The following is a 126,149-nucleotide window of genomic DNA, read 5'->3' on the forward strand; positions in this document are numbered from 1 at the left end:
CATCTTATCTTTTAGGTAGTTTTAATGACACAAACACGGTAACATATACCTCATACATAGACGTACACATACAATTTAAAGTTTTATGGTCATCTTTAAAAGATAAAAAAGATAAGGGAAAATGTGTGAATTAATGACTACGCCATAATAAAAGCATATAACTAGGCTTTAAGTCCAAAGACCAGATTACTAATTGTGATTTCAGTCATTTGTACTTTCTAAGCCTTAGGGTATTTTTTTAAAAAAACTTCTAACATTTGAATAATACCTACCTCTCAGAATACAGTGTTTTATGAATTTTAAACATCTATAAAAATAGTATTCTTTATAAGTAAAAAAATCAAACTAAGCACATAGAATGCTCAGATTATCATAATATCTACTGTTTGTATGATTTCCTTGGGAAGATCAAATAAATTTAAAAGTAGTAAGTAAAACATTCAGCTTCAATAACAATAAGCAATTATAATATACGATAGAGGCCAGGTACAGTGGCTCACACCTGTAATCCCAGCACTTTGGGAGGCCGAGGTGGGCGGATCACCGGGGATTAGAAGTTCAAGACCAGCCTGGCCAATGTGGTGAAACCCTGTCTCTACTAAAAATACCAAAAATTAGCTGGGCGTAGTGGCAGGCGCCTGTAATCCCAGTTACTCAGGAGGTTGAGACAGGAGAATCATTTGAACCCACAAGGCGGAGGTTGCGGTGAGCTGAGATCGTGCCATTATACTCCAGCCTGGGCAACGAGAGCGAAATTTCATCACACACAAAAAAAGAAAAACATAGAAAAATTTAAATTTATATAGATGAATCTAGAGAAACAATGTTAGCTCTGAAGAAGTTTATGTCCCATCAATCCTTCTTTTCCATAACAGACTGTTTTTGCCAAATGTATACTTAAAAATCAAATGTTTTCTTCTAAGGACATAACGCTATACATTTTAAATCTTTAATTAGACCTCTGCACATTTAATCTAAGGCTATCAGTTTTAGATTAACATGACTTATTATGATTTTTTTAATACTCTGAGGTAAACTATTATCAATTTGTTCTTGGCTGTATCCTTAGTACCCAAAACAGTGCCTGTATATTTTAAATAATGTAAATGAAAATGGATGTTTGGGGTGGGGGGAGGAAAGGCCGGTATTGTTTTCAATAAAGCCCTAAATCACTCCAAAATTTAATGTAAATGAAATATGTATTTTCCCCCAAGCACTTACATACAAGGACCACTATGTATGTCATGCCAAATACGCAAAGCACCATAAAGTGTCGCAAGGTGGTTTAAAATTTTCAAGTATCTTAAAGAAAGAGTAGTCCAGCTATTTCATTTTTTATCTTGGAGAGATTTATGTTTAAGAATGTGAATTTTAAAATAGACACCACTTAGCTTAATTCTATCAGAAATATATTTTAAATCTTTAAAAGTCTGTTTCTTAACACTCATGTACTTTTATTTTATAATGCATGATTTTCTTTCATGTTGATTTCAACCTTAATTCCTAACAAAATAGAATTCAAAATTCACCAATGACTCTTATTATAGAAGACTGTGTATGTGTATATATATATCTCACATAGAGCTTTAATCAAAACTAGCTTTATAAATTCAGTATGTGCAAACACCCACCTAATATGATACTGTAAGAATGGTATGAAATTGTCTTATGTGCAAGGAAAAAAAATTTTCCAAAAACAATCAACTTCTTAAAGAGAAAAATGAAGGTAAAGAAATTAATATAAATAGTATTAATCAAAATTTTTATAGTTACAAATGGTGCCAAATTTAGCAGGATAAATTACTATTTTACTTCTAACAACAAATGTTTAAAGGAATGTACAAGTAATGCTTTTTAAATCACTTGGTCATATACTCTAACATTTTGCTTTTGTACAGTTTGTGCTTTTTACTTTTACATTTGTACCATCTTTCTGTTGAAAATTATTCCACTTATACAATGTACCCATTATTTAAAATGATTTTTTTTCAGATTTTCAAGATATTTTATAAGTTCAGTAGGCTGATGATTTTCCAAACCTATTAATTATATAATTTATTAATCTGATTGGACTTTTTACAGTAATTAAATTATAGATATAAGTACATAATTTTAATAACATTTAAAATGTAAGCCTCTTTTCATTTTACATTAGTCATAAAAGCATTTGAATCTTTGTAAATAATAGTAAATTATTAACAAATATTGAGAAACCAATTCAGCAATCTGTGTGAACACAAGAGGTTTTCCTTTTTCATTTAAAAAAAATGCCTACAATGAGATATCAAAATTAGGAAATGACATCTTCTTTTCAATAGACATGTAATTATTTTACACTATGTGTTGACTTCCCTAGATCACAACAGTTTAAAAGAGGGCTAAGCCCCAAAACACAAAACAACCAAAAGATTGTAATGCCCGTACCTAATACTTTCTAAACTGGCTTTGAAATAGTCATCACTTCATCACATTCCATTTTGCTTTATTGTCTTTTCATGAAAATAAAACTCTTCCCCTAACTGGTAACATCCACGTTATAAATATAACCTTCCTACTCCAGAGCTATAATTTCAGTTTTGACTGCCACTCCTGCTATTCAACTGTCATCTTCTTTATATGATGAAGAAGAGCATCTTTTTCCAAGTGAGCCTCTGCAAGAGCCATTTTAGCTTTAGCCAGTTCCTGTTTAAGAGATTCATTCTCTTCCATGAGCTGAAATGATAAATGGAGGGGAGGGGGGGAATAAGATAATTTACTCATTTCAGGAAATACAGACTATTTATATAGTATCCAAAGGCGTGACACTTGGGATGGTAAAAATGCCCAATGCTGGTAAGAGTGCACTTAAGCTGAAAATTGCTTTGAGACAATATTTGGAAATATACATCAAGCACTTAAAAAATGTTCCCATGTTTTGACCCAGCAATACAAAACACTAACTCCTAATTTCCAAGTCTAATAGTGACTTCGTTTCATATGAATTTTCCTGGACCTCACTATGGCTCTAGACATTCAGACATTTAGAACCCTACTTTCTCAGCCTCTCTCCTTTTTTGGCTTTTATGCCACAACTATTTCATATATCCCCTTCAACCTATGTATGCCCTTTTCATCTTTTCTTCTACCTTTTAAGAAGTCTTAAAATTTGACATTCTGTTAGTTCCATTACTCAGTCGTCTTCTCTTGTCCTGAGTCACTTTCTTGGATGATCTTATCTCTCATGGCTCCACCTATCATAAACAGACTCACCTAGCACAAACTTCTCTCCTGAGCTCCAGACTCAAATTCTGAATGTGTCATCAGACATTTTCTTTTTTTTTTTTTTTTGAGGTGGAGTTTCACTCTAGTTGCTCAGGCTGGAGTACAATGGCACAATCTCAGCTCACTGCAGCCTCTGCCTCCTGGGTTCAAGTGATTCTCCTGCCTCAGCTTCCTGAGTAGCTGGGATTACAGGCATGCGCCACCATGCCCGGCTAATATTCGTATTTTTAGTAGAGACAGAGTTTCTCCATGTTGGTCAAGCTGGTCTCGAACTCTCAACCTCAGGTGATCTGCCCGCCTTGGCCTCCCAAAGTACTAGAATTACAGGCGTGAGTAACCGCGCCTGGCCAGACATTTTCATCTAGATGGCCAATACGTTTCCCCCACCACCCTTTTAAGACTTAGTTCAAGTATTTTATCCTCTTAGAGCCATTCCCTCATAATTAGGAATGGCTATATTAGAGCAAATATATTGGAGCAAATATAGCCATTCCTAAGTATGGGGATATGATAAAACTAAGAACTTTCTGCATTACATAGATACATTAAAATATATGCAGTTAATTTCAAATAGTTCTCAAACTTCTTCTAGATCTAGCTTAAGAATTCTTGCCTTATAGACCAAGTGAGGTAGTTTCCTATACTTCTCTTCAACTGTAGTATAGCATCTGACACAGTATGTTGTGACTACCAACTGAACACTCTCGTCCCACTAGACTTTGAGTTCTTCAATAGTCAGGGATCATCCACTGCTCAATTCTATATCCCTAGCTCAGAGCTGGCATTGAATAAATCCTCACTGAACAGATGCATTAACTCATTCTATGGTTCCATCATACAGATTAAAACTCTGCTGAACATTTTGTTTCTTTATAATGGCAAAAAAAAAAAAAAAGAAAAATCAGAAGCAACTTGAATGTTAATAAATGTTTATAGGAAGTTTCAGAAATGATAGCACACCCAAAACCATATTACTCAGCCATTAAAAAAAATTAAGCAAATACAGCAATATGAAAAAATTTTGTTAAACAAGTAAAATTATATAGTATGTATACTTGAATATAATTTTTTTTCAAATAAAAAAGAATCTACAAGGAAAAATCACAAAAATACTGAGAGCACTGGAGGAAGGCAGAAGGTATTAATTTTTTCTTTATTTTGCCCAACACTCTAACCATAGCACCTAGCAAAGCACCTGGGCACAATAACAAGCACTCGGTACATTTTAATAAAATAAGTAAACAATGTTTTAACTATTAGTATCTTAATACTTAGTTATTTAATTGCTGAAGCTGAATCTGAATTAGGTTTCCCATTACCTGTTCCCTAGTGAAGTCAAAGGAGAACTCAGGAAAGTTAGCTGACTGAGAAGGCCAAGGAACCTCTGGGCTTGTCTGAGTGGCTTGAGTGACACTGCGTTGTTTCTTCAGATCATACTTTCCACTGGTCAGCAGCACTGAATCACTTTTGACATTTTCTTTCAAATCATTTCCAGTGTTAAGCATGTGAGAATCTGATCAAACAAATAACATGCTCAGATAACATTTCCAAATACTTGATAAATCTTTAAAAGTTCAATTGTGAAAATCTAATTTAAAGCTAAGTATCTATATATATTAGTATGAGGATAGCAGTATGAGATAGAACCACCAATAAAACCAAAAGCTTATTCTCTGAAAAGATCAACTAAATAAACATTTCTTCCTAAGAATTCTTCCTAAGAATTTGTCAACTTCAACTAAGTTAATTACATAATTATGTTTTTATACTAAAGGTTGATTTAATAGATTTAATTTAAAGGCTTATTATTAGATTAACTAATAAACTTTTAGTTAGATTGACCAAGGAAAAGAAATTACTAGAATCTGAAACAAAAGAAGTGACATTACTACCCACTTCACAGAAATAAAACACTATAAAGGAATACTATAAACAACAGTATGTCAATAATTAGATAACTTAGGGCAGGAACAGTGGCTCACACCTGTAATCCCAGCACTTTGGGAGGCCAAGATGGGTGGATCACCTTACGTCAGGAGTTCGAGACCAGCCTGGCCAACATGGTGAAACCCCGTCTCTACTAAAAATACAAAAATGAGCCGGGCATGGTGGTGCGCACCTGTAGTCCCAGCTACTCAGGAGGCTGAGGCAGAAGAATTGCTTGAACCCGGGAGGTAGAGGTTGCTGTGAGCTGAGATCATGCAGACTCCATCTCAAAAATAACAACAAAAACAACTATGTAACTTAGATGAAATAGACAAATTCTTAGAAAGACAGTAACTACCCAAATACTCAAGAAGACAATGTCAATAGACCTATAGCTGAGAGAGACAATCAGTAATCATAAAACTACCCAAAAAGAAAAGCCCAGGCCCAGGTGGCTTCACTGGAGAATTCTATCAAACATTTAAAGAATAATATCAAATCTTTAAAAACTCTTCCAAAAAACAGAGGGAGCATTCCCAAACTTTCTATGAAGGCAGTATTACCCTGATATCAAATCTAGACAAAAACAAACAAACAAACAAAAAACACACAAGAACACTAAGACCAATATGCTGATGAATATGGACATAATCATCAACAAAATGTTAGTAAACTGAACCCAGCAACATACAAACATAACTATAAAGCATGGTCAACTGGGATTTATCCCAGGAATGCAAATGTATCTATCATCCAAAAAGTAACTAATGTAATACATCAACAGAACAAAAGGCAAAAGCCACATGTTCATCTCAATAGATGCTGTAAAAGCATCTGACAAAATCCAATACCTTTTCATGATAAAAACACTCACCAAATTAGGAATAGAAGGGAACTTCCTCAATCTAATAAAAGGTCATCATGTATAAACATCCCACATCTAATATGATACTTAATGGTGAAAGACTAGACTCTTTTCCTGTTGGCCAAAATCAGAAACCAGACAAGGCTGTCTGCTATTGTTACTTTTTTCTTATATTCATGTTTTTTTGAGATGGAGTCTCACTCTGTTGCCAGACTGGAGCGGTGACACAATTGCCAGTGGCACAATCTCGGCTCACTGCAACCTCCATCTCCCAGGTTCAAGTGATTCTCCTGCCTCAGCCTCCCAAGTAGCTGGTGTATCCAGCTAATTTTTGTATTTTCAGCAGAGATGGGGTTTCACCATGTTGGCCAGGATGGTCTCAATTTCTTGATCTGGTGATCTGCCAGCCTCGGCTTCCCAAAGTGCTGGGATTACAGGTGTGAGCCACCGTGCCCGGCCTGCTATTGTCACTTCTATTCAACATTGTCTTAGAGGTTCTAACCAGGGCAACTGGGCAAGAAAAACAATAGAAGACACTCAGATTGGAAAGGAAGAAGTAAAATTATCTCTATTAGATATGATCTTGGGTATAGAAAAAAACTAAGGAAACAACTAAAAAACTACTGGAACTAATCAAGTTCAGTGAGGTTGCAGGATACAAAATCAATACACAAAAATAAACTACATTTCTATAATGTGTAATAAAGAATCCAAAGATGAAAGAAAACAATTCCATTTAAAATACTGTCAAAAAGAATACAAATAAACTTAACAAAAGAAGCAAAAAACTTACTATACTCTGAAAACTATAAAACATTGTTGAAATAAATAAATAGATCTAAATAGATGGAAAAAATCCCCATTCTTCATGGATTGGAAGATTTAATGGAAATACTCCCCAAATTTATCTACAGCTTTAACACAATCCCTATCAGAAGGTGAGCTGGCTTCTTTGTAGAAATTATCAAGCTGACTTTAAAATTCATATGGAATTGCAAGGGACCCAAAGAGTCAAAAAAAATCTTGAAAAGGTACAATAAAGTTGGACGACTCACATGTTCCAATTTTAAAACTTACTTTAAAGGAAGCTGGTAATCAAGACAGTGCGGTAGTCTCAAAGACAGACATACAGACAAGTGGAATAGAGAATCCAGAAACAAACCTATGTGTCTTTAATCCTTACCCATACTCAAATTGATACATTTGAGTTAAAGAGCTAAATTTAATGGATAATTCTATAAAATTCTTAAAAGAAAACATAAGAAAATCATAACGACCTCAGATTTGGCCATGGATTCTTATACAGGACATCCAAAGCACAGGCAACAAAAGAAAACAGAACAATTGAACACTGTTGTCTTGAGAAATTGCCACAGCTACCCCAACCTTCAGCAACCATGGCTGTCATCAGTCAGCAGCCATCAACTTTGAGGCACGAGCAAAAAGATTATGACTCACTGAAGGTTTAGATGATCATTAGCATTTTTTAGCAATCAAGTTTGTTTGTTTATTGAGATGGATTCTTGCTCTGTTGTCCAGGCTGGAGTGCAGTGGCATGATCTTGGCTTACTGTAACCTCCTCCTCCTCCTGGATTCAAGCGATTCTCCTGCCTCAGCCTCCTGAGTAGCTGGGACTACAGATGTGCGCCAACACACCCAGCTGATTTTTGTATTTTTAGCAGACAGGGGTTTCCCATGTTGGCCAGGCTGGTCTTGAACTCTCGACCTTAGGTGATCTATCTGCCTCAGGCTCCCAAAGTGCTGAGATTACAGGCATGAGCCACCGTGCCCAGATAGAAATCAAGTATTTTTAAATTAAGCTATGTACATTTTTTAGACATAATAGTGTAAACATGACTTTCATATGCACTGGTAAACCGAAAAATTTGTATGACTTGCTTTATTGTGATACTCACTTTATTGTGGCGGTCTGGAACCCAATCTGCAATATATTTAAAGTATGCCTGTATAAGGAAGAAGTTCAGCTTCCTTCATGTGGCTATCTAGTCATTCCATCACCACTTGTGAAAAGGCTGTTCTTTCCCTCATTGAATTGTTTTGCCAGACTTGCCAAAGATCAATTAATGTAAGAGTTTATCTCTGGACTCTCAATTCAATTCATTCCAATTATCTTTCACCAAGCTCCTTTTCTACTCAATCAGCTAGAGAGCATTTCTAGTTTATACTTATAAAAGCTGATTCGTACTGCTATTTTCAAATGTTTCAGAGATTACTGATTTCAAATGTTTCAGAATTGCTGAATATCCTGTATTTTCCTATTTTCTTGTTTATGTTTATCCCATTTTCTTGCCTATGAATGCTGTTTCTATTTACCATAGCCAACCTCTAGTGACTATGGGAAAGGAAAGGCTGCTCTACTGGGTGAGATACACCAAGTATGTTAACTGGATAGGGAATCATTCCCTTCCTGGGGGCTTAGCAGCTGCATAATCTACCCTCAATATTTTAGTCTATATGCAAACCCTACTGAGGCCTACTACTGGGCACGGGCACAGGAGAGGATTCCAAAAAGGAATGCCCATATTATTCATGCTATTGCCTCAGGGGCTCATTCTAACCTCAGTATCTTGTTGGGGAGATTCCTCCTATTTTTGAGGAGGAACTTCAGTCGTGTAGTCCTCTTGGATTCTTTTGGTCCTGTTTCTCACTGCTTCCCAGGGAAGAAGGTATGATTTATCTGATTGATGGTTTTTTTTGTTTTTGTTTTTTTTTTAAAGAACTATATATATGTAGTTCAGTCTCTTGCTCTGGTATATGCTGTACCTCCTGCCAAGAGGGTGCAATCTTTTCTTTTCTTTTTTTTTTCACAAGACAGACCTGAATTTTTGGGAGCTAAAAGATTTGGGAGAGAGTCAGGCAGAGTCTTCTCACAAACCTAAGCATAATAGAGCTACCATTTTGATCTTCGTTCCCTTTCTCCTATGTCTGTCTCCACTTGTTCCCAAACTACAGAGGACAGGACTCTTTAAGAGTCTCCCACAAACTGTTCCTACATCTGCAACTGTCCTCTCCTTTCTTCGGTAGCATTGTTAATAACTTTATTCTTTAGTTGACATGTTTTCTGTCATTTCATGAGGTTTTTGATAGGAGATGAAACAGATGTACTTGTCATTCTTTCAACTAGCTACTAAAATAGTGAAGCCCAGAACACATAGATCTACTGACTCATGCTCTTTCCACTACTCACTACCTTAAAAGACACAGACCTTATATTAGCGACCTTAAAAATTTTGTTAGAGTGGGGAAACTAACATTAAAGGTGAACTAAGTACATAGACAATATACCGCAAGTAACTAACGGTATAAAAACTGCCAAAAGAAGTGGAAGAACTCACATCAGATTATAAAGAAAGTGTCACTATACAAGGATGCCCTCTCTCATCACTCCTATTCAACACAGTATTGGAAGCTCTGGCCAGGGCAATCAGGCAAGAGAAAGAAATAAAGGGTATTCAAGTAGGAAAAGAGGAAGTCAAATTGTCTCTGTTTGCAGATGACATGACTGTATATTTAGAAAACCGCATCGTCTCAAACCAAAATTTCCTTAAGCTGATAAACAACTTCAGCACAGCCTCAGGATACAAAATGAATGTGCAAAAATCACAAGCATTTCTATACACCATTAACAGACAGAGAGCCAAATCATGAGTGAACTCCCACTCACAATTACTAAAAAGAGAATAAAATACCTAGAAATACAACTTAAAGGGATGTGAAGGACTTCTTCAAGGAGAACTAAAAACCACTGCTTAATGAAATAAAAGAGGACACATTCGGAGGCCGAGGAGGGCGGATCACGAGGTCGGGAGATCAAGACCTGGCTAACACGGTGAAACCCCATCTCTACTAAATATACAAAAAATTAGCCGGGTGAGGTGGGGGCGCCTGTAGTCCCAGCTAGAGTGAGACTCTGTCTCAAAAAAAAAAAAAAAAAAAAAAAAAAAGAGGACACAAACAAATGGAAGAATATTTCATGCTCATGGATAGTAAGAATCAATATCATAAAAATGGCGATACTGCCCAAGTTAATTTATAGATTCAATGCTATCCCCATCAAGCTACCACTGACTTTCTTCACAGAATTGGAAAAAACTACTTTAAATTTCATATGGAACCAAAAAAGAACCCACAGAGCCAAGACAATCCTAAGCCAAAAGAACAAAGCTGGAGGCATCATGCTACCTGACTTCAAACTATACTACAAGGCTACAGTAACCAAAACAGCATGCTACTGGTACCAAAACAGATACACAGATCAGTGGAACAGAACAGAGGCCTGAGAAATAACACCACACATCCACAACCATCTGATCTTTGACAAACCTGACAAAAACAAGAAATGGGGAAAGGATTCCCTATTTAATAAATGGTGCTGGGAAAACTGGCTAGCCATATGTAGAAAGCTGAAACTGGATACCCCTTACACAAAAATTAACTGAAGATGGATTAAAGACTTAAATGTAAGACCTAAAATCATAAAAACCCAATTAGAAAACCTAGGCAATAACATTCAGGACATAGGCATGGGCAAAGACTTCATGACTAAAACACCAAAAGCAATGGCAACAAAAGCCAAAATTGACAAATGGGATCTAATTAAACTGAAGAGCTTCTGCACAGCAAAAGAAACTACCATCAGAGTGAACAGGCAACCTACAGAATGGGAGATAATTTTTGCAATGTATCCATCTGACAAAGGGCTAATATTCAGAAACTACAAAGAACTTAAACAAATTTACAAGAAAAAACAAACACCACCATCAAAAAGTGGGCAAAGGATAGGAACAGACACTTCTCAAAAGAAGATGTTTATGCAGCCAACAGACATATAAAAAACTGTTCATCATCACTGGTCATCAGAGAAATGCAAATCAAAACCACAATGAGATACCATCATGCCAGTTAGAATGGCTATCACTAAAAAGTCAGGAAACAACATGCTGGAGAGGATGTGGAGAAATAGGAATGCTTTTACACTGTTTGTGGAAGTGTAAATTAGTTCAACCGTTGTGGAAGACAGTGTGGTGATTCCTCAAGGATCTAGAACTAGAATTACCATTTGACCCAGTGATCCCATTACTGGGTATATACCCAAAGGATTATAAATCATGCTACTATAAAGACACATGCACATGTATGCTTATTGCAGCACTATTCACAATAGCAAAGACTTGGAACCAACCCAAATGTCCATCAATGATAGACTGGATTAAGAAAATGTGGCACATATACACCACAGAATACTATGCAGCCGTAAAAAAGGATGAGTTCATGTCCTTTGCAGGGACATGGATGATGCTAGAAACCATCATTCTAAGCCAACTATCACAAGGACAGAAAACCAAATACTGCATGTTCTCACTTATAGGTGGGAACTGAACAATGAGATCACTTGGACACGAGGCGGGGAACATCACACACTGGGGCCTATTGGGGGGTGTGGGGTGGGGGCTGGGGAAGGGATAGCGTTAGGAGAAATACCTAATGTAAATGACGAGTTGATGGGTGCAGCAAACCAACATGGCACATGTATACCTATGTAACAAACCTGCACGCTGGGTACATGTACCCTAGAACTTAAAGTATAATAATAATATTAATAAAAAGAAAGTATCAGTATAAAGAAGAAAGTTGAGAGAACAATGGAAAGATGAATGAAATCCACGTAGTGATGAGCAATTCCAATGAGAAATAACAAGGCAAGTAAGAACGCAGAGATGTGCAAAGTGCAGAGAAGTGCAAGGTAAGTTCCATTATAAGAAGTATAAGTAGGAAATAAAGCTAAGAAAGAGATCAACTGAAAGACACGAGTAAGATCAAGATATATGTAAGACCCTGAAGGCCTCTCTCACTTTCTACAATATTCAAAACACATTTGTACAACAGGTACTAAACCAACTATATATGAAGTTTTTTCCAGGGTAGAGGCTGGGACATGTATAGATGATACTTTATTACGATGTACTGAAGGTGTCTGCCAATCTTCCACTACTATGTATGTATATATATAAAAGAAATATAAGTGAAAAGAAACAATCAGTATGTAAATAATTTAACTTCGAAATTTGAGTAGGTATTTATTTAAATGGGTTTTCATCGGCTGGGCACGGTGGCTGGCCTGTCATCCCAGAACTTTGGGAGGCTGAGGCAGGTGGATCACTTGAGGTCAGGAGTTTGAGACCAGCCTGGCCAACATGCAAAACTCCATCTCTACTAAAATTTTTTCTTATACTAAAAATATAAAAATTAGCTGGGCATGGTGACAGGCACCTGTAATCCCAGCTACTCGGGAGGCTTAGGCAGGAGAATCACTTGAACCAGGGAGGCAGAGGTTGCAGTAGGCCAAGATCCCGCCATTGCACTTCAGCCTGGGCGACAAGAGCGAAACTCCGTATCACAAATAAATAAACAGTTTTTCATATATACCTCTGATATGAAAAGAGCCATCGTCACTTCTCTCTACCACAAGATGATCAATATGTACAGTTACAGGAGCTGGTTCAAGGGATATTGTACTACTCCGGGGACTATCATCCTACAGGAAAGAAAAATAACATTGCCATGTTACTTCAGTCGGTCATATTTTTAATGAGTTAAAGATAACACATGTATCTTTATATGTTTCAGCTGATACAGTGAGAAAACTGCCTGTTACATTTTGACATTTCCTAATTTCCAAAACAGATCTCTACATCATTTACCAAAAAAGACAAAATCATTTTAATAAATGCTGATAGAACTTATATTATAGAAAAGGCACATTCTTAGACATGAATGAAAGTTCAGATAGGCAAAAGGAACATGAAAATATAAAATTATTTATTAACATACTTTTAAATTTATTTTTGTGTTAGAAACTTGTATCTTCATTGGCATTACTGTTGCAACAGTTTCATCTTCCAAAAAATGTTGAATATTCATAAGAGAAGATGTAAGAAACTCAGTGCTGAAGTTTTCTATGTGGCACTGCAGAAATCCATTTTTTTCTGCAAGTAAAGAGTGTATTACAGCACCAGGACCACTTTCAAACCTCAGAGAAATCTCAGGAGAGGATTTGGAATGAATTACAGCTTTCTGATCGGAACCTAAGGAAAATGAACATACAAAAATGTTTGTAGCATTATTCAATAATATTACAATTATGTGCCATGTGGTACATTAAAATAATACTAGTTTTACTATTCACCCCTAGTTTAAGTGATATTCTATAGTACATATACAATATACGTACACACACTAATTTCAATATTTTAAGGCAACTTTCTACTACAATAATGTTGATTTTTCTATATTTTCTGTTTTTTTGATAACAAGAAAAATATGTATGATAGAACTCAGGTGTGATACATGCCTCAGATACTTAGTGTGTGTTTGACTGTATACCTAAGTATACATTCAAATGTTGGCTGTGAACCAGAAATAAGTCAGACATTTAAAGTGACTCTTAAGCCATTTCTCAAGAAGTAACAAAGCCTGAGGTTTTGCACCTTCCTCATTAAATTGGGTCTTTAAATAACAGAAAAGTAAACAGAGAAGACCTCATTAAACTGTTTCTATTAGAAGGCAAACCAAAAACTGAAATTAAGGGAAGAGAGAGAGACAGTGTGTGTATGTGTGAGTGTGTGTGTGTAAAATTACATTTACTTATGCCTGGACCCTATTCCCCCACAAAAATTTATAGATTGCATAGACAGGTATAAACACATAGTTTAAAAACAAAGTTTAAAATTCGAATAATAAAATACCTAACTTAAAAAACGTAAGTTCCTAGTGAAACCACTGAAGTAAATTACTTGTAAACTCACACTCAGGGTAACTATTTTGCTTATTTATTTTATGTTACTTGGTTCCAAAATGAGTAAGAGGCAATATGCACATGGTATAATCTGATAAAAAATGAGGAGACAAGGAAAAAAGGAAGGATGGAAGGGAAAAGGGAAAGGTAGTTGTTAAGATTAATAACCTAAAATGCATTATTTAAATTCCTATACCAAAAGGTGGACCAAAAATGAGCTCCCTAGCAAAAAAGATAAAAATATGATAGTTTCACAACTCGTATAACCTTTAAGATAAAAACAAACTCGTTCTGGAAAGGCAAAGCTGTTTCAGTTTCTGAGGTATGAAAGTTATTTATCCCATGGGTCCTCATAAGAAGACTGCTATATCAATTCATGATGGATTTTCAAAAATTCATAATGAGAAGGTATTTTATTTTTCTTCAGCATGAGTGTGACTAGTCTTAAACAGGTCAAATGTATGCATATTTGTGAAAGGGGGAGATTTGCAAGAAATTAAAGATGTGTGTATTTATTTACACCAAGGATAGGTCTCCATTCACAATTCCAGGTAGAGAGTTGCTCTTGAAGCTTGTATTCCAGGTACAGAATTATACTTAATTAGTGTTATTACTACTTATTAACACTCCAGAAAATAATGCAAGAGTTCAAATGTAACTCCAAAGATTTAAATATTTCAAAATTCAAATATTTTTATTTTTTAAAATAGAAGGTAAGAAACAGCCATAAATTGGTAATGGTTAGTGTTCTTTCCCATAGCAAGAAAAACAAGAGTGAGCTTGCTGAACAAGAGAACTTGCCAACAAACAACTTGATTAATGTGATTTTATTTTGCCTTTTTATCTGTCTAGATCTACACACATACACATTCTCATTCCATGGAGTAAAGCCAGGAATAATTTCAAACAAAATGAGTTTTTTGGAGATGAAATAAAACAAAAATTTTCTTTGTCAAAGTCACTCCTCCCTGCTACCTTTTATGCCATGGAACTATTACACTATGTCTTCCTATTGAAGCTCCACACACTGTAGAAAAAACCACAAACTATAAATAATAATTATTATAATAAGTAAATGCAATTTTCCTTGAATTCAATTATAGCCAAGATAGGATTGCTGGTGAGACATATATAAAAGTTAAAACATATTAAACCATTGTATATGAAAAGTAATTAATAAAAAAAAAAAAAACCCTTACCAACTGGACGATTACAAAGGTAATGCCGAAGGCTGATATTGCCTAACTGGTCTGGTGTCACCTGGTTCACTTGAAGACAGATTTCTGTATCTTCCCCTCGGATGTCAATTTCCCCATTAACACCAGTAATTTTAAATACCACAACGGACATCTATTAATGATTGCATAAATAATATTAGTATGCCAAGCAGTTCAAAACAAAATTTAAGAAATAATACAGGAAACTACTGTTACCCTCTAAAAATACAATTATGACCTACCAGACCAAAAATATACTTGTTATCTACAGAAAACGGTTGTTACATTATAGTGAAAACCTTTCATTTATTATTAAATTAGGTCACAAGGATTGTAAAATGATTTTCATTAAAAGCTAGACAAAATATATTTTTCAAGTCTTTCACTACATCAGGAGGGCTTAAAAGAAACCATTAGCTTGGGCAACACAGTGAGACCCCATATCTACAAAAAAATTTAAAACAGCCAGGTGTGATGGTGTGCACCTGGTCCCAGCTACTAGGGAGGCTGGGGCAGGAAGATCACTTAAGCCCAGGAATTCAAGGCTGCAGTGGGCTATGGACACATCTCTGTACTCCAGCCTGGGCAACAGAGTGAGATCCTGTCTTTAAAAAAATTAAAATAAAAAACATAAAAGGCAAGACAGAAAAAAGAAAGAGCCTTCACTCCTCAATATGATAAAACAAATTTAGAAAAGTAAAATCAAAGGAAAAACAATTGATTGGGGGGAAGCATTTTCAAGAACAAAAGCTGCAAAATGAATTGCCCACCATCTAAGAATTCATGTTATATATGAGTGTCTCAAAATATATACATGTCAAATATGAAATAAAACTGGTGGCATTTATCTTCATAGAATCTCTCTGAAATTATCTGAAATATTTATTACCAGGTCATCATGATTTTCCTGAACACCCTCTGAATTTGTACTGATGGCATCTGGAGAAGTTTCACCATAATTTTGTAGGTTTGCACCAGTATTCACACTTTCTGCTGTGCCCCTGTAATTTGTAGTTGAGTTCTTTTTATTTCCTGAAATAATACAAAAGTAAATTAATAAATTAAAATCAGTTTTACACATCATCTAACACTGTATGTTTATTTAACAAAAAAGAACTATCCCTTCAACTGTTTCCTTTTTTTTTTTTTGAGATGTAGTCTGTCGCCCAGGCTAGAGTGCAGTGGCACCATCTCGGCTCACTGCAAGCTCCGCCTCCCGCGTTCACGCCATTCTCCTGCCTCAGCCTCCTGAGTAGCTGGGACTACAGGCGCCCGCCACCACCCCTGGCTAATTTTTTGTATTTTTAATAGAGACGGGGTTTCACCGTGTTTGCCAGGATGGTCTCGATCTCCTGACCTCGTGATCCACCCGCCTTGGCCTCCCAAAGTGCTGGGATTACAGGCATGAGCCACCACGCCCGGCCCCTTCAACTCTTTCTCAAGCATTGCCTCCTTTAAAAAATGGACCAAGAAAAATTAGATTGTAATTAGTTATCAAACAATGAATGTGCTATAATTCAATATTTCTCCAACTATCTGTGGTAAAAGACAATTTAAAAAAAAATTCAGTAGCCATTACAGATCAATACTTTTTAAAAATACCATAAAAATGAATTAAAAAATTAGGTAAGAAAACCTAAAGACATACAAAACATAAGTCTCAATTTATTATTATATTTACTACTCTGTAATCAGCTTCTAATGTAGTGCTTGGCAATGTGGTAGGTGCTCAACAAATTATTAAATAAATGGCCCAGGGAAGATACCTGTGAATACTCTTGTGGTATGAGGGGCTAATAAAGGCATTTCATAAGGGGTTCCTAACATCATCAGGGGTTAAGAGAACACCTGTGATAAAATAGTATTTCTGCTAAAGTGAACGAGCCTGGGTGCAGTGGCTGATGCCTGTAATCCCAGCACTTTGGTGAGAGGATCACTTGAGCCCAGGAGTTCAAGACCAGCCTGGGCAACACAGCAAAACCCCATCTCTACCAAAAATACAAAAAATTAGCCAGACGTAGCGGCACTTGCCTGTGGTCCCAGCTACTCAGGAGGCTAAGGCAGAGGACCACGTGAGCCCGGGAGGTAGAAATTGAGGTGAGCCAAGATCATACCACTGCACTGAACTCTAGCCTGGATGACAGAGGGAGACTCCATCTCAAAAAAAAAAAACAAAGATTCCCTTAAATTTTTTTTTTTTTTTGAGACAGTGTCTCACTCTATTGGCCAGACTGGAGTGTAGTGGCACGATCTCAGCTCACTGCAACCTCCACCTGCCTCAGCCTCCCAAGTATCTGGGATTACAGGAACGCGCCACCATGCCTAGCTAATTTTTGTATTTTTAGTAAAGATGGGGTTTCACTATGTTAGCCAGGGTGGCCTTGAACTCCTAACCTCAAGTGATCTGCCTGCCTTGGCCTCCCACAGTGCTGGGATTACAGGCGTGTGCCACTGTGCCTGGCCCCCTTTAAAAAAATTTTTTTAAAAATTTACATGGAAAAGAATAATTGCAAGGAGAGCAAAAAGACACTCCGAAAAACATTGAGTGGATAAAATAATGAGTGGGAAAAATGAAGCCAAGAGTTATCCTTAACAACTCTAATTAAAAGTAAAAATAATAAAATAAACAGAATAAAAAGAGCATTCCAGAAACAGCTACAACAGACTAAGATGGAAAAGTTTATCACAGTAAGGAAAGTGAGAGAAAGACTGAAATAAACTATGATCCATCTGAAGTATAACGAGCACATGGGAAAACATCAGAAAAGGTAAGCTGGGGCCACATCACACAGAGGATTGTCAGTAATGTTAAGGATTTTAACTTAATAGCCTTAAAGCAATTACAAGTTATCAGCAGTACAGTGGAAAATGACATGATCAAATCTGTGGGGTTTTTTTTCCCTCCTTTTTTTTTTTTTTTTTTTTAAAGACAGAGTCTTGCTCTGTCGCCTAGGCTGGAGTTCAGTGGTGCGATCTCAGCTCACTGCAGCCTCTGCCTCCAGGGTTCAAGCGATTCTCCTGCCTCAGCCTCCTAAGTAGCTGGGACTACAGGTATGTGCCACTTTGTCTGGCTAATTTTTTGTAGTTTTAGTAGACACCGGTTCTCACCATGTTAGCCAGGATGGTCTCCATCTCCTGACTTTGTGATCCGCCCACCTCGGCCTCCCAAAATGCTGGGATTATAGGTGTGAACCACCATGCTTGGCCAAATTTGTGTTTTTTAAAAGAGTATTTTGCCTGGCCAGGAACAGTGGCTCACGCCTGAAATCCCAGCACTTTGGGAGGCCGCAGCGGGTGGATCACCTGAGGTCAGGAGTTCGAGACCAGCCTGGCCAACATGGTAAAACCCAGTCTTGACTAAAAATACAAAAATTAGCTGGGTGTGGTCGCACACACCTGTAATCCCAGCTATTCGGGAGGCTGAGGAGGCAGAAGAATCACTTGAACCCACGAGGCAGAGGTTGCAGTGAGCCGAAATCACACCACCACACTCCAACCTGGGCGATAGAGACTTGGTATAAAAAAATACATATATATTTTGGCTATAGAATAACGTATGAACTGCAAATGGATAAGAAGAGATGTGGAAAGACTAGTTAGGGACCAGAGGTAGCTATGTTGTTTATGTGTTCATAAATATGTACATACATTCACAAATATGTATACATGCACGCATACACATACATATCTTTTTGTATACACATACCTTTGTATGTATCTGACACACCCACACACATATAAAAAAATACATAGATAAAGGCCTGGAAGCATATATACCAAAAGTTGATGGTAGTTACTTCTGCAATGGGGAATGATATCAAGGAGACCATATTATCTGGTTTAAGGAAATGCCTAGAGTAAAAATTGAAGTTATCACCTTAGTATCACCCTTATTCTCCTTTTAAAATGAGAAAATATTCATATATTTCTTGTAAAATTAAAACAAAATACCAAGAGTCTCCTTCCAATAAAAATTAATGACCCTGACATAAAAATAAGTCACTGTTCAAAAGAACCAGGAATGTATATCATTAAAATGTTATACACAAAGTCCACACTTTTTAAGATCCTAGTCTACTGTTGGAATCTATTCTAAGATAGTCATCAAAAATGCAGACAAAAATTTGTGAACAATATAATTATAGCACTTTTATAACTGATAAATTATAAACAATCTAAACATCCAACATCAGGGAAATCTTTAAAAGGCTATGGTACATTCTTATGATAATTTTATACAGGCTTAAAAATATTTTCAAAGGAGTTTACATATACAAATTCATAAAATAAATAACAGTTGATATATTGTGAATGTGAGAGAGACTTTTTGGTGATTTTACTCTCCAAATTATGGTTGTATTTTCCAAGTTTTCCACATTGAGTGGTAGTCACTTTTCCTTACTATTATTTATTAGAAATAATAAAACCACTGATGCTTTCAGATTAAGTAGGGTGATCTGCTACAAGAACATTGTTTTTGAAGTATATTTTGATCAAAGGACAAAAAAATCCTCTGATAAGGTAGGATTTTAAACAATAAAGGGGGCACAGGGGAACTACAGCTATCTGTGAATCTTGAATAGATTTTCATGACACATATCAGTACCTCTTCTACATTTAAGTGATATGCTGGAAAGAAGATTGCTATGAATTATCAGACTTAGACTGAGAATTTTTGTTTATGTATGGTACACATTCCCCAAGTCTGGGGAGCTAGAATAGCTTAATGATTGGTTAAAAACTTGGGCTCATCAGTCAGAATAGCTGACAAATCTGCCTCTTACTACTTGCTGGCTACAACTTTTGGACAAGATATCTTATTTCTTTAAGCTTTAGTTTCTAAATCTATAGAAAAGTGATCAATAATAATAACCACCTCATATGATGGTCTTAAGGATTAAATAATGTGTTTTACAGCACTTGGCAGTATGACTAGGGGTGGTTCAATAAATGTTTGCTATTGTTGTTATTAAATATCATCTATCATGTAAGGTAAACTGACTAGTGTCTCCCACCAAGATAAAGTAAACTGGAATCTAGTAGAGAGATTTTTCTCTGACTTGTGTAAAGGGTAAAATTTTTTAGGAAGACATGTTTGCGTCAGATAGAAGAGTTCAGACTTTGAAGTCTGACTAACTGGGTTCAAATGCTAAACTCTACCACTTACTAGTTGCATAACCTTGGGCAAGCTGCTTACCTCCCTAGGCTTTGTTTGCTTCACCTTTAAAATGAAGATAACAGTTCCTACCTCAATTTATTTGAAGATTAAATACATGTAAGATGCTTACGATAGTAACTGGTATAGTAAGTCCCTAGTAAATATTAGCTTAGAATAACAAACAAGAGGATGGGCATGGTAGCTCACACCTATAAACCCAGTACTTTGGGAGGCTGAGATGGCTGAGGCCAGGAATTCGAGACCTGCCTGGCCAGCATGGTGAAACCTTGTCTCCACTAAAAACACAAAAGTTAGCTAGGCGTGGTGGTGGATGCCTGTAGTCCCAGCTACTTGAGAGGCTGAGGCAGGAGAATCACTTGAACCCAGGAGGCAGAGGTTGCAGTGAGCCAGTATCGTTACATTGCACTCCAGCCTGGGCAACAAGAAAAAAACTACATCTCAAAAAAAAAAAAAAAAAAAAAAAGAATAGCAAGAATAACCAGAAAGACAATCCCAGCTCTGCGTACAATAATGTGACTATGGGAACACTACTTAAACTTCAGGAGCCTCAGTTTCCGTATCTGTAAAAGGATAAGAATAAGCACTTATACCTCATAGGGCTGAGGCAATTTGGTACATAGTAGACAATAGGCTCTAGAGCCAAAATACCTGAATTTAAACCACTAACTAGCTGTGTTACTTTGGATTCGTTATTTAACCTCTCTCTGAAGATAACAGTATACTATTGATAGAATTGTTGTGAGGTTTAAATTCATTAAAATATATACAAAGCATATAGAATGGTACCAACACAAAGTAAATGCTCAATAAATGTTAGCTTCTATTATTACAGAGTTGTAATTCAAATTAAAAGAAGTAAACTATTTAAGCACCTGCAACGGTATGAATGTGTCCCTTTGAAATTCATGTGTTGGCAAAGTGATAGTACTAAGAGGTAGGGCCTTTAACGGGTGATCAGCCCATGAGAGCTTGCCCCTACATGAATGGGATTAAGGCCCTTACAAAACAGCCTTCAGGTAGCTTCTCTTGACCTACAGAGGACTGCAAATTACAATCCTTACAATTTGATGAGGTTTGATCTTGGACTTCCCAATCTCCAGAACACGTGAGAAATAAATTTCTGTTCTTTATAAATTACCCAGTCTGTGGTATTCTGTGATAGCGGAACAAAACAGACATTGCTTGGCAACAAATGGTAGCTACTATTATGGCACATTAGTAATACATATTCTATTATTACTTATTACATACTTGTTATATTTATGTTACTAATTATCTAATCTAAGCTTTTCAACTAAATCAGTGGGCTTATTTCCTTTCAAACAGAAAGTAATTCAGGCCAGGCATGGCAGCTCATGCCTGTAATCCCAGTATTTTGGGACGCTGAGGTGCATGGATCATTCGAGGTCAGGAGTTTGAGACCAGCCTGGCCAACATGACGAAACCCCATCCCTAGAAAAAGTATAAAAATTAGCCGAGCATGGTGGTGCATGCCTGCAATCCCAACTACACAGGAGGCTGAGGCAGGAGAACTGCTTGAACCCGAAAGCAAAGAATGCAGTAAGCTGAGATCACAATACTGCACTCCAGCCTGGGCGACAGAGTGAAGCTCCATCTCAAAAAAAAAAAAAAAAAAAAAAGAAAAGAAAAAACATAGTAATTCATATTTGCCTCTGATCTCCTATGTTTTTGTGTCTGCAGCAACTACTTTCTGACTATGGCCCATACTTCTAATTCCTGTTTACAAACTCAATGCCTTAATGAAGGAGATGCAACAAACACCTTCTAATTCATTTCTAGCAGTCTTTACTAGGGCATTGGTTGTCTCTCAATAAAATGGGAAAATCACGTAGTTCCACTATATACTATCATATACGTGAAAGAATCCTAATTTTGTAAATCAGTAGAATTCACCATACAAATTAAGCCCATCTAATCAAATTTCCAAATATAGGAGTCTCTGTAATACAGGCTGGTAGCCTTGATATTGGCTGCTTTATGGTCTAAGTGACTGCATACATATAATTGCTGGATCTCAGCCATAGAGAGGCAGGAGTATCTGGTTAAAAGAAACAATGGAACAACCATTAGAGGAAAATTAGGTACTCTTGCATAGTCCATGTATGTATAAATAAGTCTTTTTTGGGGGGCTATAATGAACAATTAGAATATATCTAAAAATAACTAAGTATTATTAATAATTAACAATTACTGAATATAACTAAAAATATTCATTTGTTTTTAGTTATGCTCAACAACTTTAAAAAGCATGGGTACAGTTAACAATTATTGAATATAACTAAAAGCATCCCTTTTCTCCTAAGGTGTATGTATGTAATATGAATTCTTAAACCATATCATAACTTTACCTTTTTCCAAAAACATATGGCTGTCACTTCCATCACTTTCTAACAACTGTTCTTCCAATATCATGCTGTCAAGTGAAATGGTATCCAATGACATTTGTGAAGAGCTTCTTTTCATATTCTTATAAGAAACAGAGAGAGGAGCCAGGTTGGGTGGGCAACGTTCCTTAGGCTTTCCACTGTTAACAAAATAATTAGAAAGTTAGTAGATATAGAGAAAAGAATTCTATCTAAAAAATACGTCTAAGAAAATTAAAATACGTATATAGCATCCATAGCTGAAATTATACTTAAATATATAAGCTCAAAGTGTTTTCATATTTTGAAACACCTACTCTTTCACATGTTAACAATGCCTTATTTTGTCATGAGCTTTCCTGCCTCAAAACAAAATACACTCACAGGCACACACACTCCACAAAATAAATTAATTTTTAAAAAGGCCAATAAAATGTTGTTACCTTAAAGATGACTGTGATTTAAGTGTTCTAACTGTGGGGGTCTCTTCTTTACTGATATCCAGGTTTTCAGAGAGTGAAGCTGCTTCCGGAAGCAAATCTTCGGCTTTAAAGATGGACTCTATGGTTTCATTTCCTTTACTAGTTAAACTGCTTGAAAGTATGTTTTGATTACCATCACTATCAAATGATAGCATATTTGAATCTTCTCTGTAGTTTAAGATACTACTTGAATCTGTATAAAATGAATCCTTTTTGTCACTTGTTTCTGATCCAATTTCTCCTGAGCCACTTTTGTAAACAAGTCCACTACTTTCATCTTCACTTATTTTCCCTAAATGTTTATCTGATAAATAGTCCATAAAAGAAATGCCTTTTTGCAGATTTGTATCACTAGCTGATTTAAAAAGCAAAGGATCTTTTAAAGGGACATGGCTAAGGTCAACACTCATAGATCTATTGTCTGACATATGATTAACAGTTACACTTCTAATTCTATTTATATCCCTACTAATTTGTTTTCTTTTTGAAGACAAAAAATCCCCATTTTCTGTAGGCAAATAATCAGGTACCACTGGGCTCACACTTTCAGAAACAGGAGACTTAAGAGTATTTGCTTGATCCACTGGATGGAGCAAAAGAGCCAGTTCTGCACTTCTAAGTAAAATTCCAATACAAATGGATGTCTGACTAGCAGGACTGCCAGTTACAGCTTCTACATCTTTCCTTAAGTTCTCTGAAAGAAGAATAAGTGACTCATGCAGCAAAAGCAGGAGCAGATACTGGTAGTGATTAATCTGCATACTGACATGTTTATGAACATGAACTAGGACATGAATATCTGCTTCTGACGAGGAAGAGGAAAATCTAAAAAATGTATCTGATGAAGAAGGCTTCTGACCACCATTTGCCAAGGGCTCAGACTCTGTACTATAATACTCCTTCAACAGTTTCTTCCGCTTCAATCGGCCAGCCAGATCACTAGATTCACTTTGTGATGTGTTTAGAGATACTTGATTACAACTCTGCGGCTCTTTTTGTGACTCTGCATATCTTGTTGGTTGACAAATCCAAATGGAAAGAGGGAATGAGTCTACAAAACTTATTGGCCGTCCTTTTCCACTTTTCATCCCTTCATAATCTATCCAAAATTGAGAAAAGTACACAGCCCAAACATCCATGGCAGCAGAAGTTTTAAGAGTGTTTTTATTCAATTGGGGAGTAATATTTCCTTTATAAATTTCATGCATTTTCGTATCTTGTTCATGAGCATGCCTCTGGAAAATTGGATGTAGAAGATTAAAATTGTCGCAAGATTTGGGGAAGCTGGTATATGTTTTACTAAAAAAATCACAATCTTTAAAGTCTTGAAACAAAGCTTCTAGGTCAGAATGTCGACAGTTTGGACAGTGCCTTGTATTTGTGGCAATCATTTCAGAACTCTGAATAGAAATTGCATGTGGCTGATCTTGATGACATTCAGATTTCATTTCAGAAGGAATGACAAACTAGAAGAGAAGAAAAATTAATCTCATCCAACTGTCAAATCCACACATCTTAAAGATAAAAGAACATGACTTAGCTCAGAAATTCTTTTTCTTGACCTTTCCCCCAAAATACTACTTTCCTATTAAGACATAAAACACTAACTCTTCCCCTCAAATCTTATTAAATTGAGTAAAGGGGACTTACATGACCACTAAGAAGAGAATCTTTTAAAAAACAATAACATGAATTAATAATGAATGTAACATATATATATGCACAAAATAAATTGCAAAATAAAAAGAACAAAATTGAATTAAATCATTACTACTACTTGTTTGTACGATACCTTTAACATTAAGCCATCAACTCGAACATCAACATGCTCGTCAGATTTTGAGTTGTCATTCAACTTGTACACAGCCATGAACTGATTAAGACTCTGTTTTAAATCCAACAGAAATTGATTTAACCATAGAATGCTTCTTTCATCCACAGTAAACTGTAGTGCATTCAGCTGGCTATAGAGGTTGGGAGATGGAACTGTGGAGAAAAGATTTTTTTAAAAAAATTTTAATTGTATGTTTCTAAATCTTCCCTGAGAACAAAAAATACATGTTTAGTCAGTTTTATTCTTTCTTAAAACAAATTTGAGGTGTTATTTACAAAATCAAAGTGATACATGTGAATAACAAACACATTTAGATAGACAAAAAAAATTTCCCATGCCTAACTGAAAAAAAGTTTTAATATTTTAAAATATCTATAACATATAAATATACAAAACACATGAATATTTTGAATATATAAATTAATCTAAAACTAACTGCATAAAACAGGAAGCACTGTTTCAATTTCTTTCCTAAGGTTGTATTCACCAAGAACTTGTAAAAACATTACCTTCTTGATGAAGTATCACATCAAAGTGGTCCTCGATCATGTATTTCTGTAGACTTTACAACCTGAATCCTAATCTAAATCCTCTAAAATGAGAGAGCTAAGTCTAATGACCAATTTTTTATGCAAGTGCTATGCTAGCAGGTTCTCCTTGAAAGGAGGGACCACGCATAAATTTATTCCCCACTTTTAATCAAGGCCTGTAATAGTGCTTGGAGCAATGTGAAAACCAAGTATCTCCTCAACAATAAAATGAATTCACTCTTTTTCATAGCTCTCCCAAAATAAACTAATATTTACAATTAGAGGGTACATCGCTTCCTGAAATACACATATTTTTCTACCATACCAGTCATTTTGTTTTCAGAGCACCTTGATGAAGATCTTTTATTCTAAAAATTCAGACATATTTATTCCTACCAAAGCTAAAGTTATGCATATCTAGAGCATTTAGACTAAATTTAAGAAAAATAATCTAAGGTGTGAGACACCAGTGGAGAGGGAACACTGTAACAATGTCCTGAATATGGTTTACTTGCTTATGTTATTCACTTATTCATTCACTTTCCTTTAAGATCCACTAAATGTCAACTACATTGTCTGTCTTACCCTAAGCACAAAGAACACCAAAAGAAATAGGGCATGGTCCTTTTTCCTTAAAAGGTCATAGTTTATTACATGAGACAGATACAAACAGAGAAAAATTACAATTTAAGTCTATCAGAGACATGCAATTGTGAAGTGTAGGTGCTTGCCTTTGGGAATAGAAATAAATTGAGTGCTGCAGAGACTGCATCACACTCTGAAAGGAAAGGAAGGAGAGGGAATATCTCAACGTAGATTGATTGATGATGGCAGCCACAGAGTAGACTAGGGAGCAAATGCTGCCCAAGAGCTAGAGCACAGAAAGAAGCCTGAGAGCAGATGTGGGACTGAAAAACGAACCCAGGACACTAAGCACTAGAAAGATCTATATGCGGTTTCCAACAGAAGTCTACTTATAAAATAGATTACTATGTAGTTAATAATACTTAAAAGCAGCTTGTAGAAACATTGAATATTCTGATATCACTAAAGAAAAGAAGCAGGGTGCAAATTAAATATGTAAAAGAAATACATGCATTAAAAAACAAGACTAACAACGCTATATTTATTGCTATGGGTTGAACTGTGTCCCTCCAAAATGCATTTACTGAAGTTCTATCTCCCTGTAGCTCAGAATCTATTTGGAGCTAAAGCCTTTAAAGAGACAATTATGGTAAAATGAGTTCACTGGGTGGGCCCTAGTCCATTGTGACTCATATCCTTATAAAAGCAGAACAGGAGGGACAAACACACATACACAGAGGGAAGACCATGTGAAAACATAGGTGGAAGATGACCATCTATAAGGAGAGCAGTCTCAGAAGAAACAATCCTGCTGAAGTCTTCATCTTGGACCTCTAGCCTCAGAACTGTGAGACAATAAATTTCTGTTAAGTCACCTAGTCTGTGGTGTTTGTTATAGCAGCCCTAACAAATGAATATACTTACATTTGAGTAGATGTCTCCAAAACGCAAGCTTACAAGCATTGTTTTTTTGGCTTTTTCTTCTTTATTGTTAAAATATAATGCATATGTTACTTTCACAATGGTAAAAGGAAAGTTAAGAGATTATAAAAGTTGGAACATTTAGTACTGTTCAAAATAGAGATAATGAGGAATGAAAATTAACTCATCTATATAAGGGTTCAACATACTATATTCTCTACTTTTATTTTTGAAAATTTCTCTAAGAAAAAATTAAATTAAAAAATAGTTAAACATAATCTAGAAATTCCACTACCAGGTATCTACGGGGGTCAAGTTTAACACGCAAGGAAGGAATTTTGTTAATTTTTTTCAGAAAAAAAAAAGTACAGATTATAGAATGAAATTATAATTCCTTTGGTACCTGCTAACAAAACTTGTATAAACAAGCCTAGATGGATGGGAGTGTTGGCTCATGTCTGTAATCCCAGCGCTTTGGGAGGCCAAAGCGGGAGGATGGCTTGAGCCCACGAGTTTGAGACTAGCCCAGGCAACAGAGTGAGATCTTGTACCTATAAAAAATTTAAAATTAGCTGGACATGATGACTCATGCCTATAATCCTAGCTATTAGCGAGGCTAAGATGGGAAGATCACTGGAGTCCAGGAGTTTGAGGCAGCAGTGAACCATCATTGTGCCACAGTACTCCAGCCTAGGCACAGAGTGAGGCTGTCTCAAAAAAAAAGAAAAGAATATCTAAAAAAAAAAAAAAAAAAAACAGCTTAGAAGTCATAAATACTGGAAACTACTCTTAACTCTGAAGAAAAATTACTTGTTTAGGGACAAGGTGGCAGGCAGGAGGCAGGACTAGTTTGCAGCTCCAACTTGTACGGACATAGCAGTGTGTGGAGGCTCACATAGTGAAGTTTTGCTCCAGAACGACTACAGGAATAAATCAGGAAAATTGAGAGGACCCATACACCCTCTGAAGGACACAGATTGCTCCGCAGGACCCGAGAGACAACCCAAATATTGGACTGGTACTCATGGCTGAGCCACAGATGGTTCACATCACAGGACTCTGCAGACAACCCCCAGTACCAGCCCACAGCCTGGTAGACTTGCTGGGTGTCTAGATCTAGAAGAGAGATAACAATCACTATAGCTTGGCTCTCAGAATCCACACCCATAGGAAAAAAGGGAGAATACTGGCCAGGTGCAGTAGCTCACGCCTGTAATCCCAGCACTTTGGGAGGCCAAGGCGGGCAGATCACCTGAGGTCAGGAGTTCAAGACCAGCCTGATCAACATAGAGAAACCCCGTCTCTACTAAAAATACAAAATTAGCCGGGTGTGGTGACGCACGCCTGTGATCCCCGCTACTCGGGAGGCTAAGGCGGGAGAATCACTTGAGCCCAGGAGGCGAAGACTGCGGTAAGCCTAGGTCATGCCATTGCACCGCAGCCTGGGCAACAAGAGTGAAACTCTGTCTCAAAAAAAAAAAAAAAAAAGGGATAATGCCACTTCAAGGGAACATGTCATGGGACAAAAGAGTCTGAACAACAGCCTTCAGTCCCAGACACTACCTCTGAGAGAGCCTACCCAAATAAGAAAGAACCAGAAAAATAACTCTGTTAATATGATAACAGAAGGTTCTTTAACACCTCCAAAAAAATCACACTAGCTCACCAGCAATGGACCCAAACCAAGAAGAAATCCCTGATTTACCTGAGAAAGAATTCTAGGCTAATCAGGGAGGCACCAGAGAAAGGCGAAGCCCAGTGTAAGGAAATCCAAAAACTGATACAAGAAGTGAAAGAAATATTCAAGGAAATAGATAGCATAAATAAAAATCAATCAAAACTTCAGGAATAAACAGACACACTCATAGAAATGTAAAATGCTCTAGAAAGTCTCAGCAATAGAACTGAATAAGTAGAAGAAAGAAATTCAGAGCTCAAAGACAAGGTCTTTGAATTAACCCAGTCCAACAAAGACAAAGAAAAAAAGAATAAGAAAATATTAACAAAGTTTCCAAGATGTCTGGGATTATATTAAATGACCAAACCTAAGAATAATTGGTGTTCCTAAGTAGGAAGAGAAATCTAAAAGTTTGGAAAACATACTTGGGGGAATAATTGAGGAAAACTTCCCTGACCTTGCTACAGACTTAGACATCCAAATACAAGAAGCACAAAGAACACCTGGGAAATTCATCGCAAAAGATGATTGCCTAGGCTCACTGTCATCGGGTTATCTAAAGTTAAGACAAAGGAAAGAATCTTAAGAGCTGTGGGACAGAAGCACCAGGTAACCTATAAAGGAAAATCTATCAGATTAACAGCAGATTTCTCAGCAGAAAATCTAGAAGCTAGAAGGGATTCTGGCCCTATCTTCAGCTTCCTCAAACAAAACAATTATCAGTCAAGAATTTTATATCTAGTGAAACTAGGCTTCACATACGAAGTAAAAATACAGTGTTTTTCAGACAAACAAATGCTGAGAGAATTCGCCACTAGCAAGTCACCACTACCAGAACTAAGAACTGCTCAAAGGAGCTCCAAATCTTGAAACAAATCCTGGAAACACAACAGAATCTCTTTAAAGCATAAATCTCAGAGGATCTATAAAACAAAAATACAATTAAAAAAAAAAAGGCATACAGGCAACAAACAGCATGATGAATGGAATGGTACCTCATGTCTCAATACTAACACTAAATGTAAATGGCCTAAATGTTCCACTTAAAAGATACAGAACTGCAAAATAGATAAGAATTCACCTGTTGTGGGAAGTCAGGGACCCCGAACGGAGGTACCGGCTGGAGCCACAGCAGAGGAACATAAATTGTGAAGATTTCATGGACATTTATCACTTCCCTAATAACACTCTTATAACCTGTCTTACTTTAATCTCTTAATCCTGTTATCTTCATAGTAAGCTGAGGATATATGTCACCTCAGGTCCACTGTGATGAATGTATTAACTGTAAAAATTGATTGTAAAATGTGTGTTTGAACAATACGAAATCAGTGCACCTTGAAAAAAACCAGAATAACTGATTTTCAAGGAAAAAGGGAAGACAACCATAAGGTCTGACTGCCTGCAGGGTTGGGCAGAATACAGCTATATTTTTCTTCTTGCAGAGAGCCTATAAACAGACGTACAAGTAGGGAAGATATCACTAAATTCTTTTCCTAGCAAGGGATATTAATAATTAAGACCCTGGGAAAGGAATTGCATTCCTGGGGGAAGGTCTATAAACGGCTGCCCTGGGAGTGTCTGTCTTATGCAGTTGAGATAACAACTGAAACACACCCTGGTCTCCTGCAGTACCCTCAGGCTTATTAGGGTGGGGAAAAAACTGCTCCCTGGTAAATTTGAGGTCAGATCAGTTCTCTGCTCTTGAACCCTGTTTTCTGTTGTTTAAGATGTTTATCAAGACAATGCATGCACAGCTGAACATAGACCCTTATCAGGAGTTTTTTATTTTGACCTTTGCCTTGTGATCTTTGCTTTGCTCTTTGCCTTGTGATCTTTATTGGCCTCAGAAGCATGTGATCTTTGTTCTCCTTTCTGCCTTTTGAAGCATGTGATCTTTGTGACCTACTCCCTGTTCGTACACCCCCTCCCCTTTTGAAGTCCTTAATAAAAACCTGCTGGTTTTGTGGCTCAGGTGGGCATCACGGTCCTACTGCTATGTGACGTCACCCTGGCAGTCCAGCTGTAAAATTCCTCTCTTTGTACTCTTTCTCTTTGTTTCTCAGATCGGCCAACACTTAGGGTAAATAGAAAGAACATACATTGAAATTTTGGGGGTAGATTCCCCCGATATTCACCAACCATCTGCTGCCTTCAAGAGACTCACCTAACAAATAAGGACTCACACAAACTTAAGGTAAAGGGGTGGTAAAAGACATTTCATGCAAATGGACATCAAAAGCAAGCAGGAGTAGCTATTCTTATAACAGACAAACCTTAAAGCAACAGCAGTTAAAAAAGACAAAGAGGGACATTATACAACGATAAAAGGCCTTGTCCAACAGGACACTATCACAATCCTAACATATATGCATCTAACACTGGAATTCCCAAATTTACAAAACAATTACTAATAGGCCTAAGAAATGAGATAGATGGCAACACAGTAATAGTGGGGGATTTCAATACTCAACTGACAGCACTAGACAGGTCATCAAGACAGAAAGTCAACAAAGAAACAATGGATTTCAACTATACTCTGACCGGGCACAGTGGCTCATGCCTGTAATCCCAGCACTTTGGGAGGCTGAGGCAGGCGGATCATGAGGTCAGGAAATCGAGACCATCCTGGCTAACACAGTGAAACCCCATCTCTACTTAAAAAAAAAATACAAAAACTTAGCCAGGCATAGTGGCGGGTGCCTGTAGTCCCAGCTACTCTGGAGGCTGAGGCAGGAGAATGGCGTGAACTCGGGAGGCAGAGTTTGCAGTGAGCCGAGATCATGCCACTGCACTCCAGCCTGGGCAACAAAGCAAGACTCCATCTCAAAAACAAAACAAAACAAAACAAAACAAAACAAAACTAAACTAAACTAAACTATACTCTGGAACAAATGGACTTAACAGATATTTACAGAACATTCCATCCAACAACTGCAGAATATACATTCTATTCAACAGACTTTCGCCAAGAGATAGGCCATATGATAGGCCACAAAAAGAGCCTCAATAAATTTAAGAAAGTTGAAATTATATCAAGCACTCTCTCAGATCACAATGGAATAAAAGTGGAAATCTACTTCAAAGGAACCTTCAAAACCATGCAAATACCTGGAAATTAAATAACCTGCTCCTGAATGATCACTGGGTCAAAAATGAAATCAAGATGGAAATTTAAAAATTCTTCGAATTGAACAATAGTGACACAACCTATCAAAACCTTTGGGACACAGCAAAGGTGGCGCTGAGAGGAAAGTTTATAGTTCTAAATGCCTACATTAAAAAGTCTGAAACAGCATAAACAGATAATGTAAGGTCACACCTTAAGGAACTAGAGAAACAAGAACAAACCAAACCCAAACCCAGCAGAAGAAAGGCAATGACCAAGATCAGAGCAGAACTAAATGAAATTGAAGCAAACAAAAACAATACAAAAGACAAATTAAACAAAAAGCTGGTTCTTTGAAAAGATAAATAAAATTGATAGACCACTGGCAAGATTAACCAAGAAGACAGAAAATCCAAATAAGCTCAGTAAGAAACAAAATGGGAGATATTACAACTGACACCACAGAAATACAAAAGGTCATTCAACGCAACTATGAACACCTTTACGTGCACATACTAGGAAACCTAGAAGAGATGGAAGAATTCCTGGAAAAATACAACCCTCCTAGCTTATATCAGGGAGAATTAGATAGTCTGAACAGACCAATAACAAGCAGCCAAACTGAAATAATTTAAAAATTACCAACAAAAAAAAGTCCAGGACCAGATGGATTCACAGTAGAATTCTACCAGACATTCAAAGAATTGGTACCAATCCTACTGACACTATTCCACAAAGATAGAGAAAGAGGGAACCCTCCCTAAATCATTCTATGAAGCCAGTATTGCCCTAATACCAAAACCAGGAAAGGGCATAACCAAAAAAGAAAGCAGACCAATATGCTTGATGAACATTGATGCTAAAATCCTTAACAAAATACTAGCTTACCGAATCCAACAATATATCAAAAAGATAATCCACCATGATCAAGTGGGTTTCATACCAGGGATGCATACCAGAGATGGTTTAACATACGCAAGTCAATAAATGTGATACACCAAAGAAACAGTATTAAAAACAAAAATCACATGATCATTTCTATAGATGCAGAAAAAGCATTCGACAAAATCCAGCAACACTTTATGATTAAAACTCTCAGTAAAAACAGCATACATGGGACATACCTCAACATAATAAAAGCCATCTCTGACAAACGCACAGCCAACGTAATACTAAATGGGGAAAAGTTGAAAGCATTCCCTCTGAGAACTGGAACAAGACAAGGATGCCCACTCTCACCACTCCTCTTCAACACAGTACTAGAAGTCCTGGGCAGACCAATCAGACAAGAGAAGGAAATAAAGGGCATCCAAATAGGTAAAGAGGAAGTCAAACTGTCACTGTTTGCTGATGATATGATTATTTACCTAAAAAACCCTACTAAAGACTCCTCCAGAAAGTTCCTAGAACTGATAAAAGAATTCAGCAAAGTTTCCAGATACAAAATTAATGTACACAAATCAGTAGCTCTTCTATACACCAACAATGATTAAGCTGAGAATCAAATCAAGAACTCAACCCCTTTACAACAGCGAAAAAAATAATAATAATAAAATTAAAAAATAGTTAGGAATATACCTAACCAAGGAGGTGAAAGACCTCTACAAGGAAAACTGCAAAACACTGCTGAAAGAAATCATAGATGACACAAACACATGGAAACACATCCCATGCTCATGGATGGGTGGAATCAATATTGGGAAAATGGCGATACTGCCAAAAGCAATCTACAAATTCAATGCAATTCCCATCCAAATACCACCATCATTCTTCACAGAACTGGAAAAAACAATTCAAAAATTCATATGGGGCCAAAAAAGAGCCCAGATGGCCAAAGCAAGACTAAGAAAAAAGAACAAAACTGGAGGCATCATATTACCTGATTTCAAACTATACTATAAGGCCATAGTCACCAGAACAGCATGGTACTGGTATAAAAATAGGCACATAGAACAATGGAACAGAATAGAGAATCCAGAAGTAAACCCAAATACTTACAGCTAACTGTTCTTCAACAAGGCAAATAAAAACATAAAGTGGGGAAAGGCCACACTTTTCAACAAATGGTGCCGGGATAATTGGTTAGCCATATGTGGGAGAATGAAACTGGATCCTCATCTCTCACTTTATACAAAAATCAACTCAAGATGGATTAAGGACTTAAATCTAAGCCCTGAAACTATAAAAATTCTAGAAGACAACATTGGAAACACTCTTCTACACATTGGCTTACACAAGGATTTCATGACCAAGAACCTAAAAGGAAATGTAATAAAAAAACAAAGATAAATTGCTGAGAATTAAAGAGCTCTGCACAGCAAAAGGAACAGTTAGTAGAGTAAACAGACAACCCACAAAGTGGGAAAAACTCTACACGATCTATATACATCTGACAATGGACTAATAACCAGAAGCTACAATGAACTCAAATCAACAAGAAAAAAACAAACAATCCCACCAAAAAGGGATTGATGGCTGAGACAATGAGTATATAGTTCTCAAAAGAACATATATAAGTGGCCAACAAACAGAAAAAAAAAATGCTCAACATCACTAATGATCAGGGAAATTCAAATCAAAACCACGATGTGATACCACCATTCTCACTGCAAGAAAAGCCATAATCAAAAAATAGTAGATGTTGGCACTGATGTGGTGAACAGAGAATACTTCTACACTGCTGGTGGGAATATAAACTAGTACAACCACTATGGAAAACAGTGTGGAGATTCCTTAAAGAGCTAAAAGTAGGCAGAGCGTGGTGGCTCATGTCTGTCATCTCAGCACTTTAGGAGGCCGAGGCAGGCGATCACAAGATCAGGAGTTCAAAACCAGCCTGGCCAACACGGTGAAACCCCATCTCTAAAAATACAAAAATTAGCTGGGTGCAGTGGCGCTACTCAGGAGGCTGAGGGAAAATTCCTTGAACCCGGGAAGTAGAGGTTGCAGTGAGCCCAGATCACGCCGCTGCACTCCAGCCTGGGTGACAGAATAAGACTCCATCTCAAAAAAAAAAAAGGCACTAAAAGTAAGACTACCATTTGATCCAGCAATCCCACTACTGGGTATCTGCCCAGAGGAAAAGAAGTCATTGTATGAAAAAGATACTTGCACACACGTTTATAGCAGCAAAATTCACAATTACAAAACGTGGAACCAACCCAAATGCCCAGCAATCAATGAGTGGATAAAGAAACTGTGGGGGGTGGGTGGGTGTGTGTGTATATAACAGAATACTACTCAGCCATAAAAAGGAATGAATTAATGGCATTTGCATCAACCTGGATGAGACTGGAGACTATTAGCCTAAGTAGTAATAGTAACTACTTTTAGTAGTTACTCAGGAATGAGTAACTCAGGAATGAAAAGCCAAACATCATATGTTCTTCCTCATAACTGGAAGCTAAGCTATGAGGATGCAAAAGCATAAGAATGATACAATGGACTTTGAGGACTTGGGGGAAGGGGTGGGAAGGGGGTGAGGGATAAAAGACTACAAACAAGGTATACTGCTCTGGTGATGGGTGCAGCAAAATCTTACAAATCACCACTAAACAACTTATTCATGTAACAAAACACCACTTGTTCCCCAATAACTTATGGAAATAAAAAACATTTTTTTTTTTTTTTTTTTGAGACGGAGTCTCGCTCTGCCGCCCAGGCTGGAGTGCAGTGGCCGGATCTCAGCTCACTGCAAGCCCCGCCTCCCGGTTCACGCCATTCTCCTGCCTCAGCCTCCCAAGTAGTTGGGACTACAGGCGCCCGCCACCGCGCCCGGCTAGTTTTTTGTATTTTTTAGTAGACACGGGGTTTCACCGGGTTAGCCAGGATGGTCTCGATCTCCTGACCTCGTGATCCGCTCGTCTCGGCCTCCCAAACTGCTGGGATTACAGGCTTGAGCCACTGCGCCCGGCCAAAAAATTTTTTTAATAAAAATAATATAGAATAAAATTTTTAAAAATTACTTGTTCAATGACATTTTATTTAAGAAAAACAATTATGCGGGCATGGCTGGAATACTATGATTATGCAGTAACAGACAATGGCCGTGGTGAATACAGGGGCAAAGGGGAGCAGTGTAATACAGTGGGGAAAAAACAATGAATTCAGATTTACAAGACAATGCCTGAGTTTCAACTGTGCCATTTTATTCCCTATAAGATGCTGAGCAGATGTCTTCCTTCACCTATCTGAGTTTTCTCATCTGCTTAGGAAGGCAGCTGAGAGAAACAAATGAGAAATACACACAGATAAACAAAAACCCACAAAAGATTCTTGAAACATGAAGATAGGATTAGATGCCAGAAAGCTTTTTAATTTTTTAAAATTTATTTATTTATTTGAGACAGAGTTTCGCTTTTGTTGCCCAGCCTGGAGTATAATGGCGTGATCCCAGCTCACTGCATCCTCCACCTCCCTGGTTCAAGCGATTTTCCTGCCTCAGCCCCCCCAAGTAGCTGAGATTACAGGCATGTGCCACCATACCCGGCTAACTTGGTATTTTTAGTAGATGGGGTTTCACCAGGTTGGTCAGGCTGATCTTGAACTCCTGACCTCAGGTGATCCACCTGCCTCAGCCTCCCAAAGTGCTGGGATTACAGGCATGAGCCACTGCACCTGGCCAATGCCAGAATTTTCACCCAAACTAGGAATAAAGCAATAAAATAGATAGATATCTTTGTAATTCCCAGGATGCCATCTTTTAATTTAGCAACAAAGGCAAAATCTATGGTATGAGGATCAGAAGTTCCTTTTGAAACTAAAAACATACATTAATAGGGTGCGTGCAGTGGCTCATGCCTGTAATCCCAGTACTTTTGGAAGCCAAGGAGGTCAGATCACTTGAGGTCTAGAGCTCAAGACAAGCTTGGCCAACAAGGAGAAAAGAAATCTCGCCTCTACTAAAAAAAAAAATTACAAAAATCAGCCAGATGTGGTAGTGCATGCCTGTAGTCCCAGCTACTCAGGAGGCTGAGGCAGGAGAATTGCTTGAACCCGGTAGGTGGAGGTTGCAGTGAGCTGAGATCGCACCACTGCACTCCAGCATGGGCAACAGAGCAAGAATCTGTCTCAGAAAAAAAATATATATATATAAATAAATCAATATTAAACAAATGGGCAAGTAGGTCTAAGTATTTTGGGAGTTCTACTTTTAAAGAAAGGACATAAAACTTGTTACGTCTCTGATAACAAAACCTATTTCACCTAAATACTTTCAACTATGATTTTCACCTAACACGATGAAAAAGTTATCACATAAAAGAGGGCAACATTTAGTTTAAGAATTCCGAGATGGGCCAGGTGCAGGGGCTTACATCTGTAATCCCAGCACTTTGGGAGGCTGAGGTGGGCAGACCACTTGAGGCCAGGAGTTAGAGACCAGCCTGGCCAACATGACAAAACCCTATCTCTACCAAAAACACAAAAATTAGCTGGGAGTGTTGGCACGCACGTGTAGTCCCAGCTACTTGGAAGCCTGAGGCACAAGGACCATTTGGGCCCGGGAGGGCAGAGGTTCCAGTGACCCGAGATCATGCCACTGCACTCCAGCCTGGGCAACAGAGCAAGACGCTGTCTCCAAAAAAAAGAATTCCTAGATGAACTGAGACAATAGCAGAGAGTTTTAATATTCAAAGAATACAAATATACAATCATTTTAATGTTAGGAAGCTAAAATGTACAATCATTTTAATGTTAGAAAGCCAAAGAAGCTTCTAAAAATAAAAACTCATGTAATTCAATATTCCTGAAAACTGCAAATGCCAAAAGTTGCCCAAAGTATACATGTGGGCATTTTAAAACAGTCAAAAAAAAAAAAAAAATCTCTACAGCTAAAAGGACTTCAGTTACTTCTTCAATAATATATAAATGAAGCTATATAGCTGAAATATAAATGGAGTTTTACAAATGACTTTATTCTACAAATAACCTAACTTTCATTGATTCTTTAATTTAACAAATAGCTATTAAGCACAAAGTAAGTTGAATATCTGGAATAAAATGAATCATAAATACCAGATGTGCTGGACATGGTGGCTCACGCCTGTAATTCCAGCACTTTGGGAGTCCAAGGTGGACAGATTACTTGAGGTCAGGAGTTCAAGACCAGCCTGGCCAACATGGTGAAACTCTGTCTCTAGTAGAAACACACAAAAAATTAGCTGGGCCTGGTGCTGCATGCCTGTAATCCCAGCTACTCAGGAGGCTGAGGCACGAGAATTGCTTGAACCCGGGAGGCCAAGGCTGCAGTGAGCCAAGATTGTGCCACTGCACTCCAGCTTGAGCGACAGAGCAAGACTCCATATCGGGGAAAAAAAAAAAAATGAAAAAACCTCATGATTCCTGCCATCAAGGATTCTACAAGCTAGGGAGGGAAAAGGATACATGAACAAACAATAACAACATCTAAAACTGTTAGACTAGACTTATGTACGATACACAATAAGAATAAAGAACAATAGGGGCTGGGCATAGTGGCTCACACCTGCAATCCCAATACTTTGGGAGGCCAAGGCAGGAGTATGGTTTGAGCCCAGGAGTTTGAGACCAGCCTGGGTAACACAGTGAGATGCTCTCTCTCAAAAAAGGAATAATATAATAAATAAGGAACAATAACAGTTTTATTTATTTTTCATATTTATAAAACTCAAAAATATTAACAAGAAAAAAACATCTTCTCAAATAATGGACAAATAATAATAAGAAACTCTCTTACTTGGAAAATCCTTTCCATCTGGATAGTAATATTCTGTGAATTCTATATAGACAGCTGACATTTCTTGTGGAAGATATAGGGATTTTTTATTGCAGCAAATCATGCTTTTGGGGGAAGAACGACATTGTTCCGCTGTAGAGACCTGAAAAGATAAGTAAGTTTACTAAAATCACACTGAATAAAAACCTTTCCAAATAATTTATGCAACCCAGACAGTACTTTTAAAACTACTTACAAAACTTTGCTAACGGTTAATTTCCAGTGTAAACTTTATTATATATTTAACTTCACATGGAATTATTTTTAAACACCCATCAACTATTCAGAAAGCTCTATAATCTTTTTGGATCCTTATCAATCACAAAATCAACATTGTACAATATTCCTTATAAACTTATTGTTGTGAGCCTTAAAACAACAGATAGAAAAATAATGATAATGATATTCTATCAGATAATATAGATAAGTAAATGGCAGTCAGGACATAGATCCAAGTCCTCAAATCCAGAATGCTTCCCTGTATGCTGTTTAAAATAATTCTTTACCATAATTTCTCCATTACCATGAAAAATAATAGAGTTATATATAGTTTCAGCTTGAGATAATAAAAATTATGGCAACGAATAATGGTACTGGTTACACAATGTGAATGTACTTAACACCAATTATTATAAAACATATAGATATAGACATAGCCTTTTTTTTTTTTTTTTTTTTGGTAAAGATGGGGTTTCACCATGTTGGCCAGGCTGGTCTCAAACTCCTGACCTCAAGCAATCCACCCACCTCAGTCTCCCAAAGTGCTGGGATTACAGCAGTGAGCCACTGCACCTGGCCAATATCATTAGGTTGGTGCAAAAGTAATTGCAGTTTTGCCATTACTTTCAATGGCAAATACCTAAATATGTGTGTGTGTGTATAAAATTATTATTGTAAATTCAGTTATACCTTACCACAATAAAAAATTAATTTAAAAATAATAGCTATAAACACTTCTGTCAAATAGTTTGATCGCTCAAATTCATTTTCCAAAAAGACTATGTTTTATACACAAATCAATAAATGTGATTCACCACAAACAGAACTAAAAACAAAAACCATACGATTATCTCAACAGGCAAAGAAAATGCTTTTGATAAAATCCAACGTCCCTTCACAATAAAAACCCTCAACAAACTATGAATCAAAGAAACATATCTCAAAACAGTAAGAGTAATCTATGACAAACTCACAGCTAACATCATTCTGAAGGGGCAAAAGCTGAAAGCATTTCCCTTAAGGAATGGAACAAGACAAGGATGCCCCCTCTCACCACCCCTATTCAAAATAGTACTGGAAGTTCTAGCTAGAGTAATTAGGCAAGAGAAAGAAAGAAAAGGCATCCAAATACAAAGAGAAGTCAAATTATCTCTCTTTACTGACAATATGATTCTGTACCTAGAAAATGCTAAACTCCATGAAGACTCCCAGGACTGATAAGCAACTTCAATAAAGCTTCAGGACACAAAATCAATGTAAGTATTTACACATGCCAATAACATTCAAGCTGAAAGCCAAACAACAACAACAACAACAAAAATCCTAGGAATATATCTAACCAAAAGGTAAAAGATCTCTACAAGAACTGGCCAGGCATGATGACTCACACCTGTAATCCCAGCACTGTAAGAGGCTGAGGCTGGCAGACTACTTGAGGCCAGGAGTTCAAGACCAGCCTTGCCAACATGGCGAAACCCCATCTCTACCCAAAATACTAAAATCAGCTGGGCATGGTGGCACACGTCTGTAATGCCAGCTACTAGGGAGGCTGAGGCATAAAAATCACTTGAACTCGGGAGACGGAGGTTGTAGTGAGCTGAGATCGTACCACTGTATTCCAGCCTAGGCAACAGAAGAAGACTCTGCTTCAAAAAAAAAAAGACCATACTGCTGAAAACAATCTACAGATTCAATGTCATTCCTATCAAACTACAAACATACTGCTGAAAACAATCTACAGATTCAATGTCATTCCTATCAAACTACAAACATCATTTTGTACAAAATTAGAAAAAAAAATTTAAAATATTAAAAATTCATATGGAAGCCAAAAAAGAGCCTGAACAGCCAAAGCAACTCTAAGAAAAAAGAACAAACCTGGAGACATTACATTAACTATACTATAAGGAACCAAAATGGCATGGTACTGATACAAAAACAGAGACACAGATCAATGGAACAGAATAGAGAACCCAGAAATAAAACTGCACACCTATAACTATCTGATCTTTGACAAATTGGACAATAATAAGCAATGGGGAAAGGACACCCTATTCAATGAATGGTGCTGGGATGACTGGCTACTCATATTTAGAAGAATGAAACTGGACCCCTACACCTTCTACTATATACAAAAATTAACTCAAGATAGATCAAATATTTAAATATAAGAGGTCAAACTATAAAAGTCCTAGAAGAAAAGCTAGGAAATACCATTCTGGACACAGGCTTTAGCAAAGAATTTATGGCTAAGACCTCAATGGCGATCACAACAAAAACAAAAATAGTCAAGTGAGACCTCATTAGAGAGCTTCTATACAGCAAAATAAACTATCAACAGAGTCAACAGACATCCTACAGAATGGGAGAAAATATTCACAAATTATTCATCTGACAAAGGTTTAATATCCAGAATCTATAAGGAACTTGAACAAAAGTCAACAAGCAAAAACCAAACACCATTAAAAAGTGGGCAAAGGACATGAACACACACTTCTGAAAAGACGTATGTACAATCAACAAGCATACGAAACAATGCTCAACATACCAATCATCACTAATCATCACACAAATGTAAATCAAAACCACAGTGAGATACCATCTCAGATACATCAGCCAGAATACCTATTATTAAAAAGTCAAAATACAGATGCTGGTGAGGCTGCAGTACTGCATGTTCTGACTTATAAGTGAGAGCTAAATGTTGGGTACACATGGAGACAAAAAAGGAAACAACAGACAGTGGACCCCAAAAGGAGGAAGGGAAGAAGGGGAATAAGGGCTGAAAACCTACCTGTTGGGTACTATGCTGACCACCTGGATGATGGGATCAATCACACCCTGAACTTCAGCATCACGCAATATAAAAATATAACAAACCTGCACGTGTACCCTGAGTTTACAATAAAAGTTGAAATTTTTTAAAAAAACTATTAGTTTTAAGGCTCTAGTTATATTTTTTTCACCCCCCAAAACCAGCTAATTACATCAAAAATTTTTATATTAATATTCACAAAGTTCAATCAATAAAGTTTTATCAGTTTATTTGTACTAATTTAGTAGACCCAGGGATGTATGTTCTTTTTTCCATTCATCATTCAATAGACGTATATATATCTCACATGAAGTAGAATAATTTTTCAATGGTTTACTTACATAAACTGCCTAACCAATCTTTTTTTTTTTTTGAGATACAATCTCACTCTGTCATCCAGACTGGAGTGCAGTGACACAATCTCGGCCCACTGCAACTTCTGCCTCCTGGATTGAAGCGATTCTCGTGCCTCAGCCTCCTGAGTAGCTGGGACTACAGGCGTGTACCATCACTCCCAGCTAATTTTTGTATTTTTACTAGAGAGGGGGTTTTGCTATGTCGGCCAGGCTGGTCTCCAACTCTGCCCGCTTTGGCCTCCCAAATGGCTGGGATTACAGGCATGAGCCAACGCGCCCAAATTGATTAATCAATCATTTTAATTTGTATAGTCTTTACAAATTCAAGTCAGTTCCTTATAGTATCTAATTAAAAAGCTTTTCTCTGCATATATGGAAACAAATTCTTTTCAATTCAAAGTGTCAACTTATTTTAACAACAGCTTCTTTTTTCCTTTAGTAGTTAAAAACCTATTCAAATTGGGACAAACATACTATCTTATGTTCTTCTACTTATTTTTATTTTGTTTTGTGTTTAGTGTGGTTGTATATATACATATGTGGGGTTTCTTACTGTATTTCACTTGCAACCATGTGGGATTATAAGTGATTCCTCTTTCTCATTTCCACATAAATTTATTTAAATCCTAAAATTTACAGTCTTTTAAAAAGCTGAAGTATATGGTCATGCACCATATAATGACATTTCTGCCAATGACAGGCCACTTATAAGATGCGGATCCCATAAGATTATAACAGAACTTTTATACTGCATTTTACTGTATATTATCTTTTTTTTTTTTTTGAGATGGAGTCTCCCACTGTCACCCAGGCTGGAGTGCAGTGGTGCGGTCTAGGCTCACTGCAAGCTCCACCTCCCGGGTTCACGCCATTCTCTTGCCTCAGCCTCCCGAGTAGCTGGGACTACAGGTGGCCACCACCACGCCCAGCTAATTTTTTGTATTTTTAGTAGAGATGGGGTTTCACCACCGTATTAGCCAGGATGGTCTCGATCTCCTGACCTCATGATCCGCCCGCCTAGGCCTCCCAAAGTGTTCGGATTACAGGCGTGAGCCACCGCACCTGGCCTTTACTGTATATTTTCTATGTTTGGTAAGGCTTAAATATACAAATACCATTGTGTTATAACTGCTACAGTATTCAATACAGTAACATGATATACAGCCTAGGAGGAATAGGATATACTATATAGCCTAGGAGTGTAAGTAGGCTACATACCATCTAAGCACAGTTTATGATGTTAAGCAACACATGACTGTATATCAAATGTAAAGAAAATAGTAACTGCACAATGAGAAAATAACTGTTAAATCAGAGTTTCTAAACATTGGCACTTCTGACATTTTAAGTTAGATAATTCTTCATTGTGGGGAACTGATCAGCACATTGTAGGATATTTGGCAGCATCACTGGTCTTTATTCACTAGAGGTCAGCAGCATGTCCAGTTGTGACAAACAAAACTATCTTCAGATATTGCCAAATCCCAGAGGGGAATCATTGAGTTAAATAAAATCTTTTCACATAAAACTAAGTCTCAAAGCCATAGACTTATCAAAATTAACCAGAACAATTTATAAATGATAAAACAAATCTAGAAATCTTTTATTTTTTAAGAATAGGTCATATATTCTTATCGTGTTGGTCTCAAACATCTCAATTAGACCATGTTAGGTGATTATAAGCTGAGTAAGATTGTTAGTATAAATAGGACAGAGTTCTTAGCTATAGAATTATATTCACAGTATAGCCAACACAGTATATACAGTACACTGTAGTTCTGTAAAGCAAAAAAGGCATTTTAGATCCTTCCGCAGAGACTATTGTATAATAACGAAATTGGTATCCCTCTGATCCTGCTCCTGGGAAGCAACTAGGAACTGGAATTTCCTACCTATGGCGGGCCCCTGATAGTTTGGATACTGTCCCCTCTAAATCTCATGTTCAATTGTAATCCCCAGTACTAGAGGTAGAGCCTGGTGGGAGGTGTTTGAGTCATGGGGGCAGATACCTCATGGCGTGGTGATGTGCTCACAATAGTGAGTTAGCATGAAGTCTAGTTGATTAAAAATATGTGGCACCTCCCAGTGCCACTCTCTCTCTGTCTTGCTCCTGCTCTTGACATATGACGTGCCTGCTCCTGCTTTACCTTCCACCAGGTGTAAAAGTTCCCTGAGGCCTCCTCCCCAGAAGCTGAGCAGATGCCCACATCATGCTTCCAATACAGCCTGCAGAACCATAAGTCAATTAAGCTTCTTTTCTTTATAAATTATCCAGTATCAGGTACTTCTTTATAACAACACAAGAACAGCCTAACACAGCCCCTGACACCACAGCTGATAGTTTATAATAAAACGATGCAGGGTGGAGCTGGCCATACTTGATAGCCTAGTTGCATTTACAGGGTGGGAGCTTTGGGTAATCTGATTACTAATTCACCTAGAGATTGAGTAAAACCTCATGAGCAATACTTCATGCATATTGTTAAATATCCATCCATCCACATATTTACACATCTATGCATAGGGTTCCACATTCTTAGAAAGCTAACAAGTCCTGAGGAAAAGTTTCACATTTCAAGTGCTCCAAGACTCTGTCTTATTATTATTACATCAGTGTACTGTGGAGGTGATACGGTTTGGCTGTGTCCCCACCCAAATCTCATGATTGTAACTCCCACAGTTCCCACATGTTGTGTGAGGAACCTGGTGGGAGGTGACTCAATTATGGGGGCGAGTCTTTCCTGCACTGTTCTTGTGGTAGTGAATGAGTCTCACAAGATCTGATGGTTTTAAAAATGGGAGTTTCCCTGCACAAGCTCTCTCTTTGCCTGCTGCCATCCACATAAGACATGACTTGCTCCTCCTTGCTTTCTGTCACCATGGTTGTGAGACTTCCCCAGCCATGTGGAACTGTAAGTCTATTAAACTTTTTTCCTGTATAAATTGCCCAGTCTTGGGTATGTCTTTATCAGCAGTGTGAAAACAGACTAATACAGCAAATTGGTACTAGTAGAGTGAGGCACTGCTGAAAAGATACCTGAATGTGGACGTGACTTTGGAACTGGATAACAGGCAGAGGGTGGAACAGTTTGGAGGGGTCAGATGACAAGACAATATGGGAAAGTTTGGAACTTCCTAGAGACTTGTTGAATGGCTTTGACAAAAATGCTGAAAGTGATATGAACAGTAAGGTCCAGGCTGAGGTGGTCTCAGATGGAGATGAGGAACTTGTTCGGAACTGGAAGAAAGGTGACTCTTGTTATGTTTTAGCAAAGAGACTGGCAGCATTTTGCCCCTGCCCTAGAGATTTGTGGAACTCTGAACTTGAGAGAGATGATTTAGGATATCTGGTGGAAGAAATTTCTAAGCAGCAACGCATTCTAGGGTGACTTGGGTGCTCTTAAAGGCATTTAGTTTTATAAGGGAAGGAGAGTATAAAAGTTCAAAAAATTTGCAGCCTGACAATGGTATAGAAAACCCCATTTTCTGAGGAAGAATTCAAGCCAGCTATAGAAATTTGCATAAGAGCCTAATGTCAACCCCAAGACAATGGGGAAAATGTCTCCAGGGCATGTCAGAGGTCTTCATGGCAGCCCCTTCCATTACAGACCCAGAGACCTAGAAGGAGAAAGTGGTTTTGTGGGCCAGGCCCAGGCTCCCTGTGCTGTGTGCAGCCTAGGGATTTGGTGCCCTGCATCCCAGCTGCTCCAGCCATGGCTGAAAGGGGCCAAAACAAAGCTTGGGCCGTAGCTTCAGAGGTTACAAGTCCCAAGCATTGGCAGCTTCCACATGGTGCTGAGCCTGCTGGTGCACAGAAGTCAAGAATTGGGGTTTGGGAACCTCCACCTAGATTTCAGTGGATGTATGGAAATGCCTGGATGCCCAGGCAGAAGTGTGCTGCAAGGGTAGGGCCCTCATGGAGAACCTCTGCTAGGGCAGTGTGGAAGGGAAATGTGCGGTCAAAGCCCAAGTCCCCACTGGGGTACCTACCACCTAGTGGAGCTGTGAGAAGAGGGCCATCATCCTCCTGACCCCAGAAGGGTAGATCCACTGACAGCCTGCACCGTGTGCCTGGAAAAGGTGCCAACAGACACTCAATACCAGCCCGTGAAAGCAGCCAAGAGGAAGGCTGTACCCTGCAAAGTCACAGGGGCAGAACTGCCCAAGACCATGGAACCCACCTCTTAAAATCAGCATGACATGCATGTGAGACATGGAGTCAAAGGAAATCATTTTGGAGCTTTCAGATTTGACTGTCCTGCTGGATTTTGGACTTGCATGGATCCTGCAGCCCCTCTGCTTGGCCAACTTCTCTCATTTGGAATGGTTGTATTTACCCAATGCCTTGTACCCCTATCGTATCTAGGAAGTAACTAAATTGCTTTGATTGTATAGGCTCATAGGCAGAAGGGACTTGTCTTGTCTCAGATGGGACACTGGACTGTGGACTTCTGAGTTAATGGTGAAATGAGTTAAAACTCTGGGGGACAGTTAAGAATGCATGATTGGTTTGGAAATGTGAGGACATAAGATTTGGAAAGGGCCAGGGCAGAATGATATGGTTTGGCTGTGTCCCCACTCAAATTTCACCTTGAATTGTAACTCCCACTATTCCAACATGTTGTAAGACGAAGCAGGTGGGAGGCGATTGAATTATGGGGGTAGGTCTTTCCTGCGCTGTTCTTGTGGTAGTGAATGAGTCTCACAAGATCTGATGGTTTTAAAAATGGGAGTTTCCCTGCACAAGCTCTCTCTTTGCCTGCTGCCATCCATGTAAGATGTGATTTGCTCCTCCTTGTCTTCTGCCATGATTGTGAGGCTTCCCCAGCCATGTGGAACTGTATGTCCAGTAAACCTCTTTCTTTTGTAAATTGCCCAGTCTTGGGTATGTCTTTATCAGAAGCATGAAAACGGACTAATACAGAGGAGAAAAAAAGACTCTGCCTTACGCTTCTCTTCCTATGGCTAGTTCTAATTTGTAAAATGTGACTACAATGGATATGACTTTAATATATTTCAGTGGTTCTGTGAGTCTTTCTAGTGAATTATTGAACCAGAGGGTAGTTTTTGGAAACTCCCAAAGTTGTAGTTGGTGTCTGCAGCCTTTGTTTTTGTTCTTCCAATTTTTGCTTTAGGTTCTTGGGGTACATGTGCAGATTTGTTATACGGATAAACTGTGTGTCATTGGGGTTTGGTGTATACATAATTTCACAACCCAAGTAGTCAGCATAGTACCCGTTAAGTAGTTTTTCAATCCTCACCCTCCCCCGACCCTCCACCCTCAAGACCCCATGTCTACTGTTTCCCTCTTTGTGTGCATGTACACTCAATGTGTAGCTCCCACTTAAAAGTGAGGATATGCAATATTTGGTTTTCTTTTCCTGCATTAATCCACTTGGGATAATGGCCTCCAGCTGCATCCATGTTGCTACAAAGAACGTGACTGCATTCTTTTCATGGCTGCATAGTATTCTGCAGTGTATATGTACCACAGTTTCTTTATCCACTGCACTGAGGATGGGCATCTAGGTTGATTCTATGTCTTTGCTATTGTGAATAGTGCTGCCATGAACATATAACTGCACGTATCTTTGGTAGAAAAATTTATATTCCTCTGGGTATATACCCAGTAATGTGATTGCGGGTCAATTGGTAGTTATTTTTTAAATTCTTTGAGAAAACTCCAAACTGCTTTCCACAATAGCTGAACTATTTTACCTTCCCACCAATAGTGAATAAGCATTCCCTTTTCTCCACAACCTCACCAACATCTATTTTTTTGTGACTTTTTAAGTTATTAAAAAGTCATTCTGAGTGGTGTGAGATGGTATCTCACTGTGGTTTTGATTTGCATTTCTCAGCTGATTAGTGATGTTGAGCATTGTTTCATATGCTTGTTGGCTGCACATATGTCTTCTTTTCAGAAGTGTGTGTTCACATCCTTTGCCCACTTTTTAATGATGTTTGGTTTTTGCTTGTCGATTCAATTTCCTCATAGGTTCTGGATATTAGACTTTTGTCAGATGAAAAATTTGTGAATATTTTCTCCCATTCTGTAGGATGTCTGTTGACTCTGTTGATAGTTTATTTTGCTGTATAGAAACTCTTTAATGAGGTCTCACTTGTCTGTTTTTGTTTTTGTTTTTGTTGCAATTACTTTTGAAGTCTTCCTCATGAGATCTTGGCCAAGGCCAATGTCTAGAATTCTATTTCCTCAGTTGTCTTCTAGGGTTTCTGTAGTGCTGGGCTTTACATTTAAGTCTTTCATTTCATCTTGAGTTAATTTTTGTGCGTGGTGAAAGGACAGGGTCTAATTTCAGTCTTCTGCATATGGCCAGCCAGTTATCCCAGCAACATTATTAAATAGGAAATCATTTCCCCACTGCTTGCTATTGTCGACTTTGTCGAAGACCAGATGCTTGTAGGTGTGCAGCTTTATTTCTAGGTTCTCTAATCTGTTCCATTGGTCTATGCATCCATGTGTTTTTGTATGAGAACATGCTGTTTTGTGTTGGAAGCATTTAGGCAAACTTAAGGGCTGTGCCTATAAAGTTAGTTTAGCTAACTCTGAGTAACCATATGATCAAAAATTAATAAACTGATATTTTCTATGCCATCTAATGTGGCCATTTCATAAACCTTATAAAGATGCTTTAAATAAAATGATAGCATTTATTTGAGTTGCTGAGATACTAAAGTGTTTATGAGAAGATTTAACTGTAAAAGAAAACATACCTGGTATATATTGAAATCTGCAAGTCTAACCACAACAGAACTAGACATTAGCTTAGCTTTTGATTGTTGAGATAATACTGAAGGTGTTCTGCATGTCCCTTTCAGAGGGTAGTCCTTCTCTGTTGGAAACAAAAACACCATTCAATTTGTTGCAAAATTATTTTTAAAAGTCACTCTTTTATTATTAAGGCAGGTACTAGAAATTCATGTGAATACTAACTTCTCAAACAAGATAATATTTGTGGACATACTTTATAAATTACAAAGTAATACAAGATATAAGTTATTGTGATTATTATTCTTTTAAGAAGAATCACACATGTCACATTTAAGTTACTCTTCTACAGAAACTTTGGAATGGGATTCTTGTTAAAAATGAGACATTTATATAGAAGGAGAAAGGGGAGGGGATGGGGGAGGGGAGGGCAGGGACAGACAACGGGTAATTAGTGAATACAAAGGTACACCTAGATAGGAGAAGTAAATTCTAGCATTTATAGGGTGACTATAATTAATAATAATTTATTTTTTCAAATAGCTAGTAAGAGCAGATTTCGAATGTTCCCAACATAAAGAAATAATGTCTGACGTGATGAATATGCTAATTACTCTGCTTTTAGTGTTACACATTTGTATACATGTATCAAAATATCACACTTCAATCCTTACTGGGCCAGGAAAAAAAAAAAAAAAAGTAGTAGTATCACACTGTACCTCATAAATACGTACAATTATGTGTTGACTAAAAAAAAAAAGAGAGAAATCTTCTAGAAAAATTCTACCTGGGTGTGACTATTATTGGCTGTATTAATTTTAAAAGTGCTTTGGTCCACAAGCCTATGTTGGTCTGAGCGAAAGATGCAGGGGTTTAGAATTAATTAAAAATACTTGGCTTAGGACAGGTACAGTGGCTCATGCCTGTAATCCCAGCACTTTGGGAGGCTGAGGCAGGTGGATTACTTGAGGTCAGGAGTTTGAGACCACTCTAGCTAACACAGTGAAACCCTGGCTCTACTAAAAATCCAAAAATTAGCTGGGTATGGTGGCATGTGCCTGTAATCCCAGATACTTGGGAGGCTGAGGCAGGACAATCGCTTGAACCCAGGAGGCGGAGGTTGCAGTGAGCCGAGATCGCACCACTGCACTTCAGCCTGGGAGACAAAGTGAAACCCTGTCTCAAAGAAAAAAAAAAAAAATACTTGGCTGGCCATGGTGGCTGACACTTGTAATCCCAGCACTTTGGGGAGGGCCAAGGTGGGAGGATCGCTTGAGGCCAGGAGTTTGAGACTACCCTAGGCAACATAGCAAGACCCCATCTCTACATTAAAAAGAAAAACAAAAAAAATAAAACTTGTTTACAGGAAAATATTATGATCTCTCTCTCACACACACACACACGAGCACAAACACCCTTAATATTAGGGGAATGCCATATGTTATTATAGGTAAAATACCTGTTTGTGTGTGCTGGGGAGAGGCATGTGTTGGGGATTTAGGAGGTGAACCTACATTATGATCCTTCACAGCCTGTTTAAGCATTTCAACGTTGCACTCAAATTCATGCAATAACTCATTGGCCCATCCATTTTTTGTTTTGGTTGCATCACTAAAATACATCCAATGATTACAGCTATCTCCTGTAAAATGAATAACAGGTATTTCATTGAAAAATGTACAATTTTCATCTATTACACTATAGTAATGCTTCCAATGAGATATAGTCATTTATTCAAGAAAGACTTTGATATCTGAAAAATGTACAGCCTTCACCTACATGTTATTCTGAAATATGAGTAAAACATTTGAAACAGAGGGAAAGAATATCAAAAGCAAATCATCTGGAGGAGTCTCTATCTAGTACCCATTCCTAGTAGAAAATCACTAAGATTCAATTTAAAGCCATAGGACTCATCACCCTTCACTGGATGCTCAATTACCTGGTAAACCTCCATTAAACTAATCCCAGAAAGTATTATCAAAGAAATAAAATCCTTTCATCAAAGATTTGTTATAAAGTTAACTAACAAAAACCTAAACCACAAAAATAATAGGATGATAATGATTAAAACATTTAAGAAACCAATAAAACTTCTCAAGATGTACTCAGCCATAGTTAGTTTTTGGAAGAAAAATATAAAATCAGAATTATCAGGTTTCTCTGTAGCAATTAAGAAAAATGCACATCAAAGGATTAAGACAATAAAATCAGGCCAGGTGCAGTGGTTCACACCTGTAATCCCAGCACTTTGCGAGGCCGAGGTAGGAGGTGGAGGCTGTAGTGAGCAGTGATCACACCACTGCACTCGTGAGGCCTTGGATCAAAAAAAACAAGAAAATCTACTCTATGAATGTTTTACATCTCTTCAAAATAAATATCTAGTTAAAAATTTTATGCATTTGTAAGTTAATTTATGAGTCAAGAGGATAGTATATAAGACAAAAATCCTTCAAAAGATAATTATTATATTGAATGTTGGCAATGAAAACTTAAAATGAAAAAAAAAATCATAAACCTTTAAATTTAATCAGGTACCAACATAGAAATGACAAACATTGGTAAAAAATGTGTAAACAGAAATGTGTGAACAGAAAAACTTAACCATTTTTTAAATGTCCTAGAAAACTATGATCTCTAGTTTGGTTTTTCTCACTTGTGTGAATGCTAAATACTAACAAAAGGCAAAAATGGGTATAAGGTCAAATTAATTTGGTCACAATAATCATATTTTTTTTCTTTTCATTATTTGGGAGACAGAATCTACCAATACTAGACCGTTAAGAGCCTATGAAATCTGGAATCTTATAATTTAGCTAAACGTACTCTTATTCTTAGCTTCATACTCTTTTCATTCTTAGCGTCATACTCTTTTCTAATTTTTAAATATATAAATCATTTAAAAATTTAAAACATTAATAACTTGTTTTTGTCACAACTAACAAAATAGCACAAACACATGTCCTCTGTACTCCGATTTTTTAAGTTTTAAATTGGTTATTTGGAAAACTGTCAATTTCTAAAAATTATGATTTCTAAAAATCTACATAAATCTCAATATACACTGTATGACTATATTCTCTGGCAATTCTACTTTCTTAGTAAAATACTGCCAGGAGAAAAATACCAATCTCTTCATCTCATTTCTTGTTAACAAATAAAAACAAAACTAAACTAAATAAATGACCTATATAATTTGAAAACAACACATATCTTTTAAAGAAGCTATTATACACACCTGCTTTATGATAAGGATAATAATCTATAGTTAGCTGTGTAAAAGAGAGTTGCATTGCCCCTCCAGTAATACGTCTGTTTGACTCTGGGATAAAAAAGAGGAAAAAAAATATTAAGTAAATTATCAGAAAGATTTAATTTACCACAAAAAAATTTTAGAGTACTTGGAGTCCAAGTAGTAATAACTATCTCTCTTTTATGACAGCACATTAAGGATTTTAGGAAATATAATTCAATCCGATGAGTATTTACTGAATCCCCCTCATTCATAAGGCACTAGGATAAAAGGTAAGAATATAATAGCAAAATCCCTGCCCTGGTAGAGTTCAGAGATGATACTAGCAGAACTTTTGTATTGACAAGGCCTCCCCTTATGTCAGACATTGTTTTAAATACTTTAGGTATACTTACTCATTTGGTTTTCATAACAACCCCATTTGATAGGTACAATCATTATTATCCCCATCTTCCAGATAAGGAAACTGAGGCACAAAGAGGCCAAGGACATACAGCTAGTTAAGTGCAAAGCTTGGAATTGAACCCAGGAAATGTTAAACACTATACCATATCATCCTATCTCTTATTGAAAAGGAAATTAAGGCCGGGCGTGGTGGCTCACGCCTGTAATCCCAGCATTTTGGGAGGCCAAGGCGGGTGAATCACAGGTTCGAGACCAGCCTGGCCAACATAGTGAAACCCCCATCTCTACTAAAAATACAAAAATTAGCCGGGCATGGTGGCACGCCCCTGTAGTCCCAGCTACTTGGGAGACTGAGGCAGGAGAATCGCTTGAACCCGGGAGGCAGAGGTTGCAGTGAGTTGAGATCAAGCCACTGCACTCCAGCCTGGGCAACAGAGTGAGACCCCATCTCAAAAAAAAAGAGAAAGAAAAGGAAATTAAAAAGTCTGTTAGGTTAGGTAAGTTGTCCAAAGTCAGCAGCTACAGTCAGATCAGAAGTAGATCACAAATCGGTGTAACGTGAACATAAATATCAAATTTTAAAACAAAATGGGCAAATCAATCAGAAGAAAGAAAAATACAAACTGAAACATAGCTATGTATACACTCCCTATATTAATTTATAAAATCCATTTTATCTCAACTAGTAGAATTTCCAGCACAGGTCTACAATCCCTTATGTAAAACCTTTGGAAAGCCAAATGTTTCATAATTCAAATTTCACGACACTAATATGATATGGTATATACAGGATATACCATGCAACACCCGCAGCAGGTTCTGAGGCAGCACTAATAAAAACAGCAAAACATAAATATTTATAAGAAGTAGGCAAAGAATAAAAAAACAATATATTGCTGTAAGTCAGGTTTTGCCACCAAGTGAGTTTTTCACAAACATAACATTTCAGAGCCTTTTGGATTTCAGAATAGTAGTGATTACAGACCTGTACTATTAAGGAGATATTTTGGTGGAAAGGTTTTCCTCCTAAATAAAATCATTCAATTTATTCTATGAGGGAATAGTGAGGAATATAAGGCCTTAGAAAACACTTTCTCCATTCTCATTATTATTACTTAATCTAGACTACCTCATTTTCTTAGTTTGGTTTGTTCTAACTTTTCTGGATTTTCCTTTCAAATCTCTAAAGTAAAAGATGCCAACTACAAGTCAAATGACACAATGGTGGTCAGAAGAAAAGATAACAAATCCCTCCACAAACCCCAAATCTTCCTCACCTTTGCCCCTCCAACCTTTTAGGTTGGAACCTTTTAGGCTACCTTGTCTAATGAAGGTAGGGTAACTTCTACTGCTAAGTATCCAGGGTCTCAATATTCACTTTCTCAGCTTAAAAACACATGGCAAAAGTTTTCATAGATATAGATCCTGATTCAGATCTGAGGCGCAGAGATCAGGTAACTCTATTGTTTAAAGGTCTTCAGCTTGATTGTAATGCTCACGAAAGTTTGAGAATTATAGTCCTTAGGTAGGCCTATAAGGTAGGTCTGCTGAACCCACCCCCATGCTTCTGGGCTAGGGATACTCTCCAGCAGAGAAACAAAAATGCCCAGCACCTAGATTACAAAACTACGTATTTTCAGAGTGGCAACGGGCAGCTTCCTGATTACCCTGTTATGTCTACTAAATAAGGAAAAATAACAGGGACAAAAACTAAAAGAAAATTCCTAACTGGAATTTTGCTTCCTAATCACATTTTGGAAGGATGGGAGGAGAGGTGGTCATAAAATATGTCAAACAGCCGCACAGTTGTGCTTCTATTCAAAATAGGCAGAAAAACTACAATGCTGAAACACATCTAAAAATAATTATGAATTAAGTATGGACTAAAATTTAATTTGGAGACAATATCAACATTATGAAAAAGTTAATTCAAAGGCAAGTCTAATATTTCATTATCCTCCTAGAGCATCATCTATTCAGTCTTTGATTTTTTTAAAGCTAATTTTATTGTTAGCATTGATAGCTAACAAATAATTAAGCTTAAGTACTAAGTAAAATAAAATTTCATACCAATATATGCTTCTAATTGTGCCTTTCATCTATATATTCATATGAACACAATTATGACAAATTATCTTACAGGACATCCTACACAAGAGATTTAATAAACAATTCAGTTTTGTAGTCAATTCTAGAAAAACCAAAATAGTTTGGAATAAGCAAATTATTTTACCTTTTTCTTTAGCATGAATGTCATCACATATGTGTAGATCTAGATGAGAAATCACTAAATGATGGGAGGTTTCTTTAACATCAAAGTCATTGAATAGTTTTACAATTGCATCATTTACATCAGGAGCATTTGAAGTTTGTGTTGTCTTCACTTGCTGGGCAGATGCGACTACTGTAGAGCTCTAAAAAGATTCGAAACTGCCTTATCACTGCCAATTTAAATACTATAAATTTCACACACAAAAAAATCTAAATATTTTCAGCTGAAAAGTCATGAAAAATAACCATAATACATTTTATTTTTCATCAATAATATATTTTCCCTAAAATATTTTCTGAATAACCTAAAAATAAAACTAAAATTTAAAAACTGTAAAACTAGGCTCACGCCCGTAATCACAACACTTTGCGAGGCCGAGGCGGGCAAATCATCTGAGGTCAGGAATTCGAGACCAGCCTCGCTAACATGCTGAAACCCTATTTCTACTAAAAATACAAAAAATTAGCCGGGCGTGGTGCCACATGCCTGTAATCCCACCTACTTCGGAGGCTGAGGCAGGATAATCGCTTGAACCCAGGAGGCGGTGGTTGCAGTGAGCCGAGATTGCGCCACTGCACTCCAGCCTGGGCAACAGGGCGAGACTCCATCTCAAAAAAAAAAAAAAAAAAAAAACTGTAAAACTATACACAAATCAAATATGAATCCAATATGTCTCAGTAAATATCTGAAGTTATATTTAACATATTTATAGCCGTTTAGAAAATGTAGTTAACTCTTAAAGGCAGTTTGAGTATTACTAGTTATATATATTAAAAAGAAAACAAATGTGGGCCCTGTATACACTGTTATATATCTGATACGGTTTGGTTCTGTGTCCCACCCAAATCTCATCTTGAATGGTAGTCCCACAATTCCCACATGTTGTGGGAGAGACCTGGTGGGAGATAATTCAATCACGGGGGCAGTTTCTCCCATACTGTTCTCGTAGTAGTAAGTCTCACGAGATCTGAAGGTTTATCAGGAGTTTCCGCTTTTGCAGCTTCCTCATTCTTTCCTTGATTGCTGCCATCCCTGTAAAATGGGACTTGATCCTCCTTGTCTTTCACCATGATTATGAGGCTGCCCTAGCCACATGGAACTGCAAGTCCAATTAAACCTCTTTCTTTTGTAAATTGCCCTGTCTCGGGTATGTCTTTATCAGCAGTCTGAAAAGAGACTAATTGGATAGCCCGTAGCACATCTTTGTAGAAGCCCATGTGATATTATTTAGTACTCTAAGTGCTCTGGTGCCTCTCCTAAAATATGTGGTGTGTTCTTTCAACTTGAATAACTAAAGAAGCCAGAAAGGAGACAGGATTTATAAATAGGCTGTGAGTTCAAATACTTTTCTCCCTAAAGAAAAATACTATAGAACACTGTTGACATATAAAAATATATATGAACCTCTAATAGCCTAAAATGATTTTGTATACATAACTATAATGTAAGATTATCTGACATATGAGCCACAAAACTGTACATGAATTTTTATAATTATGATAAAGGAGACCAAATTGTCCACTTTAAAAATTAACAATGTTCAAATTTAGAACAAGTTATTAATGAAAGATAGTTAAAGAAAATCAAAGTATATGTATTTTGTATGTATATATATTTACATATATTACATCTATGAAGAACTATGATCATACTGTAAAAGAACTGCAAAGTATACTTAGTAAATGAGAATCTCTTCATGCAAATGATTGCAGCCCACAGTAAGTAAACAGAAAGGTGAAATATAGCTGTAAAACGTTATATAGACTCCAGAAAACTTTTTATGAATTAATTGTTAAACTGATGTCAAACAATTTTTCTCCTGCTATTCCCATTTTCAAAGCTATAACAAGACTGTATTTATGTCTATGATGGTGCTACTTAAAATACTCTCTAGTACTTCTTTCATTATGTTTTCTCTCTTCATCAAGATAAATACTGACAAAAATAAAAATATAAACATTAATCTCCCTACAAACCTTTTTCTTAATACTATGGTAAAGTCAGGTTTTCGGGTGTTATTTCTGGAAGAAAAAAAAATAGCCACTATAAGCTCTCTGCCTCATGAATAATCCTTTTTTTTTTTTTGAGGCAAAGTCTCGCTCTATTACCCAGGCTGGAGTATAATGGCATGATCTCGGCTCAATGCAACGTCTGCCTGCCAGGTTCAAGCGATTCTCCTGTCTCAGCCTCCCAAGTAGCTGGGATTACAAGCGTGCACCATCACGCCTGGCTTTTTTTTTTTTTTTTTTTTTTTTGAGACAGAATCTTACTCTGTCGCCCAGGCTGGAGTGTAGTGGCACGATCGTGGCTCACTGCAACCTCTGCGTCCCAGTTCAAGAGATTCTCCTGCCTCGGCCTCTCAAGTAGCTGGGACTACAGACGCCTGCTACCACGCCTGGCTAATTTTTGTATTTTTTTAGTAGAGATGGGGTTTCACCACGTTGGCCAGGCTGGTCTCGAACTCCTGACCTTTGGATCCGCCCACCTTGGCTTCCCAAAGTGCTGGGATTACAGGCGTGAGCCACAGTTCCTGGCCCCTAATTTTGTATTTCGTTTTTTGTTGTTTTTTTTTTTTTTTTTTTGAGATGGAGTCTCGCTCTGTCACCCAGACTGGAGTGCACTGGTGCAATCTGGGCTCGCTGCAAGCTCCGCCTCCCGCGTTCACGCCTTTCTCCTGCCTCAGCCTGCCAAGTAGCTGGGAGTATAGGCACCCATCACCACGCCCAGCTAATTTTTTTGTGTTTTTAGTTAGAGACAGGGTTTCACCGGGATAGCCAGGATGGTCTTGATCTGACCTCAGGTGATCCACCCGCCTCGGCCTCCCAAAGTGCAGGGATTACAGGCGTGAGCCACAGCGCCCGGCCAAATCTTGTTTTTTTTTTTTTTTTTTTTTCAGATGGAGTCAAGACTCCCCAGGACAGAGTGCAGTCGCGCAATCTCAGCTCACTGCAACAACCTCCGCCTCCCAGGTTCAAGCGATTATCCTGCCTCAGCCTCCTGAGTAGCTGGGATCCCACCAACATGCCTGGCTAATTTTTGTATTTTTAGTACAGGCGGGGTTTTACCATGTTGGCCAGGCTGGTCCTGAATTTCTGACCTCAAAAGATCCGCCCGCCTCAGTCTCCCATAGGGCTGGGATTACACTGCACCTAGCCCCTATGAATAATGTTAACAACTCTTAATTTTCAAAATAGTCTTCTTTCTCTTTTAGAGAAGAATAAAATGAAGCTAAGCAAATACTTATAATAGAAAACAACTGCCTAGTTGTAAAGATGAGCAAAGAAACACTGTTTAACTAACTCACTTTCTGACACGCTGTCTTGGGACCTGAAATAATCAGATTAGGACATTCTGTGTGATATCTGAAGTAGTGACATGATAACTACTACCCAAGAAAGCAATTCTATGGTAACGGTTAAGTATATCCACTATAAAATACTATGGAGCAACAAAACATAATAGCTTCAAAGACTAAAGACATGGAAGAAACTCGCATATGCCCACTAACTACAACTAGGAAAAAGTACATATGCTGGGGCAAAAAGCTGTTACGAAAATACCTCAAAATGGTAGCACAGGTTTTATTAGCATAGTGAGATTATAGAATTTTGTCCATGTATCTAGTTTTCCAATCCATATTCCATTTTATATAAACATATCCACATATAAGAGCTAGATAGTAATATCAACATTCAATCTATCAGTCTTTAACTACGACCACCATCTCTATTAATCACAACCTAAGCTACCAAAATCTTCATTGCAAGCCTTAACAGAATAATATTTATGTCTATGATGGTAATATTGTAAAGTACTCTCCTATACTTCTTTCCTTATACTTTTTCAGCTTCAAAATGACTTTTCTTACCCTCACCTCCCTTAATCAAACCTACTTCCTTCTTCTGCCTTTCCTTATTGGCTAATGGTACTACCAACTATCATTCTAAAGTTCTCAACTTTTCTCTCTTCCTTATCCTCAACTTAAATAAAAACTTCCACTGGCTCCCAAATGCCCACAGGAAAATGTCCAAATTCTTCAATACATTATACAACATGTTTCATTCACTGCAAACTTTTGTTTCAACTCAGGCTACCAGTCCAAGAAAACTATTCTATGTTAGAGCCCAGTGGTTTGCCAAATGTTTAAAATCAGGTCCCCCAGAGAATTCTGCAGATGCCTCATGGATAATTTATTGGTAGAATAATACAGAGTTCACCTTCACTTCTATATCTGTTTATTTGTTTTTATGACTACAGGCTCTAGAAAACCTCGTTCACATAGATAGATTGGAAGGAAAGCAGTTTTGTTTTAGCCATGTGACTTGATTCTTTCAATGCCTTTGAGTTACCTGCCAGGATTCACAAAGTGATCTATAAAAAATTATTTTAATAATCTCTAATGGCTGACAATTATTTGATCTTCCTACACATGTGTTGAAAACAACTAAAAATCACCTGGTTTGTTCCTTTGTCATTACAGCCATTAATTTCCAACATGAATAGCAATATTTCAAATTGCCACTCTATCTTGTTTCCCAGAGGGGTTTTTACAAACCCTTTCTGTTCAAATCCTAGTAAGACTGAGGATGAATAATAATGTCTTTCATTTATAAAGTAGGATTAGAGTCATTATGGAAAGGGAAAACCAGTCTGACATCTTAATGCAACCATATTCTCCGGCAGATCAAGTTTAAGAAAGAATACACATCAAGGTGGAATGCGTGGAACTCAATTTCTTTAAAATATAAAACTTGGAAAACTGTAATATATCCTGAGGCATTTGAACCTCACTCCTAAAAACACTACTCTAGTAACACCAGATTTCTTATCTTTATCAGAAAATATCATGTTCTTTAAAAGTACGATATTTCTGCAGATTCTATTGTGTCTTCTGAAATACCTTTTCCCCATGTCGGCCTGTGAACTGCTACTCATTTCTAAGACATAATTTCATTAACCTCTTTGTGAAACCTTTCCACACCCTGCAAGCAATTAATTAAAACCTCTCTGTGTTTCTGTAGTCCCTACACAGAACCCTTTCCCTTACTTCTTCATGCTAACATTTATGTTGAACTACAATGATTTGGGGATTTGTTTGGTTTTTTTTTTGTTTTGTTTTGTTTTTTTGGAAACAGATCTCACTCTGTTACGCAGGCTGAAGTGCAGTGTTGCAATGGCTTGACCTCTTGGGTTCAAATAATCCTCCTGCCTCAGTCTCCCAAGTAGCTAAGGACTGCAGGTATATGCCATCACCACCACACTTGGGTGATTTTTAAATTTTTTGTAGAGATGGGACTCAATATATTGCCCAGGCTGGTCTTGAATTACTGGTCTCAAGTAAACCTCCTACCTCAGCCTCCCAAAGTGCTGGGATTACAGACATGAGCCCCTGTCTCCCACCTACAAAGATCTGTTTCATATTTAACTCACCCTTATACTCTAGGTCCTTCAGGCCAGGGTCAGATGATATTCATTTTTACATCATAGTGTCTACCCCTGCACCTCAGGACATAGTAGGCAGGTAATAGATAATGCCAATGTGATATTCATTGAAAGCCTAGGCCGGGTGTGGTGGCTCACACCTGTAATCCCAGCACTTTGGGAGGTCGAGATGGGCAGATCACTTGAGACCAGGAGTTCGGGACCAGCATAGTCAACACAATGAAAGCCCGTCTCTAACAAAATTACAGAACAAATTAGCTGGGAGAGGTGGCACTTGACCCGTAGTCCCAGCTATGTGGGGGGCTGAGGCACAAAAATCACTTGAACCTGAGAGGTGGAGGTTGCAGTGAGCTGAGATTGTGCCACTGAACTCCAGGCTGAACTAAAGAGAGACTCTGTCTCAAAAAACAAAGAAAGCCTAAATGTATGCCATTCCCATGTACAAAGCTGGATCACCAACAAGCTATATATCTGAGATATATAATACTGTTTCCAAGGAAATAGCTTCATAGGTGTATACTCTTATAATATCTAGTTAAGTTTTTACTAGAGGTAGATATAAAAATTCATTTATACTTTGCCTAAAATTATTAAAAATATTATCCATTATAATCATCATTGTCTCTTCTATAAAGACCTTGATGTACTGGTACTCAGAACTTAACTACTGGGAAAGACTAGAAAAACTTTTCCTCTCCATACCAACTAATAATGCTCCATACAAACTAATAATCACTTTTAAGAAGGTGATAAATAGCTCATTATGCTTGTCCCTGTTCTTGCCCCAGCCATCAGACAACTCCAACAGAAGTTTTGTGTTCAATTTCAGCAATTCCTTACAGCTTTGATTCTCTGCACAATTAACTCTCACATGTCCTCTCTTGCCTATAATTACCCAGGATTTTCCTCATTTGCTTTTACGTTAGTAGTTCTAAAACTGTATTCTTTTAACTTCCTAAACAGAGGTATTAAAACATCAAATACTTTTATGTCATCATTAACTTTAGTGCCTAATACAGAGCTCTAAACAAAATAATCACTAACAGATACGAATACATTTAATATGTTTTCATATAGCTACTACTTATATAAAATTACATAGAAGATATCTAGATAAAGAAGATTCTTGTACTCAAAGCCTCACAATCTGTTTCTTAAAGAAAATACCAACAAATCCTTCTAATTTTTAAACTACTTTCATGTAAAGTAAGTATTTTTCCTGTTAATTTTACAGCATACCTGTGTAGGTTCAGGAGCCATACTCTTCCTTTGCTCTGTTGATTTTTCTATTGCTTCACTAAGAGACTTTGCATATTGTACCATAGCTTTCAACTGGGAATCAGTTAAAACCCATAATAAGTCATCCAATATTAGAACTAACTTCGTTGCTATGACATTGCAGTCCTTTAACTGTAGGGGGAAAAAAAACATGTTTTATAAAATTAAGCCAAGATATAAACCTTGTAATACATTTGTATTCAAAAAATGTTTTCAAAACCTTTTTGAATAGAATTAAATATGGATTCTTCCTTTATACAAGAAGTATTTACTGGCCGGGCATGGTGGCTCATGCCTGTAATCTCAGCACTTTGGGAGGTCAAGGCAGGTGGATCACCTGAGGTCAGGAGGTCGAGACCAGCCTGGCCAACATGGTGAAAACCCTGTCGCTACTAAAAATACAAAAATCAGACAGGTGTGGTGGTGGACACCTGTGTAATCCCAGCTACTTGGGAGGTGGAGGCAGAATTGCTTGAGCCCAGGAGGCAGAGGTTACAGTGAGTGGAGACAGTGCCATTGTACTCCAGCCTGGGTGACAGAGGGAAACTCTGTCTCCAAAGAAAAAAAAAAAGGTAGTATTTACTGAGTTCCTATAATATGAAAGGAATATCTCCTACTACTAGAGAAGCAGTGGTAACAAAAGACAGACAAATCCTTGTACAAATTATATAGCACTTATATAACTTAATTTTGCATTTATAGCTGATAAATTATATAATTACTTGTATTCAAAGACTCAATAGAAGAAATGAAATTATAAGACAGTAAATGTTCAACAAATATTTGGCAACTGAGAAATAGATTCAGTTTACCAAAAATAAAAATGTTTAGGCCAGGCATCGTGGCTCACACCCATAATACCAGCACTTTGGGAGGTCAAGACAGAAGGAGTGCTTGAAGCCAGGAATTCATGACCAGCCTGGACAACATAGTGAGACCCTGTCTCTACAAAAAAAATTACAGATTAGCTAGGCATGGTGGTGCATGCCTGTAGTCTCAGCTACTTGGGAGGCTAAAGCAGGAGGATCCCTTGAGCCCAGGAGTTCGAGGCTGCAGTGAGCTAGGACTGTGCCACTGCACTCCAGCCTGGGCAACACAGCAAGACCCCATCTCCAAAAATAAAAATAAAAATAAGGCAGAGGCAGGAGAATCACGTAAGTCCAGGAGCTCAAGACCAGTCTGGGCAATACAATGAGATCTCATCTCTACAAATAACTTAAAAAATTATTCAGGTATGGTGGTGCGTGCCTGTAATCCCAGCTACTTGGGAAGCTGAAGTGGGACAATCACTTAAGCCTGGGAAGTCAAGGCTTCAGTGAACCTTGATCATGACACTGCAATCAAGACCAGGCAATACAGTGAGAGCTCATCTCAAAAAAAACAAAATAAGATAAAAATAAAAACAACAACAAAAAACCTTTGAAAAATCTATTAAACCTAAGACTGAAGAACATTATACCAATTTTCTATAAATATTATCTGAGTAACCATACCTCCTTTTATTTTGCATTATTTTAATATGCCGCTGGTAGTATGCCAATATTTCACCTAAGACATTATTTAAAATTTCCTATAGTTAACTAATAGTTAACACACAAATCAAAAAGTCAAATCCAAGAGTTAACACATGAATCCAAAATGTAATCTTGTTGACTCACCCTTCTTTTAAGTGTGACTCTGATTTTTGATTGGTTGGTTATTAATCGAACAGGAGCACACATAATTTCAAGATGTGAACTTTGGGTGGCATCTGCCTCTATTCTTATCATCTGCCAATTTATTTCTTTAAAAGTCAAAACCTAAGGAGAACACAGAGATTTAACTTCACTTACTCATACAAAACAGAATGAGAAAAATGTAGTTTAAAAACAAAGCAAATGTATATTCTCAATTAATTTTCAAATGACATTTTAGATATATTCACCATGTTTTTATTTTTGTAAATTGTATTATTCCATCAAAGTCAATTACACATCTTCATATTCATATTCATCATATGTAAAGCTGTTAATGCTTTTATTCTAAGCAATTCAGTTAATGTAAAGCTCAAATGCATTAAATCATGTTACCAAGAAAGAACTAAACAACATATTTTAGTTTGGGGAATTAAAAAATTCAATTCTGAGTAGCTGAGAAGTTAAAATAGGGCTTTAAATGGAAAGATTTACTACAGTAAAAGCATTAAAATGTGCACATTTTGTAACTGAATGATTAAATGTAATACAGAGAGCTGGGTGCAATGGTTCGGGCCTGTAATCCCAGCACTATGGGAGGCCAAGGCAGGTGGACAGCTTGAGCCCAGTATAAGACCAGACTGGGCAACATAGCAAAACCCTGTCTCTACCAAAAATACAAAAATTGGACGGGTGCAGTAGTACATGCCTTTAGTCCCAGCTACTCAAGATGCTGAGGTGGGAGGATCACCTGAGCCCAGGGAGGTCAAGGCTGCAGTGAGCCGTGACTGCGCCACTGCATTCCAGCCTGGGCTACAGAGTGAGACCCTGTCTCCCCCGTACCCTCCCCCAAAAAAGTAATATAGAGAAATGCAAAGTTAAAAGGCAACCATAAGATGTGATTTCTTTAATCGTTCTCTTTTACTTGTCACTACATGAAACATTTGAAAAAGAAAGAAAAAAAATGTTACCTCTCCTCTCTGTGGATCCTGAATACGAGTAAATCTTAAATCTCCATGTTCCCAGTGTGCATTTACACTATAGATCCGAAGCTGAGAAAGTTCAAATGAAGCATTGAAGGCTTTTGCTCCAATTCTGATGACTATAGAATTTACAGAAACAGTAATTCCCTCAACTACTTTTTCAGCAAAGCTGTATTCACTGGAAAAACAAAGTAAAATAAAATACATTAATGACAAAACTAATCTTTAAAAGTTCTATTAATATTTGCACATTGCTGGTAGGAGATGGTGGCTCACACCTGTAATCCTAGCACTTTGGGAGGCTGAGACAGGCAGATTACTTGAGGCCAGGAGTTCAAGACCAGGCTGGCCAACACAGTGAAACCCCATCTCTACTAAAAAAAAAACACACACACAAAAAATTAGCTGGGCACAGTGGCATATGCCTGTAATCTCAGCTACTTGGGAGACTGAGGCACGAGAATCACCTGAACATAGGAGGTGGAGGTTGTGGTGAGCTGAGATCGCAACACTGCATTCCAGCCTAGGTGACAGAGAAAGACTCTTTCTAAAAATATAGATAGATAGATAGATAGATAGATAGATAGATAGATAGATAGATAGATAGATAGACAGACAGACAAGACAATTTGCACAACACCATATTATTATTATTATTATTATTTTTCTGAGACAGAGTCTCAACTCTGTCACCTAGGCTGGAGTGCAGTGGCATGATCTCAGCTCACTGCAACCTCTACCTCCCAGGTTCAAGCAATTCTTGTGCCTCAGCCTCCAGAGTAGCTGGAATTACAGGCACGCACCACCATACCTGGCTAATTTTGTGGATTTTTAGTACAGATGGGGTTTCACCATATTGGCCCTCAGGTGATCTGCCCACCTTGGCCTCCCACAGTGATGGGATTACAGGCGTGAGCCACCAGGCCCAGCTTATCATTCATTTTTATATTGAAAAAAATAAATGTTTTTTATTAAAACAATAATCTAAGCTGGGCCTGGTGGCTCACGCCTGTAATCTCAGCATTTTGGGAGGCCAAGGCAGGAGGATCTCTTGAACCTGGAGTTCGAAACCAGCCTGGGCAATATAGCAAGATCCCTGTCTCCACAAAATATTTTAAAAGGCCACACATGGTAGCTCATGCCTGTAATCCCAGCACTTTGGGAGGCCACTTGAATCTAAGAGTTCAAGACCAGCCTGGGCAACACAGAGAGATCTCATCTCTGTAGAAAATTTAAAAATTAGCTGAGCATGGTAACACTTGCCTATGGTCCCAGATACTCACAAGGCTGCAGTGGGAGGATCTCTTGAGCCCAGGAGGCAGAGGTTGCAGTGAGCTGAGATGGAACCACTACACTCTAACCTCGGCAACAGAGCGAGATGTTGTTTCAAAATTAATTAACTAATTGATTAATTTATTAGCTGGACATGATGGTGCATGTCTGTGGTCCCAGCTACTGGGAAGCTGAAGTAGGAGGATCACTTGAGGCTAGGAGGTTGAGGTTGCAATGAGCTGTGATTGTGCCACTGCAGTCTAGCCTGGGTGACAGAGAGAGATTCCATCTCAAAAAAAAAAAAAAAAAAGGAAAACAAACCTCAAACACAACGATCTAGTCTAGTTAGACATAAGTTATTAAAAAAAAAAAAAAAAATGCTATTCTCAGCCAGGCATGGTGGCTCTCACCTGTAATCCTAGCACTGTGGGAGGCCAAGGTAGGTGGATCACTTTAGTCCAGGAGTTTGAGACCAGCCTGACCAACAAGGAGAAATCCCGTCTCTACTAAAAACACAAAAAAGTTAACTGGGCATGGTGGCACGTGCCTGTAGTCCCAGCTACTTTGGAGGCTGAGCTGAGAGGATCGCTTCAGTATGGGAGGTGGAGGTTGCAGTGAGCTGAGATGGCACCACTGCACTCCAGCCTGGGCAACAGAGTGAGACCTTGTCTAAAAAAATAAAATAAAAAATAATTTTTTTAAAAAAACACTCTTCTCATTCTCTAAACCTTTTCTGGTTCTCAGAGCTGCACAGTTTTTTTTTTTAATACTCTTCTTAAAATGTAAAAGACTTTTTGGCTGGGCACAGTAGCTCACATCTATAATCCAAGTACTTTGAGAGGCAAAGGGAGGAGGACTGCTTGAGCCCAGGAGTTAAAATCAGCCTGGGCAACACAGGGAGACCCCCATCTCTACAAAAAATACAAAAAACAAGCCAGGTATGGTGGCTCGCACCTGTAGTCCCAACTACTTGGGAGGCTGAGGTGGGAGGATCGATTGAGCTTGGGAGGTCAAGGCTGCAGTGAGCCAAGATCGTGCCACTGCATTCCAGCCTGGGCAACGGAGTGAGACCCAAAAATACATATTCATATTCCATTTTTTTTTTACTCTGAACACCACTCAATGAATGTATTCATTCTCTTGATATCCATTCCAGACCTATTAAATCAGAAATTCAAGAAAAGGAGCTTCAGAGACTTTGTAGATTTAATAAGCACTCTAAATGACTGTTACAATCAGGCAAGTCTGAAAAATGCTGAAACAGATTAACCACACTGCCATGTATCAAAATATGAGGATGATTTAAATAGTTTAAATCATCACATGATTACAAAGTCAAAATTATAAAGCTTATGATACTATAAAAACAAGAATTAGAGAGGACACTATCGACTATACTAAGCACACAAGGACAAAATGATTCATTTTAGTTCTTTCTGACTAGCCAACCTAAAGGCCAACAACTATTCTATGAAACCTGGAATCATACTTGAACCTGTAAAATCTGAAGTTGCTGGATGATGCTACATTACAAAGAAGTTAACATGAAAGCTCTTTTCCCAGTCACTAGTATCTGTAGTCCAAATATAAACTGCACATCTGATAAACCTGCACATCTGATAAATCTAATGGTGGAATGAATCACCATTAGATTCCCATGGCATGCACTGTAGGTATTCTCATGGCATGCACTAACATAAAGGTGGCTCAACCTTTGTAAAAGAGCAGTGAGTGAGTGTGTGTCTGTGTACACACATGAATGCATTCACCCTCAAGAAAAGTTTTATCAACGGTTTTACATAACACCTAGAATACTACACATGTTCAGAGCTGCCATTTGACGCAACACAAAGAGGCATCAATCACATTAAAAATCTATGTGAACAACTGATGTGAATGCAAAAATAATGCAGAAATCCTGTTGCAGGAAAATCATGTATAGTACTAGATCGAAATTTAACTTGAGTGCAAAAAAGCAGACAATATATTATTTAAAAATTTTTAATAGCTTCTAACATTTCAAAAAGGCTTTATGAAATGGTCCCCATACTTCTGCTTTATTAGTATCCGATTCTCATCTATCAAAATATAACCTGTGGAAAGCAAAAACATTTTAAACTTAATGAATTTTAGAGTCACCCAAAAGGTCTATAATTTAAGGCATCAACTTAACTCTTTTTTTTTTTTGAGACAGAGTCTCTCTCCATCACACAGGCTGGAGTGCAGTGGCATAAGCTCAGCTCACTGCAGCCCTGACCTCCCAGGTTCAAGCAATTCTCCTGCCTTGGCCTCCCCAGTAGCTGGGAATACAGGCGGATACCACCGCGCCCAGCTAATTTTTGTATTTTTCGCAGAGACAGGGTTTCACCATGTTGGTCAAGCTTGTTGCAAACTCCTGACCTCAGGTGATCCGCCCACCTCAGCCTCCCAAAGTGCTGGGATTACAGGCGTGGACCACTGCACCAAGCCCAACTAAATTCTTTTTTTTTTTTTCCTTCCTTTGAGACAGTCTTGCCATTGCACGCCAAGGCTAGAGTGGAATGGCACAATCTTGGCTCACTACTACCTCTGCCTCTCAGGTTCAAGCAATTCTCCTGTCTCAGCCTCCCAAGTAACTGGGATTATAGGTGCACAGCGCCATGCCCATAAAGTTTTTTGTATTTTAGTAGAGACAGGGTTTCATCGTTTTGCCCAGGCTGGTCTCAACCTCCTGAGCTCAGGCAATCCACCCACCTCGGCCTCCCAAAGTGATAGGATTATAGGCATGAGTCACCACTCCTGGCCTCCCAACTTAACTCTTAAGAGTCATAAAAGTTCCACTGATGCACACAAAATGATATGCAGAGAAACTGATCAGAGGCTCTCTTATTTATAGAATGCCTAAATTCTTCTGCTTCCATTTTCTGCTGCTGCTCTGCCATTAATCACTATTATTTAATAATAGCAAGGAAAACAAGATGAATAAAGGAAGTTAAAAGTCAAATCTGCAACTTTGCAATGTATATAACTAAAACTGCAAAATGTTTGATGGGAGAGCTGACTGAAATAGAGGCAATTTGAGGTTAAGGCTTTTTTTTTTTTTTTTTTTATATGTACTGTTACTGCCAATAACGGAGTTGACTATAGAAAATAACTCGCTTTGGCAGTCATGCAGATGAACAGAAGTAGCTTACCTTTGTCCTGAAGCAGTTGCAATTGGCGATGGGCCATTAGGGCTTCTTGGTTCTTCACATGTACTCATTTCCATTATTACTTTATCCAGGGACTAATAAAAACGTTAAAATGTAAACAATTAGATTCTTTATTTTATGTATATTATTAAAGTATTATGTAAGATTATTTTCTCTTTCATTTTTCCTTAGGAAGAAAGTAAACAGTAAGTGAGCAGAGTCATTTAAGTGTCTCTTTACAGGTCTAAAAAGACAAATGCCAAAAAAACACAAAGCACTCACTCCGTTCTCAAGGCATTTATTATCTAGTGGAAAAACTGTGTGTATTACAGATGTATGGAGCAGGGAGGAATCAAGACATAGCCATTAACTACTGAAATGATCAGATTTCATGAAAACAGACTTTCTACTCCCAGATATATTCATTGATAAAATTATATTTTAATAAATAGGATTGAACTACCCCCAAAAGCTTATTACAATCTAAGATCTGAGCTATGAGACACAAAACTATGGGAAATATAAAATAAGCAGGAAATGTGAAAAAAATAAACACCCCCCATAATGGAAAAAGTTCTTTCTCAGGGTGATACTTTTTTCCTTGAAGAAAGATCTAATGTCCTTAATAGTCATCACTAACACAACTCCAGTCATTCTTCATTCTCTATTTCACATATAGCATTTATTATTATTTGAAACTGTCTTGTTTTATTCATGTTCTTGATCATTATATTTTTTAAATGAATGAACAAATGATTGATTTTCTTCAACTTTCCTTAAAAAGCAAAGTATATTAAAGAACATATTTCATAATTTACTAGATCAGTAAAAGGAGAAACAAAGACAGTCTGGATCAAATGTTATTGAAAGAATAATCCCACGGTACATCAACAAAGAGTTAAATGATGCACTAAAATACTATGCCAATTTAGAACATAGTATTCTAGACCTGAAACACTTTAAAGATGCTCCTACTTTAATGTTAAAACTTCTCATTTAAAGGATGAAAAATCTGAGTCCTATCAAAATAAAATGAAAGCTAACTGGTGAAAAATCCAGACTATATGTCCATGAAACAAAAGTTTACTATGAACAGAGTAGCTAGATAATGTATATATAAAAATGTTTATTTCTAAAGAGGCTTCAGAACTCACCAAACAGATGGGATGTGTTTTCAGTTTTGTCCATGGGATCTACAAATGAAAAATTTTTAAGATGTATCACTAAGAAGAAAATAATGTAAACAGTAATCAATACAGGTGTTATATTCATATAGGACAGACACAACAAATTATATAAAATCACTTTTCTTAAATTACAAAATAAACTGAGTCACTCATACTTTTGAAATCAGATGTACCCATTTTATATAAGAAATTATTACTACCTGTATCTTCTGTCATCTTTTGATTAGAAATTGTAAGTTCTTTTTTCTTTTTCTTTTTTTTTGTTTTTTTTTTTTTTTGAGACAGAGTCTCTTTCTGTTGCCCAGACTGGAGTGAGGTGGCGTGATCTCAGCTCACTGCAACCTCCACCTCCTGGGTTCAGGCAATTCTCCTGCCTCAGCCTCCCAGTAGTTGAAATTACAAGCAAGTGCCACCACACCTGGCTAATTTTTGTATTTTTAGTATAGACAGTGTTTTTGATATGGTGGCTAGGCTGGTCTCTAACTCCTGGCCTCAAATGATCCACCCAACTCAGCCTCTTAAGGTGCTGGGATTATAGGCATGCACCACCACACCGGCCAATTTCAGGTTATTTTAAATATCTTTTTTTAAACAATCCTTAAAACAAATCTTAATATCATAATTTAAACGAAGAGTTCCCAGCAAAACATAATCAGTGTTCTGTCCATTTAACAACCTGTTTAATCCTAGAATTCTGAGCAATCATTTTGTAAATATTCAAGATAAATACAAAAGTTAGGCCATTAATATAAAATGTAGGAAACATCAAATATATAATGTTGAAATATACCCTGTACTAAAAATGTCAAGTTTTGCCTCCAAAAGACTCTTAGATCTAATAAATAAATTCAGTAAGGTTTAGGTTACAAAATCAACGTACACAAATCACTAGCACTGCTACAAACCAACAAAAACCACGCTGATAATCAAATCAGGAACTTAATCCCTTTTACAATAACTACTACTACTACAAAAAAAAAAGACGTAGGAATATACTTAACCAAGGAGTTGAAAGATCTCCACATGGAGAACTAAAAACACTGTGGAAAGAAATCATAGATGACATAAACAAATGGAAATACATTCCATGCTCGTGGACTGGAAGAATCTATACTGTGAAAATGACCATACTGCCCAAAGCAATCTACAAATTCAATGCAAATCTTCTCAAAGTACCAACATCATTTTTCACAGAATTAGAAAAAACAACCCTAAACTTCATATGGAACCAAAAAAGAACCCAAATAGCCAAAGCAATCCTAAGCAAAAAGAACAAACCTGGAGGCATCACATTACCCAACTTCAAATTATGCAAGTCTATACTAACCAAAACAGCATGGAACAGGTATAAAAATAGGCACATGGACCAATGGGACAAAACAGAGCAAAGTATTCTGTTCTATTGAACAGAATACACAGGCCAATGGAAAACTAAATACATAGGCTAATGGAACAGAATAGAGAAGCAAGAAATAAAGCCAAATACTAACCATCAACTGATCTTTGACAAAGCATACAAAAACACAAACTGGAGAAAGGACACCATATTCAATAAATGGTGCTGGAAAAATTGGATAGCCACATGTAGAAGAATGAAATTGGATCCCTATCTCTTACTGTACACAAAAATTAACTCAAGATAAATGAAAGCTTTAAATCTAAGATCTGAAACCATAAAAATTCTAGAAGAAAACCTAGGAAAAACTCTTCGGAACATTGGCCTAGGCAAAGAATTTATGACCGAGACCCCAAAAGCAAATGCAACAAAAATAAATGACACCTAATTAAACTAAAACACTTCTACACAACAAAAAAATAATCATCAGAGTAAACTGACAACCTACAGATTGTCCATATTCACAAACTATGCATCTGACAAAGAAAATATTCACAAATTATGCATGTGACAAAGGACTAACATTCAAAATCTACAAGGAACTCAAACAATCAGCAAGAAGAAAACAAATAAGCCTATTAAAAAGTGGGCAAGGACATGAACAGACATTTTGCAAAAGAAGATATACAAATGGCCAACCACATGAAAAAATACTGAAAATCAGTAATCATAAGGGAAATGCAAACTAAAACCACATTGAGACACCACCTTTTCCCAGTCAGAATGGCCATTACTAAAAAGTTGAAAAACAATAGCTGTTGTTACGGAAGTGATGAGAAAGGAATGCTTATACATTGCTGGTAGGAATATAAGTTAGTACAACCTCAATAGAAAACAATATAGAAATTTCTCAAAGAACTAAAAGTAGATCTACCATTTGATCCAGCAATCCCACTACTGAGTGGGTATCTATCCAAAGGAAGAGAAGTCACTATATCAAAAAGACTCTGGTCCTCATTCCAAACATGATTCTATTAAAAAAAAAAAAAAAAGAAAGATACCTAGACACACACGTCTAATGCAACGCAATGCACAATTGCAAAGATATGGAATCAATCTAAGTGCCCATCAACCTACGAGTGGATACAGAAAATGTGGTAAATACCATGGAATACTACTCAGCCATAAAAAAAAAAAGAGCAAAATAATGTATTTTGTAGTAACTTGAAAAGAACTGGAGGCCATTATATTAAGTGAAGTAACAGGAATTGAAAAACCAAATACCACATGTTCTTTTAAGTGGGAGGGGAGCTATGGGTACGCAAAGGCATACAGAGTAGCATAATGGACTTTGGAGACTCAGAAGGCGGGTAAGGTAGGAGAGGGGTGAGGGATGAAACTACTTCCTGAGTACAAAGTACACTACTCGGCTGACAGGTGCACTAAAATCCCAGACTTCGCCACTATACAATTCACTCATGTAAACAAAAACCACTTGTATCTCTAAAGCTATCGAAATAGAAAAAAATTACTAAAATAAAAGTGTCAAGTCTTTGTAGATATTTAGGTTTCCAAAGGGTAGAACAAAAATTAAAAGTGACCATCAAAGGATATAGGAACTTTTCTATAATCTTTTCTTAGGAGCCCAAATTTTAGTTTTATGGAACAATCAGCATGCAGTATTTCAACTAAGCAGACAACTCTCAAATAAAGCCTCATCTTTAAGACCAATAACCAATAAGTGACACAAATTGACATACGATTAAAGATAAGTAGAAGTCAGTCAGGCATGGTGGCTCATGCTGTAATCCCAGCATGCTGGGAGGCAGAGGCGAGTGGTGGATCACCTGAGGTCAGGAGTTTGAGACCAGCGTGGCCAACAGGATGAAACCCCATCTCTACTAAAAATATGAAAATTAGCCAGGTGTGGTGGCATGTGCCTATAATTCCAGCTACTTGGGAGGCTGAGGCAGGAGAATCGCATGAACCTGGGAGGTAGAGGTTGCAGTGGGCCAAGACAGTGCCACTGCACTCCAGCCTGGGCGACAAGAGCAAGACTCCGTCTCAAAAAAAAAAAAAAAAAAAAAAAAAGGGTAAGTAGAATAACAAGTTATAATAATAATAATAGGAATGATACTAACAATAAACAGAAACCCTTAACATTCTCAAAATGGGCCAGGCACGGTAGCTCACACCTGTAATCCCAGCACTCTGGGAGGCCGAGGTGGGTGGATCACGAGATCAGGAGATTGAGGATCATCTTGGCCAACATGGTGAAATCTCATCTCTACTAAAATACAAAAAAATTAGCCAGACATGGTGGCAGGTGCCTGTAATCCCAGCTACTTGGGAGGCTGAGGCAGGGGAATCGCCTGAACCTGGGAGGCAGAGGTTGCAGTGAGCTGAGATCATGCCACTGCAGTCCAGCCTGGTGACAGAGCAAGATTCTGTCTCCAAAAAAAAAAAAAAAAAAAATCTCAAAATGAAAAAGAAACTAATGAAGAAAAGGGATAAAACTGCAAATTTATTAGTTCTCATGTCTTCATTTGAGAAAGTATTTACTCACTACTTTTTAAAAATTTTTTTGAGACAGGGTCTCACTCCATCACCCAAGCTGGAGTGCAGTAGCACAATCATGACTCACTGCAGCCTCACCCTTCTAGACTCAACTGATCATCCTGCTTCAGCTTCCCAAGTAGCTGGGACTACAGACGCATGTGCTACCATGTTGGGCTATTTTTTTTTTTTCCAGTAGAGATGCAGTCTCATTATGTTACCCAGGTTAGTCTCAAACTCCTGGGCTCAAGCAATTTGCCTACCTCAGCCTTCCAAAGTGCTGGGATTACAAGTGTGAGCCACCATGCCCAGCAACTCACTACAAGTTTAGATTGTCCCATTTGACAATAAAACTTAAGAAAAAACTATCTTTGAACATGTACCAAATGGATGCAATTATTAACAAATTAATAATTTAAAAATATTAATGGAATCACATTTAAACAAAAATTAAGACCTATAAAGTAGTTAATATATGCCTTTAAATATAAGGCACAACTTTATGCAAAGGTATCTTTCTTTTGAAATTATATTAATAAAAATGTTTTTACAGAATTATCTAAAATTAAGTATTTTAAAAGAAAGAGCCAAAATATAGAAAGAAAACATAAAAGTCCTTCTACAAATATCAAGCCACAGATATCAAAGTCTCACCCTGATGGATGCTTTATTACAAAAAACTTTGTTGATAGCAAGCCATGTCGGCAAATCCAACATATTCTGGAGCACTTCTTCATCTAACTCCAAATTCTTCAGTTCACCTTCTCCTTTAAGGGTACTTAGATTTATCTTGTCAGGAGATAAATTTTTGGTAAATCTGAAAGAGAATATACATTGACATTTATTTATGTGTCAGTTAGTACACTCCAGAGTCATTTTTTCAAATATACAGAGCACTAAAAATAGCAGTGCATGCAACCTAATGTCCATCAATGACAAACGGTTAAAGAAAATGTGGTACACATACACGATGGAGTATTATTCAGCCTTAAAAAAGAATGAGATCCTGTCATTTGCAACAACATGGATGGAACTGGAGGACATTACAGTTAAGTGAAACAAACCAGGCACAGAAAGACAAACTTTACACACTCTTCTTCATTTGTGGGAGCTAAACATTAAAACAATTGAACTCATGGAGATCTAGAGTAGAAATGATGGTTACCAGAGGCTGGAAAGGGTAGTTGGGGGGAGCGGGGGTGGGAATGGGTAGTGGATACAAAAACACAATTAGGTAGAATGAATACGATATTGATATGGTTTGGCTCCGTGTCCCCACCCAAATCTCATCTCTAATTGTAATCCCCACACGTCAGGGGAAGGATCTGGTGGGAGGTGATTGGATCATGGGGGCAGTTTCTCCTATGCCATTCTCATGATAGTTAGGGAGTGAGTTCTCACAAGATCTCATGATTTAAAAGTGTTTGGCAGTTTCTGTCTCTCTCTCTCTCTCTGCCACCATATAAGACGTGCCTTGCTTCACCATCACCTTCCACCATGATTGTAAGTTTCCTGAGGCCTCCCCAGCCATGCAGAACTGTGAGTCAATTAAACCTTTCTTCGTAAATTACTGTCTCAAGGAAGGTCTTCATAGCAGTGTGAAAACGGACTAAGACAGATATAGTATTCAACAGCAAAAAAAGTGGCTACAGTCAACAATAATTTATTGTACATTTTAAAGTAATTAACTCTATAACTGGAATGTTTGTAACACAAAGAAATGACAAAGGCAGCCAGACACGGTGGCTCACACCTATAATCCCAGCATTTTGGGAGGCTGAGGAGGGCGGATCACTTGAGGGCAGGAGTTCAAGACCAGCCTGGCCAACATGGTAAAACCTGGTCTCTACTAAAAATACAAAAAAAATTAGCTGGACGTGTTGGCGCATGCCTGTAGTCCCAGCTACTCGGGAGGCTGAGGTGGGAGTTTCGCTTCAGTCCAGGAGGTGGAGGATGCAGTGAGCTGAGACTGTGCCACTGCACTCCAGCCTGGGTGACACAGCAAGACCCTGTCTCAGGAAAAAAAGAAAAAAAAGATTGGAAATAATTAACATAACAGTGAGCATTTTCCAAGGGTTTACTGTGTTCCAAGCTCTTGGCATATACACGACTACTTCATTTAGTTCCCATGATAACCTATTAGGATCTATACTAATTTTACCCTCATTTTTGAATGAGTAAACATAAGGAGAAACTTGAACTTATTTGCCTAATATCACAACTAACAATGATAATAAATTACACATCTACTTTGAAATACATTCATATACATTACTTTATCTTCCAAACAACCCTGAAAAATAAAAAATTACTATGTCCAACAAATACGTTTTCAAAAGTGAAATTGCTGAAAAAACTAAACTACTGGCTAACAAGAGTTAGTCTTTACTTTTTTTGGAAATTAAATATACAGCAATAGTATGTACTGGGTTATTTACATGCCCTACTTGTCAACAAGAATACCAATCAATAAACTCATGTTTCTCCAGTGACTCCAAACCAGAATTTTTGAGCCAGATTCTATGTGAATTCATATCTTCTCACAGGATGTCAACTGAGAAATACAACAATCATTTAACACATGTGTTTGACCAATGATGCTGAGCTGTATTACACTTGCTTCTGATCATGCCTGATTCAATACCATGACACTTTCTCATAGGCTGCCACTCCTAGCCATAGATAACAAGCAAACAAAAACCCTGCCACTTCCCTGAGGCAGAATATTAGAGCCAAAAGACAACACTCAGTAAGTATGTATTGAGAATTCATTATGCAGACACACATACTGGGAAGCAGTACACTTGAGGTCCCTACCCTTGTGGAGTGTTCAGTTTAGTTGGTGAGACAGATCAAATGGCACAACTAAGACAGAATATAGCAGGGGTTCTAATCCAGAGCTTCTCTGAAACAGGAACTTTTAAAGGAAGAGAAGTTGTTAACTAGGCAAGGACGAAAACGGGGTAGGGAAAGAAAGTATTCCAAGCAGAGGAATAAAATGCATAAAGGTTCTAAGACGGGAGGGAACACGATATAAAGCGGAATTGAAAAATGTATCAGAAATACTGTAATCTATAATACTTATAGGGAAGGAAGGATGGACAACAGACTAATTTGAATAACTTAAAAATAGAACATTTGACTATATATTCTAACATCTGACTATATATCCTTAGTCTTGGGCATGGAGGAATATGGGCATGGAGGTGAAACATGGGTTAGCGAAGAAATCAGGCAATACCTTGATTGGGTATGTACAAGAATGTTCATTTCAAGGATACTTACAGGAAAAAAAAAATGAAAACAATCTAAATGTCCCAAGAAGGATAACCCATCTAATCATAATACTCCATATTATTAATACATACTTATCAAGTAATATATGTTGCCAATCATATAAAGAAATGCTTATAATGTTTGATGAAAATTCAAGTCACAAAATTATGTGCTATAATTTCTAGTATGTAAAAAATGCATCATAAAATCCATGACTACCTATGGCTGGTGGAGTTTTAGATTTTTTTGTTTTTGTGTTTGAGACAGGGTCTCTCTCTGTTGTCCAGGGTGGAGTGCAGTGGTGTGATCATGGCTCATTGCAGCCACAACCTCCTGGACTCAGGTGATACTCCCTCCGCAGCTTTCCAAGTAGTTGGGACCACCACACCCAGCTAATCTGTTTATTTATTTTATTTCTTTTGAGACAGGGTCTCACCCTGTTGCCCAGGCTAGAGTGCAATGGTTTGATTTTGGTTCACTGCAACCTTCACCTTTGAAGCAGTTGGGACCATGGGCACATGCCACCACACTCAGCTAGTTCTTTTTTTTTTTTTTTTTTTTGTGAGACAGTCTTGCTCTGCCACCCAGGCTGGAGTGCAGTGGCACGATCTCGGCTCACTGCAACCTCTGCCTTCTGGATTCAAGCGATTCTCCTGCCTCAACCTCCTGAGAAGCTGGGATGACAGGCACATACCACCATGCCTGGCTAATTTTTGTATTTTTAGTAGAGACAGGGTTTCACCATGTTGGTCAGGCTGGTCTCTAACTCCTGACCTCGTGGTCCATCCACCTTGGCCTCCCAAAGTGCTGGGATTACAGGCCTGAGCCACCGTGCCCAGCCCCAGCTAGTTATTTTTTAAAGACAGGGACTCACTATGTTGCTCAGGCTGATATCGAATCCCTGGGCTCAAGCGATACCTCCTGCCTCAGCCTCCCAAAGTGCTGGGATTACAGGTGTGAACCACCACACCCAGCCTAGATTTACTTCTCCTTATTTATACTTTTCTGTATAAGTATTCTATAACAAGCGTGTATCACTTTTATAAAGACAAAAGTTCAAGAGAAACCAAAAAAGACTGGCCTGCCAATAGCAAAAGTGAAAAATGAAGAGGATTAAAATATATGTAATTTAGCCAGAGCAGGGGCTCATGCCTGAAATCTCAGCAGTTTGAGAGGCCAAGGCGAGAGGATCACTTGAGCCCAAGAGTTTGAGACCAGCCTGGGCTGGTCTGTATATTAGTGAGCCACTATATTAGTGAGACCCTGTGTCTACAAAAAATTTTAAAAAGAATTAGTCAGGCATAATGGAACACTCCTGTAGCCCCCATTACTCAGGGGACTGAGCTTGGAGGATTGCTTGAGCCTGGCAGGTCAAGGCTGCAGTGATCCATAATTGTGCCACTGCACTCCAGGCCTGAGTGACAGAGCCTTTGTCTCAAAGACAAAACAAAAAACAGAAATAATAGCTAACAACTCAATAAAATTTCCAAGCAAATGAAAAAAATAGACTTGATTTAGATTATACATTTTACAATCAATACACCATTATCAGGGTCTAAATTATGTGCACTGTACTAAGTAAACATTTAAGGGCAAAACAAAACAAAACAAAAGGTCCATATAATCAAAGATTTATACTTTGGTTAAGGGAAGAGAGAATAAATGCACAAAAAGTCAAGAATCTCAGGAGACTGAGGAAGGAGAATTGCCTGGACCCGGGAGGCGGAGGTTGCAGTGAGCTGACATTGCACCACTGCACTCCAGCTTGGTGACAGAGCGAGACTCCATCTCGAAAAAAAAAGAAAAAAAAAAGAATCTCAGCTTGCTAGGCGCACATGAGCTCATGCCTGTAATCCCCAGAACTTTGGGAGGCTGAGGCAAGTGGATTGCTTGAGCCCAGGAGTTCAAGACCAGCCTGGGTAACATGACAAAACCCCATCTTTACTAAAAATACAAAACTTAGCCAGCCATGGTGACACGCATCTGTAGTCCCAGCTACCCATGAGGCTGGGGTGGGAGGATCACCTGAGCCCAGGAGGTCAAGCCTGCAGTGAACCACGATAGTGCCACTGTATTCCAGCCTGGATGACAGAGTAAGACCCTGTCACACACACAAAAAGAATCTCATCTCACCGCCGGGCGCGGTGGCTCACGCCTGTAATACCAGGACTTTGGGAGGCCGAAGTGGTTGGATCACTTGAGGTCAGGAGTTCGAGACCAGCTTGGCCAACATGGTGAAACCCGTCTCTACTAAAAATACAGAAAAATTAGCCGGGTGTGGATCCCAGCTACTCTGGAGGCTGAGACAGGAGAATCACTTGAACCCAGAAGGCAGAGGTTGCAGTGAGCTGAGATTGCACCACTGCACTCCAGCCTGGGAGACAGTGAGACTCTGTCTCAAAAAATAAAAAAATAAAAAAGAATCATCTCGACAAGAGGTAAAATGCTACCTACTGCTTACTATTTAAACTATATCTCAGATTCCTCATCTGTAACATAGGGATAATAGTACCTGCCTCACAGAGTTGTTTTAAGGATTAACCCAAAACATGTAAAATGCTAGTTATGATCCCCAATATGAGTAATAACTCAGTAAGTGTTCACAATTATTAAGACTAAGATACAGGCCAGGCAGTTTGGCTCAGGCTTCTAATCCCAGCACTTTGGGAGGCCAAGGTAGGAAGATAACTTGAGGCCAAGAGTTTGACACTAGTCTGGGCAACATAGCGACACCCTGTCTCAGAAAAAAAAAAGAAAAAAACAATTCCCATTATTCAATATTTCATGGTATAACATGAAAAACTAGATGTTACAGGGAATTTACCAATGCACGTTAGATTGCTTAATTAATAAATTTAAAAAGTAGATACTCTTAATCTGCAGGTATTAGATAGGCTTCAAGGAGTCTACAATATTTTATCAGACTTTCAAAGGGGGTTTTGGACACAAAATATGCTAAGAACCACTGCCTTAAAGAAAATGATTAATTTTAGTCACCTAGAAAATAAATTATTTCAACACTATAATTCAATATTTAATGGTTATAATTCAATTATTTAGCTTGTTATTAATAAATACCTCTTGGAGTGGCTACCCAGCTAACAGCAATTCATTCTTCTGGGAAAAACTGTATACACAGAGGAAAGATACACATCTAAGATACTTTTTAACATACTTCCTTGGTTATAGTGATTGATTTACAGGTTGACATGGCATCTAGGCTATTCAATCATATTCTTTCCTCCAGAAATTTGAAACAAATAGACCACTTTGGGATCAAACTTATAAATTAATAATGGACAGTGACTGAGAAACACATAGCCACAATGTTTTAGAACTGAAAGGTACTGAAAAGATTCTTCTCCATTATTTTCCATTCTCGTCAACTGGGCCCAACTCACATCCTTAATATGAACCAGTAATTGAAATCACTAGCTAGTATCTCAAGACTATGTGTCCCTACAAGGATGAAATTCTCATTATCATATGAAGAGTTTTTATAAGAACCAGTATCTTTAAGCAAGCAAATTAATTTAACAGCTTCTGTTTGATTTTATTCAAAACAATACTTTCAGATGGGAAAATACCTTAAAACCACATTTTAAAGTCATACAAGAGAAGATGTTTTCAGAAAAACTTCCCCAAATCTGACAGACTGCCAAGTACTTTGGCTAGGATCACTAAGTTATTATCTGTAACTAATTAAATCCATTCATAGCCCATGGACCTCAACATGCAACCATCAAGATCCCTTCAATCAAAACTAAGAAACAGATCAAGGTTTTTCTTTTTTATTATTATTATTACTTTTTTTTTTATTATTATACTTTAAGTTCTAGGGTACATGGGCACAACGTGCAGGTTTGTTATATATGTATACTTGTGCCATGTTGGTGTGCTGCACCCATCAACTTGTCAGCACCCATCAACTCGTCATTTATATCAGGTATAACTCCCATTGGTATCCCTCCCCGCTACTCCCTCCCCATAATAGGCCCCGGTGTGTGATGTTCCCCTTCCAGAGTCCAAGTGATCTCATTGATCAATTCCGACCTAGGAGTGAGAACATGTGGTGTTTGGTTTTCTGTTCTTGCGATACTTTGCTGAGAATGATGGTTTCCAGCTGTATCCATGTCCCTACAGAGGACAAGAACACATCCTTTTTTATGGCTTCATAGTATTCCATGGTGTATATGTGCCACATTTTCTTAATCCAGTCTGTCACTGATGGACATTTGGGTTGATTACAAGTCTTTGCTATTGTGAATAGTGCCGCAATAAACATACATGTATGTGTGTCTTTATAGCAGCATGATTTATAATCCTTTGGGTATATACCCAGTAATGGGATGGCTGGGTCATATGGTACTTCTAGTTCTAGATCCTTGAGGAATCATCATACTGTTTTCCACAATAGTTGAACCAGTTTACAATCCCACCAACAGGGTAAAAGTGTTCCTATTTCTCCACATCCTCTCCAGCACCTGTTGTTTCCTGACTTTTTAATGATCGCCATTCTAACTGGTGTGAGATGATATCTCATTGTGGTTTTGATTTGCATTTCTCTGATGACCAGTGATGATGAGCATTTTTTCATGTATCTGTTGGCTGTATGCATGTCTTCTTCTGAAAAATGTCTGTTCATATCCTTTGCCCACTTTTTGATGGGGTTGTTTGTTTTTTTCTCGTAAATTTGTTTGAGTTCTTTGTAGGTTCTGGATATTAGCCCTTTGTCAGATAAGTAGATTGCAAAAAGTTTCTCCCATTCTGTAGGTTGCCTGTTCACTCTGATGGTAGTTTCTTTTGCTGTGCAGAAGCTCTTTAGTTTAATTAGATTCCATTTGTCAATTTTGGCTTTTGTTGCCATTGCTTTTGCTGTTTTAGACATGAAGTCCTTGCCCATGCCTATGTCCTGAAGGGTACTACCTAGGTTTTCTTCTAGGGTTTTTATGGTTTTAGGTCTAACATTTCAGTCTCTAATCCATCTTGAATTAATTTTCGTATAAGGAGTAAGGAAAGGATCCACTTTCAGCTTTCTACTTATGGCTAGCCAATTTTCCCAGCACCATTTATTAAATAGGGAATCCTTTCCCCATTTCTTGTTTTTCTCAGGTTTGTCAAAGATCAGATGGCTGTAGATGTGTGGTATTATTTCTGAGGACTCTGTTCTGTTCCATTGGTCTATATCTCTGTTTTGGTACCAGTACCATGCTGTTTTGGTTACTGTAGCCTTGTAGTATAGTTTGAAGTCAGGTAGCGTGATGCCTCCAGCTTTGTTCTTTTGGCTTAGGAATGTCTTGGCAATGCAGGCTCTTTTTTGGTTCCATATGAACTTTAAAGCAGTTTTTTCCAATTCTGTGAAGAAAGTCATTGGTAGCTTGATGGGAATGGCATTGAATCTATAAATTACCTTGGGCAGTATGGCCATTTTCACGATATTGAGTCTTTCTATCCATCCGCATGGTGTGTTCTTCCATTTGTTTGTGTCCTCTTTTATTTCACTGAGCAATGGTTTGTAGTTCTCCTTGAAGAGGTCCTTTACATCCCTTGTAAGTTGGATTCCTAGGTATTTTATTCTCTTTGACGCAATTGTGAATGGAAGTTCATTCATGATTTGGCTCTCTGCTTGTCTGTTACTGGTGTATAAGAATGCCTGTGATTTTTGCACATTAATTTTGTATCCTGAGACTTTGCTGAAGTTGCTTATCAGCTTAAGGAGATTTTGGGCTGAGATGATGGGGGTTTTCTAAATATATAATCATGTCACCTGCAAACAGAGACAATTTGACTTCTTCTTTTCCTGACTGAATACCCTCTATTTCTTTCTCTTGCCTGATTGCCCTCGCCAGGACTTCCAACACTATGTTGAATAGGAGTAGTGAGAGAGGGCGTCCCTGTCTTGTGCCAGTTTTCAAAGGGAATGCTTCCAGTTTTTGCCCATTCAGTATGATATTGGCTGTGGGTTTGTCATAAATAGCTCTTATTATTTTGAGATATGTTCCATCAATACCGAATTTATTGAGAGTTTTTAGCATGAAGGGCTGTTGAATTTTGTCAAAGGCCTTTTCTGTATCTATTGAGATAATCATGTGGTTTTTGTCTTTGGTTCTGTTTATATGCTGGATTATGTTTATTGATTTGCATATGTGGAACCAGCCTTGCATCCCAGGGATGAAGCCCACTTGATCATGGTGGATAAGCTTTTTGATGTGCTGCTGGATCCGGTTTGCCAGTATTTTATTGAGGATTTTTGCATCGATGTTCATCAGGAATATTGGTCTAAAATTCTCCTTTTTTGTTGTATCTCTGCCAGGCTTTGGTATCAGGATGATGTTGGCCTCATAAAATGAGTTAGGGAGGATTCCCTACCTTTTTCTATTGATTGGAATAGTTTCAGAAGGAATGGTACCAGCTCCTCCTTGTACCTCCGGTAGAATTCAGCTGTGAATCCGTCTGGTCCTGGACTTTTTTTGGGTCGGTAGGCTATTAATTATTGCCTCAATTTCAGAGCCTGCTATTGGTCTATTCAGGGATTCAGCTTCTTCCTGGTTTAGTCTTGGGAGAGTGTAAGTGTCCAGGAAATTATCCATTTCTTCTAGGTTTTCTAATTTATTTGCGTAGAGGTGTTTATAGTATTCTCTGATGGTAGTTTGTATTTCTGTGGGGTCCGTGGTGATATCCCCTTTATCGTTTTTTATTGCGTCTATTTGATTCTTCTCTTTTCTTCTTTATTAGTCTTGCTAGCGGTCTATCAATTTTGTTGATCTTTTCAAAAAACCAGCTCCGGGATTCACTGATTTTTTGGAGGGTTTTTTGTGTCTCTATCTCCTTCAGTTCTGCTCTGATCTTAGTTATTTCTTGCCTTCTGCAAGCTTCTGAATGTGTTTGCTCTTGCTTCTCTACGTCTTTTAATTGTGATGGTAGGGGGTCAATTTTAGATCTTTCCAGCTTTCACTTGTGGGCATTTAGTGCTATAAATTTCCCTCTACAAACTGCTTTAAATGTGTCCCAGAGATTCTGGGTCCCATGCCACAGAGCCTCCCTCATTGCTAGCACAGCATTCTGAGATCTAACTGCAAGGCGGCAGTGAGGCTGGGGGAGGGGCGCCCGCCATTGCTGAGGTTTAAGTAGGTAAACAAAGCCTCAGGGAAGCTGGAACTGGGTGGAGCCCACCGCAGCTCAAGGAGGCCTGCCTGTTTCTGTAGACTCCACCTCTGGGTACAGTCTGACAGCTTTGAAGAGAGCAGTGGATCTCCCAGCACGGAGGTTGAGATCTGAGAAGGGACAGACTGCCTGCTTAAGTGGGTCCCTGACCCCTGAGTAGCCTAACTGGGAGACATCCCCCCACTAGGTGCAGACCGACACCTCACACCTCACACAGCGGGGTACACCCCTGAGACGAAGCTTCCAGAGCAAGAATCAGACAGCAGCACTCACTGTTCAGCAATATTCTATCTTCTGCAGCCTCTGCTGCTGATACCCAGGCAAACAGGGTCTGGAGTGGACCTCAAGCAATCTCCAACAGACCTACAGCTGAGGGTCCTGAATGTTAGAAGGACAACTAACAACCAGAAAGGACACCCACACCAAAACCCCATCAGTACGTCACCAGCATCGAAGACCAAAGGCAGATAAAACCAGAAAGATGGGGAAAAAGGGCAGAAAAGCTGGAAATTCAAAAAATCAGAGCACATCTCCCCCTCCAAAGGAATGCAGCTCATCACCAGCAACAGATCAAAGCTGGACGGAGAATGACTTTGACGAGATGAGAGGAGAAGGCTTCAGTCAATCAAACTTCTCAGAGCTAAAGGAGGAACTACGTACCCAGCGCAAAGAAACTAAAAATCCTGAAAAAAGAATGGAAGAATGGATAACTAGAATAATCAATGCAGAGAAGGCCATAAACGAACTGACAGAGATAAAAACCATGACACGAGATCAAGGCTTTTCTACAGAAACTCCTATTTCTTCATTTTCTCCTTTAATCACCTACACTCCTGTCACTCCAGGTGTACCTCTTTTAATATAACACTTCATTATCTGAAGTACTTCATTATCTCCAGGCTCACAATGTGAATTAGTTAAGGGATTTTCCAATTTTTTGACATAACCTAAGGCAAGAAATACACTATACATAACAACTTAGTAAGTACACAAACAAAAAAAAAGGCCCAAAATTTCATGAAGCAGTATTTTAATAGTCTGTTATGTTCTATTTCAGTCTTTTAAAACAGTGATTGGCCAGGAGCAGTAGCTCACGCCTGTAGTCTCAGCACTTTGGAAGGCTGAGGTAGGTGGATCACCTGAGGTTGGCAGTTCAAGACCAGACTGTCCAACACAGTAAAACCCCGTCTCCACTAAAAATACCAAAAATTAGCCAGATGTGGTGGCAGGCGCCTGTAATCCCAGCTACTTGGGAGGCTGAGGCAGAAGAATCACTTGAGCTTGGGAAGCGGAGGTTGCAGTCAGCTGAGATCGCACCACCACACTCCAGCCTAGGCGAAAGGGTGAAACTCTGTCTCAAAAAATAAAATAGTGATCATAACTAAAATGATTTCACAAGCCAAGGTATGAACTAAAGTTTAAAACAATAAATAAGTATAGGCCGGGCATCGTGGCTCACATCTGCAATCCCAGCAATTTGGGCGGCCAAAAAGCCAGGTGGATCACTTGAGCTCAGGAGTTCCAGGCAAGCCTGGGCAACATAGTGAGACCTCGTCTCTATAAAAAATTCTTAAGTTAGCTAGGCATGGTGGCACAGGCCTGTAGCTACTTGGGAGGCTGAGGTAGGAAGATCGCTTAAGCCGGGGAGATTGAGGCTGCAGAGCTGTGATCCTGCCACTGCACTCCAGCCTTGGTGAGAAAGTGAGATCCTGTCTGAGAAAAAAAAAAAACAGAAGTATAATACATCTTCACCAAGTGTTTATTTTAGAAATGAGGGTTGGCTTAACAACCACAAACCAACTAATGCAATTCACCACATTAAAAGTAAAATCTAGGTCGGGCGAGGTGGCTCACACCTGTAATCCCAGCACTTTGAGAGGCCAATGTGAGCAGATCACCTGAGGTCAGGAGTTTGAGACCAGCCTGGCCAACATGGTGAAACCCCATCTCTACTAAAAATACAAAAAAAAAAAATTAGCTGGATGTGGTGGTGCACACCTGTAATCCCAGCTACTCGGGAGGATGAGGCAGGAGAATCGCTTGAACCCAGGAGGCGGAGGTTGCAGTGAGCCAAGATTGTGCCACTGTACTCCAGCCTGGGTGACAGAATGAGACTCTGTCTCAAAAAAAAAAAAAAAAAAAAAAGAAGTAAAATCTAGCCAGACACAGTGGCTCATGCCTGTAATCCCAACACTTTGGGAAGCTGGCATGGGAGGATCGCTTTAGCCCAGAAATAGTGAGACCTCATCTGTACAAAAAATTAAGTTAGCTAAGCATAGTAGCAAGGGCCTGTAGTCCAAGTTACTCAGAAGGCTGAGGTAAGAGGGATCATCTGAGCCCAGGAGCTGGAGCTGGTGCCTAGATAACACCACCATACTCCAGCCTGGGCAACAGAGCAAGATCCTGTCTCCAAAAAAAAAAAAAAAAAAGGTAAAATTATATCATGTTCTCAATAGAGCCCAAAAAAGCATTTTACAAAAGTCAACACCCATTCATGAAAAAATAACTCTTAACAAAACAGGAACAGAAGAGAACTTCCCCAAAACTCTAAAGGACATCTACAAAAACTCTACAGCTAAAATTACACGTAATGAGAAAAGACTAAAACTGCTTTTCCCCTATGACAGGGACAAGGCAAGGGTGTTTGCTCTCATCACTTATTTCCAACAATGTATTGAAGGTTCTAGCCAACACGATAAGGTAAGAAAAAAATATAAAAGGCATCCGGTTTTGAAAAGTAGTAAAATTATTTTTCCCAGATGACATGATCACCTGTGTAGAAAATCATACAGAATTATTAAAGACATTGCCAGAACTAAAAAAATGAGTATAGCAATGTTGTAGGATATAAGGCCAATATAAAAATAAATCAGTTGAAGGGACAGAGGAGCCATATGAAAGAATTACCAATAGCCAAAGCTGAAAGAACCTGAGCAACGAAATAAATAAAACAGTACTGGATAATAACACAAACTATAAAATAAAAATACAGAAGTCTACACTAATACAAACACATAATTAAATAAATAAATAACTTGGAAAAAATAGAGAAATCTCCCTGGCAGAAAAGTTCCAAAAAATTTACATAGATATTCTAGCCTCAGGGAGATGGAGCATAACTCCTCATTCTTTTAGTGAGGGCTGCACATACTTCCTTCCAAAATGTTCAGTATGAAAAAGGGGAAACAAGTAACTTTACAGTGGAGAACCTGGCTAATGCTACATCAGCCAGGTTATCAAAGTCAGCATCAACAATAATAAGACATGTTGATAATATATACCCTTGATTTGACATGAAACAGCTCTTAACTAACCTCTGTGGTCTTCTTGCCAAAAACCCCTAACACCAATCTAATCCTAAGAAAAAGAGTAGACATACACTAGTGACTTCAGAATTACCCGCAGAACTTTTTATTTTGAGGCAGTCTCGTTCTGTCGCCCCGGCTGGACTGCAGTTGGGTGTGATCACAGCTCACTGCAGCCTTGAACTCCTGGGCTCAAGTGATCCTCCCAGGCCTCAACCTCTCCTCCCTCAACCTCGACCTCCTCAACATGCCCAGCACCACCATGCCCAGTTCATTTTTATTTTTTTTTATAGAGATGGGGTCTTGCCATGTTGCCCAGGCTGGTCTCAAACTCCTGGGCTCAAGCAATCCTCCTGCTGTGGCCTCCCACAGTGCTGGGATTACAGGCGTGAGCCACCACACCTGGCCTTTGGGGTGCTTTTTAAAACTACTCCATTTCAAGCCCATTCCCAGAGATTCTGGTGCTCTTGATATGGAGCAGGGTCTAGAAATCTCCATTTCTCCATTTTAGGAAGTTATCTGGGGGACTCATTTGTATGCATCAGATTTAAAATCATAGATTTATCATGGAGGAGATACAAAGAATGCCTTTTTTATACTACTGTTATCAATCCTGGACTGTATGTGTATTGATTTTAAAGAGCAACCAAAGATAGTTTGACACAGTTGAAATTTGCATTTCTCTCGGTCCTAGAAAAAATTAGTAATTTTATACAAATTTTTGAATTTTTTTTTAAAGGAAAACAGCAGACGAACCCCAATTGAAAGAAAACTATACAAAACACCTGGCCAGGTCTCCTCAAAACTTTCAAGGTTGGCTGGGCACGGTGGCTTATGTTCTCTACAAAAGTAAAAAATTAGCCAGGCGTAGTGGCACATGCCTGTAGTCCCAGCTGCTCAGGAGGCTGAGGCGGGAGGACCGCTTAAGCCCAGGAGGTCGAGTCTCATTGAGTCATAATCACACTACTGCACTCCAGTCTAGAAGACTGAGTGAGACCATCTCAAAACAAAACAAAAGAACTCTCAAGGTCATCAAAAACAAGGAACGTCTGAGAAATGGGCACAACCAAGAGGAGCCTAAAAAGACATGACAACTAAATGTAATATATTTGGAATGGGACCATGGAACAGAAAAAGGACATTGGGTAAAAGAAATACTAAGGAAATCTGAACACAGTATGGCTAATAATATCTAATAATTATCAACATTAGTTAATTGTGACAAACCATACAAATGTAAAATGCTAATAAGAGAGACTGCATGTTGAGTATGAGAATTCTGTATTATCTTCACAACCTTTCTATAAATCTATAACTATTCTAAGATTAAACGCTTATTTTTTAAAAATCAGACTGATTATGGAAAGTTTATCCATTTTATGGTATGTAAATTTCACTCAACAAAAATTATAATAAAGAAATCAGCTGGTCGTGGTGGCTCATGCATATAACCCCAGCACTGTGGGAGGCCAAGGCGGGCAAATCACAAGGTCAAGAGTTCAAGACCAGCCTGGCCAACATGGTGAAACCCTGTCTTTACTAAAAATACAAAAATTAGCCGGGCATAGTGGCGCGCACCTGTAGTCCCAGCTACTCGGGAGGCTGAGGCAGGAGAACGGCTTGAACTCAGGAGGCAGAGGTTGCAGTGAGCCGAAATCATGCCACTGCACTCCAGCCTGGGCAACACAGCAAGACTGTCTCAAAAATAGAATAAAATTAAAAAAAAAAAATCAATTATGTTTCTATATGTAGCAACAATCAGAAACTGAACATTTTAAAGTACCATTAACATTAGCATAAGAAATATGAAATTTTTAGGGATAAATTTGTCAAAAGGTGTGCAAGACTTAGAAACTGAAAACTACAAAATACTGTTTCAAGAAATTGAAGATCTAAATAAATGAAGAAATAAAACATATTAGTGGGTTAAACTCAATACTGTTCAAATGTCATCAAGTCTCTCAAAAAGACTTAGAGATTCAAGGCAACCCTAAGCAAAACCCAAGCAGGTTTCTTTTTTGAGAGAAATGACATACTGATTCTAAAATTTTTATGAAAATGCAGAAGACCTAGAATATCCAAAAAAAACTCTGAAAAAGATGAACAAAGTTGGAAACATTATACTGCCAATTTCAAGACTTATCTAAAAGCTACAGTAATCAAGGCAGTCTAATAATCGTGGGTGTAAATAAATAATAAATGCAACAAAATACAGAGTCCAGAAATAGACCCAAATTTACGGTTAGCTAATTTCCAACAAAGGTGCAAAAACAAGTCAATGAAAATATTTTTAACAAACGGTACCAGAATGCTGTTATAGCCGTAGGCAAACAAACAAAACAAAACAAAAAAACCTTGACAGTTACCTCACCTCATAAACAAAAATTAACTCTAAATTATCACAGACCTAAATCTAAGAACTACAACTTTAAAACTTCTTAAAATATGGAAGAAAATGGCCGGGCGCGGTGGCTCACGACTGTAATCCCAGCATTTTGGGAGGCTGAGGCAGGCGGATCACAAGGTCAGGAGATCCCGACCATCCTGGCTAACATGGTGAAACCTCGTTTCTACTAAAAATACAAAAAAATTAGCCGGGCGTGGTGGCGGGCACCTGTAGTCCCAGTTACACGGGAGGCTGAGGCAGAAGAATGGCGTGAACCCGGGAGGCGGAGTTTGCAGTGAGCCAAGATTGCGCCACTGCCCTCCAGCCTGGGCGATAGAGCAACACTCCATCTCAAAAAAGGAGGAAGGAAGGAAGGGAGGGAGGGAGGAAGGAAGGAAGGAAGGGAGAGAAGGAGGTATGGGGGGGAGGGAGGGAGGGAAGGGGGAAGGGAAGGGAGGAGGGAAGGGGGGAAGGGAGGAAGGGAGGAAGGGAGGAAGGGAGGAGGGAAGGGAGGAAGGCAGGGAGGAAAGGAGGGAGGGAGGGAGGAGAGAAGGGAGGAAGGCAGGGAGGGAGGGAGGGAGGGAGGAAGGAAGGAATATATAGAAGAAAATATTGGTGACCTTGAGTTTGGCAGATTTAACACAACAAAAAAAGCACAAATCATAGGAGAAAAAATAGTCCATCAAAATTAAAACCTCTGCCCTTCGAAAGACACTGTACCTAGGGCAAACCACAGACTGGGAGAAAATATTTCCAAAGCTTTGAAAAACGACTTGTACCTACAATTTTTTTTTTTAATTCTTACAACTTGAAAATAAGACAATTCACTAATAAAATAGGCAAAAGGCCCAGGCGCGGTGGCTCACGCCTGTAACCCCAGCATTTTGGGAGGCCTAGGCGAACGGATCATCTGAGATAAGGAGTTTGAGACCAGCATGGCCAAAATGGCAAAACCTCATCTCTACTAAAAATACAAAAATTAGCTGAGTGTGCTGGCAGGCGCCTCTAATCCCAGCTACTCAGGAGGCTGAGGCAGAAGAATTCCTTGAACCTAGGAGGTGGAGGTTTCAGTGAGCCAAGATTGCACCACTGCACTCCAACCTGGGTGACAGAGCAAGATTCCATCTCAAAAAAGAAAAAAATAAAAAATAAAATAGGCAAAAGATTTAAAGGGACTCTGGAACCAAAGAAGACACAGATGGCAGACAGGCACTTGAAAAGATGCCCAACATTAGTCATCAGAAAAATGCAAATTAAAAACCATAGTAAGATACCACTACTTATCCATTAAAATAGCTAAAATTAAAAAGGCTAACCATACTGAGTATTGGTGAAGATATGGAGCAACTGGAACTCTCATATACGTATTTGTGAGAATGTAAAATAAACAAGTTGAAACTACTTTGGAAAGCTGTTTGGAATTTTTTTAAAGTGATACATATACCTAGCATATACCTAACCATTCTACTACTAGGAATTTACTTAAAAGGAATGAAAATCTTAGGTCCTTCATATGAAAGCATAGCACATACAATTATGTAAAAGAGAGAGGAAGAGAGAGAGAGAGAGAGAGAGAGAGAGACAAAGTCCTATGTCCTCATGAAGATTTATACATGAATGTTCATAATAGATTCATTTCTAATAGCTGACAAATGGACACAACCCAAATTTTTATCAATAGGTAAATGGATAAATTGTGGCATATTCACAACTGAATACTCAGCAATAAGAAGGTATGCATATAACAAAATACATTAATTGCAAGATAATTATGCTGAGTGAAAGAAGCCAGGAAAAAAAATACACATTTATATAAAATTCTAGAAAATGCAAACTAGGCCTCGCACAGTGGCTCACGCCTGTAATCCCACCACTTTGGGAGGCCGAGGCGGGGGGCGGATCACGTGAGGTCGGGAGTTTGAGATTTCCTTATATTTGTTTTCTCCCAGTCTATGGTTTGCTCTGTAGTTACAGTGTCTTTCGAAGGACACACGTTTTAATTTTGATGGACTATTTTTTTCTCCTATGATTTGTGCGTTTTTTGTTGTGTTAAACAATGTTAAAAAAATAATGAATTTAGCCAGGCATGGTGGTGCCTGCTTGTAATCCCAGATACTCAGGAGGCTAAGGTGGTATCACCTAAGCCCAGGAATTCCAGACCAGCCTGAGCAACATAGTGAGACACCATCTCAAATAATAAAATAAAATAAATGAACTTGTTAACTATTAATAAAATCTAAGGGAATAAAAACATATAAGGTATTAGAACCATAGCCTTTTGAAAACCACCCCATTGCATCTGCCATCCAATGAAGATACTAGAAGCAATTCTAAGCTTAAAAAAAAAAAAGTAGAGACATAGGCAGTCCTCATACTACAAAGAATATCAAATAATTTAATCCAACCTCCTCATTTTATAGCAGAGAATGTCAAGCCTAGAGAGGTTAAGTCAAATGCTGAAGGTCTCATTAAAGTACAGCCCAGACTATAACTAAACCTGTACAATTTTAATTTAAGAGGTATTTTAGGATTAGTTACCATTCCATTATCATACTGATAAATTTTCAATTCAACCATATTTAAAAACTGAGCATTTACTAGGCATTGTAGCAATATATGGCAACTCTTACCCTCAAGGAGCTTTCAGTACAAATTTGTAAGACTTAGCATATATTCCAGGTATAAACATTTTCTTTTTCATAAATTCTGCCTTTGTAGCTCAAACTAATGGTGTGTCTATGATCCAATAAAACTTTGTTTCCCAAAATAGGCAGTGAGCCAAAGCAGGCCCTTGAGTTGTAGTTTGCTCCTGCTTTACACAAATCCCACATGCCCCACCCCTGCTGAAAACTCTTCAAGAACCCTTTTCTCTACTACATTTTAGATAAACCCCAAACTCCCCCAAAGCCCAAAAGCCCTTGCACCATCTCCCTTAGGATCCCTTGCCTTCTCTCCGTCTGTTCCTAGAAAAGGTCAAACTTTTCTCCCCTGAGAACAGTTGGACAAGAAGCTCCCTGTGCCTGGCATGCTTTTCACCCTCTCATCCTTCTCATCTCCTAGGTTTACCCTAACTCATCACCCCTTCAGAGCAGCTTCTCTCCTCTCTCCTCCCCTCTCATGCTCTGCTCGCTTCATCCACTTTGATCTTCCTGGTCTATCAGAATTTGCAATTACTTGCCTTCTTACAAGTTTGCTTCTCCCCAACTAGAAGATCAACTCCAGGAGAGCAGGGATCTTGTCCTCAGTCCCTAGCAGAGTGTCTGAGAGATTAAAGGTGTTGTACATTCAACAAATATTTACTGAGGACCTACTATGTGGCAGACACCAATCTGGGTGCTTGGGATGTATGAGAGAATAGACAGACAAAGATCTTTGCGCTGCAGGGCTTACTACAGTCAGGGCAGAGAGAGCCAAAAACAATAAATTAAAAAAAATATATATATGGTATTTTAGAAGGAACTGAGTGTTGTGATGTATAGGGAAACTCTCTAACCATGTTTTTCCTCTGCTCACACAACAATAATCATCAACACAGAAAAATTCCACGATCATGTGTGTGGAATTTTCTCCCCCACACACCAAACAGTGGACACCAGCTGGGTGCCCTGTAATTCAGTTCAGACACTGTCTATCTGGAGATGGTATCAGATCCCACATCGCACATGTTGAGGGCTCAGTCCCAAGACTGCCCACCGCCACCCTAGTCCTCACCCACTAAACCTGTTGCAAGTCTGGGCCTCCAGAACTTCTGACGGACAGGCTCTTTGAGTATGATTAATGTCAAGGCATAAATTTTTTTAAAATAAAACCTACAATGTTAATGGAACAAGAATCAAAGTATGCTCCCAATGGTTTAAATGGTTAAAAAAAAAAAGTTTTTTTTTTTTAATGCATTCTCAATTTACACAGAGTTTGTTTGACTTGGTTATTTTTGTAATTATGCGTGTAATGAAAAAAAATCAATCTCATATAACCGGTTTTTCCAAATAAACATTTAAAAAATGAAAGAATGCAGACGGGCAGCCTGTGAGCTATCTGCCCACAGATACTATTTGGCCCACACTGTGTTTTTAAAAATCTTAATTTGTTGTTAACCTTTAAAACAGGATAGGCATTGTAGCTCATGCCTGTACCCCCAACACTTTGGAAGGCAGAAGACAGAAAGACTGCTTGAAGCCAGGAGTTCAAGATCAGCCTGGGAATCATAGCAAGACCCCATCTCTACAAGAATTTTTTTTTTTTTTAATTAGCCAGGCATGGTGGTGCATGCTTGTAGACTTAGCTACTTGGGAGGTTGAGGCAGGAGGATCACTTAAGCCAAGACGTTTGAGGCTGCGTTTAAGTGTGCACTATGATCACACCCTGCACTCCAGTCTGGGAGAGAGAGAGAGACCTTGTCTCTCAAATAAAGAAAGAAATAAATAAAAACCATTAAAAATGGGTAGACCTAGGCAGGGCACAGTGGCTCATGCCTGTAATCCCAGCACTGAGGGAGGCTGAGGCAAGGAGGACTGCTTGACACCAGGAGTTTGAGACCAGCCTGGGCAACACAGAGATCCTGTCTCTACAAAATATTTAAAAAAAAAAAAAAAAATTAGCTGGACATGGTGGCTCACACCTGTAATCCCAGCACTCTGGGCGGCTGAGGATGGATCACGAGGTCAGGAGTTCGAGACCAGCCTGACCAACATGGTGAAACCCCATCTCTACTAAAAATACAAAAAAAAAATTTAGCTGGGCATGGTGGAACGCGCCTGTAATCCCAGCTACTCAAGGAGGCTGAGGCAGGAGAATCACTTGAACCCAGGAGGCAGAGGTTGCAGTGAGCCGAGATCACTCCACTGCACTCCAGCCTGGGAAACAAAGTGAGACTCTGTCTCAAAAAATAATAATAATAAAAATTAGCTGGGCATGGTGGCACATACCTGTAGTCCTAGCCACTTGGAAGGCTGAGGCAGAAGGATTGTTTGATCCCAGGAGTTAAAAGTTGAATTGAGTTATGATCACACCACTATACTCCCACCTGCGTGACAGAGTGAGACCCTGCCTAAATATATATATATATATACACACACACACACACACACACACATAAAGGTCCATATATATACATGGATAGACCTTACATTAAAATCTGGGCATTAAGGCCGGGCACAGTGGCTCACTCCTGTAATCCCAGCACTTTGGGAGGCCAAGATGGGCGGATCACCTGAGGTCAGGAGTTCGAGATAAGCCTGGCCAATATGGTGAAACCCCGTCTCTACTAAAACTACAAAAATTAGCCAGACATGGTGGTGCACGCCTGTAATCCCAGCTACTTAGGGAGGCTGAGGAAGGAGAATCGCTAGAACGTGGGAAGCAGAGGCCGCAGTGAGCCAAGATTGCACCACTGCACTCCAGCCTGGGTGACAGAGTGAGACTCCATCTCAAAAAAAAAAAAAGAAAATCTGGGCATCAGGCTGGGTATGGTGGCTAATGCCTACAATCCCAACACTTTGGGAGGCCCAAGGCAGGATTAGCTGAGGGCAAGAGTTTGAGACCACTCTGGGAAACATAGGGAGACCCCCATCTCTAGAAAAAATAAAACATTAGCTGAGCATGGTGGCGTACCTGTGGTCTCAACTACTTGGGAGGATAAGGCAGGAGGATCACTTACACCTGGGAGGTCAAGGCTGCAGTGAGTTGTGATCACACCATAGCACTCCAGCATGGGCAACAGAGTGAGTGGCAATAGAGTGAGGGGGGCAGGGCAGAAAATCTGGGCATCTAGATTTTATTGAAATACCAGAAGATCTGACACAACTAGACATATATCCTTCATAGCAAAAACTGAGTGCCTACTACTTGCCAGTCACTCATTAGGCTCTTGGGAAATTTAAACAAATAAGAAATAGTTATAAAAAAAAACACACACACAAATAAGAAATAGTTACTGTTTTCAAGAACTTCACATTTTATTATTAGAAGCAAGCGTATAAATAAATCATTGCAATATGTTATGATCTTACTATGTGCTAGGTACTATGTGATAGGTCATACAATAAAAATGGCAACAGGATAAAATAGAGTCACAAGGAAAAGGGTGATGATCAAGTCTGTTAATAGTAAAGTAGGTGTCCAGGTGCAGTGGCTCATGCCTGTAATCCCAACACTTTGGGAGGCTGAGGTGGGAGAATCACTTGAGCCCAGGAGTTCGAGAACAGCCAGGGCAAAGGAGTAAGGCACTCTATCTATTAAAATAAAGAAAATAGTAAAGAAGACTTTGGGAAGGCTTCACAAAAGTAGGCAGCACTCAAGCTATGTTTTTAACAGTAAGTTTCTGCCAAGTGAATAAGGCAGAGAGAAGGACATTTCAGGCAGAGGCAGCAGCAGCATGTTCAAGATTATAGGGTCACACACAGTAGGCACAGACATAAGATAAGGCATCAGGTAGTTTGGAAAGAAACAATATTCCTTGAGAAGTCAACTGAAGCCAGATCATGAAGGACTCTTGTTTTCCACGCCAAGGAATATGGGTTTTAACCTATACATCAATGTTGTTCCCACAGTGCCCCTAAGAAGACTGCTCATGGTTCAACCCAGGTGAGACAAGAAAAAAAAAGAATATGCCAGAGGAACTACCACCACCCACCGTCCAATTACTGATTCAACTAGAGGAGCTCTACTTTTGTCTACTTTACGTAGTAAAGTTCTATTTTAAAATCTCTTTGGGCACAAAAATTCTACTGTTATAAACAAAATTTTTTATTAAAAAAAAAGCTTAAACAGGAGCCATTAAAAGATTTTTAGCAAGAAATTAAATGTTAAGATTAGCATTTTGGAAACATCTTTCTCTTAACAGCGCCAAGGATGGAATACAGAAGTATGAGACCCAAAGGACATGAAAATACTTAGTGTTTAGTTGCAACAACTGATGCAATAAACAATTAATAAAATCTGGTGATGAAAGATATTCAAATCTTACTGACATCCACTTTATTCCAAGCAACTTGCTATGTCCTAGGTTCAGGATAAAGAGGATAAGTTCAATAGTTATTTCAATATAATCGTGACTGATTAAAATAGGAAGGTAAAGAAGAAAAAGGAATTAATCTTGGTAGATGACTTGAATAATTCAACACATGGATAGCTGTGGTTAAAACTTGGAATACACTTCACCTTGAATAAGCTAAGCATAAACCAGGTTAAAAAAAAAAAGATAGGCCGGGCGCGGTGGCTCAAGCCTGTAATCCCAGCACTTTGGGAGGCCGAGATGGGCGGATCACGAGGTCAGGAGATCGAGACCATCCTGGCTAACACGGTGAAACCCCGTCTCTACTAAGAAATACAAAAAATAGCCGGGCGAGGTGGCAGGCGCCTGTAGTCCCAGCTACTCGGGAGGCTGAGGCCGGAGAATGGCGTGAACCCGGGAGGCGGAGCTTGCAGTGAGCTGAGATCCAGCCACTGCACTCCAGCCTGGGCTACAGCGCGAGACTCTGTCTCAAAAAAAAAAAAAAGATATGTTTTAAGGAGGTATAATCTAGAAAAAACAAAGGGCTACAGTTGTGATTATACTTCATGAGCAAGTGTCTCAGAGGATTTGCTAGAGGTATACACAAAATCAGAACCATCCTTGAAAGCCATTTTAAACAGTAAAAGACTTTAACTATTAATATATTAAAGTGAATCTCAAAGGTTTCTACCTGAAGTTAAAGCTTGGCACCTTTCCCTTGGCAATTCTGTTTGAGATCCAGATTCCAAAAGGAAAGCATGGAATCAATGCAGACAAGAATGTAAAACAATATTTAGGTCACTAGGCCTATACAATTGCTAGTTAGCATACATCCAAGAAGTTTATCAATTGTCCATTACTCTTAGGTAAGTGTGTAATAAGTTGCACAATTCTACTTGTGGCATTTAATTAACAATTCATCACAAGACTTTTGGAAGTTCAAAGTATTTATGTGGATAAATTTCCCAAGAATTAGAAGTATTCAGTGATATGAGTTTCTAGGTTTTTCACTGAGTCCTAAATTGAAAGAAATTCAGCACCATTTCCAAGAACTTGGTTTTATAATGTAACTGCTATCCCTGATAATGAAATTTTTAAAAGGAGAGGAGAGGGTAGAAGAGAATGGGGTAAAACCCTTAAACTCTTCAAAAATGAATCCTGGCAGAGCATGCTGGTGCATACCTGTAATCCCGGCACTTTGGGAGGCCTAGGTGGGAGGACTGCTTGAGCCCAGGAGTTCTGAGACCAGCCTGGGCAACATAGTGAGACTTCATTTCTATAAAAACTTAAAAACACAGCCAGGCATGGGGTGCGTGCCAATAGTCCCAGCTACTCTGGTGGCTGAGGCAGGAGGATCACTGGGGCCCCGGAGTTTGAGGTTACAATGCACAGTGACTGCACTACTGCACCCTAGCCTGGGCAACAGAGCAACACCTTATCCCCCCCACCACTCCAATCGCTTCAAAAAAAAAGAATCCCATTTGTACTGCTGTTTGTGAGACTTATTTCAATCTCTTTGATAAAGATTATAACTAACATTAAATACACAAAATAAATTCTTAAATCCCTCAATGATGAATGAGAGAATTATTCAAAACAGCCTCTTTATCAAAAGAACCTTGTACCTCACTAATTACATTAGACTAAGAAGCCTTACCCATTCATTTAAAAGTAGATCAAATGCTAACTACTATTTCCAAATAGCTGGCAGGAAGTTACAAAACTCTCTTGCAACATCAGGAAGAGATGGTTATAACTTTAAGTATGTTGCCAAACCTTATCTGTTAGAAAACACATTGACTACAGGGTGAGACTCTGTCTCAAAAAAAAAGACGACACTCAGAGAGGAATTACATGAGTCTCTAGCTACATAGTAAAGAAAATGAAATAGATACCTGACTAAAACAGTAAGAAAATATTCTCAAAGTATCTTTATGCCAGGCATATTAAGTGCTTGCATTTATAGAATGGAAAAAAAAAAAGGATGGGGAATAGAAGTATTACCTGAGGGCAGGAAATTCAGAAAAAGGTCCCTATTCCTGGTGAAAGCAAGCAGTCAGTTGCCAGGGTTTCTTAGACTCCTCTGGTACTCATTTGGGTGATTATGCAATTCACAGCACACCAATCTCCACCACAGCCAGCAGGGAACGCTGCAGGGAATGGGTACACAGGGGACACAGAAGGGAGCAAGTTTAAGGGAAGGAAGAGGAAAGGAATGATGATAAAAAAAAATTTAGCTGTGGTGCACTTTGGAAAAAAAATACAGTTGCATTTCACACTGGATTAACTAAAGGCACACTGCCTAAATTCTAAGATGAATTAACCATTTAGGATTTTCTTCATTTTCTCTATCACTGTTATTACTACTCCCCAATTACATTCATATTATCTTTTTATATTAAACTGTCAATTAACAAAAATGAGATACTATGTCGCAGAAGTTATACAAAGGCTGAACTGTATAATTTACATTATATGAAATGAATTAAGACAAGCAATCTACAAAGCAAGCAATCTACACATACAGATTATCAAATTGGTTTAAGTACCAAAAGCCCCACTTTTAATTGTAATTCTCATTTCACTGAGAATACTGAGGCATAAAGCTACCCATAAAAAACAATCCGCAAACCAAAGAGATATCCAGCAATAGGCCATATCTATATACTCAAAAATAAATTGGAAAATTATAGTATTCGTGGGGGGAAAAAAGCTTTTAATCTAAATTTTCTGGATAAGAGTCAACTAGTTAAACCTGCCAAAAATGTGTTCAGGGCAACCAATTTATGTTCTATGTATTCTATGGAGGCCAAAGTAGTACAAATTTATTTCTCCGGTCGGTTAAAAATGTTTTGGAACAACTACTACGTACTGCAGTCCTGTGGCAGATGCTAAAGATACAATGGTGAACAAGACAAGCAAAGTCCCTGGCTTCTAAAACATTATCAGGGCGATTCTGCCCTTCAAGAGATGACTATCCACACAATTAACAAAAAACAAAGCATTTGTTTTAATAAAACAAACAGGATATGCTTTAAGACCTAAAGGAGTTTTAAAATGGAGGAGGCCAATGATTAGCCTCATTAAAGCTGCCCATGGAGAACGTACTACTAAAATAAAGCTGAGGGATGAAGGCCTATTATGAAGAGATGCAGACAATTTGGTTGCAGGAATAAGACAACAAAAGATGGGTAGAAAAAAAGGAGAAAATTGTAATATTGGAAAATAAAATTGCAGCCAAATTTGGAGGACCTAAAAAATTACCCTTAACTTCTCTGGATATTTGCCTTAAATATTTCCTTTGTATACATGCCCTAGTTCAGGAAAACAGATTTAATAACTATTTTATTACTCTCAAGCTGTCATTTATGCCCTTTTTCTTTTTTTTTTTTTTTTTTTCCTTGAGACAGAGTCTAACTCTGTTGCGCAGGCTGGAGTGCAGTGTGGCATGATCTCAGTTCACTGAGGCCTCCACTGTTCAAGTGACTCTCCTGCCTCAGCCTCCTGAGTATCTGGGATTACAGGCATGCGCCACCACACCCAGCTAATTGTTTTGTGTTTTTAGCAGAGACGGGGTTTCACCATGTTGGCCAGGCTGGTCTTGAACTCCTGACCTCAAGTGATGCGCCCCCCTCGGCCTCCCAAAGTGCTAGGATTACAGGTGTGAACCACCGCACCTGGCCTTATTTCACTTCTTTACAAGCTTTTCTGACATTCAGACCACCTCTGTTTCACTGTGTCTCTTTCTGTTAAGGTTGCATAGCATTTTGCTTGTGACTCTCATAAGACTCATTATCTATTCTGAATTCTATTTATTCAGCCATCTACAAGACTGTTTCCAGAAGACATTCCTATATCTTAATTTTATTTGTATATTTTATAGAACCTTCCTTAAGTACTGGTAGAAATGAATAATCTACCAACAGGAATAATCAAAAAATAAGATAAATCTTACATTTTATGGATGCCCCTCTTTATAGTGCATTTTAGTTATATATAAAGTTGCAGCACAGCAAAAGTAACAAGTTGGGCTGGGCGCAGTGGCTCACGCCTGTAATCCCAGCACTTTGGGAGGCCAAGGCAGGCGGATCACTTGAGGTCAGGAGTTCGAGACCAGCCTAGCCAACATGGTGAAACCGTCTCTACTAAAAACAAACAAAAATTAGCTGGGCACGGTGGCAGGCACCTGTAATCCCAGCTACCTGGGAGGCTGAGGCAGGAGAATCACTTGAACCCAGGAGGTGGAGGCTGCAGTGAGCTGAGATCGTGCCATTGCACTCCAGCCTGGGCGACAAGAAAGAAACTCCATCTTAAAAAAATACATACATACATATATATATAGTTTTTGCCAAACCTTAAAATCACTGAATTTTCTGGTATCGTGAAGTTTATTCCCAAATACTCATCCCTAACAACAAAAGTACACACAAAAGATTTACAAATAGTGGCTCATGCCTGTAATCCCAGCACTTTGGGAGGCCAAAGTGGGTGGATTGTTTGAGCTCAAGAGTTTGAGACTAGCCTGGGCAACATGGCAAAATTACATCTCTATCAAAAGTACAATAATTCACCAGGCATGGTGGTGCCCACCTGTGGTCCCCACTACTCAAGAGGCTGAAGTGGGAGGATTGCTAGAGCGTGGGAAGTCGAGGCTGCAGTGAGCTATAATCACGCCACTGCACTCCAGTCTGGGTGACAGAGCAAGACCCTGTCTCAAAAAATACATAAATAAATAAATACATAATTTAAACTTTTAAAAAATGTATTTTTTAAATTTATTAAAAAATTTTTTTAAAGATTTACAAATAGACAACAGTAAAGGAAAACAACATTTGATGCTATACTGGCAGTGGTAAAAAGAAGCCAGACCTCTTTCTTAGTAGTATTTCTGGGTAGAAAGAGTAAATACGGCCGGGCATGGTGGCTCAAGCCTGTAATCCCAGCACTTTGGGAGGCCGAGACGGGTGGATCACGAGGTCAGGAGATCGAGACCATCCTGGCTAACACGGTGAAACACCATCTCTACTAAAAAATACAAAAAAACTAGCCGGGCGAGGTGGCGGGCGCCTGTAGTCCCAGTTACTCGGGAGTCTGAGGCAAGAGAATGGAGTAAACCCGGGAGACGGAGCTTGCAGTGAGCTGAGATCTGGCCACTGCACTCCAGCCTGGGCAACAGAGCGAGACTCTGTCTCAAAAAAAAAAGAAAAAGAAAAAGAGTAAATACGCATAAAGTTCAAATTCAACCTAGTTGATGACTAATATGGAAATTCAAAGTTTATATACAACATTCATCTTGGCTGGGAATAATCTTAAAATAAGTCAATCAACTGTCAATCAAACTACTAGTGAATATAATGTCGGAAAAACCAAACAAATTATATCCTGAATCATACTGGCTTCAATTTTATTTGAACAACTTGATTTTAATATAACTACTCGATTTTCACTTATGAAAATAACCAAAAGCCTTTTACTTGTAACTTACATTCAAACTAAACTCCAGCCACTAATACCCACTGCTTTCTTTTTTTTTTTTTTTGAGGTGGAGTCTCACTCTGTTGCCCAGACTGGAGTCCAGTGGCACAATCTCGGCTCACTGCAACCTCCACCTCCTGGGCTCAAGCGATTCTCCTTCCTCAGCCTCTTGAGTAGCTGGGACTACAGGCATGCGCCACCATGCCTGGCTAATTTTTTGTATTTTTAAGTAGAGACAGGGCTTCACCATATTGGCCAGGCTGGTCTCGAACTCCTGACCTCAGGTGATCTGCCCGCCTTGGCCTCCCGAAGTGCTGGGATTACAGGCGTGAACCACCGCGCCCAGCCATACCCACTGTTAAATACCAATATTTAATTTTAACAAATTATTCATCCTAAGCATACAATATGCAGAATTTAAAACACATATTAAATAACAGATCGACTTATTTAAAAAGTGTTTAAACTGCAATACTAAGGCAAAGTGTAATATTGCAAAAAAGGAAGATTATTCAAAAAAAAGAAAAATTATGTTTCCCTGAAAGTGTCTGAATATGGTTTATTTGTCCCCACCAAAATTCATGTTGAAATCTGATCCCCAATGTGACAGTGTTGGGAGGTGGCGCCTAGTGGGAAGTGCTTGGGTCATGGGGGCAGATTCTTCATAAATGGCTTGGTATTGTTCTTGCAGTAGTAAGCTCTCACAGCAAATAAAGTAGTTCCCACGTGAGTAGGTTGTTATAAAGCCAGGACATCCCTCAGGTTCTCCCCTCTTCAAGTGTCTGCTTCCCCTTACCTTCTCCACTATGTTGTCATGCAGCATAAAAGCCCTATCTGGAAGCCAGCCCCATGCTCTTGAACTTCTCAGCCAGTAGAACCATGAGCTAAATAAACCTCTTGTCTTTATACATAAACTTTTTTGGCCGGGCGTAGTGACTCACGCCTGTAATCCCAGGACTTTGGGAGGCCAACGCGGGTGGATCACTTGAGGCCAAGAGTTTGAGACCAGCCTAGCCAACATGGTGAAACCCCATCTGTACTAAAAATACAAAAATTAGTCAGGCATGGCGGCACATTACTGTAATCCCAGCTACTCAGGAGGCTGAGGCATAAGAATTGCTTAAGCCTGAAAGGTGGAGGTTACAGTGAGCTGAGACTGTGCCACTGTTTTCCAGCCTTAGCAACAAAGACTGTCCCAAAAATAAATAAATAGGTCGGGCGCAGTGGCTCACGCCTGTAATCCCAGCACTTTGGGAGGCTGAGGCTGGCGGATCACAAGGTCAGGAGATCGAGACCATCCTGGCTAACACGGTGAAACCCTGTCTCTACTAAAAATACAAAAATTTAGCCAGGCGTGGTGGTGGGTGCTTGTAGTCCCAGCTACTCGGGAGGCTGAGGCAGGAGAATGGCATGAACCCAGGAGGCGGAGCTTGCAGTGAGCCGAGATCATGACACTGCACTCCAGCCCGGGCGACAGAGCGAGACTCTGTCTCAAAAAAATAAATAAAACCTCTCTTTTAAAATAAATTACCCAGCCTCAGGTAATCTTTCATAGCAACACAGAATGGCCTGAGACATCCCCCAACTTTCAAGAAATGCTGAGTCAAAATGTTATGTTCCTCTAACTTCAAAGGACTGCAGAGTCAAATGATTCTCAAGTCATAAAAGAATCTCCTAAGGGATACTGCAGCAGGATGGTAAAACAAGAGTGGTGTGGAGAGCTGGGTAAAAACAAAAGCAATAAAGTAGTTAAGGTGGGGTGGGGGTGAGTAGGAAACACCCTAATAGGTAGCATAGAAAAATCAAATGAAAAGGGTACTGGATCAGTGACTTTACCATTCAACACTATCTGTGAGACCTTGGACAAGTCACAAATGTCAATGTTTTAATAATTTCCTTCTCTGAGATAGGAACAAATACCTTCTGATTCCAGGATTCTTGTATGCTAATATTGCAACATCTCCTAGACCAAGCACCCAACAAGAATCAGTATCCAGTTTTAGTTAGAAATTAATATGAAAGAGAAAGACACCTGCTGTATACAGCAGTCCTCCCTTACCTAACATTTCCCTTTCCATGGTCTCAGTTACCTGTGGTACAGTACGATAGTTTGAGGAAGAGAGATCACATTCACATAACTTTTATTATAATATACAGACATTGTTATAATTGTTCCATTTCATATTAGTTTTTGTTAATCTCTTACCGTGACTAATTTATAAGTTAAACTTTACCAGAGGGATGTACATAAAGAAAAAAACACAATATACATATAGTTCAGTACTATCTGCAGTTTCAGGCATCCACTGGGGGTCTTGAAATGTGTTGCCCATGGAGGAGGACTACTGTAGTACATGCACTTAAAAGGAAAAAAAAACCCCAATACCAAAAAATCCACCCCTGAAAATTCAACACACAATTCACTTCTCAGTAATTATTTATTGCATAAGCCAAAGGATAGCCACAAACATACTTCCATTGTTGTCAGACTAAAACATATGTAGTCTAAATTAGATCACAAATAAAAAGGAAGACATCTCCAATAAAATATCTAACATTCGGGCAGGCGCAGTGGCTCAGGTCTGTAATCCCAGCACTTTGGGAAGCTGAGGTAGGTGGATCACTTGAGGTCAGGAGTTTGAGACTAGCCTGGCCAACATGGTAAAACCCCATCTCTACTAAAAATACAAACAAAACAAAACAAAACAAAAAATTAGCCAGACATGGTGGTGGGTGCCTGTAATCCCAGCCACTCGGGAGGCTGAGGCAGGAGAATCACTTGAACCAGGGAGGCAGGGTTTGCAGTGAGCTGAGATTGCGCCACTGCACTCCAGCCTGGGTGACAGAACAAGACTCTGTCTCAAAAAAAACAACCAAAAAAAAAAAAAAGAAACTAACTTTCATCCAAATTAACATATCCAAAACAAACCCCTGATCTTCGCCCACAAAACCTGCTCCTCCTGCAGTCTTCTCCAATTTTCCAATTTAGTTAATAGCAATTCCACCTTTTCCGTTGCTTATGTTGCTTATGTCAAAAACTCTGGATGGTCACCCATTACTGCTCTCTTCTCTATCAATCCACATCTTATCTGTCGGTCAACCCTGCCTCTACCTTCAAAATACATCTAGAACCTGACTATCTTAACAACTCCACTGCATCTGCCTTCATTCAATCCAATTTCTCTCTCACCTGAATGGTTAACGTCTCTTAATTGAGTTCCTGCTTCTGCCCTTGTGCTCCTATTATTTAATTCCCACATGGCTGCCAGAGTGATCCTTGGCTCAAGGCATTCCAGTGGCTTCCAATCTCAGAGTAAAAGTCAAAGTCACTATGAGGTCCCACATGATTTGGCTCGTGTTTTCTCTTTGATCGCATCTTCCTCTTCTCACTTTACTCTCTCCAACTATATTGGTGGCCTCCATATGTTTTTAAAATATCAAACAAGTTCCCAGCTCTGGACCCTTTGCATTTGTTCCCACCATCTCTCTCAGGTCTCTTTTCAAATATTGCTTTCTTTTTTTTTTTTTTTTTAAAGACAGGGTCTCACTCTGCAGGCTGGAGTGTAGTGGTGCTATCACAGTTCACTGCAACCTCTGCCTCCTGGGCTCAAGCAATCCTCCCATCTCAGCCTCTCTAGTAGCTGAGACTACATGTGCGCACCATCACGCTCAGCTAATTTCGGTGTTTTTAGTAGAGACAGGATTTCGCCATGTTGGCCAGGCTGGTCTCAAACTCCTAGCCTGAAGTGATCTGCCCACCTCAGCCTCCCAAAGTGCTGGGATTACAGGTGTGAGCCACCACACCCGGCCTCAAATATTAGTTTGTCAATTAAGTCTTCCCAATCACCGGATTTAAAATTGCAAACTCCATGCCCAATTTATTGTACTTCTCATTAACACACTGATATACTGTACTATGTATTTCACCTACTTATGTACTTACTATCTGTTTCTGATTAAAATGTAAACTCCACGAGCGCAGGAATCTTTGCCTAGTGTGTGAACTGCTACATCCCCAGCAGTATGGTACAATAGCGGGTACAAGGCAGGCACTCTTTAAATTATTTTAAATAAGCAACTAGTATATACAGTGTCAAAATCCACATTAGAGATTACTTAAAAATGAATACTGTCAGCTGGGCACGGTGGCTCATGCCTGTAATCCCAGCACTTTGGGGGGCCAAGGTGGGTGGATCACAAGGTCAGGAGTTTGAGGCCAGCCTGGCCAACATGGTGAAACCCCATCTCTATTAAAAATACAAAAATTAGCTGGGTGTGGTCGTGCCTGCCTGTAATCCCAGTTACTCAGGAGGCTGAGGCAGGAGTATTGCTTGAATCTAGGAAGTGGAGGTTGCAGTGAGCTGAGACTGCTCCATTGCACTCCAGCCTGGGGAATAGCGAGACTCTGTCTCAAAAAAACAAAACAAACAAACAAAAACAACACTTCGAACCTACCCAAGTAAATTGATAATCCAGAAAACAATATTTAAATCAGTTTTTTTTCCCAGTTGCAAAATCTCACAAATTTCATACGGCAACAGTTTATTTTTTATTTTTTTCTTCCTTTTTCACATCACCCGCAATGCCAGACAAGCAGTCCAATTTAGAAACAGGTTACAGTTAGTGATCCTACTCATGCTTCTTATATTAGAATAGGAATCACTGAAGCTTCCCACAAACTGAAGCCATGTCTTACTCATCTTTGTATCTCTAATGCCCACTGTGTGGGCATAAATATATGTATGTGCACACATATAATATATATGTTGAGCACACATATATGTGCTCAAAAACTTGAAATACATAAATTCTCAAAAATTATTTACTGAGCTTTACCATAAAAGTGTATGATACAAATAGCCTATCAATAATGATGTGAAGTTAGCATTTGAAAAAATAATGTCTGGCAGACTAAATAAGCTACACTGCATTTCCTTTTAGGAACGGTCAGTACTGGAAAGATTTTAGACCTAGTATTGATCTCCAATTATATGCACCTTAACTTTTCTTCAGCAACTCACTTCTATGGCCGTATCAGATGGCTTTTCTTTTCTTTTCTTTTTTTTTGAGATGGAGTTTCGCTCTTGTTGCCCAGACTGGAGTGCAGTGGAATGATCTTGGCTCACCACAACCTCTGCCTCCCGGGTTCAAGCAATTCTCCTGCCTCAGCCTCCCGAATAGCTGGGATTACAGGCATGTGCCACCACGCCCGGCTAATTTTGTATTTTTAGTAGAGACAGGATTTCACCGTGTTGGTCAGACTGGTCTTGAACTCCCGACCTCAGGTGATCCGTCAGCCTCGGCCTCCCAAAGTGGTGGGATTATAGGTGTAAGCCACGGCGCCCAGCCTCTGATAGCTTTTCCTAAACCAGATCTACTTCACTTCTAAAATCTTAAACTTCAATGTGGCAGTTTCAGACAAATTCTCCAATCCTTCCAATTATCTCATTCTTTTACTCCATTACTCTTCCACCTAGATAGCATTCCCAGTCCTTTGATAGTTCTTTCCTTTTCTCTCCAGGCTATCAGCTGCTGCCCTGTCCTCCCCTTCCTTATATAGCCTCAATCTAGTAGCCTATCCCATCAACATAAAGTGAGGCACTCTAATCCTTCTCATCACTTTGCCATTCAGACACAAAATCCTGTACGTGTTTAACCCTTCCGACTGTCCATAATGAATTTTTTTCTTTTTTCTTTTTTCTTTTTTTTTTTTTTTTTGAGACCGGGTTATGAGACTGGCTAATTTTTGTATTTTGGGTAGAGACAAGTTTCATCATGTTTCCCAGACTGATCTCAAACTGCTGGGCTCAAGTGATACGCCTGACTTGGCCTCCCAAAGTGCTTGGATTACAAGGCATGAGCCACCACACCTGGCCCCATTTTCTACTTAAGTTACTCAAAGTCCATTTGTAGACTCCGTATTTCCACCCCAGATATTGCTCCTAAACCCTAGACTTCAAAAATGAAACTGCTTTTATGAGCATATCCCTCTTACCTTTATTAGTAGTCACTCCTCACCCCCAGGATGAAGTTCAATTTCCCTAACGTAGCAAATGAGGCCCTTGGAAATCTAATTTAGTGCAGTGCCTATTACAGATGACAAATGGAGCAACAAGCCTAACTCAAAATAGCTCTCTCCATTACCATATTTTTGCTGTACAACCCTTTGCCATTGCTAATTGAACCATGGATAGACAAAATTGGGTTACAAAGGTTATCCCTCGGGATTCTGAAACCTGACAGGAGAGATCAGAGACTGGGAATTATGGAAGATAGGCCAGCACTCTAAAGCTGTAGCTCCCAACCAGGAGTAATTTTGCCACCCATGGGACATTTGGCAATGTCTGGAGACATTAAACATCCTACACAGCACAGAACAACCTTCACAACAAAGAACTATCTAGTTCAAAATGTCAATGGTGCCGAGATTAAAAAACCCTACTGATGGCCGGGTGCGGTGGCTCAAGCCTGTAATCCCAGCACTTTGGGAGGCCGAGACGGGCGGATCACGAGGTCAGGAGATCGAGACCATCCTGGCTAACACGGTGAAACCCCGTCTCTACTAAAAAATACAAAAAAAAAAAAAACTAGCCGGGCAAGGTGGCGGGCGCCTGTAGTCCCAGCTACTCGGGAGGCTGAGGCAGGAGAATGGCGTAAACCCGGGAGGCGGAGCTTGCAGTGAGCTGAGATCCAGCCACTGCACTCCAGCCCGGGCAACAGAGCAAGACTCCGTCTCAAAAAAAAAAAAAAAAAAACCCTACTGCTACTTTAAGAGGAAGGTCCAAGAACTCTTCCAAAGAGATTCCAGGAGCTGGCCGGTTCCTGTTCTTTCCTTAATTTGGTTGTTCAGATATTCTTCTGCTTTCTGTTACATTTCCCTTTTTACTTAAATAGATTGGGTTTCTGATGTTTGCAGGCAAAACAACTTTACCAGCACAGAACCCTAGCTCAATCATATGACACACACCTGTACACTTTAAACTGGTTTCTCAATCTCGGAACTACTGACATTTGGGCAAATAATTCTTCGTTGTGGGGGAATATGCTGTGCAACGTAGAATGTCTAGCAGCATCCCTGGACTCTATTCACTAGATGGCAGTAGTACTATCCTCCCCTCCAAGTCTTGACAATTAAAAACATCTCGAGACACTGCTAAATGTCCCCTAGGAGGCAAATTGACCCTGGTTGACAACTGCTGCTTTAAACTATATAATGACTCCACCCAGGTGAGGTGTATGTCTGCCCAGTCAACTCTCTCCCAACTCTTGTGGAGAGCAGAGTATGCCCTCAGCCTAAGGGAGTGAAGGAGAGGACAGTGTCTGTACCCCTTTTCAGGTCCTGGCTTAATTAAATATACGTCCACTTTGCCAATTTGCAAGCGCCTGTTCACACATGTGTACCTGTGTATACACATACATACATACACACACTAACGTCTTGAGCTGAAAGGTAGCTTCTGCTTTTATTTCCTTTCTCACATTTGCTACGACTTTTCTTTAGAAGTTTCCATTCCCGTGTGAAAAACTACTCTCCTAGAAAATCTTCCCAAAATATATTCAGTCCTATTACAGTTTGAAAAATCGGGGCAGTTTCTCCTTCAAAAGCTTTTCCTGTTTCACGTTGGAAAAATGTCACTACTCTAACCTCCCCCTGCCCCCTCATCACACTCCTTGTCCTCATTTCAGATTCTTCAAGTAGATAAATTTTTTATTAACAACTCAAGAGACGCTTGGAATACAAAGTATTAGGCAAGAAACAAGTATATAGATGTACAGTTCTCAAATAGTTCAGCATTGACTTAAAGCATTTGTTAATCTCTTAAGAACAATTCCTCTTTCACACTTTCCCAATATACCAGCTTCTCAAGTCCCTTCATACAGGCAAAGATGGTTTTAATCTTGCAACTGCACTAGATTTCAACCTCAAGGCTAAAAGTGAGTGCTCTTTCTCATGTTGGTTCATAGTCTTCCTCCTTACTGGCAGAACCCCTCCCCCCATACAATAACTAGGTCATTTCTTTACTGGAAGACCCCTCACATAAACCCCTATAAGAACTAGGTCATTTCCCAGGACTCCAAAGGCACCACATTTATTTAATGATTCAATTACTCACTGCCTTCTAAAGCCACAGGGAAACTGGTCATTACCAAATCTGTAAGAAAGTTGGCAGTAGTCTTGCCTCAGTAAAAAAAGAGCAATGTAAGAGAAAGTAAGCTCATTCATGTTATGTATCCACATTCAAGCAACAAATAGTTGTTGAGTATCCACTTTATGCCAGCCTCAAGAAAAAAATGCCTGCTCTCATAGAGTTTACATTCAAGTGGAGAAAAACAAATAAATACATAAAGAAATAAATATGTATAACAGACAGGCATGAGTGCTATGGAGAAAAATAACACAAGCAAGAGGACTGGCAGTATGGGGGCTCACAATTTTAAACTCTGGTCAGGAAAGGTCTCCTTTGAGAAGGTGCAATGGGTTGCATACACAGGCCTCATGTGATGTCTAGTATTAGAAAGTAGTATGTTTATTTCCTGGTAAACTGTATTCTACTGGATCCCAGACCACTAGGTCAATGTAGTGACATCTTCATTACTGGATACTCCACAAAATTAAACTTGAACCAGGTAATTTCAAAAGTTCATTCCTACCTGAGTAACTATAATTTATCACAACACTTGCCTTCTTTTGTCAATTATGAGCTGCCTTTAGATTTCTGAATAACTATTTCTCTTAGGAGATGACAGCAATTAGCATTAAGATTAACTTATTAACCAAAAATAAGAATTTGATACTCTTTAGTCACCTGAGTTAAGGATGTTTTGAAATATGAAATAACTGAAAATTCAAGCGTCCCAAAAATTCATCTCTGAAAAAACAAAAAAATCCTCATCACATTACTTATCCCACAGCTATTAGAAATCATAAAGATTTAGAAACTAACCCTAAGGGCCGGGCTCGGTGGCTCAGGCCTGTAATCCCAGCATTTTGGGAGGCCGAGGCAGGTGAATCACCTGAGAGTGGGAGTTCGAGACCAGCCTGACCACCATGGAGAAACCCTGTCCCTACTAAAATTAAAAAATTAGCCAGGCGTGGTGGCGCATGCCTGTAATCCCAGCTACTTGGGAAGCTAAGGCAGGAGAATTGATTGAACCCAGGAGGCGGAGACTGCAGTGAGCCAAGATTGCACCATTGCACTCCAGTCTGGGTAACAAGAACCAAACTCCATCTCAAAAAAGATGTAAATAAATAATAAAATAAAAATTAGTCCTAAGGACTCAATTTTCAATATATGGGTGTTTTCTATCTCATGCAGTAAGCCATTACATCTTTGTTCTTAATTTTGTTATTATACTTTGGTATACATGCTATTAATTTTTAAGAGCCTCTCTCAAATGGAGTTCTATAAAAGAATTAAACTCTAATGCACTATTTGTTGATTTAATTTACTGTTCTTCTAAGCATCTAGAGTGGTACTAGCTATGCAGCATCATCCTTGGACGAGTGAGAAAATAGGCATTCAAATCATTTTCTGCAGATCTGAATTTTCTTGTGGAGCTGGGTATGAGAAAGGCTGGAGGACATAAATTAAAAATAGATAAAACCTTCCAAAATAAGATAGTTCAGAATTGGACCATATATATAATTTTAAAAGAAACTTTCCAATGAGTGGTAACATTAAGAAATATACATTCACGCAGGGCGTGGTGGCTCACACCTGTAATCCCAGCACTTTGGGAGGCCGGGAGGGCGGATCACCTGAGGTTGGGCGTTTGAGACCAGCCTGGCCAACACGGTGAAACCCCCGTCTCTACTATTAAAAAATACTATATATATATATACACACACACACACACGCTGCTATACTTTGCTACTTTTTTTAAAAAGAGCTATATCTTATTCAATATTATAAGTGAGGAAAATATTTGCTGAATCACACAAGTAGTAATTCTGTTCCCAATATATAACCTGTGGTATAAGACAATCTGGGGAATCAAGAATTATGTTTACTATACGAGTTTATCATCATACCAAGTGTCTTCCCAAAATCAGTTAAAATTAACTTACAAATAGAACAGAAAGGGATCCTAACCAAGCGCTTTGAGTTCGCTGGTAACAACTTGGAACAAGATCCTACATTTAGCCTGCCTTGAGACAAACATGGAGAAGCCAAGAGCAGTAACAAATTGCCAGCTTTACTGAGTCATGTTTCTGACTAAAACCGCGTTATGAAATGGAGAGAATGACATGTCTTGGGTTTAATCACCACAGATGTTAACTCCCTGAATTTTAGAGTTGCAGAGGAAAAAGAGCAAAAACCAAAAAAAAAAAAAGTTCAGTAAGAATGATGTGGGTCTTATGACTCCAGAAAGAACTCGCCAAAGCTGCGAACTCTGCTTATTTACCTAAAACAAATCCTAACTGTGCAAACAGGCACACCCTCTGATGCCTCAGAGCGGGAACGCCAAGGTGGGAGGAATTCAGAAGAACAATCACAAGGTTAACGTTTTACTGAGAACACAGCCTCCACTAAGAGTCCACATTGCGCCAGAAGCCCTCGGTTAACGGAACCGCTCTGCTCCAAGGGGAACGAGCACCGAGCTCGAGTTGCAGCCCCGCACATTAACCAGGCACCTGGGTGACACCAGGCCACCACCAGCCTCCGCGCAGTACCACACAGAGCGGACCCGGGACGCCCCCAGACGCCGCGCCGGGAGCGATCCCAGCCAGCCACGCTCCGCGCTCCTCCGCGCGCCCGCCCGGGGGCAGGACGCGTCAGGGACCGACTCGTGAGGCCAGCCCCCGGCGCCGGGGGCGACGAGATCCGGGGCCGCGACCTCTGCCCCGGCCAGAGCGGGGAAGTCCGAAGGTCGCCTCCCGCACAGCCGCCATGCGCCGCCGCCCCCGAAGCCGCAGGCTGACTCCAGGGCCGGCTGGGGCGGAGGCTGACTGGCGCCGACGTCCAAGGCGCTCACTGACCTGGAGAGGTGCTTAAGGATTTGTTTCTTGATGATTCCGGCCATGGTGCCGAGGCTGGAGTCGACGCGCTCTCGTCCTGTTGCTCACTGCCTCCTCTCTTCGTGGCCGTCTCCTCTCTGTCCCGGCTAGCCCGGCCACAGGAGAGGCGCTGATCGCTCACGACCGGGAGAGACGCGAGGCCCCGGCCAAGGCCACAGCCGCCGCCGAGAACCCGGAGCATCGCGCTCAGGCCGCCACAGCCGCCGCGGGCGCCATCTTGGCTGCAGCATCACCTAAGAGACTCGGGAGAGGGCGGGGGCGGGGCGGCTCCAGGCGGGGCCGGCACGAGGCCGGGCGGGGCCAACGCCGGCTCTGGGCGGGCTCTGGGCGGGGGCGGGAGGTTTGCGGCCCTGGCGCCAGGGTCCCTTTTAGACATCGCGACACAAGGCCCTTGACTCCCAATCCACCAACCTTCTTGGCCTTAATACTCCCTCCTCCCTCCTTCCTCCCCTCCGCTGATGTTGTTCCTGCCTCCATCGCTGATCCGTGGCTGATTTGTCTATGTCCTACTTCCCTTTTTCATTTTCTCAGACTTTTTTTTTTTTTTGCTTTTTTTTTTTTTTTTTTGAGAGGAGTCTCGCTCTGTCGCCCAGGCTGGAGTCCAGTGGTGCGATCTCGGCTCATTGCAACCTCCGCTTCCAGGGTTCAAGCGATTCTCCTGCTTCAGCCTCCTGAGTAGCTGGGATTACAGGTGCGCACCACCACTGCCGGCAAATTTTTGTATTTTTATTAGAGACGAGGTTTCACCATATTGGCCAGTAGGTCTCGAACTCCTGACCTCCTGATCCACCCGCCTCGCCTCCCAAAGTGATGAGAGTACAGGCGTGAGCCACTGCACCCGGCCTCCTCAGAATGGTTTAAGTATCGGCCATTAACTCCTCTGCTTGCTTTGCTCTCTTGACCTACTCACCTTTCTTCATATTCTTCCTTCGGTTTTTCTTGTTGTTGTTGTTTTTTTTTCTTTTGCTAAGATATTCAGCCTTTCCCTTACCTGAATGTGGCAATTTAATGTTTCCGTTGGGCCGGGCGCGGTGGCTCACGCCTGTAATCCCAGCACTTTGGGAGGCCGAGGCGGGCGGATCACAAGGTGAGGAGATCGAGACCATGGTGAAACCCCGTCTCTACTAAAAATACAAAAAAGTAGCCGGGCGCGGTGGCAGGTGCCTGTAGTCCCAGCTACTTGGGAGGCTGAGGCAGGAGAATGGCAGGAACCCGGGAGGCGGAGGTTGCAGTGAGCCGAGATCGCGCCACTGCACTCCAGCCAGGGGGACAGAGCAAGACTCCGTCTCAAAAAAAAAAAAAAATGTTTCCCTTGGTTATTGCTATCCTAAAGGAAGTAAAGGTTGACAATGGTTCCTAATAGTCTAGGACCTAGGAATTAGAAGGCCTATAATTCAACTCCTGGCTCTGGTATTTTCTAGCTGTTATCCTGGGGAAAATAATTTCTTTACTTTTAGCTTCATTTTAGTCATCTGTGAAATAGGTTAATCAGCAGCCTTACCCACTTCACTAGGTTGTACCTAAAGATGTAAATATCATATGAAAATTTCTGTAAGGAAGGAAGGAAATTGTTAAAATAGGGAAAACTATTACAATTCTACAGCTCTGCCCTACCCAGCCCCAAACAGAGCTAACATTTTCAGGGATTAAAATGACTACTCCTGTCCCCAGCACTTTGGGAGGCCGAGGCAGGCAGATCACTTGAGGTCAGGAGTTCAAGACCGGCCTGACCAACATGGTGAAACCCTGTCTCTACAAAAAATACAAAAATTAGCTGAGCGTAGTGGCAGGCGCCTGTAATCCCAGCTACTCAGGATGCTGAGGCAGAATTGCTTGAACCTGGGAGGCAAAGGTTGCAGTGAGCCGAGATCAAGCCACTGCACTCCAGCCTGGGCAACACAGCTAGACTGTCTCAAAAAAAAAAAAAAAAAAAAAAAAAATCACTCAGTGTTAAGTTTAGCCTAAAGCTACCTCCTTACATAATTGACTTTGGCCTAAAGGTTTATCTGTACATCATAAACTTACGAAAATAAGCAGAGGTATAAACCAACCATAGCCCACACCTGTGCCAATCACTGAGTTTTTGGCCAAATGTAGCCAATTGTTCAGATTGTATTCAAATAAGGCAAACGCTGAGCTATAACCAATCCAGTTGTTTCTGTACCTCACTTCCATTTTTTGGACCTCACTTTCCTTTTATTGTCCAGAAATCTTCTTCCAGCATGTGGCTGTGCTGGAATCTCTCTGAATCTGCTGTGATTATGGGGGCTGCCGGACTCACGAATCGTTCGTTGTTAAATTAAACTCCTTTAATTTGGCTGAAGTTTTTCTTTTAACATTAGTGATATCTACAACAGGAAAAGAAATTGTACCACCCTGAGGGATGTATTAGCAAGATGTGTGGTTGTACATCTTGGGGATTAGGTGGGAGGTAGTTTACATGTAGTCCAATAAGCTGGCCCTTTTTGAAGACTGGAAAGGATAGATGTGTAGATTGACTACACTCAACATTTTATTTTTGAGGCAGAGTCTCACTCTGTTACTCAGGCTGGAGTGCAGCATCACGATCTCGGCTCACTGCAACCTCTGCCTCCCAGGTTCAAGCAATTCTCCTGCCTCAGCCTCCCGATTAGCTGGGATTATCAGACTAATTTTTGTATTTTTAGTAGAGACGGGGTTTCACTATGTTGGCCAGGGTAGTCTCGAACTCCTGACCTCATGTGATCGGCCCACCTCAGCCTCCCAAAGTGTTGGGATTACAGGCGTCAGCCACCACACCCGGCCAACTACACTCAACATTTATCATAGATTATAAACCAGGCACTGTTCAAGTATCCTGGGGTTGCCTTAATAAAAACAAAAAAACTCTGTTCCTGCCATCAGAGTTAACGGCCTGGCTTGGAAGGCAGATTCATGTTACTTAGATCTTCATTTCTGTTAGTAGACTCTGGTTCAAATGCTGGCCACTTTGTGACTGTGTAAACTTCATCTAATTAATCTTTCTCAGTTTCAGTGATCTCATGTGTTAAGAGATAATATTATTAGTACCTACTGTTTAACAAATTCCCTAATATATACCAAGCTCAATAAAGCTAGATATTAATAACTTTACCAAAAACAAGCAAAGTGTTATAAGAACACAGAGGAAGGAGTAATTCATTTGGTGACAGACTTATAGTGGAGGTATTATTTCAAAGATGTGAATAAATCCATTTAATTTTTTTAAAAGAATGGACCCTGAAATCAAAGGCTTGAATTTAAAACTGAAGCAGGTTTCCCTGACTTCACTCACAGGACTAACAGCAATGCACGAAGTACACAGGGGTGTGACTCATCTGTTCGGCCACCGAGCACACACAAACCCCTTACAGGAGGAGGAGCACACAGATGGGCAAGTGCAGAAGCTGGGGCAAGCACTTTTGGACTCTGGCCCCATGGTAGCGTCTAGGGGTGGGTACCTGCAACTCCTGAAGCCCAAGTGGGCATGTGTTACACTGCACTCTTTTAGGTTTGTTGTCCACAGGTGGCTTAAGTGTTAACCAGCTCAGTGCCCTCTTAGTATCCAGGTCCTTGCCAGGCATCCAGAAAGAATCTGGTCACACACGGACTTGAAGGATGGTGAATGTGGGGGTTTTATTGAGTGGTGGAGGTGGCTCTCAATGGGATGGATGGGAAGCAAGAAAGGTGATAGAGTGGGAAGATGATCTTCCCCTGGAGTTTGGCCACCCAGTGGCCAATCTCCTCTGACCGCCCCCGAGAGGAACTCCTCTTGGAGTTCAGTCACTACTTCTCTCTGCTGTACTGTTCCGCCGTTCTTCTGCTCTTCTGTTCATCTCCTTGTCTGCTTGTCTGATTGTGAAGCCTGGGGTTTGGGGTTTCTATGCATACAAGATAGGGGGGTGTGGCAGGCCAAAACGCAACTTTTGAGCACAAAAACAGAAATGCCTGTTCCCATTTAGGGTTGCGGGTTTCCAGGCTTGAGAGTAGGTCGTTTGCCAGGGAACTACCTTCTTCTACCCAGTATTTCTGTCTCCTGTCCATATCAAAACCTAACTCTGCAGATATTTGTAGCTATGTTGGTTGTGGTAGGGTGACTCCCAAATTGGGGTTCCTGCCTTCTGCAGAAAAGAATTCAAGACCAAGCTGACAGAGTAAAGTGAAACCAAGTTTATTAAGAAAGTAAAGAAATAAAAGGATAGCTACCCCATAAGCAGAGTAGCAGCATGGGCTGCCCAACTATACTTATGGTTATTTCTTGATTATACGCTAAACAAAAGGTACATTATTCATGAGTTTTCTAATAAGGGTGCAGGGAGTTCCTGGAACTCAAAGTTCCTCCCCCTTTCAGATTATATAGGGTCATTTCTCCATGTTACCATGGCATTTGTAAACTGTCATGGCCCTGATGGGAGTTTCTTTAGTATGCAAATACATTATAATTAGTGTTTAGTGAGCAGTGAGGATGACCAGAGGTCACTTTCATGACCATTTTTGTTTTGATGGGTTTTGGCCAGCTTCTTTACCTCATCCTGTTTTATCAGTGACAAAGAAAAAAGTCAAAATATTTTACCCCAAAACGTATTCCTTTGCCATATTTTGAAATGGCCCAAAGCCATCTTTGTGGGGGAAAATTTGCGTCTATAAAGAATCTCTATTAACATAGCTAGGTCTTTTTCTTACAGGCCCTCTCAATCCTAAAGAGATTAACTAAGAATCTAGCACCTTTTAAAGGTCCAAATAGGAAACATTTGTCATCTATTGTCTCTAAGGGCAGCCACATTAAGACTTCAAAAGAACCTTGGTCTCCACAATCTTTTATCTTAACCAGAAAGAACATCAAGGTCTTTAGACAAACTCAACCAATTGTCAACCAGAAAATGTTTAAATTTACCTATAGCCTGGAAGATCCTCTCCTTTGACTTGTCTCATCTTTCTGGAACAAACCAATGTATTTCTTTTTTTCTTTTTTTTTTTTTGAGATGGAGTCTCGCTCTGTTGCCAGACTGGAGTGTAGTGGCGCGATCCCAGCTCACTGCAACCCCCGCCTCCCGGCTTCAACCGATTCTCCTGCCTCAGCCTCCCAGGTAGCTGGGACTACAGGCGCACAACACTACATCCAGCTAATTTTTGTATTTTCAGTAGAGACAGGGTTTCATCATGTTGGCCAGGATGGTCTCAATCTCCTGACCTCATGATCTGCCCTCCTCAGCCTCCCAAAGTGCTGGGATTACAGGCGTGAGCCACCGTGCCTGGCCAAACCAATGTATTTTTTTTTTTTCTTTGAGATGGAGTCTCACTCTGTCACCCAGGCTAGAGTACAGTAGTGCAATCTTGGCTCACTGCAACCTCTGGCTCCTGGGTTCAAGCAATTCTTCTGCCTCAGCCTCCCAAGTAGCTGGGACTACAGGTGCATGCCACCACACCCAGCTAATTTTTTGTATTTTTAGTAGAGACTGGGTTTCACCATATTGGCCAGGCTGGTCTTGAACTCCTGACCTCATGATCCGCCTGCCTCAGCCTCCAAAGTGCTGGGATTATAGGCATCAGCCACCACGCCCAACCAAACCAATGTATTTCTTAAATGTATTTGATTGATATCTGTGCCTCCCTAAAATGTATAAAACCAAGCTGCACTCCTACCACCTTGGGCACATGTTCTCACAACCTCCTGAGCTGTGTTTCATGGGCCATGGTCACTCATATTCACTCAGAATAAATATCTTCAGATAGTTTATAGACTTTGATTCTTTTTGTCCACAAGGGTAGTTTGAAATTAGCCATAATGACAGTATTTACAACACAGAAAGCAGGGCTTTTTCTCCTAGAGATCTAGTTGTTAAACATTCACCAGACAAGACTATGAGTTTCGGCCAGGCGCAGTGGCTCAGGCCTATAATCCCAACACTTTGGGAGGCCCAGGCAGGTGGATCACTTGAGGTCAGGAGTTAGAGACCAGTTTGGCCAACATGGTGAAACTCTGTCTCTACTAAAAATACAAAAATTAGCTGGGCATGGTGGCGGGTGCCTGTAATCCCAGCTACTTGAGAGGCCGAGTCAGAAGAATTGCTTGAACCCAGGAGGTGGAGGTTGTAGTGAGCCAAGATTGCGCCACTACACTCTAGCCTGGGCAACAAGAGCAGAACGCCGTCTCAAAAAAAAAAAAAAAAAGGGTTGGAGGGAGATGAGTTCGTAAATGTAAATATATGGACATCATTTTATAGGAAATAGTGAGTCCTGAAGACCTCTATGATGGGTAAATTGGGGAAGATGTTCATATTTCTGAGTTAGAAAAATATTTACAGACAATTATGCTGTCAGTTCAGAGGATGGAGAATAGAATGGAGGCAGAAAGGGCATTGAGAAGGTGGTGGCATTATTTCAGGTGAGAGGTAAGACAGTATCATTAGAGGTGAAAGAAGGTAAAGCACATATGCTAGAGATTAAATCAAGGATAAACACTGAGGGTAATTGAGGTTTTTGCTTGGGGCACACTACTAGTTAAGTAATATAGTTGGACAGGCAGTTTTGGAGATAAGATCCTGCTGAATTTCTTGCTGTTAAGGCTTTCTGAGGATTTCTCAGTGGAAATTTTGTAAAGTTATAGTTTTGGGTGGAAATTCCGGTTTACGAATAATGGTAGCTGAAGCCAAGAACAAGAATAATCTTGATCAAAGGGTATGTAAGTCATGAGGAAAGGAAAAAGAAACTTAAATCTTTTTTTTTTTTTTTTTTTTAAGATGGAGTCTGGCTCTGTTGCCCAGGCTGGAGTGCAGTGGCGCAATCTAGGCTCACAGCAACCTCTGCCTCCTGGGCAATTCTCCTGCCTCAGCCTCCTGAGTAGCTGGGACAACAAGAGAGTCCCACCACGCCCAGCTAATTTTTTGTATTTTTAGTAGAGACGGGGTCTCACCATGTTGGCCAGGCTGGTGTCAAACTCCTGACCTCAGGTGATCCGTCTGCCTTGGTCTCCCAAAGTGCTGGGATTACAGGCGTGAGCCAGCACGCCTGGTCTGAAAATAGCATATTTTAAAGGATGAAAGATAAATAGAAACGATGGCTGCTCTATGATGTAAGATTTATAAAATATTCTTTACTTGATTGGAGTAAGAGATCTTATAACTTTTGTTTTGTTTTGGGAAGGGTTTTTAGATTTTATAACTTAACTGGAGAAAATAGAATGACTATGAGAAAGAAAAGTAGCTCAGAGCAGTCTGGAAAATGTGAGGTATATAAAATGTATTAGACCCAGAGAGACATGAGAATAAGACATAAGTCACATTCTCCCACCCATGTCTAGGGTTGTTTAAAGGCATTTTGGTTTTTTATCTCTTACTCTGTAGTTTCCAGACTAGCTAACAAATTACTTAAAATGTTTATTTTTGTTTTGTTTTTTTTTGTTTTGAGACAGAGTCTTGCTGTGACACCCAGGCTGGAATGCAATGGCGTGATTTCGGCTCACTGCAACCTCCGTTTCCCAGGTTCAAGTGATTCTCCTGCCTCAGCCTCCCAAGTAGATAAGACTACAGGCACATGCCACCACACCTGGCTAATTTTTGTATTTTTAGTAGAGGCGGAGTTTCACCATGTTGGCCAGGCTGGTCTCGAACTCTTGATCTCAAGTGATCCACCCGCCTCAGCCTCCCCAAGTGCTGGGATTACAGGTGTGAGCCACCCAGCCTAGCCCAAATGACTTAAAATGTTACCACAAGTTGCACAGTATACCCTCATTCACTATCTTCATGTTCCTGGATTTTCTGTTACAAAGAACAACATATAGCCAATAAATAGCTTATGTTATTTTAATGAACCAATTTAAAGTCTTGGTAAGCAATTTAAGAACTTTTTTGAGATGGAGTTTCACTCTTGTTGCCCAGGCTGGAGTGCAATGGTGCGATCTTGGCTCACAGCAACCTCTGCCTTCTGGGTTCCAGCAATTCTCCTGCCTCAGCCTCCCGAGTAGCAGGGATGACAGGCGCCCCCCACCATGTCTAGCTAAAATTTTTTTGGTATTTTTAGTAGAGAGGGTGTTTCACTGTGTTGACCAGGCTGGTCTCGAACTCTTGACCTCAAGTGATCCATCCGCCTCAGCCTCCCAAATTGCTGGAATTACGGGTGTGAGCCACCATGCCTGGCCCTCTTTTCCTTTAAAAACCTACTTGTGGCCAGGCCAGGTTTGTTGGCTCCTCCCTGTAATCCCAGCACTTTGGGAGGCTGAGGTGGGTGGATTTCTTGAGCCCAGGGGTTCAAGACCAGCTTGGGCAATATGGTAAAACCCTGCCTGACTCTATAAAAAAAATACAAAAATTAGCCAGGAGTGGTGGTTTGAGCCTGTAGCCCCAGCTATTTAGGAGGCTGAGGAGGGAGGATTGCTTGAGCCTAGCAGGTCAAGGCTGCAGTGAGCAATGATCATGCCACTGCACTCCACCTTGGGCAACAGCAAGACACTGTCTCAATAAAAACCCCAAAAACCAACAAAACAAACCAACTGTAACTGCTGCTAGTTGGAGCATATATTCAAGGAAACTTAAATCTATGTCTTCAGGGTTGCAATTCTCAAACTTGGCTCAAAGAAACTCTCCACTGTGAAAATAATTAACTCTGGCTGTACATGGTGGCTCATGCCTGTAATCCCACCCCTTTGAGAGGCTGAGGTGGGAGGATTGCTTGAGCTCAGGAGTTGAAGACCAGCCTGGGCAACATGGTGAAACCTAGTCTCTACAAACAATAAAAAAAAATTAGTTAGGTGTGGTGGCTCACACCTGAGGTCCCAACGACTGGGGAGGCTGAGGCAGGAGGATCACTTGATCTCACAGGCCTCAGTGAGTTGAGATCATGCCACTGCAATTCAGCCTGGGCATCAGAGAAAGACCCTGTCTCAATTTTTTAAAAAAGAAAAAGAAAATAACTCCAAATATGAATTGTTGGAACTTTAAAATATTCTCAGCCTTAAAGGAATGTGATTGTAGCACCTGAATCAAAAACAAAACAAAACAAAACAAAAAACAGGCAGTTACAACCTAGGCAGCTGTAGCCTTTGTTTCTCTGATATAGATTAGCCTTATTCTTTACCTACATTGTTTTGTAAAATGTTGTAAATAACAGAACAACTCTCGGGAAGCCTGTTTGTTTGTTTGAGACAGGGTCTCGCTCTGTCACCTAGGCTGGAGTTTTGTGGCACGATCTCTTCTCATTGCAACCTCCAATTCCCAGAGTTGTCCCTCTACCTTCCTACCCCAACCCTTCTTCATGGAGCTCACCTGGGCCTTGCCCCTCCTCAGCCCCACATTTCTACTGAGTATAAAGAGATACCCCCTTTATTTGTCTGACTTTGGAATCTTCACCTCTGGGCCACAGCCATTCTGGGCTCTGCCCCCTTTTGTACACAAAGCCTTCGTCTTCTTAGGAAAATGACCAGGTTCTGCCCATAAAAGTATCCTACCCGAAAGGGAGGTGGAGAGAGAGTGTCTCATGGAAAATCACAGAAACACATTTCTTTGCATTTGAATGCTTCCAGGACCTCACTTTGGCAGCAAACCTACTCTGGGTTAGACCCCAGCATCGTTAGCCTTTTTGTGCCATGGACTTCTTTGGTATCTGAGGAAGCCTATGGACTGCTCGGAATAGATTTTTTTTTTTTAAGTGTACAAAATACAGAGAGCAATGGAAATAAATCATATCAAAATAAAGTTTATGAAAATATTTGTGATATTACATGATATGCTTTATTGGCACATTAAAGAACAAGATCCAAAGTTGGGTCTAATTACTATAATTTCGAGGTAATGATGAGCAAAAATGCTATCTCAAGATGTCTGCAACAGCTGCAGTGTAATATGAGAATATCTGTGATTTCTGTTAGTAACAAAGTAACAGGTGCTGCTAACACTAATGAGGTTTGTTCCTAGCAACATTCACCATGGAAGGAAAAGCTAAATTTCAATTAAAGTTTAGAAAAAATCAAATGCAATCGCCCTCCTCCCATCTTTCTCATTTTTTAAAATTTTTTAAATTTATTTTTAGGCAGGCTCTTGCTCTGTTGCCCAGGCTGGAGCGCAGTGGCACAATCATGGCTCACTGCAGCCTCAACCTCCTGGGCTCAAGCAATCCTCCCACCTCAGCCTTCTAAATAGCTGGAACCCCAGGTGTGCACCACCACACCTGGCTAATTTTTTAAGATTTATTAATTTTTTTATTTTGAGACAGAGTTTCACCCTTGTCGCCCAGGCTGGAGTGCAATGGCACGATCTCGGCTCACTGCAACCTCTGCCTCCCAGGTTCAAGTGATTATCCTGCCTCAGCTTCCCAAGTAGCTGGGATTACAGGCATGTGCCACCGTGCCCAGCTAATTTTTGTGTTTTTAGTAGAGACAGAGTTTCACCATGTTGCCCAGGCTGGTCTTGAACTCCTGACCTCAGGTGATCCACCCGCCTAAGCCTCCCGAAGTGTTGGGATTGCAGGCGTGAGCCACCGAGCCGGGTCTTTTTTCTTCTCTTGCCTCCCTCCTGGGTACCATCATACCTGCTAGTGTAGGGTCTTGCCTCCCTCCCAGGTACCTTCATACCTGCTAGCGTGTGTCTGAAGGCAGTGTCCCTGGCCCCAGCTGAAGGACCATAGCCAGCCAGTGGGCTCAGGCACCTTGGCCTGTTGCTCTTAGGGGTCGCCTATGCTATTTAGCCAAGGGGACGACAGTGCCTACTGGTCTGGCTGAGCTCTAGCCAGGCTTCCCCTGCTGCTCTTGCTCTTCTTTTTCCAGCAGGAAGGGCCCAGCCTCACCTATGCGACTTGTAGCCCCCCAACCAGCTGAGGCTCCCCTCTTAGACTTGTAAATCTATGGCCACTGGCATCCGGCTGCCTGCCCTCCCCACTTCCCCCAGGGTCCCTTCACAGGGTCCTGGGCTTTCTGACCGCCTAGAGGGGACTCAGTCACTCCCTCCAGCCATGCATCCCTTTTAGCTTCATCCTCCTGGTTCAAGCAATGTTCTTTGTCAGGCCTGTTGGCTGTTGTGTAGGGCTCCCCAAAGCCAGGAGTGGCCCTGGGCCAGTGGGTTGAAAGACAGGGTGACAAGTGGGAAGCCCGAGGGGGCTGAGTATCAGTTTGAACTGTGGGTGCATTAGCCTAGGTGCCGTGTGAGAGGCCACCGCCAGGCATTACCTGTGAAGCTGCGGCTCCTCCCTCTATCTTCCTCCCCTTTCCCTTCTAGCCCCTCTTTTCCAGGAATCTTGCCACATCCGCACTTGTGTCCTCCCCTCCCTGGCCCTCCTACCACTGCTGCAGCACGCTGCACTTGCCTTACCAGCTCTCGCCTCGCTTTTCTCTCTTCCGTTTACTCTCTCTCTCTCCAACTGCCAGCCAATGGGGTCAGGTAAGTCCATCCCAACCTGAGAGCCCCAGGGCCCTCTTCCACCTCTAAACAGATCCCTCCTCTTCTCTGAGACCTTCCTTTCCAAGACTGCCTGGATGACTGTTCTGACTTGACAGTGGCTCCCCTAGCCCCAAAACCAGCCCCCTTCATCTGTAGTGGTGAGTTGACACATCCAGGCATGACTGTTGGGGAAAACTTGTGCCCCCTCTGTCGTATGCCCCAGCCCTGTTCTCTGAATACTCATATATATGTATACACCCCTACACGTGGCTGACTGCCTCGCCTCTAGCGCTGGGAATCAGTCACCGTACTGTCCTTGTGGAGTCTTGTGGTCCAACTACAAGAGAACACTGTCCCCCAACAATCACCATCCAAAGTCCACCACCTCCAGTGAGCCTCCCTGTCATGCCTGGCCTGTGGACAGCCAGCCCCCACCATCCCTCCTGCCCCCTGACAAGCATGGGGGTGCTGTGCAGACAGCTGTGTGGCCTGACAGTCTCTACCAGTCCTGCTGTCCCTTGGCTGGGAATAAAACCCATTGCCAGGTGACGGAGAATGTGTCCTCTGCTGGTTGTGTTCTCTGTGGAACTCAGGGGAGGGAAGGGCCAACCCACTACTAGGGTGCTACTGGGAGCGGTGAAAAGACCACATCCTTTCCAAGGGACACATGTCCTGGAAAGCCTCTGGAGCTTAGCAGGCTCTCATCCTGTGAAGCCGGCTCTGGCCACTAGGGGGCAGAGCCATGAACTCAGATTGGAGGGCGCCTGCAGGGCAGCTGGCAACCTGGAGAGACACTACAGTCATCCAGGCACAGACAGGCGAGGGAGCCAGGGGAACAAAATGGAAGACACCTGGCCTGGATGGAAGTCAGTGCCCTTGGATGCTGGCACCTGCCTTCCCTGCCACTGCTAAATCAGGCTTCTGAGGCTGTTGGCCGTCAGGGCCCCACGGTCCTCCATAGGCGCTATGGCAGTCCCTGTGGAATTCCCCAGGTGTTACCAGGCAGCATACAGGTAACAGGCCTAGAAAGTCCCCAATACCCCAGCTGGACATGCTCAGACACTTTGGGGCTCCCCGTTCTGTGGCACAAATTTCATGACCCAGTGAGGGAAACAGGAATACACCAGGCCAAGCAGTATGTGGCTAAATACATTCCAAAATAAAAAGCAAAATAAACAGGAATCACATCACCACGGTGCCACAACCCCATCTGTCTCCTTCCCCTATGCTATCAATAAATAAGTTTTCCAGCCCCAAATAACTATTAGAACCTCCTCCCCATATGCTAGCCCCAAACTCTGCTATGTATGATACAGGAGGTGGCCCTATCACTGGAATATACAAAATGTTACACAGCTACAGTATGTACACTGAGGAAGGGGGGCCACCCCAGAGCCCGTGCCCTCACCTGGTCTTCATTAAGCCCCATTGTCCTGCCTCAGCTGCCTCTGTAAGAAGATGGGAGCCCCCCTAAGGAAAAAAATTCCTTTGGTGAGAGTTAAGGAGGCCATCAGGCCTCCTCCAAACAAGCCAATTCTATGAACCTGACTCTGAAAACAATAATCATCCAGAAATTTAAGGAGTCTGCTCTGGCCAAGGAGGGAAAGGGTCTGCATGTTTGCCTCCCCTTGATTAGACACGGGTCTTACTTTGCTACTGTAAGGGTACAGGGGTGACTGGG

General features: G+C 39.6%; 1 protein-coding gene across 2 annotated transcripts; it reads right to left on the reverse strand.

Moving 5' to 3' along the window:
• Window positions 1-2,009: 2,009 nt before the first annotated feature.
• UHRF1BP1L (UHRF1 binding protein 1 like) lies at window positions 2,010-113,339 on the reverse strand. 2 transcript variants are annotated; one of them, XM_025403257.1, is made up of 21 exons: window positions 113,067-113,339; window positions 74,143-74,305; window positions 69,564-69,602; window positions 68,413-68,504; window positions 63,956-64,145; window positions 62,970-63,110; window positions 61,273-61,443; window positions 54,553-54,733; window positions 51,900-51,983; window positions 50,121-50,303; window positions 48,667-48,785; window positions 38,503-38,644; window positions 24,923-25,116; window positions 23,092-24,596; window positions 22,634-22,809; window positions 15,975-16,117; window positions 15,068-15,218; window positions 12,905-13,158; window positions 12,500-12,608; window positions 4,581-4,774; window positions 2,010-2,712 (listed from the first exon to the last, which is right to left on the reverse strand). In XM_025403257.1, exons 1-21 carry the CDS (start codon window positions 113,108-113,110, stop codon window positions 2,593-2,595), a joined length of 4,395 nt encoding a protein of 1,464 aa, XP_025259042.1. In that variant the 5' UTR covers window positions 113,111-113,339; the 3' UTR covers window positions 2,010-2,592. The 2 variants fall into 2 exon arrangements, with proteins under 2 accessions (XP_025259042.1, XP_025259043.1); XM_025403258.1 differs by lacking the exons at window positions 2,010-2,712; window positions 4,581-4,774; window positions 12,500-12,608; ... (4 more) ...; window positions 23,092-24,596; window positions 24,923-25,116 and adding an exon at window positions 35,749-36,007.
• Between the last annotated feature and the right edge of the window lie 12,810 nt (window positions 113,340-126,149).

This window comes from Theropithecus gelada, chromosome 11, assembly GCF_003255815.1.
Source record: "Theropithecus gelada isolate Dixy chromosome 11, Tgel_1.0, whole genome shotgun sequence".
Lineage (NCBI taxonomy): Eukaryota > Metazoa > Chordata > Mammalia > Primates > Cercopithecidae > Theropithecus > Theropithecus gelada.

Coding starts and splice junctions, on each gene's coding strand:
- UHRF1BP1L (XM_025403257.1), bottom strand. CDS start 113,110: ATGGCCGGAATCATCAAGAAACAAATCCTTAAGCACCTCTCCAG. Junction 69,603..74,142: donor GTAATAAAGCATCCATCAGG/GTGAGACTTTGA, acceptor TTTCATTTGTAG/ATCCCATGGACAAAACTGAA. Junction 38,645..48,666: donor CAGATTTCAATATATACCAG/GTATGTTTTCTT, acceptor TTATCTTTTCAG/GTCTCTACAGCGGAACAATG.